General features: G+C 43.3%; 6 protein-coding genes across 12 annotated transcripts in view; 3 read left to right on the forward strand and 3 right to left on the reverse strand.

The window, feature by feature from the left end:
* Positions 1-10,217, reverse strand: part of eml2 (EMAP like 2) — a 14,144-nt gene extending 3,927 nt beyond the window's left edge. Inside the window, exons 1-17 of the mRNA XM_041046409.1 lie at positions 10,092-10,217; positions 5,798-5,826; positions 5,023-5,152; positions 4,523-4,672; positions 3,612-3,681; positions 3,297-3,407; positions 3,097-3,192; positions 2,820-2,954; positions 2,547-2,646; positions 2,016-2,170; positions 1,804-1,929; positions 1,531-1,662; positions 1,301-1,368; positions 867-955; positions 675-772; positions 269-356; positions 25-120 (exon numbers count right to left, since the gene is read on the reverse strand). Of these exons, the coding sequence (XP_040902343.1) occupies positions 25-120; positions 269-356; positions 675-772; positions 867-955; positions 1,301-1,368; positions 1,531-1,662; positions 1,804-1,929; positions 2,016-2,170; positions 2,547-2,646; positions 2,820-2,954; positions 3,097-3,192; positions 3,297-3,407; positions 3,612-3,681; positions 4,523-4,672; positions 5,023-5,152; positions 5,798-5,826; positions 10,092-10,108 (1,690 nt within the window). The 5' untranslated portion in view covers positions 10,109-10,217. The remainder of the gene's footprint in view (positions 1-24; positions 121-268; positions 357-674; positions 773-866; positions 956-1,300; positions 1,369-1,530; positions 1,663-1,803; positions 1,930-2,015; positions 2,171-2,546; positions 2,647-2,819; positions 2,955-3,096; positions 3,193-3,296; positions 3,408-3,611; positions 3,682-4,522; positions 4,673-5,022; positions 5,153-5,797; positions 5,827-10,091) is intronic.
* A 12,630-nt stretch (positions 10,218-22,847) lies between these two features.
* Positions 22,848-27,195, forward strand: rhbdd1 (rhomboid domain containing 1). 2 transcript variants are annotated; one of them, XM_041046001.1, is made up of 8 exons: positions 22,848-23,087; positions 23,782-23,946; positions 24,342-24,621; positions 24,773-24,905; positions 25,197-25,285; positions 25,608-25,673; positions 26,039-26,098; positions 26,193-27,195. In XM_041046001.1, the coding sequence occupies exons 2-8, from the start codon at positions 23,794-23,796 to the stop codon at positions 26,297-26,299; spliced, it is 888 nt and encodes a 295-aa protein (XP_040901935.1). In that variant the 5' UTR covers positions 22,848-23,087; positions 23,782-23,793; the 3' UTR covers positions 26,300-27,195. The 2 variants fall into 2 exon arrangements, with proteins under 2 accessions (XP_040901935.1, XP_040901934.1); XM_041046000.1 differs by having other exon boundaries at positions 25,955-26,098; positions 26,193-27,190.
* A 4,140-nt stretch (positions 27,196-31,335) lies between these two features.
* On the forward strand, positions 31,336-45,163 carry galnt17 (polypeptide N-acetylgalactosaminyltransferase 17). 3 transcript variants are annotated; one of them, XR_005894567.1, is made up of 13 exons: positions 31,336-31,958; positions 32,067-32,423; positions 32,798-32,981; positions 34,936-35,102; positions 38,334-38,508; positions 39,320-39,517; positions 40,115-40,232; positions 41,039-41,224; positions 41,306-41,443; positions 41,606-41,701; positions 43,039-43,200; positions 43,820-44,471; positions 44,517-45,163. XR_005894567.1 is itself a non-coding variant. In XM_041045999.1 (13 exons), the coding sequence occupies exons 2-12, from the start codon at positions 32,183-32,185 to the stop codon at positions 43,541-43,543; spliced, it is 1,710 nt and encodes a 569-aa protein (XP_040901933.1). In that variant the 5' UTR covers positions 31,336-31,958; positions 32,067-32,182; the 3' UTR covers positions 43,544-43,566; positions 43,820-43,959. The 3 variants fall into 3 exon arrangements, 2 of the variants coding, with proteins under 2 accessions (XP_040901933.1, XP_040901932.1); XM_041045999.1 differs by lacking the exon at positions 44,517-45,163 and adding an exon at positions 43,499-43,566 and having other exon boundaries at positions 43,820-43,959; XM_041045998.1 differs by having other exon boundaries at positions 43,820-45,163.
* A 1,673-nt stretch (positions 45,164-46,836) lies between these two features.
* Positions 46,837-90,287, reverse strand: caln1 (calneuron 1). Of its 2 annotated transcripts, none has more exons than XM_041047192.1 (6): positions 90,116-90,287; positions 81,033-81,154; positions 74,063-74,206; positions 69,829-69,941; positions 53,875-54,031; positions 46,837-50,401 (listed from the first exon to the last, which is right to left on the reverse strand). In XM_041047192.1, the coding sequence occupies exons 2-6, from the start codon at positions 81,145-81,147 to the stop codon at positions 50,274-50,276; spliced, it is 657 nt and encodes a 218-aa protein (XP_040903126.1). In that variant the 5' UTR covers positions 81,148-81,154; positions 90,116-90,287; the 3' UTR covers positions 46,837-50,273. The 2 variants fall into 2 exon arrangements, with proteins under 2 accessions (XP_040903126.1, XP_040903125.1); XM_041047191.1 differs by lacking the exon at positions 90,116-90,287 and adding an exon at positions 88,493-88,881.
* An 11,713-nt stretch (positions 90,288-102,000) lies between these two features.
* Positions 102,001-142,228, reverse strand: tyw1 (tRNA-yW synthesizing protein 1 homolog (S. cerevisiae)). 3 transcript variants are annotated; one of them, XM_041047039.1, is made up of 17 exons: positions 142,150-142,228; positions 141,718-141,845; positions 141,400-141,531; positions 140,939-141,040; positions 139,439-139,633; positions 138,999-139,283; positions 137,714-137,836; positions 131,322-131,454; positions 128,130-128,182; positions 127,924-128,042; positions 126,847-126,956; positions 122,455-122,632; positions 122,217-122,352; positions 117,654-117,764; positions 109,307-109,474; positions 104,075-104,324; positions 102,001-102,132 (listed from the first exon to the last, which is right to left on the reverse strand). In XM_041047039.1, exons 1-16 carry the CDS (start codon positions 142,211-142,213, stop codon positions 104,103-104,105), a joined length of 2,259 nt encoding a protein of 752 aa, XP_040902973.1. In that variant the 5' UTR covers positions 142,214-142,228; the 3' UTR covers positions 102,001-102,132; positions 104,075-104,102. The 3 variants fall into 3 exon arrangements, with proteins under 3 accessions (XP_040902973.1, XP_040902972.1, XP_040902971.1); XM_041047038.1 differs by lacking the exon at positions 102,001-102,132 and adding an exon at positions 102,834-103,627; XM_041047037.1 differs by lacking the exon at positions 102,001-102,132 and having other exon boundaries at positions 102,834-104,324.
* A 1,328-nt stretch (positions 142,229-143,556) lies between these two features.
* Positions 143,557-144,179, forward strand: part of sbds (SBDS ribosome maturation factor) — a 2,140-nt gene continuing 1,517 nt past the window's right edge. Inside the window, exons 1-2 of the mRNA XM_041047303.1 lie at positions 143,557-143,755; positions 143,929-144,058. Coding sequence (XP_040903237.1) covers positions 143,628-143,755; positions 143,929-144,058 — 258 coding nt within the window. The 5' untranslated portion in view covers positions 143,557-143,627. The remainder of the gene's footprint in view (positions 143,756-143,928; positions 144,059-144,179) is intronic.

A 144,179-nucleotide genomic window follows, 5' to 3' on the forward strand; every position in this document is an offset into this window, starting at 1 on the left:
ACATCACGAGTTTTATTGACCTACCGAAGGTACTGAAGGCCAGAGTGCAGGTGTAAGTGGCCCACTCCAGGTTGCGCACCGTGTCCATGTTGGTCACATGTTTACCACTGGATGCCTCCCCTAAACAAAACAAACAAAACAAACTTTCATCAGGCTCTGTCATGTGTGCAAGAAGGCAAGATGTCGCTTTAACATGAGTCATTTGAGATTAGAAAATTAAAGGATAAGCTACGGGTGAACATGAACGGAGACGACAGGGAGAACCTACAGAAGAGGATCTCGTAGTCTCCTGAGTTGGTGACGAGGTACTGGCTGTCTGTCGACCAGTCCAGGTGGGTGACGAAGCTGGAGTGGCCCTGAGGACGGAGGAGACGCACAGAGCATGAGGACATTTCTCAGTCAGTGTGTTTTAGTTTGGTTAAAACTGGGAAACTGGAAGAAGAAGTCAGATTTTCTTCATCTAATTTTCGGGGTAAACTTTTATTTCATACTTCAAGTAAAAGTGTAACTGAGCTTCTCATCTCTCAGCTTCAGTTAATGTCACAGAATCGACCGTAACGAACCTTAGAGGCTAAAAAAAACACTGCTGCTACTGCTTTAAATAAATATTATTTTTCCCAGACAACTGACATATGACTTGTGAAAAACGAGTTATTTTAGGAATGTATACTCACAGTGCATTTCCCCACACGGCTGTACTTTCGGCCGTTCTCCGTCACAGCATAGATGTAAACAAAGTTGTCATGTGAAGCCACAGCCAGGAAGTTACCATCTAAAGGCACGAGGTTAACAGAGAGCACTGAAACATGACAGTCTGGGAGCCGTGTGTGGATTTGTCTCGGCGATGTGAACAGGTGATGTTTTACCTGGAGAGTACTTGACGTTGGAAATGATCTCGTTGCCGTCAGTGTGCACGGAAACAAGATCCCGGGTGTCGGTGTCCAGCACCAACCACCTGTAACACACATGTGCACCAGAAACCTGGGAAAAATGTCCATCACACGTTCACAGACAACAACAAATGTACCTGAATTTTATATTACACACAACTTTATTTCATATATTTCTGTATAAACTACCTTAAACTGAGACCTTCTATCTCATTAGTTATTTTAATTTTTCACTGACTGAGAGGAACAAACCAGTCAAACACTGTAAATGTAATGATTATTGCTTTAAGAAATGGATCCGCTAACATCTTGTATAATAGTTTTTCCACGGGTTGTAAATGTTGTGTCAGTGTTTAGTTCCTGAACTGTAACTGTAGGGACAAAATGTCTCGGACAGTTGAGAGTCCGACCTTCCAGTCATGGTCCCTACAGCCAGAACAGCCCCACTGGGATGGAAACCTGCAGATCTTCCTGGATCCTGGAGCAGAGAAGAGGATCAGTTGGTTTTCATTTATGACTCTTATCCTATACAAGATAGAAGCGTCTGATCGTCTTCTTTGATTACATCCTTTGTTAGATTCAGGTGATGTCAAATGTTAAATGCTTCAGAAAAAAAAATCTTCATCCTACTCCTCCTCACATCAATAGTCTTGCTCCAGAGGGGCTGATGGGAGTTGGTGTCCCAGAGGTGAACCTGTTTGTCCTGGGAGCAGGTGACGAACTGCTCCATGGAGGGATGAACATCCAGACCCCACAGCTCATCTGTGTGACCCTGTAACACATCACGTCTTACTCAGTACATCCCCACACTGCATGGTTACTAGCATCTGCACAGTCTGTAAGACATTATTATTGTGTGTTCTTATCATACCAGGACCAGGTAAATTGTGTGTGTGTGTGTGTGTGTGTGTACCTGTACAACAGGAGTTAACGTATCAGGGAAGGCAGCTCTGATGATGGCGTTCTTTGTGGTTCCAACAAAGAGCTCCTCTGGTTTTCCTTCAGCCAGAGCCCGCACAGGACCGAAGGACTCCCCCACCTGGACACACACAACACAGCTCAAAGAAAACTCACAAACAGGGAGACTTACTTCCTGTTCAGGATTCTCCTGTTCAGCACTCTAACCTCCATCTCAGCCTGTTTTCTGTAGTCATGGTCCCACAGCACCACCTTTCGATCCTTCCCTCCTCCGGACACCATGGTGCCATTCTTCAGGACACATACGGAGAAGATCCCGCCCTCGTGAGCCCCCGACACCACCTGGCTGATCCGATTACCACCTGTCCATCAGAACACAAACAGAAGACGCCCGCCTCTGTTGGATTCTTTCTGTTGTCAAGATTTTTAGTTTGTAAGAAAAACTAATGAGAACTGTACACGTGAAGCACTTGATGAACCCAGAGAACATTTTCCCACCTGTGTTTCAGTGTTATGATGGAATTAATGACCTGCTCCGAAAATAAAACTGCACCTTACGTTTTACTTTCCTGTATCTTTACAAGCTGCTTTTCAAAAATCCAATCATGTTTTTACATGATCATCACGGCGTGTTATCATACCGCAGTGAGCAGCCAGGCTCGTTTGGAGATTTAATCTCTGAATACAAATAAAACAACATATAAAAGTCAGGATCAGTGTGATTCATGTAGATTTTACCTTTGGCCCAGACATAGATGTTTCCACTGGAGTCTCCTGTAATGGCATCTCCATTCTCAGCAAACGCCACACACAAAACATACTTTGGTTTCTCATGTTTCTAAAAAGAGAGAGAGAGTGAGAGAGGACAGGATTTACTGAGTGTTTGTTTTTGGCTGCATTTCATAAAATAACTGAGTGTATTTTTCACCACGACAGGTTTTCATGAGATTCATTTGGGAGGAAGGTGTGTTGTATTTCTGGAGCACAGAGCAGCTGTTATCGTGGCCGTACTTCGAACAGGCCCTGTCTCTTGGTCAGAGTGTTTCCCTCCATCGTCCAGAAGTTGATGTGAGATTTTCCACAGGTGACAATCAGGTTGGCGTCCATGGGATGAAACACGGCGGCCAGTACAGAGTCATTGGAGCACTGCAGAGACAGGAGGCATGAAGACGTAAACATAAACCTCTACACGATTCATTCAGTGCCAATAAATCAATACATATCAATAAAGATGCAGCTCTATAAATGTGATCGGGGTCAGGTGGTCAGAGGTCAAGGATCAGGATACCTTGACATCAGCCAGCTGCTTCTCCTTCTGCCAGTTCCAGACTGACAGGATGTGGTCGTTGGCATCGTCCACAGCACAGAGGAAGGTGCCTCCGTTCTGCAAAGAAAATTTATTTAAAACTTTATTAAAACTACAGCTCGTGTAAATCACCGGTCAGCGCCAAGCCGCCAGTGAACTCTACAGGATGTGAAGCTGCTTACCGACTTGGAGAAGGCCACACACGTGACTGCTCTGTCAAACACTCCCATCCCGATCACATGGAGCGTGTTGAGACTCACAGAATCCCAAACACGAACATGAGGAGCCAGCAGCTGCACAGAGAGGCCACAGAGGCTGAATCAGACAAAGGAGCACTGAGCTGGACAAACTAATCTGACACAGAAATAAAAGAGTTAAACTAAAAACAAACATTTTCTTATCCATTAGAATTTAAAGATGCTTTAAAGTCAAACTGAGTCTCTGTGTAGCAGTGAATAAAACCCTGAAACTCTGTAGGAGTGTGGTTTTCACTGTACCTTTCCATCTTTAGAGTTTCCAGCCACTTGCCCCGTTGCTATGGTAACCATGTCAGGATGCACACTCAGGCTAAGAAGAGAAAATGTAAATTATTGCGTCACTTTCATTTTTTTCCCACTGATTTTCTGGAAAAGAGTGTAAAACCCCAGAGGAGCTGATTCAGATACAAGCTCAATGCAAGTGAAGTGGTTTTCTTTACATTGACTTAGATAATGGTGTTAAATTAAAACATTCCAGGGTTTATTTGAATTTCAGATGATACTGTCTTTATCAGTTTGTGTTTCTACAATAAGAAAACAACATGAAGTAGTTAACACAGGATCCTTTTAATGGCCAGAGGAGGAGGACTGAAGTTGACGGCGTGGGAGAGGAGACCACAATTGTTTCCCTGTGGAGATGAGCAGCTTTCCCAGCATGCCCCGGAGGGATTCAGTTTGTTTATATCCCAGAGGCTCCAGTCACAGAGCTCATTCAGGATGTCCTCCAGTGCTCATTAAGTAAACCAAAACTCACATTAATGATAAACACAGGCAGCTGCATGAAGCTGTGAGTGACGTGTCACACAGAAACCAGCAGTTTGAAACTTTTCTCTCTTTTGCGGTTGTCTGACTGTTGGAGTTTACGACTGTTGGTCTGCTGTGAAATATCCGAGCTTCGGGTTTGACTGGATAACAGAAGAACTGAAAGAAGTCTTTATACTTCAAAAATACCAACATCCTGTCATCTGTCCCTTCTCTGTTTAAACAACTGTCCCGCAAACACAGTGTGTGGATGGTTAATCTTTCAGCAAGGCTTAAGCTAGTTAGGTAAATGGGAGAAACCAGGTGTATCGCAATACATGATATAATATAATATACATGTATGATCACAAACTTGGAGGACAGCTCCCACCAGCCTGCTCTCTTCTCACCATTTGACATCATCGTTGTGGCCCAGGTAGTGTCTCTGCTGCTGCTCCTCGGTGTTGTACAGCACCACCACGGAGGCGTTGAAGTACACGATCTCACCTGTGGGCAGCAGGTAGAGGTTGGAGCGGCAGTCACGGCCGCGATAGCCATACCTGGTCCACAGGTAAGTTAGGGAAAACCGGAGAAGCTGGACTGGACATAATGTTCTTATTTTAGATGTTTGGCTGAAGATTTTTAACCAAGATGATTCACAAGCTCTGAAGTTTATTCTCCCAGAATCTATGACGCAAATTTTACATTTTAAATGAACTGGATTTCTATTTAGATATGAACTTTTTTTTTAATTCATCCATCCATTGACCAGTCAATTAATTTTCCTTTTATCCTAAAACAAATAACTCATCTCATTCATTATTCACAGTTCATTCACTCAGTCCTGATCCATCACAGAAACTGTTTGTCTGCCTGTTTCTCAGTTTCCCCCTGCCAGTTAGAAGGATACACCCACTGCAGCTTGAGCTTGCGGTCAGGGAGCGCCACCTTGTGGTCGAGGCTGTAGCTCTCCCTCTGCTGGTCGGGGATGTGCATGGTGACAGGACGACCTCGGAGGAACATCCTCACATAGCCGTCCTCTGCAGGGGAAAGAGAGAGGGAAGAAAGCAAAAGAGATGGAAATGTGAATGGAGAGAAAGGAACAGAAAAACAACAGATTCAGGGACAGGCTGAAGAAACGATGCTCAAACCCTCAGAGTTAAAGAAATACTGTCACTGTGAACTTCACTACGCTCCCTTTCATTTCTGACATTTGCTCTTCTTTTCTCTTGTTTTCTGGAAAATAGCTCGTTAGCATTCCCCGTGAAACCAAGCAGAAAAAAGAGGACACAGAGGAAAACAACAGGGGTCTGCAAAGCCCGTCTTTCACTAACCTTTAATCAATATGGACCCTAGGAAAATACTAACACAGCCACAGATTTCTGTGGTTCTTTAGCTCCTCCTTCTTTCCAGTAATAACTGCTGGTAAAATAATAATAAGACACCTTCAGTATTTCTAAATCTGAGGGTTCAAAGTAAATAAAATAAAATAAAATCCTTCAAGGGCATTTCAAGGACTCCTGAAGTTTAATTGAGTATCACACATCAGAGGCTCAGTCGTCCTCTTTACAGCAAATCTAAGTGTGACAGTAAATAGAGGGTAAGACAAAGTAACTCATACAGTCTTACATTACAGAGACCTACACACAAACACAAAGCATCAGTGGAGTAAAATCCTTTCTTACCTGCATTGAAGGTGCATTCTTTGGATTTGCTGAAACAAAAAAAAAAAGAAATATTAATGAGATGTCTCCTGTGAAGCTTGAAGTGCAGCATAACATGATTCAGGGTCTGTTCTCCATAACGGGAACACATCTGACATAAGAAGTTGTTTTGTGCCAGAAAGTGCATCAAATAATACACATGAGCCTTCTTATAAGAGTCTGAACTACCTGCTCTTTGTTCTACATCCTGTGGAGGAGCTGCAGAGCTCACACACACCATCAGAAAATCAAAAGAGATGGAGGCCACTTTTTCTCCTCCGGAGACGACACGCTCGAGAGGCAGGATTAAGTTAACGTATTGTTTTACATGTTAACTGAATGTTCAGCAGTCACTTGTGTTACCAGGCGTCACACAGATAAGATGAATGTGTCTACACGACAAAAGTTGGAGAACTACATTAAATTTAAAATGACAGCCACTGATTCAGCCTCTTTGCCAAAATGTCACTCAGAACCTGCAGCTGCCTCATCAGTTTGCAGCAGCTGAGCTCCAGCTGCAGCTGTTCCTGAATCAGCTGTCTGTCCACCAATCAGAACTGCCCGCTGAGCATTTCAGCGCATGCTGACCACTCAACCTAACCTGTCAGGATGCTGTCAACCAATCACATCATCAGGATGCTGAGGTGCTGCCTCAGCTGACGGGTGGATGCCGCCATGGCAACAGCAGTAAAAGTAAGGCTTGATAAGATAAAAGGGAAAACTTCCTGCTCAGCAACAGGAGAGTCTGGAATGATGTGTTTGACTTTCCTGAGTGTTCCTGTAGAAGAACAATCAGAGGAAGCGTGGACAGAAAACAACACAACAGCAGCAGCAGCAGGGTACACACTCCTCTACTGCGTGCACATTTATTCTACTATTAAATTAAAGGCAGAGCAAGAAACAGATGTGTGTTCTCTGAGGAAAGCTGCTGTGGACTCAGGCTCAAACATCTGAAACAAACAGAAACAAAAAGTTTGTCTGTCAGGAGGACGACTGGTTGTCAACTGTCACTGAAACATCACGAAACTGTGAACGGTGAATTAACAGTAAAGAAACACTGCAGTGATAATGTTTGATTGTTAACAACAAAGTTCCACAGGACACCTTTCAGAACCAGGATGAGCCGTGTGTGTTTACTCCTCCTAACATTTGTTTAATGGGGCGTTAACTGGAAAAGCTGCACAGCACTAAGACGCTCAGTGTCTATCTGAGCTGGTCAGGTCACGTCAACTGAAACGTTATTTACAAAGTTTTTCTGTTCTCCTCATGAAGCAGGTCAACCACACTGTGTAGCACAGACCAACAAAGGATACGGGTCAAAAGAAAGAGAACAGAAAGCAATCATGAAAATGAGATCAGAGCGTGTGCGTGTTTCAACGTAACATGAAACATCTGAGGAAGATTCAAAGACGGACCACAGAGTAAACAGGCGACAGATCTGAGCACCTGACTGGTGTCTGTTGTGTCTCTGGGCAGCTGGAGGCGGCCAGGCAGGGTGTTGGCTCTGTCAAACACCACATAAAGGCCTGTTTGTCTCTTGAACTCTGTGTGTGAGTGTGTGCGTGTGTGTGTGTGTTTGGTCTGCCAGTAAGATGAGGCGTGGCCTGGTTCTAGCCAATGAGAGAAAAAGATTGATCCTGAGCCAGTAATTAGTGCAGGGCATGCTGGGTAACTGGCAGACGGACAGGGCAAATAACTGTGGATCTAAAACCCATGTGGCTGCAGTCCTTGTCCCCAGGTTTCCAGGGAGAGGGGAATGCACAAACAGACCACTCATTAACATGTAACGCCTGCCTGCACTCTGAGAACACCATGGGTTCTTGTAAGAACCAGACGGGACTAATGAGCAATGAAGACCTGTCAGGGTTTCTCTGAGAAACGCTGCATCAGGTCTGTTTTGTGGAACTCTTCTTTAAAGTTTCCTTTAATCTCAAGCTCCACCAAAAGTTTCCAACCTCCTGCTGTCAGGATAAATAAAGATAAAGATGTTTGCTGCACACAGATCAGAGATCAGAAAAGAGAACGCATCCTGCAGCACTTTAACATGTTCCCAGTCTTCTGATCTGAAATGTGTCAGAGCTCAGAATCTGCCGCTGCTCACTGTCCTTATCTAAACCACTCACTCCTGACTGCTTTCCGACCATCAGTGCGCTCACATGAAGATTAACGGACAACAGTGTAAATTTACATTTATCTAAAAATCATTTCAGTGCCTTATGCTTGTGTGTGGCTCATATTACGAAAACATGTTCTCTGTATTAATGCTACTTGGTTTTCCGGTCTGCATCACAGTGATGCAGGCAGAGAGGAGAAGCATGTTGTGGTTTGAATGATGGGCCATAACCCCCTGAACAGTGGGAGCAGTGGGAACAGTGTGAATCCATTTCCTGGTCCATTAGGACTGAAGTACTGCAGTGGTTCAGTTAATGGACACAAACCCATCTGATCATCTTCACATCTACACTCAACCAACAAAATACACAGAGACTGAAGTCTGATCAATATTCGATCGGACTGATTCGTTCACACACCACAACAGACATGTTCGATAAAATAATTCGATTAGACAAAAAGATCTTAATCTTTTCATCATGATGCAGATTGTTTGATCGTCTCCTTTGACGGAATTTACATCGTCTCAACTGGACTGAGGGAAAGTTATTGAATAGTTAACTTTACAATTGTAAGTGAACGTTTGAGGTTGCTTTAAATTTTCTGTCTAAAAGGAAATGCATCCGATTTCTTTGTGGATCAAAGGTTTCTATGTCAAACACAAAGGAGAGAGATGGATAAAGTGAACATGATAGAAATCTTTTCCTTATTCCTTATATTTGCATAAATTCACACCTGTATGGTAAAATTCAACTTTGTACAGTGCCCTAAGATTTAAAGGGTGAACTTTAAATCTGAAGCACAGGCGGTCACAGTGGCGTTAAACTGGTTTACTGTGGCAAAACCTGATTTTAGTGGTGCAAAATGCTTCTGCAACCAGAGAGAGACATGGTCAATATGTTTGTTGCATTTTAAACAGTAAGTCCAATCAATGCTGTCAGTGTTTCTGCATGCTGAGCAGCACTGACAGTCGTAACATCAGTCTCACAGCTGCCTCAGCCGCCGGTCTGCGCCCACAATGCTGCACAGCGTTCATCAAGAAACTATCTCTGCTGCGGTTTGTGTGGAAGCAGCTCTACGTGTTTTACAGCTCACTTTCCAGCTCTACGGGAAATTTATTTATTCATCAGATTCCCTTTGGAAAATTCTCAAATTTATGTTAATCAAGGTCCATATGTGTATCACCCAAGTCAGGACATGAAGGAAATGAAACTGCAGTAACGAGACATGTGAGATATTCTCATTGTCTTTGTGAATTTCAGGGACAGAACTGCTGAGCACAGGGTCACTTCACATTCACTTGTCACATCCATGAGTGTGTTTCATAACTGAGCAGAAATCATTAGAGGCCCAAAGACAAAAGAGCCACGGACGACACACAAAAATAAATTCTCCTCAGCGTGTGTGTGACATAATGAGAGACTTCTCATTTAAGAAAAGGCACCGAGTTTAGAAAACACTTCATTACCGTTTCTCTGAAAGTCAGGCGTCGTTTTTCTAAGTAGACAAACAATCGGGTTAATTCATCACCTCGGGGCAGATTTCTAAATCAGCAGCAGGTTTAGAGGAATACTATTTCTTTCTTTCCTGTTTGAACGACACAATTAAACTCAGACCTGGTTCTTTCCATTTGATCTGAGGTCCACAAACACAATTGGCTCTTGTTTCCACTGTATTCATGTTACTATGCTGCAGCCCCTCCCCACAGCCCCGCAGACAGGGAGACCTACAGCAACAAGCAGTTTGCGTGACAACAGACAAATCATAAAACAACAACTTCCTCAGGCGGTTGTGAAACCAGACCAAAGCGACATCTGACTTTGTTAAGACTGAAAATAATCCAAAACTTTAGATGGTGAAGCCAAACAAACCACACTGTGCTTCACTGTTTAACCTGTAATCTATTCAAATAGCAGCTAAACAACAAATGAGAGACTCGCTGCAAAACAACAAACTACTTTATCTGAAATTCATCCAACTGCTTCACATGCACTCTGAAGTTTGCTGTCAGCATCTGGTCATCCAGAGACTAAAGCTGCACAGGTTTCCTCACAAAATACAAACATTTTATTTTCTGTGAATCAGTCAGAGCATAAGAGCTCCCCTTACACTCTCTCACTCTCTTTATCAATCATTGATTATCTATTGTAAAGCAGGTATTTACCTGGAAGATCTCTTCATGTCTGCGAGTTTTCCGTTACAGTACCAGTCAACAGCAGTGAGAAGTCAGAGCGGCTCCTGTCCTGACCAACAGCCACAGCAACACACCTACTTCCTCCTTCACTCAGCAAACTTTTAGCTCTGCCTGAGGAGCCCGCATCATCCAATCAAAATGCATTTCCTGACTGTGCAGACCCACCCCCTCTGCCTGGTTAACCACACCCCCCCTTTACCAAGAACTGCTGGAAATCCGATCGTTCAGCAGAAAGACGGGAGAGGAGAAGGAAGGAGAAGGAAGGAAAGGAAAGGAAAGGAAAGGAAAAGAAAGGAAAGGAAAGGAAAGGAAAGGAAAGGGGATAGAAAGCGTAAAAGAAAGATGGAGAAATTAAGAAAGGAATTAGTGAGAGAGAAGAACACAACAGAATGGAAAAATAGCCAAAAGCATGAAAAATGAAGAAAAAAGAAAGATTTCATACAAAGAAAGAATGAAAAGAAAAACAAAAACCACCAAAAAGGTGTGAGTGAGTACAGTTTGTACAACCTCAGATAAACTTTGTTTGTTTGCTGACGACAGGTGACCCACGCGTTGTGTCCCTCACTGTCCCTCAGGCTCACAGCTGTGGCATCGCATCAACATAACTCACGGTGACATCTGAGAGTAACTGCAGGCGAACAGGAAGTGCTGACAGTGGCAGTCTAACAGCCACACATGATGATGAGACACATTGCATGACACTGATGATGTGCAGAATCCTTCATCAAAATCAGATACATATGCTGGTCAACATTAGGGGCTGGTTCCATTTCAGGTGAACTACACTCTGACCACTTTTCTTCTGCTCGATCTTTCCACTTTCTATACCTGCTTATCAGGCTGCTCAGAGCCTATCCCAGCATGCATTTGGAGGGAGACACACCTATCGCCAGCTTAAACATGTTCAGTGCTCGGATATCTACAGTTAAATATCTCAGAAAACACTCTGAAGTCCCTCCACCTCCCGATCAGCCTGCCCACGGCTCATTAAGACAGCTCATTACAACAATCTGAGGTGACCCAGTGAACTCCTCCACAGCCCTGCTGGTACACAGACACAGACTCTGAGCTTGGAAGAGGGATTTTCATGGCAACACTGGATGTTTTCTCTGTTACTGAACATCTGTCTTTGTGCAAAATACAACTGATGGGTGTTTTATTTATTGATTGACTAATTTTAAAAAGATGATCCAGTAATAAAAATGTCCCTTGCATTAGGAGCTGCTGACAGATTTAGAAATACGGTGTGTAATTTATGAGATTCACCATCCAGCAGGGAAATCTGTTACCTTTTTCCACCGGAGGAGCTGCTGGAGGAGGTGGTGCGACTCCGACTCTCTGCTCCCATCTCTCTTCTCACCAGGGTGAGACGCTCTGTGGACATGCTTTTCCTAAAGGAGGAGAGGGGGAGGAGAGGGGGAGGAGAGAAACGCATCATCATTTATCCTTCCTTAACATTTACTCTTCAACGCCACTGTGAAAAATAAATGATACTAATAATAATCACTGATCACCGATACTAGTTTGCATGTAAAGTGTAAATGAGAGTTTTTCTTGTATGTACCTCTTAATGGACTGCAGCACTTCTTTCTTTGGAGACGAAGGGGAGGAAAGGAGGCGCTTCTGTTGAACGTAGCCATTACTTAGAGGTCTGGAGGGAAGAGCCTGCAGAAGCTGACGCACTGAGAGGCAAAAAAAAAAACTATCATTAGGTTCATCAAAAGAAAAATCAACAGAGGATGATAACAACTTCACAGTTTATACACAGCTCAATGTCAAAGCTGCTTCATAGATTGTTCCTTGCTGTATGTGAGGTAGTGTTGTCCTCGAGTGAATGTTGTTTGGTGGAACTGTTTCCATTCAGCTGAAAGCTATTTTCACGAGTTGTCCTGCTCACCCTTGGTAGGCGGTGCTGAAGCTGTGGTGGCCAGAGGTCTTCTCCCAGCAGCATGGACACCTCCTGGCTGCATCACCAGGCTCTGCTCCTCGCAGTAGCCCAGTCGGCGCAGGGCATCGGCCAGAGCCGCCTTCAGCAGCGCGATCTCGTCTTCCTGCAGCTGTAGCCTCTGCTCCAGGTGGGAAACCCGGTCCTCCATGTCCATGTTACTGCTGGCCGACACCGTGTCATCTGGACAGGAAGCATGTGAGGAGAGAGGGTTTTAGTTTGAATGAAGATTAAAGATCATAATGCAGTTTACATGAAGCACACACACTGGGCAGGTCACCTGCAGAGCGGCAACAACACTGTTCATTTCACTGCTGTTCATTCTAAGTAAACACACACTGTGGTGATCACAGCTTAGTACTAGTGCACAATCCGGTTCACCAGTTCTGAAGGGTCTTAGGTTAAACTGCATCACATCCTGTGGTAAGTACAACACTGAAAAAGTCAGTAAGTTAATCCTGTAAACGTCATCACAGTTCAGCCCACAACGTTTGGTAAAATGTACAAAATGAAGATTAACCACCTGCTGCCTGATATTTGAATATTTAAACGTTTAATTGGATTCAAACACAAAGAGCTGCTTCACGTGAGCGTTATGGATATCTGCAACTGCTGCTGCTGCTTTGTCAACCGATGGTTTTGAGTTTCTCAGGCGGATAAGAGCAGGAAACTTCACTGGTTTTAATAATTTAGACTGTGTGTGAGTGTGAGTCAGAGAGAAAACAACACCAGGTTGTGTGGTTGTTTTGTCTGGACAGTGTGGGAGAGAAAGAGGGATGGAGAGAAGAGATGAAAGAGGAGAGAAACAAAGCTTTGTGTTCTTCATTAAGTGCCTGTGCATTAAGATTAAAGGTTGTGCTGTGGAGAAATCTTTTGATTGGCAGGTTTCCATTTTGTTTGTGTTGTTTGTTTGTGTTGTTTGTACCATATTGTTTGCATCAGTGTTCCTGCCAACTGCAGAGGGCAGCCATGCAAATCAGCTGATGTAAACATGGATGTAAATGAGTCAGGTTTGAAATTATTCTTTTAAAAAACTGTTTTTGCAAATGTTTTATGAAGAAAGAAAAGATGAATTTAAACATGAACATTCATGACAGAAACTCTACTGCACAATACTTTTTAAATAACACACGTGTTCACATACAGTCTTTATCTAACAGCGATGTCTGCTCTCACATTTGCTGCGTATTTACTTTTGTTTCTCTAATTACTTTCTGCTTAATTTTACAATATAATGACGGATGATTAGTCACATTTCAACAGGCGAAGTGGCCAAAGAGAGAAGTAAAACACAGTCTCAGTAAAGTGCTTTAAAGTTCATGTGTAACATGTAAATCCTTTAATCACATTGTCTTTCTCTGGACTTGTGACGCTGCTGATTCCAGCCTCCTCACACTCCTCCTTCGGTCCTCTGCCTTTATTCCTCTCATCCTGAACTCTTTCCAGCCTAATCGTCCTCCGCCCCCACCGCGATGACATCACCGGAGGCCGGGCAGATTATCGAAGGCAAACTGCCCAGTGCAGATTATTAATCTGAGGCTCACATTAACAGATTACAACCTGATAAAGTCAAAAACAAGTTCCTGGTTGGACGGAACCCTATCTGCTCCCTGTTATAAAGTCAGATCTACAACTACCGTGTCCTCATGTTCAGAAATACAGAGAGCTGCACCTTCAAAGTCTCACACCTGCTGAGACAGAGTCAGTGCACAGTTATCTTCTCAAACAGAGCTACAAAAATTAAGAATCCTTCAGTTAAACGTTATTTAGACATTTTTATTATATGTGTGTCGATTAATTCTTCATTCAAAAGCCTGAAGTATCTCAGAGGTGAGGTGACAAACCTGCCTTAAAAACTTGTTTAACAGCTCAGTCAGGTGTTTCTGAGAGGTTTTTACACTCAGTGCTCACTACTTTATGAAAAACACCAAATTTAAAAGGATTTAAATGAGTCATAAAACAGGTCCAGTATTTACTAAATGCAGGGGTGTCAGCATTCAAACACCTGTTTGTGTTTTCAAGTTGAAGTGATTCTCCAATTAGCTATTTACAGTAAAACCAAGTTAAAGTAGGTACAAATTATTCAAATATCACTGTTAAAGTATTAATTTTAAACTTAGCAGTAAAATAACATGGCACTTCCAAAAGGGATCTAACAGGTGACACTGCTTCAGCAGGCAGTACAGATCTCCCAGCATGCATCACTTCAGCGCCGCAAGCTGAGCTGAGGGACACAGGGAGTACTGTTACTGTTACTGTATCACATCTCACAGTCAAATGAAACAGGAAGGGGCCACAGGGAAATCAAGCTCCAGATTTACATAGAGAAATCAAACTCAGGGGAGATTTGCATGGCAGGACGGCCGAGTGGACCAGCCGCATAATGCCAGATTAACTCAGGCCTTTATCTCGGTTTCTCTTCTTTAATTTCTCCAGTGTTCTGCTAAATGATCACATTTGTGATTAGGCTGTTTTATCCAAATTACATTAGCCGTTTGTTAAACTACAGAAAAATTAGCCAGATTTGTGGTCAAGCACCAAAAACGGAGGTTGTGCTCTGGCTGCTGCCTTCATTTTATTTTGATTGTTACATTTCTGCTTTTTACACATATTAATGATCCAATTAATACATTTTAATACAATTAAAAAATGGCATTGTATACAACACCAGGATTGCAACTTCCTTTTTTAAACAGCTGCCAGCTTGTAAAAGCCTTTAATTAGTTTTCATTATGTTTCACTGACACGTGAAAATTTAAACTTGGACAGTGTAAATGATTAATGGAAAGCCAATTTCCATCCAAGTGTTATTGCCATGGATGTTTTGAATGGTAAAATTATACAGAAGTCTTACCCCCTGAGGGGAGATATGTAAATAAACTCTCCCAGGAAATCTCTTCTTACTGTCCTGTTAACTAACATTACTACTATTTACAGCTCTGCTACCTACTGATCACATGGATGATGCAGAGAAACCATCACTATCCAACATCTCATCTGTGGGAGGGACCAAGTACAAAGTGTCTCTAATCAAATACAAGGTACAAATAAATAATTAAAACACAAACTCAATGAGCAAGAAAATGAGCGAAACAAACATAAGAGTCATCAACTGAAGCAGGAGAGGACAGATTGCAGGTGGGAGGAGTCTGAGGGTGTGTGACGAAGAGATGGAAGCAGAGAGAGAGAGAGAGAGAGAGAGAGAGAGAGAGAGAGAGAGAGAGAGAGAGAGAGAGAGAGAGAAGCCAGATTAATTTTTAACAGCAATAATCCTATTTATCTAAACCGCTGCGGCTATTAGGTGAAAGAAACAGAGAAGCAGAATGAGTGGGAGACAGCAGGAGACGGGGGAGACAGCTACAGACAACAAATGGAAGAGACTGTGTCTACAGTCATTCAATAACCATCAGTCTACTGTAGGACACATACTTTGTAATTTGCAGACAGTGCTGCAAAATGGCAAACAAGCCATATGGAGGACTCAACATGTCCTCCAACCTAAAGGACCCTGCAAGTCGTTTGTCCCTACCCTTGGATATGACCCACAGGAGCGTTCTTCTGTCGTCATGGTAACAACAACAATTATTGGCTTCACACAGAAAATGAACAGCAGTCTCCTGCGTGAAAGTTTGGTGTTCTGTTGACCCGTCCGTCCACCCCCACGTCCTCCTAACACTGACTCTTTATGGACGTGTAATGAGTCACATTGAGCTGCACCTTGTTATCACGCTGAGCTGAGAACAGAATCACTTGACTCAGGTCATGCAGTCATAAAAGCAAAGCGATGGTAGGATGCTAACGTTTGGTACATGTAATGTTTGACATGCCAACTTCATTGTCTCTGAGGGGAATCTGTCGTGAACTCACACAGTCGTGGACTCACACAGACTGGGACATAAAGTCAAACATAATAAAGAAAAAATAATAAAACACCATACAAACCGCCGCCCGGTTAGCTTACCTGGGCCCAGACCCAGATCAGCAGCAGGTGATGACATGACTATGTAAACAACTGCTAACATTTAGTCTGGGTTGTAACATGACATCACTTCTGCAGGTTAGAGTAAAACACTTCACATTAAGCTGAACGTGTTAAACACAGTAAGAGAAAGAGCAGGAGAGGAGAAGGAGAAGGAGAAGGAGAGAGAAAAAACATGAAAGAGAAAGAACGCAAACAATGAAGGAGAGATCAGCAGGGTTCACCTTCATCTCCTCCTCTGTCAGGACACCTGTTCAAAAACGCTGCAGAGACGGCTACTTTTCAGTATGTCCTTGAATCATCTGACACACACACACACACACACCACAGCAATGGTTACACCTCAGCATTATTCCATTGCTCCCCTTATAAAACCAGAGGCCACATCTATTTGATATTCAGCAGGTGAAACACACACACACACACACACACACACACACACACACACACACACACACACACACACACACACACACACACACACACACACACACACACACACACACACACATTTTGTATTAGAAGCTAACTTCCCCCTCCGTCCCAGCCCACACAGACACATAGCTGCTCTCTGGAAACAGAAAAATGACCAGAGAGAGAGAGAGAAAAGAGGGTGGTGGACAAAAGAGGTTAGAGAGAGGGGAGTAAAAGACGGGATGGAGGGGAGACAGACAGACGTAAAGATATGGATGATGAAACTCAGCAGGGGTGGGCTGTGTGTGTGTGTGTGTGTGTGTGTGTGTGAGATGCTGCTGGACAGACACAGAGAGACGGACATGGGGAGGTCGGCGCAGGGCAATAAGAAAACCGAAGGCTGCTGAAATATTCATGGTGCAGCGAAGTGATGATGAAGGTGGAGCTCGTCTCGCCTACCTGCCATCGTGCCACGCTCAGTACTCAGTCACTCCTCCTGTCAATCAACCCGTCAGTCAGTCCACAGAGCAAACACTCAGGCAGGTCGTCCACTTGCTCTCACTCTTCCTCCCCTAGAGGCTTTCTCTTTCTGACTCCCTCCCCTCCCTCCCCCGTCTGTGACCAGTGCTCGATCACTCTCTCTCTTTTACACACACACACACACACACTCTCCCTCAACACACACACACACACAAACTCTCATCTCCCATCCTCTCCTGCTGAACCACTCCCTCCCCCATCTCCACTTCCTACACACTCCCTCGCTTCCTGGACCACTCCCTCTCCCTCCTTCCATCCCCTCCTCCTCCTTCCTCTTCGTCCCCTCCTTGGCCTCCTCTTCCCGTCTCATCAGCTATAGGCGAGAGATCTGAGCCTGAAGGGGTGGAGCCTGGCTTAGGGCCATACACACACACACACCCCACACACACACTGCAGCAGCATCAGCATCAGTACAGCCAGGCACCACCAGGAAGAGATGTTGCATAGCCAGACTCCAGGATCAATGACACACACACTCACACACTCACGAAGGTGTGAGCGACCGTGATGAAGTAAGAAATTCTTGCGCAGGCTCTTATGTGAAAATGTAAAAACTGCGGCTCTGAGCCCTGATGTCATCTAAAACCCATTAAAAACACATAAAAGCCCCATTGTTGCGCTGAGTGACACGTTCCTTCACAAACCACAGCCACTGTAGTTTATTTTCAGTCTCACACACCGTCACGTGAAAATATTCACGAGATCACCCAACGTGTTTTGAACCAGAGCTGAAAACTGTCCCAACAACGTTTTCTAAAATACTGCTGAGTCCAGCTTCAGGAAATCACTGAGCTGTTTTTACAAGACGAACCTGAGTCAGCGATATATCAGTGATGTCTCATCCTTTAAGGACTTAACAGAATAACTTATCAAACCAAATGGGTAATTACTTGTTTTTTGGTTTTACACCCTTATCTTACAAAATCTTCATCATCTTCATCCATCACTAACACCAAACAGACTCTTTCACAGACAGAAGTTTCTCACTGTACGAGAACAGTAGAACACAATCAGCGATGTAATGTTGTTTTTTGTTCATCTGCAGAAAACAAAGTTGTGAAAACACAGGCCTGTGCTGCAGCACAATGTGCTGTGATTGACAGCTCCCGCTGCTCTAACACTTCATACACTGATTCAGTCACCCGCCATTTCATTTCAATCTACAGCTGAGGGAACATGTTGCATTCTGAGGAACGAGTAAAAAAAAGAACTGTGTGGAACAAATGCTTTGTGTTTGTTTTAAGGTGTCTGGAGTCCCAGATGGGTGGAGTTTAGCTCAGCAGGATCATTTAGATAAAGGCCTGAAGGTTGTCAGCACTAAAGTTAAACTAACTCATTACATTGGCCAACATGACACAGAACATCAACCCTGCACCCGAGTACAATAAAACTATAAACGGTGAGCGTCAACTGTATCTGGCTCCAGGTGTGACCAGGTGGCCGAGGACAGATCCAATGAACACAGAGGATCTCTGGTTACAGAGAGTGGACAGATGGTAGAGGAAGAGACAGACAAACTGGAAGAAAAGGAAAGAAAGGAGGCAGATGAAGAGACACAAGAGAAAAGAGAGAAAGAAGTTGGCTGATTGAAACTCACTTGGCAGATGCTGCTGCTCTGTTCTGCATCAGCTGCAGCACAGCAGAGTGGAACACCTCTCCTCCGTTTCCCTGACTGACTCTGTGCTTTTCTCAGGTGTGGTTCACACGTCACACAGGTCTATTTTCAGCATCGATTTCAGCACAGTTTAAAATGCTTCTTATTCTTGTATCTTAATTCAAACTTTGGGAGCAACATTCTTTTGTAATTTTCTTCCCCTGTGGGTCACAGTGCGTCCACAACAACGGAGTTTAGTACAGCAGCTGATTTCACAGGTTAGCACCCTCACCCTCTTATCTGGATGACATAACCTGTGTTTGGTTGGATGGGAGGCCTGCAGACTCTTCAGTCTTGCTCAGTAACAGGAAGTGAGGAGGTCATACTGAGGAGAGAGATTCAGTCTCACATGGCCCTGATAAGATGTCGAATCCCTCCCAGCTCCAGAGAGTTTGACCTCTGACCTCCGAGTGCAGCAGAGGGACGACAGCAGAAAGACAGTTCTTTCTTTTTGGGGCATCAATACAACGTCAGGAAATGTCAGCAAACACATACATGCCCATCCATTTATCTCCTAACCAATGACCTAAAGTCCTAAACCGGAACACAACCCTTAGAGGGATGAAGATTTTCCTCATCTCTCTCTCCCTGTGAGAACTTCTGTTTCTCAGAGACACAGCGACACACACTTACATTAATCTACCTGTGTGACTGAGTTAGTGTGTGAGGATGTGTCTCTCTTCCTGCAGGTGTAATTTAAGTTTCAAAGCAGAAGTTCCCTTCAATTAAATTGTCTTAAAAATAGGAACTTGTCTCCTCCACCAGATAGAAATAACCAAATTTCTGATTGGAATATATACTTTCATTTTGTTATTCTGAATTTAATAAATTACTAAAAAAATACAGGAGAAGTGAAGACAAAACGGCATCAACGCGATGTCACGACAAAAGACAAAACAACACTCAGGTTAAGTATCTGATCCCTCACTGCAGAACCAGCTGTCACTCACAAGCTCTTCCTGTAACCTACATCGAACATTTTACACTTAATTATTTTTCTTTCACCTTATTCTCTCACATGAGCTCAGCTCCTGCGACGCTCGCTGGGCAGAACCTGTGCGTTTGGTTAATGGAAACTGTTGTGAACCCGGGGAGCAGCAGGAGGCTTTGGACCACAACACCCACCAAATGGTTTGAATGGCACATGTTACATCTTGGATAACAAACATCACAGCACTGATCAGACTACCATCACCCCTTGCTGTCTCTCCACCTGCCGCTCAATATGGCCGTCTGTGAAGTTTAGTAGTCTGCAGGGATGTCGTGTCAGCCCAGAGACAGTTCTCTCAGATAACAACATCAGTTTCCATGTATTTAACTGAACTCTGAATGATATTCATGCCTTTAACTAAATCCATCCTGACAGTGTTGCACGAGGAGAGAAATAACACCTACTTTGTTTGAAACAGCTGGAGAAACCATCACTGCCTTGTTCAGCCACAATCCTCCACTGTCACCACAGATATGATCAGGCCTGGCAGAAGCAGCAGCAGCTCAGCATTTGCATTATATTTGTAAAGCAGGATGTGACAGATAGAGAGAGACCCACGGCTGCAGGAGGCAGAGCAGAGATAAATGAAACTGCCAAATGACCATCAGGGGTCATCATGTATTCAAATATGGAAAAATGGATCGTGTTCAAAAGTTAGTTTCCCAATCGGGATGACAACCACCGTCCTTCCACCTAGTTAGTGTCACAGACGATTAACAGCTTAATGTAAAGGAGGATATCAGCCAGAAACACTGCTGTCAGAACACAAGACAGGAAAAATCTCCAAGAGTTAAAACTCATTTCAACAATAACATCAATGCAATGGGTGGAACATACACACGGAGCTACAAAAAATAAATGAAAAAACATTGAACTGAATGCTGGAAATATTTCTTTTCTTCCGCACTGTATCAGATATATCCACCATAAATCTGAGCGATTGTTCATCTGCTGAAAGTCCCATTTTAGCACATTTCACAGAGACATGTTCATTTTTTTGTTTAAAATTTTGTTTAAATTTTCTGTCTGCACAACGTTAATATTCTAGTATATTCAAGTAGACAAAAATAAAAATAAGCAAACATTGTAAGAATATCTGTGAGAAAATGGCTCTCACATATAATGAGTCCAATCAGGCTAATTTGCATAGGGATAAACATTATTATTATTATTATTATTATTATTATTATTATTATTATTATTATTGCTACTGTTAATATATGAGTGTCTGAGGTGTCTGGAGGGGTCTGGGCTGTGTTTGTCTGCTGTGCCTGAGGAGGTGAAATGAGCAGCTCACCGTTGTTGCAGTACTGTAGCAGCAGGTTGGTGCTGTCGTACAGGCTCCCACACGAAGCGATCCTCTCCGACATCCTTCCCTGCTTTCGTTTTCCTTCTCTGTGTCCAGCTCTTCCTCCTCTCAGTCCACTCCTTTGTCCTCCTCTCACCCCTCTCGGTCTCCTCTTCACGCCGTCACCCCTTCCTTTCTCCCCCACATTCATAAACACACACCTGTACCTGTCTCGGCTAACCCTCTCGCGCGCCTGCTTCGCTGCCACCGTCAAGTTTCACACTACACAACCAACCAACGCTCGGCTTTTTGTTTTCAAAATAAGAGTCATGTCATGTTGTTTTATTTGTTTTGTGTCTCTTTTTCCACTTCACGCAGCTCAATGTGCCTTAAATCCTCTGGGAACAAATAAAGTTCTCTGAATCTGAATGTCGTTAGGTGGTTCACATCAGACAAGTCCGGTGGGCCACGTTCTCTGTCCCAGTTCAGACTGTTCTCGATTGCGGCTTCATCATGGTGGAATCTGGTACCAAATGCTATCGGAACAGGGACGTCCCTCTCCGTCCTCAGTACACTGACTGTGCGCGTCTTTAACTGATCTCCTTGCACTTAGTGTTTACTCTAATGTCTCCTACTGAACTTGAACTTGTAATTCACTTTGGATAAAAGCCTCTGCCAAACGAGTAAATGTAATGTCATATAAGTTCCGTTAAGAGCAATGTCAACAACATTGATTACAAACAGATATATTTTAGCCCCTGCGCCATTTTAGCATTTTCCCCCCTTTTTGCAACAGTGACCATGCCACTGGACTCTTTTATTTTGGAGAGAGAACAGTCAGTTTCCGGTAATAATCTGGGTGTTACACGTTAACTTGACAAGACGTCGTTGCCTGTGTCTGCCCTGCGTAATGCTGTTACTATAGCAACAGCCAGCTCCGTGTCGTGATCATTGGAGGCGGGAGAGAAAGGCAGGAATGAACATAACTGAACAAAGTGCCGTTTTATTAAAATCTGGATTTACACGGCTGGAGACGGTTGTAGACACAAAGGTCTTACATCCGTCTGAGGTTGAAGTTAAAAAGAGAAAGACGATCCCGGTGTCGGATCACCTGAATAATTCATTGAGAAACGGTGTGCTACACCTTGCGCACGTGTTTGTAATTGATGCCAAAGACTCTTTAAGCAAAGCCGGAGGTTTAACCCCTTCCTCTGCAGGAAATGAGCACACTGACCGTTTCAGACTGTGAATCATGTCCCCATGCAAGTGATAAAAATAAAAAAAAATCTTTTGGGGTGAGGGTGTTGTTAGATTAATGAAAGTAGATCTGGCTTGTTGTACCACGACTTTAGTAACACAGTTTTTAATAATACTGATGTTACTATAATTATTGATAACAGTCACACTGATAATGACTTGTAGATATTGGGATTAATAAGCTTTGTGATGGGAACGCTGTGCTGTAATTCCTCCCTGAGGCCACTGGAGGGCAGTGAACACTTTCTACATTCAACAGTCAGCTCCCCCAGTGTCAAAGCTGAAACGTGGATTTGTTATGAAAACAACCTTACCTTAACTATGTGCTGAATCCTTATATTTCAAATTATACCAGAATGTCTGCATCCCGTGATCCTCTCTTTTTTCATCATGCACAGAAGAACGGTGGCACGCGGCAGCAAATCTTTAACGAACCTTCCAGGCGGGTTGAACAGAAGAGTTGTCTCCGTGTTTATTAGACAGACTGGGTCAAAGGAATTAAATCTCTGTTTCACGCTCCGAAGCAGAAGGTGGCGGAAATTCATGTGCAATGGAAGTTGTTAACAGCTTTTACAAACCAAAGAAGAAGAACTTAAACTGTGACTGGGTCTGTACTGCGCCTGCTCCGTAGGTTTGTTATTGTCACGTGACCACCGACGTGATGACACGGCTTGTTGCCAGGTAATCTCTACAGACTGCTAACATGATGAAATGTGAAGACATACTCCGCTGGCTTGTGACTGGGGTTTAACGTTAGTAAAATTTCAGTTTGCCATGATCGTTAAATCCCTTTGAAGCTGATAACGCGGTCAAAAACAATCTAATATTACGGTTAGCGTTAGCATTAGCCAGAGCGCGGAAACGGAAAGAAGGAAGGAGGAAAAAGTCTGAACTGACGGTAAGTTTATTTAAAACTACTAAAGCCGCTGGTAAATTCGGCATTGTGTTCTTTATGATCTGATGTTTTACTGATAATAACCTAAACTTTGTCATGGGACTACTGACTGTGGTTAGCCTAATTTACAGGCTTTTGCTCTTTAGCTAACTGACAAAAACTGTTAAAACATTCGTCTAAAACTGTTTGAAAACTCCTCCATAGACAGAAAGTCACACAACCACACAAAGACTGATTTTACTACATGACTGAAACCAGACAAGTGCCAGTTGATGATTTTTGTTCAGTGAACTTAAGCAATCAAGCAAACTCTGCTCATTTAGCTCATTTCAAAACAGATGTTACAGCTGCTTTATAGGGAAAAAGAGGAAAATAAAAAACAGAATATCAGACAGAAAAACATGGACCTCAAAATACATTTTAAAATAAATAACAAGTGGCTTTAAGATGCTTTTTAAAGAGTTGTCTTCTCTGATGTTCTATGAGTGGTTGTTCCAGATTTGAGGAGCAACAACAGCAAAAGTACAATTATGATTTTGATTCAGCCTTGACTTTGCAACACCCAGAAACCTCTGTTAGTGACTGTGCCCCCCACTTCCACCCCAAGTGAAGAGGGCACGACGACTTTGTCTCTCGACTCCTACCGTTGTAAAATGTGTGGTTCAGCAGAAATAATCTCACAGTTGTCTCTCCCCAGGCGGTTTTCAGTATGCGGAATCGACAGAGGGCCTCCCACCTGGGGTTGTTGCTTTTGGCCTCCCAACTGTTTCAAGTGGGTCTGGACAACATCCCACCCATCACCCTGGCTGTCCTGAGTCTCAATGTGTACCTTTACCTGTTCCCTGCAGCTCCCCTGTTGCAGGTAATGCACTAATAGAAAGTTAACAATGCAAAGTTGATCTTTTAGACAGTTTCAAAAACAGACTCAAAAAGGTCACAGTAAAAATAGTTAGCAGTACATATGTGTGGCTGAAATGGGTTGTTGATCAACTGATTTTTCAGTCGACAGAAAATTAATTCACAGTGTTTTACTACCTGACATTATTATCTAATGTGAAAACTTTGATGCTTTTCTTTGATTAATATCATGGTAAATGGCAGATGCCAGCTCAAGGTCAAAATAAAACAATTTTATACTTACTGGCCCAGTCAACAGCTGTTACACCTTTCAGAGATGACAGCACTATATAGTCTTGTATTATATTATGGTGATATTAATAGTACTAATATGAATAATATTGTCTATCCAAACCTAAGGCCTGTGTGAGTGTACAGCAGGCGTACTGGTTTAAGGACTGGCGTCGTCTTGTGCTGTCCCCGCTGCACCATGTGGATGATTGGCATCTGTACTTCAACATGGCGTCCTTCCTCTGGAAAGGTATCAGGCTGGAGCGACGGCTGGGCGGACCCTGGTTCCTCTACCTGCTGTCAGTCTTCTCTCTGCTCACCGGATTAGTCTATCTGCTGCTGGAGGCAGTGTTGACAGAGCTCACCCAGGACCAGTCCTACAGCGTGAGCTGTGCTGTTGGCTTCTCAGGTACAGACTTCTCTGTGAAACTGTAAGATTACATATAGTGTAAGTGACATTGAAGGTTAGAGCTATGTAATTCTCTTGCATGTACTCATCATACAAACTGCTGCAGTTTCCCTCTGTTCATTAAACTTTGTTAATGTGATTGTGTTTCTAGGCGTCCTGTTTGCTCTGAAGGTGCTCAACAACTACTACCACCCTGGGGGTGTGACCAATGTGATGGGCATCCCAGTGTCCAATCAGTATGCTAGCTGGGTGGAGCTAGTGCTGATCCACATAACATCACCTGGGTGAGTTCCTGGTGACAACTTTGTATAACAACTTCACCAGGATTCGGGATTCATCTCCCTTTAACTTGCTAAATATACATTTGCTATAGTACAACAAGCCTGTTGGTATACAACAGGCTTGTTGTACTATACATACTGCTACAGTTCCCAAACATTTCATCAGATGATGCAGACATGGGTAGACTCTTACCACATAAACAATTAGTCGAGATGTCTTTTCAGTGCATTAAAGTGTCCACAAGAGGGCAGTGTTTCATTAGTAAGGAGTTAATCTGTGCGCTGCTTCTTCAGGACTTCCTTTGTCGGTCACCTGGCAGGTATCCTGGTGGGTCTGCTCTACACATCTGGCCCATTGAAGACCATCATGAAAAAATGTGCAGGTCTGAATTCCTGTCCTGTGCATGTGTGTTCCTTTTTTGATGGAGTTTCATATACTTGTGTGTGTGATAACTGTATTTCTTTGATCTCAGGTCTGTGTAAGATGTTAAACGCCCCCTCTGCATGATTTAAAAAGTCTAGTCTAAAAGTCTTACATAGGTTTGCACAATGGGGTGTAAATGTGTGTGTAAATGATGGACCGGTTTTAATGTTGGAGACAGCTTTGAGCTGTGTGCCTCAGTACTGATTCACATATGAATCTAAATGCACTTTAACAACCCTCCTTTTGTCCTGAAGTAGTCTGTTTGTATATCTTTTCACCAGAGCTTGTGACAATGAACGGATATAACTCCCGGCCCAGTGCAAACTACAACTCCTCAGGCTTTTCAGGTACCAAAGTGTTTAAGCTCAAAACCAACACTAAACAGATTCTACGAACAAGTATATATACCTGCCTGACATACCTAACCTGAAGACTACACTGCCCAGCTGCTTTAGGAAACTAATGAATCTTTTCAAAACAAATTCAACAATATATTTGTCTTCAGTAGGGACCAGGGGCTGAGTGCCACAGGCAGGATGGGGGAAATATCGATACACTGACTAACACAATAAGAAGAATATGGAATATGCCAGTCTTAACCTTTGTGTGTGTGTGTATGTGTGTGCAGGGTACAGAGGCACTGGTGGGGGATACTCAGGATACCATCAGTATGCATCAGGTTACACAACAGATCACACAGCATCTTATACAGGTGGACTGACAGAGGAAGAACAGTTAGAGGCAGCCATCAGAAACAGTGTGAATGACAGAGGTAAGAGAGGAGAGGGAGAGAGGGAGGGTGTTGAAATCACCCTAGTCAGCTAAAAACCTAAAGTATATACATCTAATAATATTTTGTTTTGTAGGACAAACCAGGCAGAGAGGAGCTCCTCCTCCTTATGGTTTCAACCACTCAGAAGAGGTGAGCGTCGAGGAAATGAGATTGAGGAGACTGAGGAGGTTTGACAGCTGAACTGCCAGAGAGCGGACGTTTAGGCGATGAGAGAGAGAGAGGAGTTCCCTCCTGAAGACTCCAGACTCTGCGTTTCCAAGCTGAGCAAGAGCTCCCTGAATGAGAAGGTCTAACCACACAGTCAGACACATTTAAGAGCTTTTTACTGTGTGGTTCTTTGTATTAAAGTTCTTCTTCGTTTTTACCAAGAAGTTCATGTTAGCTATGGAAAGCTACTTTAATGCATCATTTCTACATTATGATGCTAATGAGCAGATTATGTTTGGGTGTGCATTCTTCAGAAACAGTGAATGGGCCTTGAGAAATGGCCTGAGAAAGTGGACAACATGGATAAAATCCCCTGTCACAGTGTACACATCTTTATATTTTTAATGCCTGACTTCCTGTGATGAGCTGTTTTTGCTCAGTTTCCCCACCTTGCACACAATGGTCTAATAAAAGCAAAAATATTAAGACATCTAACTCAGTGTAAACATTATTGTAAAATATCGGGATCTTTCCCGGCCCTAATCACTTCAGTAGGAACACTCTTCCAAACTTAACATCAAACAGTTTCATTAGAAATAATGCAGTATTTTTTTAACTTAGTCATTTTTATCTATAAAATGAATTGAGGAAGTGTTTATGGATGGAAGAATCAGATGGGAAACTCTTTGGTTACAAAGTTAAGGTATTATGTTGATGCTAAAGTCCAATATTTCCATAAACAGTTGTGCTCAATGATTTACCACGGTGTCCACTGTGACATTATAAAATATCAAAGATATGACGGCTGCAGTATAAATAACACATCAGAGTTTCAGCGCAGACACACCAGCAATGCTTTCCAAACTGAGCCGTCACTCCCTCCATGCATCTAACAGAACTCTGTACTGTATGCTGCCACATTGCTATTATCGAACTGCCATGAATGCATAATGGTTTACCTGTAATATTCTATTAGCACAAACGTTGCTGATCATGTGCTTCTTTCTGAGTTGGAACAACGAGTGCAGTGGCTCACCTGAAAACACACGGCTGAATTTCATCATGTGTTATCAGTGACACTGACTTTCCATCTCCGAGTCCACAACAGTCTCAGTCCACTCCAATCTCTGCCAAACACTCAGGGTGTTTCTTCCGCTCAGTGTGGCAGACAGAGGATGTTGTTGTTTATTGGAGGAAATAATTTGGATTCCACTTTGAATGTTAGCTGCAGTTGGTGCAGTGAGGCCCTGAGGGTTGTCCATCATGTCGGTCTGATCACGGCTCTGAAGAAAGCCTCTCCTGTGTTTAACTCAGGTGTTCGCTCTGTGGGGTTAGAAACAGAACTAACTGGCACTCAGAGAAAACACTGACCTCAGCCATCTGGTCTCCTTGTTTTTGTTTTCTGTCTTTTTCCTTATGATAAAGTTACTCATTGCTTTAAGCACTTTTTATTGTAGATACTTTTGAACTTTCACTCCAGAAGGTGTTGTCTGGTGTTGACAGCTTTTACTTACACTTGAGAACTAGTTATCATAAAGTAATGGTACTTTTACTGGAGTATAGTGTTTGGGTATTCTATCCACTAATTTGTCAGAGTTGTTGAGGTTATGATGCTTGATTAGAAAATCAGCTTTTCAACACAGAAGCTTGGAAGCCACTGTTTCAGACAGGGACATGTAGGTGGCTGACCTAAAATACCCCTCGGCTCTCTGACTGAGCTCAGCAGAGGCGTGGCACTGCCAGCACCACATACCCACTCTGAGCACCCCCTACTCAATCCAACATGAAGGTCAATTTGTCTTTGTGTCTGCCAAAGCCAGCTGAGATCACAATACACTCCCACAGGACAGAGAAATGTACCATTGCATAAATGAAACGGGCTTTTAGCAACAGACGGAGCCAGAAGTTTGGATCCCTTTTTTTCCTCCCCACGGTGCAGTGATTAACTTCATCACACTGAAATCCTGCTCAGCAACTCAGAAAGTCTCATGGAGAATGGTATTAACTTGTGCAGAGGTATAAGCCCAGGGCTCATTTTTATCACTCGTGTGCCAGAGTTACATGCTGCCGCTGATGACTAAAGAAACTTGCTATACTATTTATAGGATAATCTCGTGAAATCCTCCCGTCACTCCCAGCCCACCCTCACCCTCCTGCTTATAATTATCCTGCTGACTTTGTTCTCCACTCTGCCTGTTCTTCCCTGCCCCATAGTGGAACTTGATGGAACTTCCTGTTTCACAATCAAAGGCCGTGGACAAGTCTTTTGAATTATTCTTGTTGATTAGAGCTCAGTTCTTTTCACACAGAGAAAACTCGTCCTGTGTTTAGTTCACTGTGAGTCCTGCATTTGCATCCTGTGTCCTTAATGATGGTCCTTTGTCCTAAAGGCCTGCGTGGCTCAAACTTACACTTATGTATATTTGCATTATAGACTGTAGGACTGAACAACCAGTTGTTCACCTTGTTTCTTAAGATGCCACTGCACCTTTTCATAAAAAATATTTTTATTTTGCAGCAGTATGCTGTCTGTCAGAGTCTTACCCTCCACATCTGTCATCAGAGGACACGCACAACATCACACACCTTAACAGAGCGAAAACTGCAGCTTAAATTTAGAAAACAAGCACCACACCCTGAACGCAACATGTACTCATCTGTTCATTCAGCCATGCATCAGCCTCATCTCTTAGATCAGACTTCCCTTTCTCATATCTCTGACTCATATCTCTGTCACTTCCTGGCATGGACCTCCAGCCCATTTTAATCTCACAGATTCTAACTTCTTTGCTTCTGTTTTTTTTATCTCCTTCTTCTTTGTGACTGATATCACAAATTTACCACAAGTGACTTTTCAATCTGCACAGCATACAGCACCTACTATGCTTACATCCTCAGTTCAGTAGTGTCAGTGATATGTACTGTATATTTACCACAAACATCGATACAGGTAGATTATAACACTGCATTCAACTGACAGACGTTTTGTCCCAAGCGACTTAGTGTTTTTCTTTTTTTTCTTATACATCTGGAAATTTAGAATGAGTAAGACCATAGTAAATATGTAAAACGGTGCACTGTAAAATACACAGTTCACTAATGTGTGATACATAAGCCATGGATGCTTCAGATTCATGTTAAACATGCTTTGATACATGGATGTAGTAACCAGACCAATGCTGTATTTTTGAGGCTAATACTGATAAAGATATTACATTATTTTGAAAAATCCAATATATATCTGTCAATAGTCATTTTTTAAACATATACACATTAAAAAAAACTATTTTGAGCCCTTACAGTCTTTTTTTTAAATTTGTGACCAAGATACGAACTGAGTGAGAAATTCACCGTTGAAAAATCAATCCACCTTTATGGTGGAATTTATTTAAGCAAACATGAACTGTCCGCCACTTGACTGCCTCCTCTACAGCAACGTGAGGGGTTGACGAGAGTACTTGAGACGATCACGTTTGCCCCTTCAACAAATATCAAGTCAAATCACCTCTACACGTCTTTTTTACCCAGCTATCTTCTGTGCTGCTGTCACACCATCTCTCCCTCTTATATTTCTCTCTTTTGTTCTCGCCTGCATCTCAGCGTGTCTCTCTCAACTGCTTTAGGAATTTTCCTCCCTTTGAATTTTCATTCCTCCCCAGTGCCTGCACTCCACTCCCGTCTTTTCTAAAACTCTCTTTTCCCCTTTTCTCTCTCTCTCTCTCTCTCTCCGTATCTGTGTTTCTTTCAGTTTGTCTCTTGATTCATTTCACACTGTCTCCGGTTTTGATCTCACTATACCTCTTTTTTCTTAGTCTTTTTTTTGTCTCAGAGACACACACACACACACTCAGGCTGTCTCTCTCCTCCTGGGTTGCCGGCAGATCAGAGCTGGCATGTGCCTCAGTAAGCTGCAGAGTTACCGAGCTCCTTGATTCATCCCAGCTATCAGGGTGACCCATTTCTGCTCAAACCCACATATTTTAATGCTGTAAAATGAAATACTGTGAAGTATTTTACCACAGCAGTTCAACAATATGCCTACACTACCAGGATGTGATACTTCCTTAACTATAGATCTATAGATTTTTTCACATTAAAAAACTGAGTACTTCAGGGGCCTATTCTTAGTCCACCCTGTATGAGCAGTCCTACATGAAGAACAGTCTAAATACACATTGTCCATTTATCTCCGACACCACAGAATAAAACTTGTGTCTTTGCCTGTACGAGACCCCTGCAACATATCCTAAAGATCCGTTAGTCACTAAATGCAATCACCAATGGACCAATCAGAGCTCGGTTTACAAGGATTCATCTTCACTGGTGAAAGAATGACAAAGTCGATAGATTATAACAAACTGATGAGCTCAATGTAAAGTATACAGAAGTTTTCCTAATAAAGTGCATCACAGGATCATATACAGGGACTTGAATGATAACACTACTGACTGATGTTTTCGTTGAACGTCTTCAGATCAGTGATTTTTGTTGTATTTCTGTGCCACAGTTATATTTCACAGCATAAACATAAGATGCAGCAGTGGGAAGTCCAAAGCTCATTCCTGCAAGTGCTGTACGAAAGGACAACTCTGAGTCATACTGAGCCGTCTGTTCAACTTCAGACTCAAAGTATGAGTCTTTTATTCATCTGACATCTTAATTCCTTCATAAACAGACATACCAATATGTTTTACCAGAAAAAAAAACCATAAAATCTCATCATATAACATCAAACCACCCAGCAGTATACAGCATAGTATGGAACTGGGTCTGTCTGTACCCTCTGTAAGGTTAATTGCATTTCTGAACATCATAGTCAGTAACAGTGTCCCACCGCCGTGCAGACTGATATGAACAGAACTGAGTGAACAGTGAACTATAAAACACATTTTTAGCCCAACTCTCAGTGAGTCCATGCACCCCACCACCGGGGACCACTGTAAAATATCTGACTGTTGTAGGTGCCAATGAGAAAACACCCCACCCACCACCCCTGACCTGCTGTGAAGTGAAACGTCGCCGGATCCACTCCACGTTTTCCCCGCTCCCTCATTAAGCGCCGTGTACGTTATAAGGAGAATTAGAGGAAATAAGAGGGCACAACAAACAAGAAGGGCGCACAGAACAACAGGAAAACGCTTCCATGTGCTGACGGAATCAGAGAAACTGTGAAGGCAGATCGAGACATCAGGACGTTTTTCCTCTCCTGCTGCCGCTGCGTCCGGAGCATCTCAGCGGAGGATGCTGCGTCTGTCGAACCGCTGCTATCCGCTCGGAATCCGCGCAGTCTCCTCAGCTGAATCTCACTGTGATTATCACAGCGTGTGACGGGTGGAGGGCGATGTGCGAACAGGCTTTCGGGGAGAGCAAAGGTTGCCCGAACGTTCAGGAGGGTTTTCCCTGAGCATCTGCGAGGATTTTCTGCGCGCAGTGCTCCTCAGTCGCATCGCTGCCGATTTGTGCTCCACGCAAAGGAGGGAGAAAGACAGACTCCTCATCTCATCACTGTTAAATTATTTAGGAGGATCTGTTCCTCAAGCTCAAGCAATGCCAGGGTCTTTGTTTTACATGTTCTGTGCATGATTTTGAAATCAGGCTCGAAGTGGCGGTGACACGGATGAAAGCCGATGGCCAGGCGCTCCGAATTTCCTCAGAAGGGGGATGCAACCTAAAATAACCCCGGCGCCAAATGGTAAGAGAGTAGATTTATGACAAGCAGTCAGTACAATGGATCTCTGTGAGTCTTTGCTGTGTATCTGTACGGTGGCAGTTTAACCCGGTTTCTAAATAAACCCCGCAGCTTTCCGCACATCGCAAGCCGAGGGAGCCCTGAATCTGTGACACGTACGGCTTCTCCAGAGACTGTCCCCCTTCCTGTCCCCCTCCACTCGCAGCCCGGACATCGGTGACTTTTTAATGGCTTTTGTGTTCAGAAGATGGAGGGTTTTACTGGTGCTGAACGTGCTTGCTGTTGCCGGGTTCATGACTTTTTGGGCCAAGTGCAACACACGCAGCGTCCAAGCCACCGGTCCGGAGGCTCCGGCTGACGGGAAGCGGCCCCGGGGCAACGGGACGGCGCAGGGGCCCAATATCAGCCATGAGGTGCTGCTGAAGAGGCTCAGCTCGCTGGAGGACGTGGTGTACAGGCAGTTAAACGGTAAAGTGCAGTGTAACATTTAAAATGAGATAACATGTCAACCTGATTTCCCCCCAAGGAATCTGTGAAAGAGGGAAGAGTCGGTGCTGTCTGACTCTGGCTTGACTTTGTCTTGGGGCCTCAAGGGAGGTCACAGGTCAGGTCAGGCCCATTTTATTCATCCCTGTTTGTAAAAGTTATCCTAAGATATTCAGTGTCAAACTGTTCCAGCATTTATTAGAATGTGAATTCAGCTCAGAAGTTGTTTTAAGAGCCACTGACTACACACTGTATGTTCACGTGAGGCCGGCATGGTGACATGGTGTGTATCATGCTGTGACTCAGCCAGGCCAAAGGATCCTGGCAGGTAATCTTCCCGTGTTTGCCTTGTCCAGGTCTGTCCAAATCTCTGGGCCTGATTGAGGGATTTGGGGGTCGGGGTAAAGGCGGCCTCCCCGCCACGCTGTCTCCAGCTGAGGAGAGCGATGCTAAATACCTGAGGGAGAAGTACGGCTACAACGCCTACCTCAGTGACAGAATCTCCCTGGATCGGACCATACCGGACCACCGGCCCAGCAAGTGAGTGCATGTCAGATGGAGAAACTTTAAATTTCACTTTCAAGGTTGGTTCACAACAGTTACATTAAACGTACGTTCTCATTTACCCATAGAGGTATCGAGTGATACAAGTAGTTTTGAGACGAGATTTCTGCCTCCTCCAATACAGTGGAGACGAAGGGATGTTTTTATGGTGTGACAGTTCAGATGTAAGTTCTTTTCCACAAAGTGTTCCCAGTGCTCTGGTAAACGCACAGAACACCCTGTGAAAGTTTCAGTGGAACGTAGTTCTAATGAAAACTGTTCACAGTGAGTTCTGCACATCAACCAGACCAAGCAGGACGCTGGTTATGAAAAGACATGTCGCTGATGAATTATTTAAATGGAGCGTAGTGATAGCTCAGGCAGAGTGCCGACGTTCCACGAGCTGACTGGCATCAGCTGTTTCATTCAGCTTCACAATATCTGGATCATTCACAGCTGGGTGGCAATCAGCAGACAAGTCACGTCCAGGCATATTCATGCAGGTGCATTACAACCTGATGCTCACTATTACTCTGCTGATTCACTCATATATATATATATATACACACACACACACACACACGCTCCTTTCAAGAGTCTGTCTCTGTCCCACATTGCTGGTTTGAAAGTCAGTGATGATGAGAAACCCCTCAGCCAATGGCTGCCACCAGCTGTGTGTGTGTGTGTGTTTTGGGGATGATGGGATCAGAATCCAGTGCTCTCCTTTGTCACTCCGGGGGGTCTTTTATACTGCAGGAATCAAAGTGGCATGTGAAGCGTGTTGGGGTGCGATACCTTCGGGCTTAGCAGCAGCATGTAAGCTGGAGTCTGAGGAGTCTGCTATGTTTGGCTGAAGGTCCCTTTGCACTGCAGAGAAAGGGAGAGTGAGAGGCTGAGAGATCAAACGTTAAACCATACACTGCATTTAAACACTGCACACTGTAGTTTTTGGGGTGTACAATAAATTTTCTCTTTTAAGGAATATTTCTTTTTTTTTCCTAGCCTAAGCAGCAAATAGTGTTAGTTGACAAATATAAATACAGTCGATGTGACTGATATTATCAACAGATTTTTGTATTTATCGGCTGATAAGTAACAAGGCAGCGCAGTGCGGAGTGAAAGAAGAGCCATCAGCTGATGAGCTGACTCTCACAGTCAGATTCAGATTAGTCAATGAGGCTGTACTTGTGATGTGACAAGTTCAGTCTCTCACACTTACAGTCATTCATGCTGCTCTCCTCTATCTGCTACACGCTGCCGTTACTGGTTACACTGATTTGCACCATCCCTGCCACCTCCTGTTCTTACTTATTACCATAATTCCTGTGGCATCTCTATAACCTCAGGGTTTCTTATCAAACCACATTTGGTAGTAAACATCGCTGTTCTTCTTGTTTAATCCAACAGTTATATTATCATCTGTTTCCTGCCAAAAAGGCTAAAAACAGTGTCATCTGACCTCATGAATTTTCATGAAAACGCTGGTTTAATTATAGAATTTCCCATAATTCACATTTCATTTTATGTGCAAATAAGATTATTGATAAACAGAAATAAGACAAGAAAAGGAGACAAGTAAAGGAAGGAAGGAACAGTGTGTTCTCATACTCTTACTAAACTTAGAGCCAAAGCCTCGCCCTGCCTCTTTCCTCTTCATCAGAGCTGTTTAAACAAACCAGCAGTAAACATGCGCCTCTTATCTGCAGCAGACACACTGTGAATAGGCCAATTTGGGGAAAAAATCCATGATTATCGATGAACAGGAAGCAGCACGTGGTTGCGGCCTTCCAGCCTCATCAAACAAGATGTCAGCAGCTGTGTGGAGGCAGTTCGGTCTTTTACAGCAATGATGGCAGACGAGTGAAGCGTGCAAAGCCCAGAGTGCAGGCTTCGCAGGTAGGCGTGGAAAGGTCTTATTTTACAGGTGGTATGTTTGCACGTCTCTCTGCAGATGCAGAAAGGTCAGCTACCCGAGAGACCTCCCCCAGATCTCCCTCATCTTCATCTTCGTCAATGAGGCTCTGTCCGTGATCCTGCGCTCAGTCCACTCAGCTGTCAATCACACACCGGCTCACTTGCTCAAAGACATCATCTTGGTGGATGACAACAGCGATGATGGTCAGTAGAGAAGATCCTTTCCCGAAGCCACCTGATGTGTTATATATAGTAAATTACAGTATTATTCTGTGACAAGCATACAGAACAGCAGGTGTTCCAAAAAGGCTCCCAGCATGCCTCTGGGTTTGATGCATGGCCTGAAGTCTCCTCATTATAATGGGAGAAGCTAAAGTCAACAAACCAGAAGTCGAGTATTTTTTTTTAACTTAAACTAGTGACACTAGAGTTATAGATAAAGAAAGTATATTGACTAATGAAGACTTCAGAATTTAGTTACTAAGGCTTCAGCGAGGAGTTTTGGTGAAATTAATATTTTTAATATAAAAAATCAAAGAGAGCATAAAACATCAACTATTTAAATAAAAGCATCAGCATCAGCTGACTGTAGACTGTACCAATGCTCACAAAAACTTATGCCATCAGAAAAACGTCACAGATTCTGTAATCAAACTGTGGCTTTAAAGGAACAGTTTGAGAGTTTGGAAAATGTGGTGCTAGCAGACGGCTAGCTTAGCTTAGCACTAAGACAGCAAACAGGGGAAAGACCCGACTCTGTCCAGCAGTAACAGAAGGACCTTGCAGCATGGACAAAGGCATCAGACTTGTACCGGTGCATTGTTGGCATGACAAGGTGATGAGCGCCTCTTTGACAAAAGCCGTGGTCATTGCTTTTGAGGAGCAGCATTTGCTGAGGTGAGTGATGGTGCCGAATATTTGCAGGGCAGACGGGCAGATCGAGGTGGAGCACCACAATTGGATGTCACGGGAGAGATGTTGCTGTCTTATTTATCTTGGGCTGCCAAGTCAGGCTTTGTGAAATGAAGGGACAGAGTGAGAGAGACGAGGGGAGGGGAGGGGGTGAAACCAGGCAGTGTGAAAAGGAGAGAGGAGGTATCAGAAACACAATGAGTAGAGGGGGGAGTTTGTGTTGGGGAGAAATTAGGAAAGAAGGGAACTGAAAACTAAAAGAAATAACGAAAGGTCAAGGAGTAAAGAAGGCTGAAGCAAAATGAAAAACAGGGAGGAGGAAGAAGAGAGAAAGATGAAGAGGCATCTTAAAATGAAAGGAGAGGCTGAGAGAGCAAACCAGGCTATTAGAGAAAGTGGCAGAGAGAGAGGGAAAGGATGAGAGACAGAGGCTTTAAGATAAATGAGGTCAGACAGAAAGGAGGAGAGAGAGAGTACAAGGCGATGGATATCCGGAAGAGACAGAGAGGGAGCCATCTAACCGAACAGAAAGTAAAGACAAAGAGCGAGGAAACAGGAAGAGGGAGATGAGATAGTCGAGGCTTTAAAGGATAAGGCTGCTAATATTCTATTATTGTCAATGAATCACATGAAAAGACTGAAAACCAACAACATGTTAGTCTGTAACTCAGCACCCTCTGACTCCCTGACCAAGACATTGGTTTCTACTGAGGACCTTTAAAAACATGTCACAAACATTAAACGCTTCATTTTCTAAAAAGCCCAAATCATTTCCTAAAGGATCTGGCTGCTGTAGCTTTCAGCAAACGATACTCAAGCAGGAAGTAGTAAAACAGTTGCCTGCTGAGATCAGGGAATGGTAAACTTATTACCCAGAATCCCAGCTGCAAACATCCGTCACAGTTTACAGACTCGGCTCCTGGTTCGACGTTGACCTGCCAGTGTTGAACCAGAGGGGGGTTATTAGTGACACTGCAGGTGCTCTTAGACAAGTGAATAATGCCAACGAGCTTAGGCCACACAGACACTGCATGTTAGCACGAGCGGTGCATTGTAAGTTTTGGCCTCATCCTTTAAACAGTGTCTGTGGGACATGGCGGGAGAGAGAGGAAGAGTGAAAGGAGGAAGAGAGAGAGACAGTGGACCTCAGACACCGCCCCTCCACTCCTCTCTCACTTCACACTGCTGGTTGGCTGAGAGCCACCTATCAATCACAGAGGGGAAGAGACTGCAGCGGCGCAGAGGGAGAGGCATGCAAACAAGTCTCACCACTCCGTGGCCTCGCACTGCACACAGCCGAGTGTGTCAGAATAATGTGTGTGTGTGTGTGTGTGTGTGAGAGAGAGAGAAGACACAGCATAGGGAATGAGTTTGTGATCAAGGGTGTGTGTGAGTGAGACAGAAACAAAGGGAGGAAGACAGAAAGAACCAGAAAACACAGAGAGCATGAGAAATGTGTTTTTGTATAAGGGAATTGTTAAGCGTGTGTGTTTGCGATGCAGAGGAAGATTTGGGTTTGAGGGCTTTGAGTGTTCGGGTCCTGGGGGAAAAGGCTGATGAGCTGATTGAGATATCAAAGGTGGAGCAGTCGCTCAGGAAGTCGTCGACTCCCTTTGGTGTTGTTTGGAATCTGCTGGAGCCCGAAACAGCACCACAGGGAATCGAGAGAACAGAACTGTGTCATCGTTCTGTTTCTGTGTGTGTGTGTGTGTGTGCCATATAACAAGGCTAGGTCAAAACCTAGTAAATGGCTGAACTGTGTATGGTCAGTGTGCGAAACTGAGGACGTAATTGAAAACTGTTGTGGAACTGGTGTAAACAATGGAGAGTAGCTAAAGCTGCTCAAAAAGCCGCTAAATGTCGCTAAAGTCATATTTACATCCTGCCCTTCAACCCTTCATCTGTTCGCTTCCCTCCTCCTCTCTGTGCTCACTTATACATCATTTTAAAACTTGTCAATTTAACCTCTTACCTGTAGTGCTGTAGTTTCTTAAATGCATCAGTTATTAAACCGATTATGTTGAAGAGTGACTATTCCTTCTGAAATTATTCCTCCTTTCTGAAACAGTAACTCAGAACTGAATGAAATTTGAAACATCTAGATTGGGGCTTCAACTCGCCCACTTGAACAAGCTATTGATGAGTGTTACACACATGGTTTGGGTCCAGATATGTCCGAGAGTTAAAATAGGGCGAATGGGCAGATTTCCAAAGACGTAAATGCCTTTTGTGGAATTCTGAAGTGGAAACTGTCAAATAGGTTTTATTATTGACTATTTCTCGCCGCTTGACTCTAGAATGAGAACAGGCAGATACTTTATTGAATGCTGTAAAGATGTTATCTATTATTTTACTTTTTCTTTTGAAGTTAAAAGGTCAGGATCATCTACTGTGCTTCAAAACTGTAATTGGCAGAGCTTCGCTGCGTGGTTGAAGGACGTGATGTCAGATTTAAGGACAGTCTCTAACCATCTGTAAGCTCTTGTTTTGTTTGAGGTGTGATCTTATTTTTACGGACTGCAGAGCAGCTGAAAGGACCGCTGGAGGAGTATGTGAACAAGCGCTACCCCGGCCTGGTGAAGATCGTGAGGAACCAGAAGAGAGAGGGACTGATCCGGGCCAGAATCGAGGGCTGGAAGGTGGCCACCGGCGAGGTGACGGGATTTTTTGATGCCCACGTGGAGTTCACACCGGCCTGGTGAGTCAGTCTGGAATCTGGATGAGATGATTAAACGATGAGATGGATGAGAGGATTAAAAACGATGTGTGGAATGAATTCAGGTTTTCTGAAAACATCATAGGATCCTGTTTTCTCGTTCCAGGTAGAATGAACATCACTTCAGTAATCCAAACCTAATGTAAGCCAGTGTAAGATCCATTGAATTACAAATCGCGATAACAGCAACGATAATAGACTTTAATAGACTTTATGTATAACTTCTAAAAGAAAGTTTAGAGGTGCTTTACAGAATGACTGAATGAGAGAACAAAGGATAACAGAAGCAGCATGAAACGAACACACAAAAACCAATTTCACACCTGAGAAGTTTTAAGATAAGGTGAGCAGGAGAAGGGTAGAGCCTGTAGAATCAGGATTAAAAGATACTGTAGGATTTATCTCATTAAATAACGAAACATAAAATAAAGTAGGACATTTTTTCCTAAAAATAAATTGGAAGGAACATTTAAAAGACGAAGACGTGAATGTTTGCATCATTTTTGCAACGTCCCGCTGACATCTGTTTGTAGGTCTTCCATTCGTTTCCTAGCTCAGTGTGTACTTTAGAGTATGTACACAACCCAGTTCGCTCAGCATAAATAGACACATGCCCTCCAGAGCTGCACTGATCTGAATCAAATAGAATTACTAATAAAGTTGGAACAACTTGAGGGACTTTCTAACGGACTGAAGTGGGTGAGAGAGAGGAGATCTGAAGAGTACGGTCTCTGTTTTAGTGCGTGCCTCTAAAGTGTATATGTGTGTGTGTGTGCGTTTACACTTTTGTTAGGGCCGAGCCGGTTCTGGCTAGAATAAAGGAGGACCACAAGAAGATCATTTTGCCCTCCATCGACAACATCAAGCACGACACGTTCGAGGTGGAGCGCTATGAGAACTCAGGCCATGGCTATAACTGGGAGCTGTGGTGCATGTACATCAACCCGCCCAAACAGTGGTGGGACGAGGGGGACATGTCTGCTCCCATCAGGCGAGTCAGCTTCACCTGTATAAACACACACGTCTAAGAAGCAACAAAGGACACAGTGCAGAGGGGTCAGCATGGGCACCCTGACTGGTCTGAGGCCATGCAGCCAACAAACTGCGATGCACTGAGTATTCTGACACCTTTCTATCAGAACCAGCATCCTGCATCAGTGAGCCGTGGCTGCACAGTTCACCACTGTTCCTTCCTTGGACCACTTTTGATAGATACTGACCACTGCAGACTGGGAACATCCCACAGCAGCTGCAGTGTTGGAGATGCTCTGACTCAGTCGTCATCACAATCTGGTCCTTGTCAAACTCGCTCAAATCCTAACACTCGCCCGTTTTTCCAGTTTCTAACATCAGCTTTGAAAACAAAATGTTCACCTGCTGCCTGATATATCCCGCCCACTAACAGGTGCCATGAAGAAGAGATAATCAGTGCTATTCACTTCACCTGTCAGTGCTCGTAATGTTATGCCTGACCACATTCACACAGACCAAAAGGTTATGATTTACAGTTACTAATCCACACACACCACACGTGCGTGTGCAAAGGCTCAGTGCCGCAGTTCATATTGTTGTGTTTTTCTCATTGCAGGACTCCCGCCATGATTGGCTGCTCCTTCGTGGCTAACCGCGATTACTTTGGCGAGCTCGGCCTGCTCGACTCAGGCATGGACGTCTATGGAGGGGAGAACATCGAACTGGGCATCAGGGTTTGTGTGTCACCCAGTTTCTTCTCGTTCCTGCTCCCTCTTTACCCCTGCAGGTTTAAGTGGAACAGTGGCCACCGTAGCGTGGCACCACTGATAAATGAGGCCCCATTAAGAGTCCTGGAGGACCAGTCCTGTGTGTGCAGCTCACAGCAGGGCAATGGAGATAAATAGGTCACACACAGTGGAAAGGGGCTGTACATTTTGAGAGACTGGAGAGTTTGTTGTTGTTCTGCAGGGTTATTTTGTTGTTTTTGCGAAGACGACAGAAAGAATCTCCTAGTATAAAATTCTTGCACTTCAGAAAATGTCACAGACTGGTTTGTCAGATCAGGGACTCTGTGCCAAAAGAGCCTGCGCACAGTTCATCATTTGTGCTATGGATGTACTATGATACTGAGTATTATTTGTACTCCTAGGTCTTCACAACTTATGGTCCTCAGACTTGCACGAGGTAAAATCTTGTATGTTAAACCTCATTTTGTGTCCTGTGTAGAGCTAAAGTCCCAATCACCATCCAACACTTCAGGTCTACTGGGATAATTCGGCACCTTTTGGTTCAGTGTTTTAGTTTATGACATTTTGTGCATGGTTCAGCCTCAGGCAGCTGTTTCCACTGTATCTGCACCTGCACCTGTACCTGCACTGTGCCAAACGGTAGGAAAAGGAAGGGGCTTGATGGTGAAAGATCTAAAGAGCGAGACATTTTTCTCAGGAGTTGGTGGAGACCAAACCTGCGCTAAAAGAGTGAACGTTAGTTTCTGCTTTTAGTTCAGACATTGCATTATAAAGCTTAAATTACCCTGCAGGTGTGGCTGTGTGGAGGCAGTATGGAGGTGCTGCCTTGTTCCAGGGTGGCTCACATCGCACGGATGAAGAAACCCTACCATAGTAACATAGCTTTCCACACACGGCGTAATGCTCTGCGCGTGGCTGAGGTCTGGATGGATGAGTACAAGTCCAATGTCTACCTGGCCTGGAACATCCCCATGGAGGTGAGGTGTTAGTCCTGTTTTCTAAAGTAAATTTCACCATATCAGCTGCTCATGCTTTGGTGACTTCTTGTGCTCACACAGAACCACGGTATTGATTATGGAGACATCTCTCAGCGGGTTGCCCTGAGGAAGAGTCTGCAGTGTAAGAGCTTTGAATGGTACCTCGACAATGTTTACCCAGAGATGAGGAGGTACAACAACACGCTGTTCTACGGCGAGGTGAGTCAGCAAAATGACACGGAGGAGGAAGAAGGAAGCGCGTGCATCACAGTGTTGGTGCATTTGCACAACTGAGTGAAACCACTGAGAACAGATGAGTGAGAGATGGGTTAGACGTTAAGTGCGATTTTCAAAGACGCTTTTTGGATTTTTTCTTTTCAGATTCGTAACTCTAAGGTGAGCCATCTGTGTATGGATCAGGGCATGAAGGAGAACCACACGGCCACTCTGCATCCGTGTCATGGATGGGGTCCTCAGGTACAACATGGACGCCACACACACTCAGCCACAGACTGCATCTCTCACTATCTTTGCTTCTTTTTGGGAAACACGAACAACTCAGTATGTTTTGCCAGTGACGATTTACTGCTGCGTTTCTCACCCTGGCTCAGCTGACACCCTCACCGGAGAGGGTTCAGAATAAAAATGCTGACATTTTGCACTTTCTGGGCTGAAGTCCTGAGTCAGCCAGTGTCAGTTCCTCAGCCCTTTGGCCCGCAGGGCATCTCTCTTTAGCTCGCAGTGGTGAACAGGTGCTTCAGGGAGGCGAGTCTTGGCTCCAGTAATAAAATGCTAAAAGCTAACAGAGCTAAATATAACTTAAATTCTCATAGGAGTGAGAGACAGCAGGAGAGAGGGAGAGAGAGAGGGGCTAACAAATGCTCAGGTCATGAGCCCCTGCCATCCAGTGAGGTGTTGCCACCGTTGGGTCCTGGGCCGCAGCGAGATGAGCCGCCCACTGCAGCTGCTTCCTTTGCCTGCCAACATGTTGTGAAGGGGATGGCTAACATTGTCTGGAATGGCCTTCACCATGTGCATCCTTCCACCACAGTTCCCAACCTCATGCCAAGCACAGAGCCAGCTTCAGCAGCTTGTCCAGTGGCTTTAGTCCGTGTCTGTCAAGCTGCTTCTCCAGCAAAACACTGCGAAAAAGAAAAGGACACCCGCCTGCACCACCTCAGTATCTACACCATCTCCCTGGTCTGTGAGGGGTTCAGTAGGAGGCAGTTCTTATCACTCCTATCACTTCCTGATACACGCTGATAGTGGTATCATCTCAGTTTTTCTGGATGTGGCAGGACTCAGTTGTACTTAAAGTCAGCCCAAACCAGCCCAAACCCCCGTGCTGCTCACTGCTCTTCCTGTCAGGTAAATCAGTGAGATCAGTCTCAGTCACACACCATCTGGGCCAGCTGCCTTTCCAGGGCGCAGCCTCCCCGTCTCTGTCCTCACCTCATCTGCTGTCAATTCACAAGCTTAATGATCCTGAAACGGCTCAAACCTGATGCTCGCAGTGCAGATTTCAGCTTTTAGCCTTTTAGACCGAACAATGAATGTGAACAAACGATGGCATTTTTATTAGATGCGCTGAGAAAACGGGACATATGATTTCAAGTTCGCAGTTTTCAGTCACGTATGTTTATCAGTTCAGTGTTATTACAAAGCTCCAAGCATTATTGCAGGTTAGTTTCCTCATGTTAGTTCAGCAAAATGTCACAAATTCTATTTATCTTTGTTTTAAAATTTCTTAGTAAATGTGTGTACCTTTTGGGAAAGTTTGGAAATCATATGTGCTGTCATGTGTTTCCCTTCAGTTAGGACGTTACACCAAAGAGGGTCAGCTGTTCCTGGGTCCTCTGGGCAGCACCGGGGAGGACACTCGCTGTGTGGTGGACGATCAGATCAGCAGCTTTCCTCAGCTCCTCAACTGTGAGAAAGTGACCAACATAAAGCAGAAGACATGGCATTTCTCTCAGGTGAGTATGTAAACCTGATGTGAACATTTGAGTATTTGATTTAGAACATTTACTTGAGAACATATTGTGTTAAACAGATCTTCCATATGTGGCACTTTCAAACACTAGTTGTCAAACTAGTTTGTCATTTGTTTATGGAGTAATTACCCAAAACTAATGAGACCATTTTCAAGTGAACGGCTTCACTCGTCTGGGTATTTATTTTCTGTTTCTTCACTGTAGACAAAAACCTGCTGCAAGTCATTTTTAAACTCTTTAAACACCAAAGAGTCGAAGATTTTTTTTGTACTTGTTGTAGATCAGCAGACCTTCGGCCACGTCGATCCTGCATCACACAGCATGAAAAGCAGAGTCTAGCAGAAGCAGGTGGTTGTTGTTTGCAGTGATTTAATGTGGCAAACATTTTATTACATTAACACGTTAGATATGTATTTGTTAAAGCATTATGTAGTTACACTTCTGTTGTGTTCATTATTAAGGATTACAACTCTGTGATTAATACATTACCTGAGCAGAGTACATGGGAGACATCTGTCCAGGTCTCTCACAGTCACATGTGGTTCACAGGTCATCTGTAAAACCTGTTAAAACCAGAACGCTGTCTTTTCCTGTCCTGCAGAACGAATCAATCATAAACCGAGCCACAGGACGCTGTCTGGAGGTGGTGCCGGCTAACGTTTACTTCGGCCACCTGCTGGTCCTGCAGCCCTGCTCCGGGCAGAGGTGGACCATCAAGAACACCATGAAGCAGTAGTTGACCGGCCAATTTCACCGGGACCAATGACACCTGAGGCCATTTTCAAGAGCTGTCGCCTGACCTCAGCTTGGCCAAGCCACAACCGATGAGGCAGAGGCTCCTTGTTTTCACAAGACAAGACGGAGGTGGTTTAAAAGATTTGAGCTGTGAACATCTCACTGATACAAGTGTTGTGAAAAATGGTTGTGTTGTACAAACTGGACAAACTGATGCAAGTTTCGCATGAGGACTGTTTCTTTCAATGTGACATTGCCATAAATCCTGTATGTGCCACTTCTCTACGCTGTTGTCTAAGGACTGAGGTTCGATCAGCCAAAACTTCTTCTGTCTTACATGGGGGAAAAATAAGGTGTCTGTCTTCATCCTCAAAATCTCCCTGATTATTTCATTCTATATTATATTCATTTCATTCTGTATTATATGTCTTTCAAGATGTATAAAGAATAAACACCTGGGATTAAGGTTTCAGTAATAAGCACTGAGCAGAATACATTAGTAGTTAGTGTTAGGCTTCGTCAGTGGCTCTCAACTTTTTAGCTTAAGTCACCTGAAAATGAAGGAGTGCCAACTTACAACAGGCACAGATTCAACAGTGAATCAAATATTAATGCCCAAAAAGGGATTTTTATTTCCTTCTTACAAAAGTCCAGACCCTGTAAATATTTCTGATTTGACAAAAAAAGCATTAACAATAAATATTTCTTGGTGTATTGGGGCCTACTTGTTTGCAGTTATTGTAAATCATCTCAAGTCACGTCAAAAATAACTGTCGAGGGCTACTGGGTGAAATCATGGTTTTATACGTCGTGGATGCATTTGTCTTTTCTCTGAATTTTTACTTCAAGCATTCTGTAGCACCAAATGCAGTACAACTTGTAGCATGATTGTAAGTACTGTATGCACAAGGGGACAAAGTTTAGTTGTGCTGAGTCGTTTTATTCTCTTACTTGCTGAGTGCCATAACTGCTGCAGACGGCCAAAACTAACGAAGCACTTTTTTGGACACAGAGATGGAACTGCAGACCATGAGGGGAAAAATGAATCAGGAAAAAAATGCACAAGTGTATCGACTGTGGAGAAGCTGGAGGCCTTCAAGGCAAGCATTGTAATGTTGATGTATATGATGTCATATGTTCAGTTAATTCAGTGTTATCAGTTGGATTTTTGCTCCTGAGATTGTCTTCCAATAAAAAACTGGTTTCCTGGTTTTTGCATGGTTTTAAGAAATGAATGAATTGTGTACAGCATGATTCTGTTTGGTCAAAGTAAAAGTTTTATGCAATTTGTTTTATGTTTTGACTTTTATGCGCTTTAATTTTTAGTTGCACTCAATATGTAGATCAAATTGTCCTTTCTGTGCACAACTGTAATATTCATTTTTACAGATACATATGTTATCAAATTCTTATGCCAGCATTCATATTTTTTGCTGATAAATGTAAAAGTTCCTCATTTCTGTTTTCTGGACTTCAAATAAGCTTGAGAATCTGCAGACGAGCAGCTACCATGCTGTGCAACTGTGAACTCCAGCATGGCTCATGAAGAGTTTAACCACATATCTTGATTAATCCCCCAAACATTACACAGCATCGCCTGAGGCAGCCTGTTGTCCCAACATTAAAAACACTATCCTACAAATGGAAAGTTAGGGATTGAGCTCTGTAGCAGCCGTGTGTCCTGTGTAAAGTGTCCTTGAACCAGACACTGAACGCCTCCTGCCTTTTCTCGTTAAGCTGCTCTGACGAAGCATCAGCTAAACGCTAAAGATGTAAATGAAACAGGCGGAGCCTGCTGGGAGCACAAGGGCCTGTTTCTAGCAGAGAGAGGGTGGAGAGGGTGGTGTGGCTCTGGAGGACAGAGCCTGAATGCTAACACAACACTGAATGCTGATCACGCGCTTTAACAGCAGGCCTGCCCATCACTGCATGCCGTGAAATAGGATTAATATATGTTGGTTAAATCCTGCTAAACGTCAGTCAACAGTTACTGAAAATAAGACCAAGCACAGTCTGATCAAATTAGGTTCAAAGACTTTTTCTGTTACTCATGCTGTGTAGGTTTTAATATACAAAGGATAATTTTAGATTATGAAGAAAAAAAATAAAATAACTGGAATCAAGGTTTAACTTCATGTTGGAGGTGATAAATATTTGGTTACTTTACTGTGAGTGTGAGTGAAATCATTTAAAAATCTCATCATCAGTAATAGCTTCCACACTGACAGTATTGTCCTAACCATGTCATCGTGCTGGTTTACCTGAGTGCAGGTCAGTGTCTCTGTGCAGACCCGTCTCCTGTGCCCGGCGCTCTGCTTGTGTGCGTCTCTGGATGAAAAGTTGCCTGCGTGAAATGACAACGTGGACATGATTATTGGACAGAAGACGATGCTTAATGCTTACACGACAACTTCAGCAGTAAAATGAGCGTGTTACATTTTGATATAACTCAATGCAGCTGCATTTCCCATACATGATATTACAATATAAGGAAGAAGGGTGAATACGTGATTAAGGGCAATAAATAATTTTACAATGGAAAATTGGAAAATGGAAATTTCCTGTTGATTTCTGTGACATGTCTGTTTGTTTGCCTGTGTTAAAAGCTTCAGCCCTTGATCCCACAAACATGTTGTTCAGGTGTTTAATTTCTGTACATACACTGCACATGAGGGTGTAAAACAACATAGGAAAACACTACAGAACAAATCCCATCATTTTAAAGTACTGGAAAGTATCAGATGGCTTTAAAGTTGGACTGTGCTGCCACCAAGATGTTTGCACGTTCAGTCCCTGTGACTGAGGACCTGATGATTAACACATAATAAGTCCAATGTAAAATAAAACAAAGAACATTTAAAAAACACTGTTTATTGCATCAATTCTTAATCCTTTGACTTTTTGTACAGATTTCTGTATTTACAATGTCAGAATTATTATGCTTCTAATAAATAGTACAACTGAAAGTCTTTCTCTAGTCTACATGTTTAAATATTGCACATGCAAAGTATGTATAGTATGTGCTTTTCTAATAGATACGCTTATTAGGTTTGTACAAAGTTACATAACAAAAACGTGGGATCCAACCACCATGCTACCGAAGAGACACTGTGCGGTTCCCCTCCAAAATAAAACTCTACTCCAGCGATCGAGACATGCAACTGTTCTGCAGGGGTGAGGACAGTCTGATTACAGTAAACCTGTAACCGCAGTAACTGGAACTCAAATCCCCAAAAAAACAACATATACACAAACAAAAGTAAAATGTGAAAGTCAAAGTTCTTCTCTAAGAACAAATAAAGGAACACTTTTCCAGTTAACCCCTGCACGACAGCAGTGACCAGCTGAGAGTTTGGTGGGAAATTTCCACCAACACTGTAAAAAAAGAACTAAACTAATTTTAATCAGTGTGACTTTTTCTGATTAAATCAAATCAAATCAAATCAAATAAAACCAGTGTGACCTACAAGGCTTTGAAGACTGTTTTTGCACAAAGTGCTTTTTATTCAGTCTCCAAAACGTAATATTGATAAATCATCTGTGAATTAAACCTTTTACAGGTTAAAAAGGACTTTTTCTGCCATAGGCAAGAAGTCTGTTCCTATAAATAGACTGTTTAAATATGTGTTGGCATACGAGTGCTGCTACCAGCCCGCGGTGTTGGTAGACCAAAGTCAAATTATACATTATACATAAAAATCCTCATGTTTCAACATTTAATATCAACAATTTCCAGACACTGTGGATATAATGCTGTGAGGGTCCCGCCTGCCATCACATTCCCATAGTGCTTTGGGAGTGAGAAATGCACTGTGATGGGACAAGAACATGAACAGTGTGATCCTGCTTCACCTCTAGATGGCACTCTCGCACAAACCTACAGCCCTCGTGTCACTTCACTGGGATGGATGACAGGTACAGTGCAAAAACAGTAACACAAACAAACCAAATCCTACACGATAGACATATTTCTGCCAAAGAATGCCCGTTTGATCTTGTGTTTCCATGTGGGAACAGGGAAAAGTGTGTATTTTTATTGTCTGGTGCACCTCTGTGGAGTTCTATGGCTTTGGCAGGAGGGTTGAGAGGAAGCAGAAAGGGCCTTCACCGCCTGCACCTGACGCGTTTGTGATGAAGCAGCCGTCCCTCCGTCTACTGAGCTCCCTCGCTGCACCTCTTAACCCGAGTGAGCAGAGAGCACCAACAGTCATGCACATACAGAGATACTGTACACCTCCAACAGACACTTGAGACACTTCAGACATGGGTTACGGTATTTACAGAAGACACTGACTTGATTGCATGCACTTAATAACACGGGCGTTTCTGACTGCGTTAACATGTTGGGATGAGAATCAGTGCAGGAGTTCAGAGCCGACCTCAGAGGGAAAACAGTGTGCCAAGACAAACCTTTAAATTATTCAGTGCTGTGAGAAAGCCTGACAATCCCCAAAGTTTCAACTGAATTTGCTTCAAGGTGATTTAAAATGAAATAATTTGATTTCTTTATCCGTGTCCACGCAGAGATATCTATCACACCACAGAGAGGAAGTTTCCAAACGGAAATAAATGAAATACGGTGAGTGCTAAAGTAAGTACATAAGTCACTGTAAGACACATATTTAGTAAATCTTTAACATCCTGTGTGGCTCAGATCTCATATTCAGGCTGTAGCTACACTTTTTTGGACATAACTGAAAATGTTTCTGTCTATAATCCCAGAATTAGTTTTTTTTTCGATTCCATCTCTGATGACCTGTGGCCGATGTTTAACTGTTTCTGAGTGCAACAATTTGTGCAGGAATCTGAAAGGGATTAAAGCTTCTTCACAACACTGAGGTATAATTCACAAACTCCACTCATGGTGATTTGAAGGACAAAAAAATCCACCCTGAAACATTTCACCGTTTCTGTTGGTGGTGAAATACCTTCCGTCACTTTGGTTGTTTGGTTTACTTTTCTTATTTCCATGGACGACCGGCTGAACTGTTTCCAACGTGAGCTGAGTCTGAGATCAGAAGAACGTTCAGGTATTTAAAACATCAGTGATGTTTTAATGATTCTCTTTAATAATGAAGGTTATTAAAGAGAAAAGCTTCAGTCAGTAACGGCACCAACAGACATGCAGGCAGAAATCTGAAGCCAGGATCCATCTCAGCCACAGGACAAACATTTAGAGCTAAAGGTGCCGTTCGGGGTTTGTCGATGGGAAAACCTCTTGCTCTTCTGCTCATACGTTTGTCCTCGGTCTTTCCACCTGTACATTAACACACCGCTGAATGCGATGAGTTCACACCTGTTCTTCGGGGGTTGTTCCAAAGTCATTTTGGAAAATGTAGGAAATCAGCAACTGAAGCAAAAGTAGATGAGACAGAATGAGAGACAGTGGGTAGACCAAAAAGCTGAATGAAATCACGTCCTGGAGTGCACTGAGCACCACAGAGAGGTGATATAACAGTGAGGCAGCAGCGGAGGGTGGATTTTTTTCCCTTTAATAAGACACAGAAACCTCTTCCTCGTTCTTTGAACGGCGTTCACCCGGACAGTGTCCAAGAGAGAGAAGATCCAAAACCAAACTTTGAGAGCCGCTGTATTCATTCACGAAAATCACAATGGCCAAAACACAAGCCTGGAGTTACCATTTAACATTTTACTCTGTTGACTGCTCGCTTTGTGGGGCTGATGAACTGATGCCAGCACCTCATACCAGCCCCCAGACGCAGTAGTTGAAAATAGAAAGCTGGAGAGCTGAAGTATCGTAGCACCACAAGAGCTCCAGGAGCTGTGGCCTGACGCTTACAGATCCTTCTGCTTGAGTGGTGGCGAGCTCTGCCATCATCCTTCCAGGAACTATTATAAGAGGGCAATTGTTCCCTTCCTCTCAATCCCTACTGGGGCCCAGACAGCCCTGGTAGCTCATCAGACTCCTGGTGGGTGACAGACCTGCAGACACACACGTCACAGTTTGCTGGAAAAGCAAACAGCTCTGAACTTCTGCACTCAGTGTTTTCTTTTTTATTTTATTGCATCAGGGAAACAGAGACGACAGAGTATTATGTGTAATGTCAGCCCTTGAGTGTCCCTGTGAGAGTAAAGAGGGAGGAGTCCTGCATAACTCCTCTTGCTGGCTTCACGGTTTCATTGGACGTCGGGTGGAGAGGCGAAAAAAAAAAACCTAAGAATAATTTTAAGAAATAGATTTTGTTGATGATTATTTTGACTATTACTCCTTGTAGTTCTTTTCCTATCAGCAGGGATGTGACCTCACCCACTGGCATGCACATGCAGGCTGGCTTGTTCCCCGCTCACAGTGAGCACGGCTACTCCATGCCGTTCCTCAGCATCTGATTGGCTGCGATGAGCATGACGCTGATGATGAACGCCATGGCAAAGGCGCAGATGAGGCTCTTCCTCACACACGTCTGACGGTTCTTCTTTGAGGGGTGAACTGAAAGGGAAGTGAGAAGGACAGATGAAGCACACGAATAAGAAAAAGCTTCTCACATGTCAATTTAAAACATGTTACACCTTCTGCTTCTGACACGTCTGTGCCCGGAGAAAGAACATGATGAAGACAAACAGAGCGCACTGACACCCAGCACATTCCGAGTATTTGCTCCTTAGGTTCATTTGTTAACACTACTTAAATTCTTGACAGCAAAATCCACATAAGACCCTTTAAAGACAAAAGATTTGGGAATGCAAATGAATGATAGCACGCTGAACTCAAGAACATCAGATACAAATCCAAACTGACACACACACATTCATTACAGCGGCCCGGTCTCCCTCTGTGAGAGCACTTTCTGGTTCAATCAACCTCCGGTGCCGACCGGTAGCTCAGCAGCCGAACGCGAGTGGCTGAGATGATTTCACCGGGCCACGGTAATTATGGGAGCTGGGCCAGTGACCCACAGCCACACGGATCTCACTCGCTCTATTTTTAACTCTTAATTCAAGAAGCACTGAAGTAATCAAAAACGCTGCTCCAAAGAAAATGCAATGTGGAAAGTAGGACAGGGATTGCAGCATCGTTTTTGGCTGAGCTGTTATTATTAATTGGCAATCTCAAGGTGAAAAACACAAATCCAGACTAATAAAACATGACGACAGGATTTTTAGCCAAATGGATCGTCTAAGAATGAACGTTCAGCAAATGAATAAGGTTATGTAATGCAATACCTGACTTTAACCAGGATAATCGTATCAACAACAAATCTCTTTCCCAGGAGCTCACTGCTCTCACACACATTCACAACCTGAATCTGCCTCCGTCAGAAACTCGCTCTGCGCTCAGTTTAATCCTGCAAGTCTGGCAACTGAACCTGTGACCTGCTGGTCACAAGCCATTTCTCTACCGCTGTGACACAACACAAAACTACCCACCTACTGCACACCATTCAAGCCATGAACCTGGGGTGAGATTATTCCACTGACTGTTTAGTATAAATCAAACAGAAGAATTTCCTTGAGTCTCGCGCGTTTTATTCTCAACGATCAACTCGAGAAGAAAAGACTTTTGTTGTGCAGGTCTACTGAAATTTCAAGCATCTGTGTGGTTGTATAAGTAGCAGTGAGCCGAACAGGGTGTCGATGGAAACACCATGTGTTCAGCTGCTGGCTGGACTGGGAGGAATGGAGGAGAGCTGCGGTCTAGACATTAGTTCTCAGTCCAGTCGCCTGAACCTGCTGTCAGCCTCGTAAAACACCTCCTCAGCCGCCTAAAGTAACCACACCACTGCCAAAGATCCACAGAGGGTTTTCTTCACTGGGCCGCTGTGGCTGGAAAGGTAATGAGGTGTATGTTGGTTTCCACGCTCTGACTTACGAGTGTCGTCATTCACATGTGCTTCAGATGCATTCGTCTCTCTGTGGACACTAACACTAACAATCATGCTGTATCTCACCGTCTTGTAATTGTGGAAGATGACGTGTCGACAGTTTTACATTTTTTTTGTAAAGGGCCAATCATCTCAGCAAAGTCTCTGGTTTAAAGGGAGATTTAGTTTATTTTTTAAGTTAAAAACAGAGTGATGTACACTTGTACGGCAGCAGTGACATTCGGGGTCAGAGCTGGTTTCCACGCTGGAGTCTGGCTGCCGGACAAACCCCCGCACAGCCGTGTTTCCACGCTTTACGCCATTGGTGCAATTTGCTCAACAATGAATCAGTGCCTGGTGAACTTCTATGGATCAGCGGTTACACTCTTTATTCTGTTGTTTTTCAGCTCCACACATATTGATTCCAGAGCGAGGTGAAGCCGGAGGGAAATCAAGTGGCTCTTATGCTACCTCATACATCAGAAAGCTGAAGTCATAAGTAGCAGTGTAGCATGATGAATTGTAGTCAGCATGAATCGCACTGTGACACAGTATATTGATTTCTCCATGACTGAGCACGTTTCGGTGTCCCTCTGTGGCAGGTCTTACTCATGGACCTTGGGGTAAACGGATGTGATCGCCAGGTGAAGACTGCGGTGGTCAGTCTTCATCATAAACCCAGTAGGAACATCATGTTGTCATCACTCCACACCAGTTTAAAGACCCTGATAAAATGTTGGTTCAATCTGTGTCCGTCCTCTGTGACACCGGTGTCGGCTCAGTAAATTCACTCCAGGACAGGTCACATTCACAGCCAGCTGCTGTTTGGGGGAAAAGGGACATGAAGGGCTAGAAAGAAAAATCTCAGTGCAATGGAATTTCACACATTCAGTATTATTTATGATGCAAAGACCTCCGGTGAGAACAGTCTCAGCATAACAAAGTAAGGTGGGGACCCTGATTGACCGTGCTGCCTTCAGGACACGTAGGAACTGGTAACGCTGTGACTCAGCCTTTCCTGAACACCAAACTCATCTGAATGCTGTCAGGACAAAGTGGATGCCAGTGAGAGAGAGTTGCATTTCTTCAGTCGAGGTGCACACAATGAATCATGTCACATAAAACAAATCAACATTCACATTTTTCTCAGCATTTCTACCTTCGCAGCTTCAGTCAGCTCTAAAATGCCAGAGGAAGGCTGAAAGTAGACCACAGATCAAAGATTATTTCAATTTTAACTTTCAATTTTGAACTTTTCATTTACTGCTCCTCACATTAATCTCCACAATAATCAATCGCTTTGGAATTTTCAAAGACAATGAAGCTTTCCAATAAAGACTCCTAGGCTGAAGAGTGGGGTGTGTACAGACTTGTTAAAAGGGCAATAAGAGGTAAATGAATCACAGTAACAGGCTTATTTGAACGCATCCTTTGGCCTTTGTTTAATAGCAACTAGCATCTGCTCAGTTACAGCCCAAACGATGCTTGTTAACACAGTGCCCTGCACATACGCTGATAATGCTGCGCTGCATGGACTGCATACTGAGCGCTGTGATGATCGGACGTCTGCAAGTCTGATTTTCTATTCAACTGAAAGTGTTTTGTGTAAATTCAGCGGCTTTTTCATCTGGTTATCTGATCATAATTTCTTTCTGTTCAGACCGACAGCAGAAAAGACTCAAAGGGCTGACTCACTGAGTGTGAATCTGAACCGGGCACGCAGCACGAAAGCAAGAACACTTTGAAGAAACAGTTACATTTCCTGTTTTAATGCTGAGAGAGTGAAAAGGACCCAGAATACCCTCTGCTGCTGTGATATCCATAAATCTTGGATGGCTGGTTCTGCAGAGCGAGGTCATATATTTTTCATCTGCGTCACTTCAGAACAGGTGACCCGCTGACGTTCGTCTCCACGAACTCCCTGTATCAATAAATCAGCGGGTGTGCCGTGACGCTGTCGGCTTCAGATTTTGATGAGAAATCTCAAACTCATCCTGACAGCACAGACTGCGTTCTCTCTCACTGCACACACACACCACTATCTGTACAACACTTGCATTGGAGCCCGTGTGTGAACGAATCTCAGGTAACGCTGGCTCACCTCCCTCAAACTCTGTCTGACAGTTCCCAGAGTTTTCCTTCAGGCTCTCTTCCTCGTTGATGATGATGTTCTCGATGTCCTTCATGGTCAGGTGGTCGCGGAAGGCGTAGAACAGGATGTGTTTCAGCTCCTCCAGGGTGATCCTCTGCATGTCGAACTGCAGGAAGAGGGACACGAGAATGAACTGAGTCCTGCTGCAGCATGTCAGGCACAGGACACGACTCCAGAGAGCAAGCTTCAGTAAAACAATTCAAATAAAAAGTCCATCACGCTGTCTCACTGAGATTTTACATGATGTAAACAGAAAATAAGACTGAAATGCATAAATTACCTCACATTCGTTCCAGTAATGCTTTACCATGAACATCCCAGCACCTCGCAGGCGTCACTGTACAGCATTCTCTTTCATTAAAGCATCGCACAGTTGCAAGTTGATGCTTTGATTAAATTGAATGTGCTGGAGAGAAGCGATTGATTTATTGTTTGACACACACACACACACTTGTAAAGAGGTTTGAAGGTCCCACTGAGGGCAAAAGACCAAATGCAAACATCAGAGAAACTTTCAGCAACGAACAGTTTCAGGAGAAGAATCTGGAAAACCAAACAACCCAAACACCAGTGTGTTACACAGACACACAGTGGTCGTAGCAGTTTATCACCAAAATAAGGAAACACCTTTGTTAACACATTGTTCTTGACAGCACTGATTGATGTCCTAATGTCCACAGGATCACAGGACAGACTCTTTCTGAAGATGGGAGCAGCTGATCATAAAACTCAAATTTCAATCGCTCTAATGGCCTGATTCCAGTTTAAAGGACAGTCTGGGGCCTGATGCCACAGCCAAGAAATCCTGTTACACAAAATGTGGGTTCTTTCCCTGTGACCTTGTAGTTTTTGGCCTGGACTCGACCACGGGATAAAATCTAATCTGTGACATCAAGTCAAATCTTTCATCGCTGCTTCAGTGAAAACGATGAAAGGTGAATGAACAGTACCTGCGTGGATCTGACAGTAGATCTGGAACCACACATGATTTACTGATATGTAAATGAAAAGCAGAGGAAATGTTTAGTCCATTCACTGGCTGTATATAAATGTGTAAACAGAAAGAATGAAACGCTAAGCTGTCCTAAACAGGCAGATCCACCAAGTTAAAGCCAGCTCCTGTGTCACGTCTCCCTGAAGGAGACAGGTCGGTGGCCTAATTGTGTTTACCTGACCTTCGCGCAACCTTGCTGCCTCCTCACGAAGCCATCGCTCGCAGACATCAAGAGACTACTGGAGCTTCATTTGCCAGGGAAAAGAGAGACGAGCCGCAGGATAGATTCATTCGCTGAGCACTCCGGCGGCAGATAAGAAAAAGCCATTTTATTTTCTGTCTCTCCACATCCCACAGACTTCCTCAGACTACATTCACATCCAGGCACAGAGTGACCTTTATGAGAGAATACGGGCAGCAGAAAAGAATGACGCCCCCGGACCTAAACTGACTCCTACAGAAAAGATCTTTAGCAGGACACCTGGCGTTGTGTGACCTATAGTTTCATACTGAACCCCATGCAGGAAGCCTTCAGTACTTTTCTCTGTCAGTCTGAAGCGTCGTGTAAGCGACAAACCTCAGGCACAGGGTCTTTAGAAAAGAATCCCTGACGGACTGTGGTCAGTCAAATCTCTCTTCTCTGAAATGACTTTCTCATTAACCTGCTTTAAATTTCGACAGAATAAACTGGACACAGCTGTAATGTCACCGGTCCACGTTGGTTAGGAATGATGTGGACCTGGAGAGACAAAGTGATTGGCTTATAATGACAAAGGCCGGGCCAGCTTCGGCTGCCTTTGTTTAAACTAACACTGCACTGGAATAACTTAGAGCTTATTAGCAGAATGTGCCATGACTGACATGTCACCATGGCGCTGAGAATACGAATGCTCACTGACAGACAAGCTGCTGGATGTCTGGAGTAAAGCCAGCGATGAAAGATACATGTCCAGGTGAGCAGGTTATGGAGGAAGTAATATCCCATAATAACATATTATCAACTATAACAATCTCCTCACCAAGGTATCATCAAAATTCAATAAAACTATAACTATCATAAGCATTTATGGTGCATAATCGAGCTCAATCTGAGGATCTCAATCACTGAGGCTGATTTCCTCACCCTGGCAGGAACACTGTCCTTGGATTAAACCATGAACTTTTTCCATTTTGTTCAATCGATCGCGCGCCTGTTCTTCACGCTGCAAAGTGGATTTAGGGTTGAAGATGAGGGAGGGGAGTCGCTCTGAAGAGAAAGCTCTGTTCTTCTCTGCACTCGTAAATGAGGCGTGTTCAGCTGCTCACACACAGAGGCGGTGAGAAGGTGCCAAGAACCAGCATCAGTCCATCTGCTGAGTTCAGCCCTTTGCAGTGCAGCCACAGATAAAGCTCTGCACACACTGTACAATCCAATTATATGCATTTGCTATTCGAAATTTTAAGGCGATGTGCTGGCAAGTCATTTGTTAATGCATTTGAAACGTGGAGCAGCTCATCCCAGAGGGTCACAGGACAGAAATGCTGAACAGTGTGGTGGAGCCACAGACACAGACACACAGATACACACTTTGATGACCTCTGCTTTTTGTCAACAGTCCAAATACACTGTGTTAAATACACAGTCTCATTAAACTGGTTGAGGTGGTGTCTGTGGCTGTGCTGTGTTTGCATGGAAAGAAAGCAAAACTCGATTTTACACACGCCTGACAGCCAGCGGACACTATGAGTGTGTCACAGGCAGAAATCTGATATTTTCACGCTGTAAACAAAGGTTTGTAAATTACAAACAACACAAACCTACAAACTTATAATGAACAAAGACACCTGGGAAGACCTCTGACGCTGTTAGAAAAGCGTCAAATCCTGTGAGATCAGTTGGTTTTCTACCACAAAAAAACATATTAGTGTAAGTCTCCAGACTACACAGTGCCAACAAGGAATCAGGCTGACAGGCTCGATGCGATGAGATGTGACTGATGTCTGTATAAGCAGTTAGGTCTTTATGATTCCTCTACATTGTCAGAACATGAAAAAACGGTGTGTTGGGGAAAAAAATTAAGCTGAAGAAAAAAAAATCTTATTGGAGCGCCTGATTCGGCCTCCAGGAGAAGATGACAGTTCACTGCGAACAAAACTGCATCGTCCTGCACTTTGGGAAGTTGCAGCTGCCAGTGTGAGCAGAACCTGCTTCCTTCATCATCCAGTCAGGAGAGGAAAAAATGAAAATAATGCTTCTTAATAATGATGCAAATAAAAGATTTACCACCTTAAAAAAAATCTATTTCACAGACTCAGACACAGACAGATTGAGTATTGAGTTTGTAAACTGCTGGCTGTGCAGTGACGGCTAACAAGCTGAGATTTTGACAGCCACGGGCAGTAAGCACTGACCCCATCAGCTGCCGTGTGTGAGAGTCAGTCAGGTACTGACTCGTCATGACTCCATTCCATCTAACAATCTGTATGCCATCACTTTTCAGGACATCCCTCCAGCAAACCTCTCTACTGCTTACGGCTGTTCAAATTTATTGCCAGGACATTTATTATTTACAAAGCAGTTTATACACACTCTTACATTATTCACAAAACGGAGTCTGAATCTGCTGTTTTCCCATAATGACACTTCCCAACATGCACATTCTCCAACTCCACATTCTCATCTTAGCTTTTAGTGCAACTGTCTTAATTCTGGTTTGGACTTTTGGTCAAACTGTAAACCGATCTGAAGACGTCACCCTCAGCTTTCTGGCATCATATGGACCAAATGATCGATCAGTTAACTGAGAACATAATCAGCAACAATTGCTAGTTAAGAAAACCTGTACTAACCTAGAATGCTGTATTTATTTAATGCGCAAACAAGGATTTCAGCAGCCAACAATCCCATAACAGCCCATGGTAAACTGTATTGCTAAAGGCTTTTCCTAAGACGTGCCACAGGTAATAAGGCTCATCATGTCCTCCTCTATCAGTGCTTAATGCCCGGGTCCAACATGCACGCACTCTGTTCCTTGTTAAAAATGAATGCTCAGCATCTTTATCGATCTCTGGGCTTTAACTACCCCCCCACCCCACTGAGCCTTCAGGAGAAATTTATGTCTCCATTATGGCAGCGTCACACAGCCGTCAAAGGGCACAAGATTAACTGAGGATAAAGGAAAACATAACGTGCACCATGAGAGTCACAGGAGGAGGGAAAATGAATCGGAGCTCACATCTGGAACCAGTCACAGGCATGTTGGAGGTGACAGGAACACTGGCCACATGGGGCTTCGATAGAAATGACTTACTTTGATTCTTATGGACCAAACTTTTATACTTTAGGACCAGAGGAAACTATCCAGCCCACTGTGCTGAGATCTGTAACCTTAAAGGAAAAACCTGAAAAATGAGACAAACACGATGATGGAGCCCATGAACGGTCACCGGACGGTCTGATGAGAATGGAAATTAGGTCAATCACACGCTGTGGCCTTTGCAGACTTTTAGAGTGTGCGGTGGCCAAACACCTCACTAAGACACTTCATGTTGGTTTTTCCTTTATCGTCCACCTGTAGTTAAAGCCCTGTGAACAACTATGGGACAAAAAAAAAAAAAAAAAAAAGACAAAGAACATCATCTTGAGTATTTTTGTGGCTTCTTCAGACACAAGCCGACAACAGAAAACTCTCATCACAGAGGCAAAGACAAATGCATCACATCAGGTATTTAACAGTGTGTGAATCCTTCAGGGAAATCTGTCTGAACCTCAGTACAGAATGCAATATTCTCCCTTCAAGAAGTTCACTCACTTTACATTCACTTTTCATTTGCTGTAAGCACAGTGACATAAAGCCTTTGCCAGCAGAAAATCAAAAGAACAGCAGACTTTAGACGGCTGAACGTGGAGGCAATCTGAAGAAAACAAGGAAAGAAGGGGATCTGCCTAAAGCCACTGAGCAAGTTATCAATAGCCAATTACTGTTAGTATGATTAATCAAGGAGAAATTATTCCCATTAACCCCTGGAGTGGAGAAGACTAGAGGAGCTGCCTGAGGGTCACAGCCCTCATTAGCAGGATTCAGAGGATCTATATGCCCTGTCTCATGTAATGCATTGCCTTTACCGAAGAAGAACGAGGAACAGAGGAGACAGAAGGCGAGAGAGATGGTGAATAGATGGATGAGTCGGGGAGATGCAGAGGGCTGAAGAGCTCCGGTGGAAAAGTGGGAGACCAAATTAATTCCAGGCACAATTTTATTTGGAGGTTAAACATTCGATTGCAGCTCAATGCAAACCTGAAAATATTCAGCACAAGGTTTAATTAAGCCCAAAGGGCGGCAGCAGCTTCTGTCGACAGGAACCACACTAAAGCCTGGAACGGGTGATAAACCACATTTCTCATCTTAAACCTTTTTGTTTTCACTTTGACCAGAACCTAATGACAGCCCGACCCGACCCATGAGCACCAGCTCCGGGATTCTGCCGTCGAACACTCGGCTCTAAAAACGGGTTTATTTCACCTTCAACACTGGACCGAGCACATGTGCAGTGAAGACCTGAAACTCTGACTCTTTCGTCATTTTCTTTCTTTTTGCTCTAAGTAAAGGCACAAAAAACAACATCTCACACGAGACCCAGGGGAAAGAGATGCATCGACCCATCAGTATTATGAGCTCAGGTGAGAGAAAGTAGAAAAAAACTGAACGGTCAGGAAACGCAAACAGGAACAAACTAAAAAGTTAACTGATGAATGATGAGCAAAAGGCCAAAATCTTCTGAAGTCATACGCCCATATTCATGATTCATCCCTGCTGTCTGCAGCCTCGATGGGACTTTGAAGCAGAGCTTCAACCACATCTCAGTCTGTGTGTTAACACACTGATCCACGCTGTGAAATGATGAACAGGGAGAAACGGGCCTATGTCTTTTCAATTGCATTTAGCTGACAAATGATTTTCCCCATTCATCTAAAAAGGATCCTACACTGTGATTACTGAGAAGATAAAAATGAAGAAGCTCCGCTCTGGTCCATCCAGCGTGTCAGGACAATGTAGTCAGAGGCATTTATTTTGATTGACACATACAGCATTAAAATTCTGGGCACACAAATGATCCTTCAGCGTGTGTGTGTGTGCGTGTGTGTGCGTGTGTGCGTGCGTGCGTGTGTGTGTGTGTGCAGAAAGGTATGTTTTATGTTAAGCGACTGTGCAGAAAATGCAGTAATGTGTTGCTGACACTTCTCAGAGCTGTGGTCTGCATGAGAGGGAGCTGTGATGAAGTGAATCACTGAGGTAGCCGAGCTGACTCACATGTAATTAAAGCGACATGGAACATCAGGGGGAGGGGCCGCGACGAGCGAAATGGAACCAAAATGTCACATATGAGGGAAAAAAGGCTTCAACGTGCAGAGAGGCTTCGTCTGATACAGAGAGCAGGCAAAAGGAAAAGTCGGACGAGCCTTCACTTCTCAGGAGGCCCGTGGGTCTGATGCTGCTGCTGCTTCTCCACAAGCAGCAGAACCTCAGACACCACCGTCCATGTTTTCTCAGCACTGGGAGAAGGAGCGTTATCAGCCACAGTAACTCTGTACTGTTCAGAACTCTCACTGCATTTACATCCACACAGCATTCTGGATAACTGCTCCAATGGTTAAGGCTTTAATCTGGATAAAGCCTCTGACTGTGCACTGCTTATGTATGAACGTCTGTCGTGTGTGTCCATTCATAAATACATCAGCTCTCCTGCAAAGGTGATGCTCTCCTGATGAGTCACACTTCTGTATGTTAACAGCAGCTGTGTGTGACACATCAGGTGTTTGTATGTGTGATGCATTCAAACCAGAAAGTATCACTGAGAGGTGAAAGGAGCACAAACTTACTCTGACTCTTATTATGATGAAAATTATAAACTTTTACTTTAAACTACAACAACAACAACAACAGACCAAACCTTTGGTTTGTACTGTAGAGGAGCGTGTTTAGGTTCAAGCAGTCACGTGATTGACATGGATGTGAGGAAAGCTTCACTGTGATGAACACTGCCAGCACGAAGCCATGAAAAACACAGCACACCTGAAATATCAAAGTACAGGTGAGCTGAAGAATACAATATTTAATGTACAACATGGAGACAACAAATTACAGGAACCTCTATAAAGTATGTTAAATCTTCTGTGCAAAACTCAATTAAAAATAGCAATAAAAACATTTAAACAGACCGTGTGTGCAGCCTGCATTAGACCAAAGTCTGCACTGTACAATTCATCTGGAGGTAATCATGAAAACAATGGTGTGTTTCACAGCGAGAGCTCAGAGCTCACAGGAGACGATTCTGGCCAGAGATCAGAACGATGCTCCTTTCTGGCCTCACAGCACTGTGGCAGCGCGATGGAGACAAATGGAGTCATTTTCACTTTGATAATCCTCCATAATTCACCTCCCAACCTCTGTGCTGGAATCTGAGGATGAGCACATCAGAGGGACGGCTGTTTGATGGAGGGAGATCAGGTAGATGGAGGAGAAGGGAGGACGGACGGGTGCATGTGTGTGTGTGGGTGTTGATTAGCTGTCTGTCACGTCACGTCTCTGTGCCACCTTCATTGCTATTCAAGGCCATGCCTGGCAAAGGGAATATGAGTTTTCTCCCTGCACTGCCTTCCCAGCAGGCATGTGAACGTCCTTACAGAGTGTTTGCATCCTGCATAGCGGCCTTGAATCCATCAGGCGGCAGCTGCTTGTCAGAGAGGCACTGGTTCTCCTCATATTACCTCCCCGGAGCAGAACTACTGACAGTCAGCAGTTCCTCAGGGGACGTCTTCATTTGAATCTCAGTAATTTAGCACGGCAGTTTGGGAAACTTGGAATTATACCTACACCGGTGTGACGAGCGAGGGTGAAAAAAGATAATAATTGTGGACAGTTAATAAAAAGTATCAGTGGGTATTAAACAAGCATATCCACATCCTGTCACATCTTTGACTCTGACTCTGAGAAAGGAAAGCTCTTCAGTGTAAACTGGTTTGATTCTAAGATGATGGAAGATGGAAATAATGCTAAGCTATATTATTATATTAATAAGCTATATTCGAATAAACACGGCACTAAGCAACAGGTTTTTTTTAGTATTCCTGATAATGTCATGAATGTTTCTGTGTCAAAACAAAGCTTCACCCTCACAGAACAACAAGCCCTCATTTATCTGTTTTAACAGGCCATTGGGTTTGATAATCAGCTGCTGAGGCTGTGACCGTTTGCCTGCTCTCGCTCACTGAGACACGAATTCATCATATATTCAGCATATTATAGATAAATGCAGCATTTAATAAGAATCTGACAGCCTTTATAAATGACTGGACATTACAATGTATGTGTGGGAACGAGGGCCTCGAATGATGTTGCATATATTTGATCTGCATGCCCTGTACACAGCCACAGCACAGAAACAATTACAGATCACATGACTTCCTCTCATTTCCCACAGAGCATCGGGCCAGCTCTGCAGGGGCCAACATAAACATTAGCCTGCTCCCACCTCTCTGCAGAAAAATCACTGTGGCCCATGTATAATTCATCACAGATGAGTTGTTTCAAAGTCATTATGAATCTAAAATTGTGCCCTGACACAAAGGACAGAAAAAAGAAGATTAATGGATCTGATTTATCTGCTTTTTCTAAAGCCTGAAGGAGGCAGAGGCTTCACATTCAGACAGAGACGAGTCTGAGTGTTTGGAGCTGGAATCAAAAAGACTTAAAGGTATAAATCTTAAACCGGATCCTTTCACGCTACAGGAATACTGAGAGACTGACTTCATATTATGAAGTTTTTTTTAAATAATAATAGATAACATAGATTTTATTCTTTGAATAATGAATAAGTGGTTGTTCACGTTGCTGCTAGAGGCAGGTAGACTGTTCAGTTCATCACATTTAGAAAAGCAGCTCCTGAAAAGAATGAAAACCTAGTTTAAAAAGTACCTTCACATTTCAAAAATGGAACCTGACTTTCCAGACAGCTTGGTTTATTTCTTTGTTGCTGTCGTGTTAAACTCCCATATTTCCAAAATGTAAAATTTCTGAAGTCAACAGAAAAGGTGTGTTTGATGATGGAGACTTTGGGGACTGGAAAAATGTCTCAGCTCATGAGGAATCTGTTACCGTTTAACTTGTTTTTTCCCTGAACAGTGAGAAAATGTAATCAGAGTTTTATATTTGCTGGTTGTGAGATGGGACAAACTTACTCCAGCAAACAGCTGTAGCATCAGTTGCTGTGTTTATCTGGAGGAGTCAGTGAACAGTGAATATGTCTTCATTAGACTCAGGGCTCCTCACACTTCTCTGCTGTGCGCAGCTTCTTCTTGACGTCTGTTCTCCATAACACACTCCATGTCAGAGAAACCAACTCCAACTCTCTGCCCCGTTTTCTAATTGGTACTTTTGGACAAATGCTCACTGACATTGATGGAACGGGAATTATCTTAATTACACTCGGTTAACACACCCAGAAACCCTGTGACACATCTTGGTTAAAAGCTGCCAAGCTGGTCTCCAGTATCTTCACAATGTGAGACAGTATAATTACTGCGTGAAAACTAGGCTACACACTAATATACAACAGACCCACTCACTGTCCAACTGTATATTCAGTGAAGGGGAGGACGATGAATGACGAGACACCTAATACTAATCCAAACTTCAGTTGACTTCAAAGTTTCAATTTTTTTGTTTTCGGTTTTGATATTGATTTGAAAATAATAATAATCACACACGTCTCTACCACACTTTCAGCACTGGACTAACGTAATCAGATGTTGCTAGGCAGGAAGATCAGACTGTATATTCTCTGAAAATGTAAACACAAAGGTTAAAGAACAAAAGTCAGATGTTCAATCCAACTCTGCTGCTGCAGGAGGAAAATCACTTTCCACAAATATTCATTTGCACGTCTCATTCTAAGTGGGCGTATGGTAAAAAAGAACAAATGATGATTATAGTGCAAACAGCTCTAAAATAATCTCACGCTGTCAAAAAGGGTTATGATCCCTCATCAGTCATTTCTCCTGGATGTCAGTTTACCTGTGGGAAACCTGACTGTAGGCAAACTCAACAACAAGCAAGTTCATCCAAGCAGAACAATCAATAAACCCAATTTGACGCCAAAGCCAGACATGTTAATCCACTGTGGATCCACTGTGGATCCACTGGGCCAGCTTTTTATTGACTGCTGATGAAGTGCAGTGACAGAGGTGCAGAAGAACAGTGACAGGTCTCAGAGGAAAAGCTCGCAGGTACGAGACATGTCTGACAGTCTCCGTCCTGTTAGTGTGGTCCATCCTCTGGCTGCCAGGAACGCTGGTTTTAGTGACGGTCTTCAAGCGTTTATTGCTTGTTATGAGAACATTAGCTTGTGAAAAAGGAAGGAGGAAAACAACAGCTGAGGCTGTGCCAGAGAAAGACTGGGGGCTGAGTTTTTATTTACAATACGGCTGGCAAATTATCAAACCTAAAACATTATTAATAATTACTGTTTTGAAGCTGCATTCAATCTGTGCTTATTATGATTTGTGTGGTTTTGAGATGAAAATGATTAGTAGGACAAGATTCATCAGAGCAAAAAGTAAGAGAGGGAGCCAGAAGGGTGGCGTGAACACGAGACCAGTCTGCAGGTGGAGAGAATCAAAGAACGTCTGTGTCTGCGTCTGAGCCCTGAAATTCAAAAAGCACACGCTGCTGCGCTGGATTGTGTTCGGCTGCAGATACTATCAGCATCTTTACAGTAGCTCTCCTGTGATGGATTTCTGCCAGTGTGAGTGGAATATGACAACAGCCCTTTGGTTCTCATGGACTGAAACAACCACAGGCCTCTGCCACTACTCTGCCACCACTCCTCCTCTGCGCCTGACAGCCCTTTTCAATCCTCCTCCCTCGAGTGCTACATCTTTCCTCATGAGTGCAGACGTAAACTGATTATCCAAATTTTCTAACCACCAGTCAATAATACACGAGACGCTGCCACGAGGGTTCTGCATAAACCCACATCACACATTTGCATAAACACACAGACACACAGGTCTGCACAGAACAATGCACATTTGAAAGCCCATTTTTCAAACCATTATACCAGTGCAAAGCAGACCTGCAGCGCTCAGAACAAAGGGTGCGCGTCCACGTGATGCCGGAGTGTATCAGACTCTGTGCACGCGTGTGCTTTGAAGAATTTAACTCATAAATGTTTATAAATGTTGAGTTTTTGCCGTCCATGGTGTTTAATGCACCAGGATTTGTCAACATTTGATAAACTTTCGACTTCATGCATAAGTTATGAACATCAATTCGCATTTCCTGCTTATTGAGGAGGAAAATATGAGCCTGTATGCAAGAGATAATTCTTTGAAGTGCTGAAAGCGAAGCCGTGTTCAGGTAATGTTAATTCAGCCTCCTGCAGCGGTGGCATCACAGAATGATTGGCATGAATTACTGAACTGAACCTGAACACTGCACAAGCTGAGTCCGGCAAAAGGACGCAGCTCGTCATGAAGACGGCATCAGAGGTGAAGATTATTCCTAAGAAGAATTATTCTAAGGTCACCTGGGCTCTGAGCTCAACGACAACGTTTACACGTCAACATGCTGTTAAACTTCAGCTCCCATTCTGTTTTATACCATGAGACATTTTTTTGATGGCGTCAGGTCTGTGAAGGTTCGAGTCATGGCTCACATGGCTTATAACAAATGAAGGAAACTTACGATCAGCTCCTCTGGCTTTGTTACTCAAAAAAAACCAAACTGGTGTAGCAGAGGTTCACAGAGTAAACGTCCAGTATTGATTATAGAACAGTGTGTTCTCGACAAACTCCTCCGAATTTGTTTTGGATACAATCCCTGCCACACAAATGATGTTCAGCTTTAAAGAAAAGCTAAAAACAACACAGGAGAAAATAATAACTCAACAATAATACAATGAAAGAAACTGAACGAGGGAGAACATAAAGCCCAAATGTTGATGATGGCTCGGTGCATCCTGAATAATAACACAATAAGAGTACCAACATCACCATCAACCCATTTCAGCTCACTCTGTTCTCCACCAGTGGAATCATGTGATAAATCTCCAGCAGACAGAGAGGGAACACACTGTGTTCGACAAGTTATGACTTATGACATTCGACAAGTAACGGCCTCTGAGTTTTCACAGGTTATGAATTATGACAGCACTCGTATGATCCGCATTTCCTCCAGTCACACTCAGAGCTGCTGCGTACCTCACTGTGCTCGGGTCACTCGCCATAAATCACCATCTCAATGATGGGACACAATCCAGCTCAGGGATTAATTAGTAGCACGTATAGCACGCTGACCTGTGAGCCTTGATCTTCTATCATCTGTATTTCACACACCCTCAGTAATTACCCCTGACAGGGGTAAAGTCCGTGCATGTGACATGTGGAAAACGTCAGTAATGTCAATCCATCAGAAGAAAATGTCACTGTCAGAAGGAGAGAGGCGTGGACATTAAACTAAATAATCTGGACTAATTACAAGAATTATAATGAAATGGATTTAACAGATGTGTATTTCAGAAATGAAATAAATATAAGTTGTATTAATGTCTTTATCAAAGTCCTACAGTGTGTTTGTTATTTATGAAGAACTCTCTCTGCTAATTATGCTGCTGGTGATTAGCAAAACTGAGGAAAATAAAATGTTTGCAGTTGTGCAATTACAAGCTCATAATTATGTGAATGGAATAATTGGATACATTAACAAACAGTTCAAAAGCAGATCTGAGTGAGTAGGAAGGTGAGTGTGTGACAGCGAGTGAATCACTCACCCGTCACTCCAGCTGGTGAGGATGTGACACTTTGCCTGACATTAGTGAAATGAGAGAATCTCTCAGCTCAGACAGGAACTGAGCCGCTCTCACGGTTAAAGAAGACTGAACCAGAACATGATACCAGGCTGGTACGAGTCCGGCCGGGTTCTGCTTATTGTCGCACTCTTGCAGTGTGAGTCCTGCTCTGCTCTGACGGACACAAATTCTGACAACCTCGGCTGGGAAAATAAATACTAAATTGTAAGATCCTAGAAAATGCCAGATGGAGGAAGATTTAATCTGAGAAACGCTGTCGACTGCTATGATAACTGCAGACTTTAATCAGGGTATAACACAGAACTCCTCCAGCTACACGCTTTCAGCCTCGCACCGCTGTTGTGAGCGAACTGACGCAGATATTTTGCTGTAAAGAAGCTTAATCAGTCATAAAGCTGCAGAGGTTTGTGGTTTTATAAAACGCCTGCAAGCATCTGTTCTCACTCCTCAGTGTCTGCCGGGCTTTCTCTGATGAACATAAAGGTTACTACAGTTCAGACGCTGAAGAGAAGTAACAACTACTGTTTCCTTTGAATATTCTAATGACTCCTCAATGCTCCGTGGCCAACTGAGTCATTCCAGATGAGTTTAATGGGTTTCCATTCTTCAAAGGCAGATCGTTAAAATGAGATGTGTTGAGTGAATGTACTGTAGTAAAGCTGAAAAAAGATTTAACGAGGAACTTAAGCTGATATTGACTCTTCCTTTATAAAAAGTTCAGCAGAGCACTTCAGTGTTATTATAGAGAATCTGCTTCATTTAAAGTGTCCTGGCAGTTTTTTTTTTTTTTACACAGAAAAAGCATCAAACTGAAAGTTCGTAAATACGGTTTGAAAAAAATCAATAATCAAATTCAAATCCAAATGTTTTACTTGATGCTGATGACAACAGCAATTCTTCAACTACAACTTCATGTAAATATTCACTTCACTCTTATCACTGCAAAATACTACATCTATAATGTGTAAATGTTTTCTTGTGATTACTTCTGATATCAGTGGCCGAGATCTGAGAATTTATTCTCCTTCTAAAGAACCGTAATTGTTCATCTTTTAATTGTGCTAGTTTCTTTTCTCTGTTACCAAAATTTAAAGTTGAATATTTTTTGGCCACTAGGGGGCAGAAGAAACAGGGCTGAAAAACATGCTGCCTGACATGTGGTGGTCATGGGTAACAACATGTTAACAAAGAACTGCCCATTTACACATCCAGCAGATATTAGCAATATTAGCATTAGTCTTTTATCCAACTGATGTTTCCTGTATAACTCTGATGTTCACTCTCCTTTTACCTCCCACTTCATCTCCACCAGCTCTAATTTTTAAAAAATATTTGGGTCTTCAGACGAAAGATGTTTTTTCTTTTTTCATGAGCTTTTTTTTTTTATTCCCCAAAACAGCTGGTTCTGTTGTTAGAGATGGAACTGATGAGAACTGTTTACTGTAACACAAGCCAATTTATCAGCATTAAAGGTTTGCTGATTACCAGTCCAGCGTAGTTGGGCAGATGTGCCATTCTTATTCATGTATACTTGCATTGCTAAGATAATTTACATTGTTCTATTGTAAAAAGTAAATTGTAAAAAGTTAAAATACATGTTCTGCCGAGCAGATGTAATGTTTTATTATCTTATAAAAAATCCCAAATCCAAAAAAAACACTCGACAACTTTCAGATCAGTGCAGATATTCAGGCAGGGTGAATATGTTGAAGCAGCCTGAGTCATACACCACAGTCCATTAACAAACTAAACTAAGCACCAAACTGTAATACCTCAAGCAGCTAGTCATCTGTGCGGCGCATGGAGAAATAATGAGGATAAATCAGGGATCACAGCAGGTTTTATTTCTCTGAATATGCTCCACACATCAGACGAGGTGTTTGCTGCTGATTCCTGCGTTCAGACATTCATTCGTCAGGGTAAGAACAACAAACCCCAACGCAGCCAGCCCATCAAACTGACCATCAAACAAAAACAGGAAACTGATCTTCAGCACTGGCTGAGGTCACTGCAGCAGCCAAATGGGGCTGAAAGCATATTAGTCCCACCCCAACTCAGATGTCCAAAGAGTTGTGTCCTCACCGTGTAAGCTCCTACCCCAAGAAAAGGTGCAGGTGGAGCCGATGATTACATCAGGAGGACGGGCTCGCCAAGCGTTACTATCGGTGCCAAATGTTCCGTTCTTTCGCTCACACCTGCTCGATGTGTCATCGTTCCCATTCATGCTCTCTCTCTCTCACTCTTTCTATTGTCTGCACATTCATCACTGTCTCACTCATTCAGACTCAGTCTCTGTCACTCTCACACTGACATTCTCTCCCTTGTTTATTTCTTATGTCACCGGTTCCTCTGTCACTGTTCCTCAGATTCTCAGAGCCCTGACAGGCACATCTGTCAGGGTCACGTAGCCCCATCATTAGTCACAATATCACTCAGAGGACATCAGATGCCGAGTATTAAGCCTTTGTTTTGCACTGCCCTTCAAAGGGGCATAGAAACAGTGAGAGTATGGACAGAGAGTTAAATAAAGTGGACAGTATTTCCATTATTGTGATTTATAGAGTGCATTAGTCCGGAGAAGTGGAGAAGACTCTCCGGGTTTGTCACACGTTGACTGAACATTTAAATCCAAAGCAAAGATAACTTCTGCTTTTGAGCACAATCTTCTTCGGTCACCATTATCTGAGCCATACACGCACACACACACACACACACACACACACACACACACACACACACACACACACACACACACAGTAACACTGCTTCATTTGAACATCTAAATGCCATTTAACCAATCGCACATTCTGTTTGTGGTGTGTGTGTCTGCCTCAGTCTGCTTGAAGTGAATCCCTGACCACTGCAGACCAAGGCCTGCTGCTCTGAACCTCAAATATATTTTTTTCAGGAAAAGAAGAATGAAAATGTTTCTCATGATTCTTTTCTTGCTCTACTTCGCAGTGATTATCTGAGACGTACAGTATCAGTGTCTTCACATCCAGTTCAATTCAAGACTCAGAGCTCGGCAAAGTAAACAGATGGGATGTGTTGAAGAGTTTTACCTGCCAGAAGATGGTGTCTATCGTGCTGCCCAGGAAGCCTTCTCTCGTTTCAGACGACAGGAGTTTGGGTCCAAGGATCGTCATGAACTCCTCGAAGTCAACCTGTCCATCACCTGACACAATGAAGGACAGAGGATTGATGGACTGACACTGATTTGCATTGCAACTAGTAAATTACATTTTAACTGATGTGATATCAAACCAAAACTAAAACTCATCCCCGCTCCTCCAAACTGCTTATGCATCTCATAATCTGATGAGTGGCTCCACCGTGAAGTGCAGAGCTCCACCCAGGCAGCCATTTGTCTCTGGGTCTGGGTCTGAATGTTAGTTCCACTCTCTCATCATATCTGTTAATCTGAGCTTTACCATCTAACACAGTGAAAATCATTCCGACAGCAAGAAAACCCAGTCTCACCAGCATCCCTTCACTGGTCTGGAACGAGAGGTGAAGCAGAGTGATGTTCCTGTCCTGAACAACTACGGCTGATGTGTCCCCTGAACGGAGGACTCTGTAGCTAACAACCAGCTGCTGAAAGTGTGTAACCGTGTGAAAGTGAAGCTGAGTCTTAAGTGAAAACAAGGACACAGCAATGAACATTTCCTGGATTAAATGAGAGTAAAGCGCGGACCTGACTGAAGCCTTCGGGGCGGTGAAAGATTTCTGCAGCTTTTTTTCTGAGCTGTGTTTTTATTATATCCAGTGTTTGGGCTTAAAGGGAAATATGGACGCTGTTATAATTTAAGACCAGTCAGCTTCAAATGACACAGTTCAATACACCAATAACTACTGAGACATGAGGCAGTTAGAAAACGCTCTGACTGGCTCTATGATCATGGATGTGATGCAGATCAAAGTTTACAGCTACTGTATCACTCACAACGCTGAGTTCCTGCAGAGCTCATTGATTCCAACTGTACCACACCGTGAGCCTGCTGATCGTTCTTGAAGCTACTGCCAAAATAAAGCATCAAAACTCAGCAGACAGCAACGATTCAAGCGAACAGATCATGGACTCACAATGATCTCAGTGAGGTGAGCTGGTCTGATTTAGTCTCTGCACATGAGGCTGGGACCCTGTCAGTGGAAAGTTACCGTGGCAGGACGAGTCAGTCCACGTCTGCTCTGTGCATATTCAGCAGGACACGTGCAGGACTACGGGCCAGATGAAGCCGTGTTAATATGCAGGGATGTCAGGTCGGGACGATGGATAGGTGACAGTGCAGGTGAAGGTGGACTGGGTGAACAGTGCAATGTGAAACAGTGTGTGGTTCAGCCTCACTGCTTCCATCAGCAGGCAGCTGCTTTCAGCAAACAGTTCCTGACAGAATGGCTGTTTTCTACCTGCCCAGCACCAAACAGCCGACTGATTCACTGAGACACCAGCAGGTAAGAACCAGATTTCTCTTCTTTTCGTTTGTGGAAACAAAACCAGAACTGCAAGGAGAGGAAACACACATGACATAACGTACTAAGAACCTTCCACAGAGTGTAGGTACGCTGGCTGTGCTGAGAAATACACAGGTAGAGAAGATAAATGAATGAATCAATGATTAAAATATCTGTCCATGGAAATCCTACCGTATTTTCTGCTTTAGGTAATACGAGGATAATAATGACAGTTTCAATTTTCTTTTGTCAGTTTATTTTTTTTATATCAAAATCTCTCCTTTTAGCCATTTGGCCTGACTGTGTTAATATTCAAGTTGGTAAAAATTAGCTTTCTATGTATTTTCAACTTCTGATCCAAACTTATTGGTTTCACAAAGTACTGTATGAATATTAGGTAAAGTTTTATATCTGCAGTGGTTTCACTGCTTTCATTTGCTTCATTCCAAAACTCTGTGCATTCATGTTCTCACAGGACAAACACTGTGAACACCTGAAGTGTTTGGTTCCAGTATTCTACAGGATGAACCAGCTACTGTCACACGTCTGAACCTGGTGATTGGTTTGATAAAATGTTTTACTGAATATGAAATGAGAATAGTTAAGTTTAACCCTCGTCTGTGCATCAAAACACAAACACTGGGTAATATCGTGGAACTTTCCTTTTCCTAACATATAAAGGTTGCATAGCGGCTCTCGTCTTTATGTCTTTGCAGTTTGAGACAGCTCAACATCATGCACAAAGTCTCTGAGTCACTTTCTGTGTCCGTCATCCTCCAAGCTACCTGCTTTTAACCAGTCTCTTCCTGCGTTATGTCACAACCAAGCATCCTGTTTCAGCTGGAAACACAGCAGTGAATTATTGAAGGAAGATGGGAAATCATGCTGCCTTCAGTTAAAGTTGATCTCTGTCGGCGTTTACTGGATAGATGCCTTCACAGACCCAAACTTAGAGATCAGTCAAAGTTAGAGAGACAGACGGCATCAAGGTCACTGACACCAGAAGAAAAAGGGGAGCGTGTGTGATCTGCTGCAGCGCTGTGATCTGGAACAAAGAAGAGGAGTCACAGCTCCACGAAGGACACACAGTCACAATCACATGGATCGGCCCCTCCTCTCCCCCCACGCTGCGTCCCTCTGATCACTGGCTCTTCATCACTGCTCATTATTAGCTAATAGTGTTGGAACTGGTTGTAGTGCCGTGCATACAGAGAATTCACAGAATCTGTATTTGATAGCATCTTTCCAGCTTTTCTTGAGGCTTGATCTTTTGTGTATGTCCTTTCAGAGCGGTCTAATGTGTCTCCAGGTCAGATCTATGTATATAGTCCATAACAGCCAAAGCCTGAATGTAAGAAAGACACTGGAAACACACTTTGCCTCCTGCTTTCCAGCTGCAGCTGTTTATGTCTTAACAGTCTACTGATAAACACCATGTTAGCTCTGTTACTGTTTAATCCCTCATCATGTAAATCAGACAGAGGCTTTGCACCTGAAAGCCTCTGTAGACATGAAGTCAGTGTGTGGCCCTTTCTCTTCACGTGTTTGTCTAAACCTGTTGGATCATATCTGAGTGAGCTGTCTTCATCGAACAGAAGTTTGGCAGATAAACAGCCGGCCGGTCCTCAGGTTCAACAATGTCTAAACAAACAAAACCTCCACTATTTGGCTAATGACAACAATCCCTACAAAAACAAGTCAACCTGGGTCTTTTAACGGGAAAGAAGTTTTCCAACCAACTCACATTCAATACTCAGAGAACGAGAAGAACCGAGTGAATAAATAAATAAACAGTGTTAAACTTCAGACTTCCTGAGACAAAAGCTGACGTGACCTTCATCAGCTCCTCGGCTGCGTCTTCAAGTTGCAGCAGACGATGCAACGAGACTCGGCCCTGAGGCGCAAAGGCAGCTACGGTCTCCTGAGATGCTGAAGTGGATGAGTCAGAAGAGGAGAATAAAGACAGAAACTTCTTAAACTTTAATATTCAGCCTTGAACATTTACAGTATTTCTCCCTCCACAGCGAAGCTGAAAAGCACTTATCAAAGGCTGTGATAGCAGCGTGAAGAATTTGAATATTTTCCCACTGATCTGACATTTGCATATTGCATTTTCCCCCATCCGCGCTTCACGCGATTTTAAGAGTCTACCCTTTATAAAATGTCACTCACAGTTAATGCAAAACGGCTTCGCTGTCTGCAGGAAGTGGGATTTCTTGTGTTTGTGTTTTCTTGCTGCTGAACGTTCTCACCGGGGACAAAGGGTTGAAAGGTCACAGGTGAGGATGGTGCCACAGAAATAAACGTCCTCTGATTCAGATCTCACCGAGGACTCCATGCATCGTTACACCACAGCTTTGTGATGCGTTCCTCTTCAGATTCAGCAGATGCAGCGAATACAGCGATACCGTTTGATTTAGTTGGAGCTGGAACACTGATGTATAAACTATACCCATGTCACGTGTGCATACATTTTATCAGTCTCACACATTTCTTCATTTAGGTCCTTTCTCCTGGACCAAGATTCACTTTGGTGCTTTCACGTGTCAAATGGAAACGACGAGTGTTTGAGATTGAAATGAGTGCACACTCAAGCATGCATGAAGACATGTTTTATGCATGACGCAGAGGAATATGTATCTGAACAGGGAGTGTGCTCAGTAAAACACGGCTCTATACTGCAAATCTGTGCAAAGCTGCCTGATGCTGAGACCTGAGGCGTTTACATTTTTATGATAGTAAATAAAGTGGGTTTTTTTATGTCTGTACACGAGGGGAGGAACCCAATCTGCACCCAGTGCAACTGTTTGTGTGAGTGTGTGTGTGTGTGTGTGTGTGACTCACCATCCATGTCTAGTCTCTGCATGATGATGGCCAGCTCCACCTCACTGGGCATGTAACCCAGGGAGCGCATGGCCATACCCAGCTCCTGTTTGGAAATGAACCCGTTTCCGTCACGATCCAGCACCTTAAACGCCTCGCGGATCTCTGCCAAGACAAACAGGAAATAGACTCAGCATCTATAAACAATGCCCGCCCCTCCTGCTTCCAAGTTGTACAAACATAAACAGTTGTTTCTGCTCATTTACAGCGCTGCCTGTGTTAGTCTGCCAAACAACCTTCTTATTATTTCTTCTTTGGGGATTTCTACCTTTGGCAGGGATACACTTCTCACAACTTTGAATTCATTTTGCATTTAATGAAGTCAATTGGCATTTGACCTTTTCCCCTCATTCATCATCATTTGCACACCCCTCCCTGTCTCTCTCTCTCTCTCTTCCTGTCTGACCCGGCTTTGGGCTTTGGGCTGCACGTTATGCAAATTGCCTCGTGCCACTGCCTCAAGGTAAAAGGATCAATTCCAACCATCGATTCATTGTCTTCACCTGGTGTCACAGCTTTCATGTTGTCCAACACAGCCCTGCAAGCACGTCCCTTTATTCTCTGTCTTTCGTTTCCTCCTTCATATTGCTGGGGGGCATCCAGTCTGTCGCTGGGGTTAAACCATCACTCCCACTGAGGCTGTTCTGTGCATAAACACTCCTGCTCAGTAAACTTAGCAGGCATCAAGCAATCTCAGTTCTTAATGGTGCTGTATCATGTCTGTGCACATGGTTTAGTCGTCACAGAGGAAAATGTCTTCTTAATGTCTCACGATAGGTTATGGTGGAGGGAAAACTCAGCTTATAGCACAGATCTGTTTTACCTCAGTGGTGGGTCCCTCTAAAAGTTTGCTCTGGACTTTCACTACATCACGACTACGATGAGGCCCTGAAGAATCCTATTATCTACAATATCCCTTGAAAACCAAACAAACAAAAAAAAACTGGTCAAGTCAATTTTATTTTATAGTGCCCAAAGGATCGGAAAAGAATCAGAAACACAATAATGAAATGGAACCATATTTTTTTTTTTACTTTTCTATCTTGTTAAAAATCTTGTGACACCCTCAGATTTATTTTGCGACCTCTGATGAAGGCACAGTAGTGTCAAAACGTTAGTGTCTCTGCACAGGTGAAGGCTGTGAATGAATCTGTGCACTCTCGTCTCTTTTGTCTCTCTTTTGTCCTCGAGCCGAGAAGCACCTGATTCAGCTGCCTGTGGCTGGAAGACGCACAGATAACCCTGTTTTTATTATCCTGCGATCCCTCAGAGTCTGATCTACACTGCAGGTTCACCTTTACTCAGTGAAAAGACTTTGTCTTTGGCAGCAGTGTAGCAAGAAAAACACCAGCTCAACTGTACAGAACACCTGTGTGGTTTTCCATATTTTCACTTTTTTTAGTGCAACTGAATGAGAGCTGAACTTCAGGAACATAATAAAAACACCTTAAAGCAGAAACTCATAAAACATGAAACTAGATCAGTTACAAAAAGCTCTAAAAGTGAGTTTCCAGGCAAGATGAATCACATCATGTGGTGAGAAGAAAATCTAAAATCAGAAAGCCAACACATGAAAACTGTGTCTGGGGAACAATGGTCACAGATAAAGACTTAAAAAGATAAAGATAAAGACATCTACTTTGTGCACTGTGCCACGTTACTGTCTCAGGTTTGTACATGTCGAGCTGCTGAAACTACACTTCACTAAACTCAGACCCAGTCTCACAGCAGAGATGAGAACGCCTCACTCGCACACAGTTGAGTCAGCAGCTGGTTCACTAGCCGCTCAACGTGCGATCGAGTCGTCAGTGAGAGAAGTCGGCAGGCTTCACTGTGCTGAGCCTACAGACACGAGACGGTGTATGGACAGAGAGAAGAGAGACTGACAGGCATCTGGTGTTTTTAAATAGAGGTGGAATGTCACTCCTCTGAGGAACACTACGACTGCATGACATGCATGAGCACACTGCTGGAAACTGGAAGAGATGGTTTAACTCCATCCTTCCCACGAGTTGTTCAAAGGACATGTAGAGGACATAAACAGCATCTCTGCTTGTTTTATATTCAACAGCAACAAAAAAATGACACATTCAGCTTTTTCTCATCCACGATTCACAGTTCTGTTTTCTTTAATACAACACAGTCTTTGACATTTGCTGAGAACTTGTTGTAGTGCTCTCATGTGTACATCAAAACAATGCAGCACAAGACGGGACAGGACAACACTGCAGAGTTCACGTACAAAGGACAACAAAAAAAACTAACGTGTTTCTATTCAGAGTTTTTTCAGTGTTTTTTTTTCTGACTGTCTGAACCAAGAATCTCCAAAATGAACCAAAAACCAGTCATTAAGACACGAGCCCATCAATCACCTGATTATCTGTTACCCTGCACCCAGTCTGCTGGCAAATGATTTGGAACAACAAAGCACAAATGGAGCGTAAATTATGAATCGTCTCATAAAACTCAGAACAGGGTTTTGACTGTGTTAAGTGCCTACAGCAGACAGTGAGAGGCCACAGTCTCCAGCCTGCATCACAAACAGCATGTTGCTACTTCCACAAACAGCTGGTCCTCAGCAAATAACGTGCCATCATCATTTGTAACAATACAAAGCTTCAGAGATAGCGTCGATGCTAACAAACACACATCAGAGGCAGTGATGCAGACCTTTACTGAATACTTTCCTCAGTACTCAGTGTGTCAGAACAGAATAACAACACAGAGACCAGGTTTATTTATGTATTCAAAGGACTCGGTCCATTTCATGCATAAATGCTCCTATCCATCAACACTCACGGCACATGGGGAATTCTGAGCTGCTTTCCAACCCAAAATTCTACCAAAGGGACGAAGGCAACAAGAGACGTCACAGCGAAGTCCGACTCGGGTCAGAACAGAATCCTACAGCGGCGGAGTCCGTTCATTTGGTATGAAAATCATGTCTCGCAGTGTTAAATGTTAATGAGGGCGTGTGTTTATTGTGAGTGTATCAGTGACTGTCTATGCCTGAATGACTGGTGCCTGTTTACTTGCATTATGTAATCCGCTCCCTCTCACATTCTGCCTGACCTTTCAGATACAGCAATGATGCTCAGCATTAGCAGAGACACAGCTGGGACATGTGCTGCCACTGTCCCCAGGACTTTGACTTCAGTAACTAACTTAACTACAAACTTCAGGTTCTGTTCCATATTTGGCTCCTGGCACCAGTATCAGAAACAACTTTAGGTGTGGTGGTGTCCCAGTGGGACTGAAGACAGGAAAAAGACAGTCAGTACCCTGGACAGCTCCCCAGGCTCCTGCTAAGACAAGCTGTCTGTTGCGAGTGTGATTCTGTCTGTGTGCTGCAGGCGGTCACCTGGTTCTAGGCCCATTCGCTGCCAGTATCAGTGCTGCAGGTAGCCAAGTCTCTCAGCCACTTGCTAAGTTTGGAGATGAAGAGCCTGCACACTCCAATCACAAAAACTGCCAAGTGGGAGCTGCTGTTTATCCATGGAGTGGAAAACAAGCTGCCTAATGCTGGTACCCATCAGCCCCCGGGTTCCCTCTGCCTCCCTCTTTAAAGGAAAGCTCAGCGCTGGTGGGCTGAGCAGACACAAACCTCCCCGCCGGCTTCCTGCTGTCTGGTCTAGCTCAGCGTGCTTAGTGAAAGAAGAGCCTGAGTGCCGACCAGGGAGGATTTCTTCTGCTGCCCTTTCACTAAACCTTTAATAAAATAGCCTATTTCAGTTTTTGCTGTAAATCCTGTCTCCAGGACTTTTGTGCTGTGCAATCTGCCTGTAATTTACCCCTGGACTACCACTGTGGATCCAGCCTCAGCTCAACGTGGGGTGGAGTGTCTCAGTGCTACTTGACTTTAAATATTATGACTGCAGCAGTCTGCTGTTAGAGCCAGACTGGACCCCTCACTATTCCAGAGCAGGACCACTACAGCTCCAGCCATCCCAGTATAATATATAAAGTTGGTACAGTATGGAGGAAGAGCTCCTGCTACAGCATATCACTCTAACCTCTTTATGTCCATCATCGTCATATATAACATGTAAACCACATTTTAATGTCATCACTAACAGTTATTTATAGGCAAAGGCTTTCATGCATTCATCCCCCGTTGTAGCTCATGAAATGTAGCGTTACAGTCTTTGCACAAACAGCTCAGTTTGTTTGGTTTGGTTTTATTTTTCAGAATGAAACTCCAGTAAGTTCCAGATGTAACGGAGCAGAGAGCACGCAGAGCTCTCAGATGCCTGTGGTTTGTCCTTGCACTGGGCTTTTTTATGCCTTGTCTGCACCGTACTGTGACTCAACTTACATAAATTTGTTAATGAATAAGACAAAAACCGTCTGCTCTTAAATTAACAATAGAGCTGCAAGAAATGTACAAACTGATCTCAGAGGGGACAAAGGATGCTCTCATGTCACGAAGCAAGGACAGTGCAGGCCTCAGACAGGGTATCAACTGTGATATTAACCAGGTTCCACATTCAGAAGAGTGACAGCTGTGATGATGGAGATGTGAGCTCCGGGTTTTTGTTTCTGACTGGACCACAGATCAGAGCCAAGATCAATGGAGAATTTAGCAAATTCTGTTTTACTGAATTAAGTATCAACCCTACATCCTACAAGTGATATTTATAGCTCCTGTGCTGTTTTAAAGGGTCGTACAGAGCACATTTAACTCTCCTCGCTGCTGTAATGACAGTCGACTCCACAGGAACCACATGGAAATAAAACACAGGTCGTGAAAACGTTTTGTTTCCTTGACTATAACTTTAACTTCAACACAAAAAGCAAAAATCAGGGTCACAATTTTGCTTTTGTGCTTTGTGAATAACTGCCTGCTGCCCTGAACACAGGGATAAACACAGCCAGGTATCAGAGGGACTGAATCATGTTGTCAAAACTTAAAGCATCATCCATTATGTCTCCATAAATCCCTTCAGACAGCAGCAGCTTCTCCTGAGAGATGAGGCGTTAACAAAAACATATCAGCTGACTGACGCCACACCGCCAGCCATGTGACAGCTCGGCCCGCGGTGGCAGGCTGCGCCCTGGACAAATACAGTAAACTGCCTCTTTAATTATTGTGAAGCAGAAGTGTTGAATGTGCAGAGTGAGCAGAATGTGTGAGCTGCACCAGGGTAAAGGAAACAGTGGGAGACTGAGGTGCTGCTGATGATGACTGAAAAAGAAGAAAGCTCCTTGTATGTCCAGGTTGTCAGGTTCAGATAAATAAATAACAAATGCCATCACATCATCAGCTGTACCTGCTGGTAAATGCACTGATGGTGCTCCTGTGCAGTTCCTCATTTGTGGGTCTGAACCCTGTGTTTTAGTCTCGTTTAGATGTTTAGATTTTGGCCACTCAGCAGTATTGAACACAGATATCCCCTGGAATTTGTGCAGTAACAGAATTCTGGTTTGTAATCTGTTTTGATTTCACCACTCATGTAGTGCATAGCACATACTAATACAGTAATTACAGTCCTGACAGGCTACGGTTTGTCTGTTTCACAGTGTGTAGTTGACCTTGTGGAGACCCTGGAACAACTATTCATTTCTTATTCACCAGACAACAGAAACCCATGAAACAGGAATGAGAATTTCATACATTACAAATATCTCCATGCATATTAAAACTCCACCCTGACAGAGTGTCTGGCTATTACCGTGCGCCGCGCAGCCAATTTTCCAGGCGCCAGCTTAATGTTGCATCAATGGATTAATATTTTGGAGGTCTGGGGGAACCTAGTTTGTTTGCTGCCTTTGAGGCTGCTGCTGCTGCTGACTCCGGCAGACTGTTATTGATCAGGTTTGTATTCTACAGGCCCGGGTGATTACTCTCAGACAGACTCCGAGACAAAGCGTTCACAAACAGAGCCGCAGCTACAGCACGGACGTGAAGTCAGACAGAGAAGCCAGCAGACCTTGCTGGTGTTCAGATGAGGAGGGTGCTGCTGGTTGTGTAGCACTGCATTGTTTTTCAAAGCATTACTAACTGCAGGACTCACTCGGGCGACTTGGATCGGCATCTGTCCTTAAAAACAAAATCTGTCACAATTTGATTTGCTCGTCGCCGGCCGGTAACCCACAGCAACAGTATATCTGTTAAGTGACTAGAAACGTTTTCTGTAAACAAAGCCACATATGGGTTTGGGATTCAGCAGCATGTACAGGCTTGTTGCCTAAAATAGTCATTTTTACGCAGTAGCTCCCACTGTGCGACCGTCTGATACGCCTTAACATCACACGACTCTGCTCTAATTTCCTTCCACTACATAAAGACAAATATCCTCCCAACATCCTCCATGTTCCTGAACATCTTTGTTGTTCTTTACCTCCTGGTAACTGTTTACCTTAGTTCTGGTTCTACATCCCCCTCAAGCTGGCGTGAAGCGTAACTAAACATAAAGCTGCAACGAGTTTCTGATCATTTGTATGCAGCTCCACGTTCAGGAGCAAATATTTCAGACCAACTTTTTCTGTCTTCTTTTCACTTCAGAGCAAACCTTAGTGTTACCTCTCGAAAATAAATGAGTACAAACAGACTAAAGCTGGCTGCAGGTGAAAACAAAGAATTTATCCTTTGTGTGTGTGTGTGTGTGTGTGTGTGTGTGTGTGTGTGTGTGTGTGTGTGTGTGTGTGTGTGTGTGTATATATATATTAGATTTTTTTCCAGAAGAAACACTGTTAAAATGATGACAGTTACTAAAATGCTACTAAACCAAAGCATCTTCTTGAAACTAATTCTTCAATTATGTTTTTTTAACAACATACTGTAGATGCTAAACCATCACCTGCTCATCTTCGTGTGTGGTAACATGTTGATTGATTATGAAGGTAGAAAGACCGGCAGCAGCAGCCAAATCACTTTAAATGGAAATGAATGCAAACGCAGGACAGCAGGCGGTTGCCTGAGAAGCCTTACCATCGAGCTCCTCCACAGAGATGCTGGCCAACACGTCGCTGTCACTGTCGGACAGCGAGCGGCTCAGGTAGTTCCCCTTGTAGAGCAGACCTGCCGTCACATGGTGGAACGGCATCTTCTCCCTGAGAGACAGAAGGAAACATTTATACAGTGTGAAGGAAGGAAAGAGGAGCTGAGGACAAGATTCATCTGAACAAACAAACACCATTTAAAAGCTCTGCATGTTTCTAAACAGTGTTTTTCAGCAGGGGAACTCCCGTCGCAGAACTGACCTGTGAGCTGCATAAATCCCATTTCAACCAAACTTAAAAATAAGTCAGGTGAACAGTAACATGAAATGTGATCCCATAAGCGGCTACAGAGGGCTCGCTTGCCCATTTGTGATATTGGTGAAGCTAAAACAAATTAAGTCCGAGGGGCAGAGCATAAACAAGATCTATGAATGAAGCAGAACTCATTCTCTAATGGGAAAATCACACTGAGGGAAACCCATACATATATAACCAGAAGTAAATGCACTGAATGTGTGTGTGTGAACACTGTATGCGCAAATGTGACTGAGACAATTAATTATTCAATAAATCGAAGCCCACGGGCGCAGGAGGAAAATAAGAGCGCGCAGAGCAGAGAGATTCGGGCGACTACTTCCTCCTCTCTAATTGGATTTGGGCTCGATGAGCACTGTGAGGAGATGCTTCCGAGACAGATATTACCCAGAGAGCAATGCAGAGCAGCGAACTTCTCTGAAGCGCTGGGCTCCTCCATGTGTTTGGCTCTTTCATCTGTTGAACTTTACATCATATTTTCTGAAGAGTCAGGAAAGCCACACAATTACAGAAGCTTTGAAAACAGAAACAAAAAAAAAAACCTTCAACATTTAACGTGAATTTCAAAGTTAAATACGGTCTGTGGGAAACTGGACGACAAGTTAACGGTGCAGCAGCGTCCCTGCACCACACACTCCGCTCTGTAATGATCCATACTTAATGCAACAATGGGTTTACAACCAGCATTTTATTAGTGTTGTTCGTGCTTTATCAGTAAAAAAAAACATTTTAAGAACCTCTGAATTGTCTGATAGCGAAAATAAATTCCCCCAAGCTTCTGTATTTTCCTGTAATAAACCTTCAGCTACACTGAAGGATGAAAGTACGTTTATAGAAGTAACACAATGAGATCTCTTCAATGGGCAGTTTGGCTACTTGCAAATCTGCACATAACTTACATTTATACCTGAAGCAAAAACTGAGAAACTCAAATGACCTTTTAGAATTTACTTAGTCACTTTCTAATTGGCCATTAAATTTTATTAAAGTTTTATTTATGATATACAAAGAATGAATAATGGAATTATTAGCCACAAATAAAGCTGTACAAGTCATGCCTTATAAGAAAGTGGTATTTTATGTTTTGGTGAAATGAAATGGTGAAATGGTGAAATGGTGAAATATGCACAGCCGAGACACAAGCACACTTCAGACAGCTTCTTAAACAAGACAGGAACGAGCTGCACATTATATCTGAGTTTTAAAAAAAAATCAAGATGGACATGAGAGAGCACATCTCAGTGTGTTTAAACTGAGCCCAGCAGAATCCCAACTCTGTTGTTTTTTCCTCAGCAGTGGAAGTAAATTATGTTGGAATTTCCGTCCAGTAATTGCTAAAATATCTCCTTAATTTTTTCTGCTACCATTTGCCCCTTTTGAAGGCTTTTTTCCACCATGTCCAGCACCTGCCAGAGCCAATGTTTCACTGGTTGGAGCTGCCAGCCATCCTTTGCCTCACAAATTGAAAACTGGCCCCTGCATATTTCTTGTTTGTCAGTTTAATAATCAGGCATATCAAGACGTCTGCAGCTACGCGTAAAGCCCTTTTTACGACCAGCTTTCTTCACACGTAATGTCAGGAGTTTTCACTTCCTAATTCATCAATTATTCAGTCATCTCTCAGCTGTCGTTATGAATATTACAATCATCCCTCTTCTCTGCTCTTTCCATATTATCGTTACGAGACAGCCCATAGATCGTCAGCCGTCACACGCAGGTGTATACTATCCTTGGTTTCCGTCGCTGCGGCCAACGTGAAGAAGTATTGATCAGAATGATTTACCATGCAGGGACAGAATTTACATACATTTCATTACAATGAATTCTTCAGGAGCAGACTCTGCAGTCAGCGGTGAATAAATGAATAACGTGAATGCATTTTCAGTGGTTTTGGTTTGGGGATTAAATTAAATGCATTAAAGTTATGCAGGTCAAACTTTGGGCTTTGCAATGGCAAAAGTCGTGTGTGTGTGTGTGTGTGTGTGTGTGTACACTGTGTGAGGATGGAGGGCGACTGTGGCTCCCATTATGAGTTTTCTCACATTTTTTTGAGTCAGCATTCTTAAGTCACCTGTTCATCTGGCTAAAAGCTCGTAATAACCAGCACCGAGCAGAGACACTGACGGACCTTTACTGTGTCATCTCCCGTGATTTTGTTGATATTGCTGATTACCACAGTTGGAAAAGTCTGAGAAGCAGTGGAGGAAAACAGAGTCTGGAGGCTGGACTCAGAATCAGAGGTGGAAAGTACTAAAGCCTTTTCAGCACATTCAGAAATACTTTTTACATTTCAGAGAGAGATGTTCAGTTTCTGCTCAGCTGCATCCTGATGGCTGTATTTCCTGGGATTTATAAAACCTGACGGATTATTGGAGTTTAAACACCTGCAACAACTGGAGTATTAAGAACAGTGCAGAGATAATAAACTGACGAGTCAGTCGACTGAAAATTACCCGACGTTTAAGCAGTTGTTCTAAATGGGCTGTGTGATGACACTCCACACAGTTTTCTGCTTTTCTCTGCTTCAGACCTTTGTAAAAGTCTTTGGACTGTTTGGACAAAAACAAGCAGTTTCAATGTAGAATCAACACATTAAATGAAGCACAGCATTAGTTCGGACAGAGAACTGAAGCCACCGCTGTACTGGCTGCTTGGCATCAGCCATTTTCATACAAGCCTCACAATCACCAGTGAACCCACTCATGTTCATGCAGGCGTGGACATTATAGCCTGATATTTATTGCCATCATTTCACTGATATGCTCATGCCAGTGTCGTCTGCTAGCACCACCGCAGCCTCCTCCTCCTGTTCATGGATGTTTATTAAGAGGGGATCGGTCCTCACTGCCGTTCAGACTCCACCAGCTCTAACGGTAAAACCATTTGCTGCTGTGGAACTCCAACAGTCACACACAGCTGTGCAGAGGTGACCTGGCTTCTCAGAGTCCGTGACACAAACACAACGGCTGCATCTCTGAGCAACACCAACTAAATGTACGAACGTGTTCGTTCTTTTCCAATGACTCCAAAAGAGCGAGCGCACCAAGGAGGACGAAACCTGACGCTGCTGGTAAACACACACACACACGTAGACCTGCCTAAGCACACAGAGAGCACGGCACACTAACAGGAAATAAGATTTTTACTGCAATATTTTACTATAGTATCTCCTGATGTTTATTAATGCAGAAGATGAAGCGTGAGATAATGTGCTGAAACAGTAAAACACCTGATCTTCAACCCCTTAGGAAGACAGTGCAGAGCAGAAGTGTTCACAGCCTTCAGCATCATTACACTTGATTAAATTGATCAAAGGTCTCAGCTGAACACGCTAATTTGCCCTTCAGGGGCAGAGAACAGCAATCACTTAAATCAGGAGGTGATCACCGCAGCCTCGACCAAGACCACATCTATTTTTCTCTCTCTCTCTTTTTCCCCCTCATCAAATAGCTATTCCCTGCTTACTCTGATATATCAGTTCCATAGAGAAAGGCGAGGATTCTAGGATTTAATGCTCAGATTGACTGGCTGATAAAAACGAACCATAGAAATGAGTTGGAGATAAAATCACTGGATGGTGCCTCTGTACATTACTGAGCAGGCTGCTCTGACAAATTCTCCAAGTCTGTGAGGGTACACACAGATGCTTTTCCCTCCTTACACTCCAGGCTGTAACCAAGGATTATTTGTACTGTCAATGATCTATTTGATTGATCAATTCACTATTGTTTAGTCTATAAAATATTATAAAATGGAGAAAAAAATAATCTCACTTTCCCAGAGTGCGAGTTAATGTCTTCAAAGTGCATGTTCAGTCTGAGGAACAGTCCGAAACCCAACTTAACATGATAAACTGAGACAAGCGGTAAATCCTCACATTTGAGAGGCCATCCGCTAGTCACACAATCAGATTTTTTTTTTTTTTTTTTTACATATTTACCTTTACATAGGCTGAAGAAGCTATCTTAGATTTCCTAACTTAGGTTTCTTTAGTCAAGCTGTTGAATCTACACTGACAAGAAGAAATTAAGAAAATGTAAAAGCACACATGAACGTGACATGAACGTGACATGAACGTGACATGAACGTGACAGTAGAAGCAGATGAGACCTGTCCTTGTTTATGGAGTAGTAACTCAAACTTTACATCACGTTAAGGCATTAGCTGAAGCTGTTATCCAAAGTGACTTTCAGTGAGTGAGTCAGTGTCTGGCTCAAGGACATGTTGAAGAGACACATGGCTGCTGAAGGCTGCACTAGCTGTGATTGGACCTGTGGCATTTAATCACAGGGACAACCTGTCATTCTGCTGAGCTCCACTTTTTAAGCCCAAAAGTGTTTCCAAACTTTGATCAACCTCTCAACAGCCTATTGATTTCTTAGAGCTGAGTTTTCAGGAGTGACAGTTGAGTTTGACGGCTGAGAAAAAGGCGGCCACAGACAAAGGTCTGAAATCTTTGATTTGATTTCAGCAGCAGCTACAGCAACTCCGGCCTACAGACAATAAACAGCTCATCACAGACGGTTTCTGCTTTTCCTGCATTTGACGGTGACGGTGACAGGTGACGGTGACGGTGACAGGTGACGGTAACAGGTGTGCCCAAAGAAACACAGTTCAAAGAGTAAAGGAAGAAAATGTTCAACACATTATCAACCAAACTTTGCAACGACAGCATCTTGAACAAGATGATCTGATAAGTGACAGTATCTGAGTTCAGCAGGCAGCACGAGGAAGCCTTTTTCTGTTGTTTGTTTAACGGACTGCAGAGATTAAAGACGGCTGCACACACCGCAGGAGTTAATGATGATGTTTAAATCCTGAGGATGATGATGATGATGATTATATATTTTCTTGTTTTCATTCAAAGTGTATCAACCACAACAAAACTATTTGAGGGCAGCCAGGCAGTAGACAAACTATTACCTCATCGTTATAATCCTTTTAATTCTTTCCAGTGTTGTTAAGACTGGGTCACAGCAGAACTGAACCCAATTACTGCAGAGACATAAATAAAACCACCTCCACTAAACTTGTGTGCATGCCTTTTAGGGAAAGCTGTACTACTCGTACTGACACTTCAAGGATAAGGCAAAGATGACATGACTAATCAAAACACTTTGACCCTGAAGGAAGAAGCAGTAAGCCACAATTACGCTGCTGCCATTAAAATGCTGCATGTCCTCAAAAGAACTGGTGGGAAGAGACGGTGAACTCAGTCCTCTCTGCTAACTTGTGTCCATCAACTGGACATCACAGATTACTGTCACACCTCAACGTATAAAATGGAGATCAATATCTATGTTTTTTTTTTCTTAAATCATTTTCTTTAGTCAATAAAAATGTCAAAGAAGAGAAAAAGACTGAAAAATGCACATCAATAACTTTGGAAATCCAAAACAACAGATTCAAATTGCTTGTTTGTCCAAAGTCCCTAAACAAAAACACTAAATCTACAACGATACAAAACAGAAAAAAGCAGTGAATCCTCACATTTGAGAACCTGGAAACAGCAAGTGATTGTTGTTTTGACTTGATAAATGACTCAAACAGCTGATACATTTTCTTGGCACTACAATTCAGATGGTTTCCACGTCCCTGTAAAGTGTCATTCATGTCGTGAGCAACTGCAATAACCCACAGAGACCTGCTCTTGATATTTTGTTCAAAAAGAATAATGATTCGACAACAACAGTTCTAATAAATCACCTAACTCTTTACAGGATTTAAACTTGTCCTTTTCAAGTACAGAGCAATGATCATGAGAGGACTTCTGTCCTAAGTTAATACTGTGTCCTCTGAGTGCCAAACCTCTGTCTGTCTCTATAAGAAATGAGTACTCAGCCCATGTCCCACACCAAAATACAGAGCCAGTCCTCAGTTCTGAGTCCTGACTGGTGGAAGACAGTGCAACCTGGTGAAAGGAGCACAGCTTTATTGAAAGCTTTCTGCATGACGAGGAGGCCAGATGGCAATTTCTCACATCAGACCCCGCAACACAACAGCCAATAGCAAGAGGCCGACACTGATGGGGACACGAGCAGAACATTGTGTACCAGCTAGCAGACCCTCCGGCCACAAAATCAGCTTTGCAAAGAGTGGCACATTACAATTAGGTCTAAAAATTTATGTTGAGAAAATAAACCACTCCTAGTTTAAATACATCAAGTTCTCTGAGGAGTGTAATTCCCCTTTGAAGACCAATCTGTCTCCATAACACTGATGAAAGGGCATTCCTTCCCAGCACACAGGGGCAGTTAAACCAACCATGCACCGCACTGATGACGGCTAAAATCTCTTTTTTGATCAGATCAGATTGAGGCGTGGTCACATGAGCGGAATCCTTCAAAAGTTTCCACCCAAAGAGAAAGAAACGGCAGCAAGTTTTCAGTGTACTTTCACCAGTTTGACCATTTTCCACACAAACATTCAAACAGCCGACTGGTCGTTGAATCAGCGACAGCACAGCCAACAACACGAGGTTTGCAGAGTAAACGTCAGGCTGAAGATCAAGAGGTGCTCTGGTCACACTTCAGCTTTATTGATAATCTCGCTCCGTGTATGACTCTATCCACTCACACGAGTCTGTGTAAACACGGTGAACCTTTGATAACACTGTGCACTGCTGCAGCAAACACATAAGAAGATGCTAAAAATCATCAGTGTAAAAACAGCGGGTTCGTCAGTGAGAGACATTAATTACAGACTGTTGTCGATCGTCCAGACGTTTCTGCTCTTAATGTGAGAAAAACGAAACCAAGTTATGCAACAGAGACAACAAAACAAACGTGTGTGTCAAAACCCGTCGCTGTCATTTAAACAATAAGGTGAAAAATATTACTGTGGATCGATGACTCAAGTCTGAACTATCTCTAAGAGCAATTAATGGTTAAATGACTTCCCCGAGCAGTAGATGGAGGCACACAGGTGCTTGAAAACGCCGTCAGCTGTGTGAAAAGGTAATTTATCAGACCATCGCTGCAAAACACGAGTCAGACGTTCCACAAACTGAGAAAAGAGACGGGAGCGTCCCACAGAAGTGCCACCTCGCTGCACACAGTACCAGCTGCTTCCTGCAGCAACAGACCTATTCGCTCTCTCTCTCTCTCTCTGTGTCTCTCCCATGCTGATTCTTACCCATACTGGTGGCTGTGATTGTACTCAGCAGGATACTGCAGCACAACAGGCTCCCTCACTGGACTCTCCATCACATCCACTGTCCCGTCCCTCAGGTATGGGTTGCCTGGCAAATCTCCGTTTGCCTCCGAGTGCGTCCCTGGCGGCAGCATGCCGGAGGGCTCCGCCGTCTGGGGATCGGGCTCTGTGACCTCCTCCTCCATCAGATTCTCAGATACAGTGGTGCCTCCAGCAGCAGCAGCAGCAGACTGCCTGTCCACAAACCACTAAGCCTGGCTGCCTCCAGAGTTTGGGCTTGTCCCAGAGCAGCAGCATCGGTTCCCAGAAACCCCTTGTTTAATATTTGAGCAGTGAGAGCAGCAGGTAGGACAGCTCCTCATGCTCCACTCCTTGGCTCCTCACTCACTCCCTCCCTCTCTCTCTCTCTCCCTCCCTCCCTCTCTCTCTCTCCCTCCCTCTCTCCGACACCCTCTCTCCCCTTTTGCTCGCTCACTCACTCTCCAGTGCAAACATTCCTCCACATGGGGCGACAGAGTGGGGGGCTCATTAATGAGTCCCAATGACAAGACTCTGCCCTGCCTGCCTGTAGCTGTGCTCACGGGGGTGGGTGGGTGTGTGTGTGTGGGGAGGGGGGCAGACAGAGAAAAAGAGAGACGGGGTGTATACGGACAAAAAAGGAGTGAGAGCCCAACAGAGGATGACAAAGAAAAACAGGGAGAAAGCAGGAAGCAGGACTGACCGAAGGAAGGTGAAACCAGAGCGACTGTTTTCAGGAAGAACACAGCCTTTAAATCCCGGTGGGTGACGCTTACAGTGCGCCCTGCAGGTCAACACACACAGAGCGACACAACCCCGGGTGAGCGCGCCGCCGCGCATCACAGCGTGCGCCACCAAGTGGAGCAAGAGCGCGCGTCGGCCGCTGCGCATAGTGACGGTGGGAGGGGGCGGCCGGCATCCCGGCGGGGGTCCACAGTGAGAGCTCTGCTGAACCCCCTCCACAGCTCCAGTACATCCCATCGACCTCCAGTGCGCAAGCACACACAAACACATAAACACATAAACACATAAACACACACACACACACACACACACACACAAACACACACACACATACACTTCCTGCGAGCTGCTTGATCATCTGTGTGAAACTATATTCATGCAACAGCTGCCACCATCACCATCTTATGACTGAGTGATGTCGGTTTAACATAAATACGAGCTGAGATCTGACTGTGAAACAGAAAGACGATGGACATTTCAGCACGATTTACCTTCAGCAGGTCAACAGTCAATAATCCATCTAAAAACTTTATCAAACCACAGCCTGACGAATCTCACTGCACTGAGAGGGAAATGAAAAATGAATTCTCACACACTCTCCACAGCGTCCACCATCTGAGGACACAGAAAACCACAGAAGCTGCAGCAGAGACTGACACAGACTCTAATGAGTGGACATCGGCAGGTCCTGGCAGAGCCAAACAACAGGTGCGGGCCTGCGGGGAGCGTTTAGCCTGTGTGATTTAACGCGGGCGGGAAAACAAACACATCAATGGGCTGTAATAATAAGCTCCAGCTTATCCATTTCCACCGCAGGTAATTTGCCCAATTTCACCAACTTACCTCTGAGGGTGTTGTGTGTTTGAAGGTGATGAATCAAATCCGTGAATCGATACCTTCAGTAGGATCCAGTTCAGAGACTTGAGGCGGACTCCTCAATCAGCCCCGTCGATCGATCCGTGTTTCCTGCTCTGTGATCAGGGAATTATTCCTTTATTTTGGTATCGCAGAGCGGTTTTTGATTCCCATCGTAAAAAAAAAAAAAAAAAAAGAAAGGTCTCACTGGTTGGTTTGTTTTTTTTTTTCTCCTAAAATAAAGTCCAGCAGCAGCGCGCGTTCAATCGAGTTGCACTTTTCGCCAAACTCTTATCGTTATCGTTCCACGTCGCATCCGGTTATATTCCCGGACGGAGGAGTCTAGTTAGTGAAACACCTTTCACCGCACAGGTCCGGTGACTCACAGCAAACATCCACGGACAGAAGATCCACGCACACAGGTGCCGAGCGTCGGTAAGATTGATGGAGCAGCTCGGTGGCCGAAGGAGACGCTCCAACCCAAATCAATACGCAATCGAGCAGGAGGACGGTGATTGGTTGGTTTTACTCTGGTTCACCTTCGTCGGCTTGTTGTGTCACTTTCCGCCGGACGAGTCACCTGCGCCGTTCAGGAGCATTTACCTGAGCAAATCTGTGCCATGACAGTGATTTCGCTTCTTCCTCAGCTGTTAATTTTAAAAAGGGAACACGTGTCAAGTGAACCAAAATGCAATGATGTTTTCCGGCGATAACTTTCAAAATAAAGCCCCCCCTGGCGACCACAAAACATTAAACATTTTAGTATTACTTAAACAGTTATTCTTTCTCTTTACACTCGATCTAAAACCCATTCTTAATTTTGTTTTCTTTGGTTTATTTACTCTTCATTCCTAAACATTTTTATTTTTTTAGGTTTTATTTCCAAAGTGGAATCCTCCAGTTTCCGGTATTCGCCGAGTATTAGTCTGGCTTGACTAAACTCTAAAGTACTTGATTTTTTCCAATGGAGCCTCTTTATATTTAAAGTCTTTTTGAGTTGCTGATTGGAATAAATCTTCATGATAATTTGAAATCAATGTTGAGGCGTAGATTTGTGAAAAAAACTTTTTTTTAAATATATTTTCTCACTGCGTTTGCTTGTAAATGTTTCCATCTACTGTCAGACGCCTACAGTATCTAACTGGGTCTAATCTGGTTCTGTCAAAACCACTTGGATAAAAGTTGTGGCGAGGGAGAAACAAAGACAATAAATCAGCATGAAATAACTAACAGCTTTTTTTTCCCATGGGAAAAATAAAGCTTTAAAATGAGTTTTCAGTTTTCCACTGACCACTGTGGAAATAACTGAACGTTATTTCAGCTGAAAACTGTCTTATTCCCTACGTCCCAGATCAGACTACAGAGAACACTGACTGATGTCTGCCAGAGCCAGAAACAAGACCGGTGAGCCGGACCAACCAGCAGCTCTGTGACGAACCACGGTGAATCAGAAAGGTTTGCTGTGACAGTCTGCAGGTGAGTGATTCTCTGAGGATAAAAGGGTTTTGGTGCTGGTGCTGCTGCTTTATGTGAGGAGTTCGGTTCGAAATGGAGCTGAGTCAAGTTGTGGCACCAACTCGCCAAATGAGAAGTTCAGAGGCAGTGAAGAGTACATACATGACATGTCAGTGAGATACAGTTTAAACTGTGGTTATATTCAGATGCTCTTTAAAAGAAGTTTTTACCAACACATCGAGAGATCGTTTCACCTGCAAATCAACCCTTGCTGAGTATTTGAGCCAGAACTGAACCACACACAGGAATGAAAGCTTCTGAAGATGATCAGTGAAAAGAGATTTGCAGGCTAAATCCCTGTTAGAAGCCAGTGGTTGATTTCTGGTGAAGGCTACAAGGTTGATGACAGACCACTTTCTGCACACCCACTCTCATTCTTTATTCCTATTCCTGTCAGTTTAATCAAAATGAATGCCTGTGTCTCAAAGGGTATTGTAAGTTTAATGGTGGTAATCTAGATTCAGGGTAATGTGCCCACTAAGAAAGAATGCCTGAGGACAAAAAAGACCCTGCCAAAACGCCACCCACATTGTTACCGTCATGGTTACAACAATTATTTTTCACATTTTAAGGCATTTAGAGGGTTCTCACCCAGAGTGACTTAGAGTGAGTCAGCTGGAAGGAGTCATATGGTTCAGGCGTGGATACGTACATGCTTGTGACCTTTTGGTTATTGTATAGTCTCAGACACACTGTACAAACTAAACACCAGAGACCTTCTACTGAGACGACACAAAGTCCACTGCATTACGAAACAGTGGCTCACTGTAAACGCGTGGGGTTATTCTTCTCTTAGCTTCACAGCAGAAATATCTCAGGGTCAGGGTCAGTGGACATTTATCTCTTTTTCAAGAAAGTCCCGACTAAAACGGATGTTGGCACAGTGTTTACGGGCAATAACAAACCACGCAGTAGTAAATACAGTAGGAAAGAACAAAGACAGAATAAAACAAATACTATAGACCTTAGATTAATGAAAAATAACCCGTGTGCAGTATATAAAGGAAGCATAAGCTATATTATACTACAGGTTCTATCTTACTGTTTCTATCACAGTTATATTTTTACAGTGTACTGTTCTCTGTAATCAGAGAAAAAAAAACTCTGATTCACCTGATTGTGGGTTTCAGTCACTCAGGCCTATCATTTCCATGCAGATTGATTTGGTCATGTGACCCTCATACTACATATTTTTTGGTTGGAGCAACATGAAACTCTGAGGTCCAGTTTCTGTTCAACAAACACATTTGCAATTTAAATGCACTGTGACACCAACATTAGAGAGAGATACTGTTCAGATGTGAGCGGCGGCTGTGCGATTGATGGGAGCCCAGAGGACAGAAGTCATACTGGGTCTGTGGACGTCAGGACACCAGTAAAACACTCAGTTCATCAGTGGCTGTAATGAGCAGAGTATAATTAAAATGCACATAACCATGTAAAGAAACCCTGCAGTAAGTTAACAAGTGAACTCGGTAAATAATTACTCAAAAATTCAGAGAGAGAACTTTGAAATAAACTGCAGTCTTAGCAGTTTCATCAGGTCTGGGTTTATAATGTGCCTCATCCAGGGAACACTGTGAGCTATTCTGATCTCTTCCTTTTATACAGACTTCTACACACGTACAAACACACACACACACACACACACACACAAACACACACAACACACACACACTTACAGTACACACCATGTATCACATCCAATCTGTGCTCAGTTCCTACACCAGTTCAGCCTTGGAAAGCTCATCACCATGAGGTGTGTGTATGTGCATGTGTGAGTGTGACTACATGTGCGAGTGTCTGTGTGTGTGTGTGTGTGTGTGTGTGTGTGTGTGTGTGTGTGTGTGTGTGTGTGTGTGTGTGTGTGTGTGTGTGTGTGCGTGCATGCGTGTGTGTGTGTGTGTGTGTGTGTGTGTGTGTGATGGAATGATTCACAGTGTCTCTGTTCCTGCTGTAGCTTCATGTAACTTCTTCAAAGGGGAATCTAATGAGTCAATACGTCTGTTCTACATTTGCTGTGATGAAATATAAGCCTTCACTGATCCGAGCACAGAGCTGCTGAAACGGAGGGATCTTCATTTTTAAAACCGAACTGACGCCTCTGTGATACATCCTCACGCATGTCACAGCCGTGATCCTGAATTCAGTTAAATTACATTACTCCTACAACAAATGCCTCGGCTGTCTGTGTATGTGCTGTATCAGTTTGTTCCATTCAGGATCATAGAGAATAAAGTTTTTTCCTTATATCGTGCAAAAGGCAGGAAACACCCAGGACATTTCCCCGCTCCCTGACACACACACACACACACACACACACACACAGTCCAGCAAATTCACACTTAGCAGCAGTTTAGTGTGTTCAGTGTCAGTTTCCTCCCACAGTCCAAAGACAGGCTCCGGTAACTGGTGACTTAAAACCGCCTGTTTTTGTGAATGAGTTTGAATCTCAATGCTCTGAGGAGGCAACAAAAATAAATATGTAACTATAAAGAGGTAAACAAAAACAACAAAAAGCCAATTACAAAAGAATCTGTTTAACGGTTCTCAAGAAGATGAAATGAAAAAAACCTCATCAGAGACATCTTCTATACTTCAGATACTGATGGTGAGATTCAGATGGCTGTTTTTATTGGACCATGGAAAAACTCTATCTACAAACCACCATGGCTTGTCTTTCAAAGTACATGTAGAAGCCAGTGGATCCTGCTGCAGGAAAAAGGCCTCCTCAGGCAGTGAAGGGTCATTCTGGCTGCTCCCGCTGGCTCGGTAGCCCACGGCAATGACTTAAAAAGAATGTTTTTCTTAACTTCAGTCCAGGAAATTGCAGTTTTTTCTTGTGCAGTCTCATGATATTTTTATCCACAGAAAACGGACGAAAATAGGTCCAGAAATCCAAAGGTACTGAAATCCTTTTTCATACACAGCTTCCTTTATTACGACGATATTCTTTTTATGATCTGCCAAAAATGAAGAGCAGTAGGACAAACACTGGGGCTCAGCTGTGCAGACAGACAGAGGTACAGGTGTGTTCTGATCAGAATGACACATGGTGACACACATAAAACGCTGCAAAAATAAAATGACGATGTCTCTTAGTTTACAGCATTTCAAGAATGAGGTAGATCTTGGACGTATTTTATTTTATTATACGAAGCTGATTTTCTTATATCTACACTGGACTCGTTCCTCTGTTGAACTCTGATTTCTATTGTTTTAACTTCCTGTCCTTTTTTTTTTTGTAACTGTCTTTTCTCCTGTTTTCACCTGCAGCCGCCTCCTCTTCACAGAAGAGTACAAAAAAATTGTTTTCACTGTGCAAACACACAAATACACAAACAGCTGGAAGAAATTTGCAGGACCCTCCTCCAATCAGTTCATCATTCTGTGTTTCTCTGGATTGACTGTAGCCTTTCAACGTGTTGCAAGAGCTCAGAATACGTTTGTCATCGACTTCATGTGAATGCTCCAACAGTCGTGATCCGAGCTGAAATCTTTCAGAAGATGCCTGCTGTGACCAACAGCGGCCTCTGAGCTCTGAGGTTTCCTTTACTTTGATCACACCTGGTGAAATGAAATCATCATCGTCACACAGTCCTCCTGCTCCTATATTTGGTCCGTCATATTTCTGCCAACTCGCTGCTCACAGACGCGGAGCATACAGCACACACAGTTTCTCCACACAACAACCAAATGTGAGGCATCTGTGTTCGGTGACTGGTCATGTGTTTAACACTGTGTCCATGTGCAGAGACAAGAGCTTCACAGTGTTAGAGACACAAAGTCTACACACACACAAGCTCTCATGTTCACTCTGGCATTTCTGTTCATTTAACAGAATCATAACTATCCCATTTTTATTTTACTACAATAATAAATCATGTCACATTATATGACAGGTTATATTGGAGATTAACAAATGTTTCTCTTTATCGATTTGTATTGTAGTGAAAGAATATTCACATATAAGACACATGTATTCACCTCTGGCTGTCTACACTGCAAAGTAGTGAAAATGTGTATAGAAACATGACCAAACACACAGCTAACTTCTTTAAAGATTAAAATTAAGGCGTGGTCCTGGGTCCTGTTCCATGTTTTCTTTTTTTCTTCTCACAAATAAATGTGTTTAGGCCCCGAGTGAAAGCTGTGAGGATGTTTTCTGCTTTGAATAAAACCCTCTGGGCCACTGCCAATCTACACGCCACAGCAAATACACAGCTCAGCACGTTTTAGATGAGTTCAGGGAAAGGTTAGTGGGAGTACAGGTAATTCCCACATGTAGCCTCCTCTCTTCATCTTTCCATCCATAGAATAATGTGCGCAGACATGTGTACTGAGGTAACTGTAATATATTGCATAACACATGTACATCTAATGCAATAAGGCATAACAGGACTTAGCGCAACATTACACAGACAACCTGATTCTCACCTTCGTGGAATCAACAACTGAGTCAAATGTCAGTAAATCTAAAGTTGGCACCCATGTCTCTCAGCCTCTGCCAGAAAGGCTGTGTCTTTATTTTGTTATTTTATGGAATCGATCAGCAGAGTGTGATTCAGCTGTAAGGCCTGGCCACCCGCCTGAAATCCATATATTCAATCATGTAGTGCAAACTGTTTGCCAAACAACAGGCAGCAGGGAAAATAAATGTTAGGGGAAAAGAAGCTTCAACCCAAAACATCCATGACTTTCTACAGCTGGAGTCTCGTGGGAGGAGACACCAGAGCAGACAGACCACATGTCCCGTGGAGCTCGGGTGGCTGTGAACATCTGGACATCTGGACTCGTCTGCTATCACTGATACCTGGCCTGTATAAGTAATGAAAAATGGATGGATGGATGGATGTCTCTATGCATGCTCTGTTTAAACTCAGCCTTCCTGCGCATCATTGAGTTCTAACTGACAACAGAGGAAGAAAAAAGCATATTCTAATGTTAAGTCACGACACCTGAGCTGCTGACTGCCGAACATGTGAGGGAACAGTTTCTCATTCAGAGCCAGGAAACTGCTTTGATCACTGAGACGTGACAGAAATAAATAAAATAAAATACAATAAAATAAAATAAAGTGCAGAACAAACAGTTTCTGCTGCTGCAAGACTTCCATCAGTGGCAGAATGGGTCACACATGCGTACTAACTGAAATTATAACTTACACTCACTGTCGTACTTTCTACAAGAGGTTAAGTGCTGCAAAAAAATCCCACACCTGAGTGTAACACATCCTGTGTAAGACACGAGCGTAATCAGCAGCTTTCAGTTTCAAGGTCAGTAAAAAAATCTCTCACCTCGAGCTGATTCAGGTGTCACACGTCTTCATTTCAGTCCGTCTGTGTGATGGATTATAATCAGCTCAGTGTGATGCAGCTCATTCATCAGTCAAACTCTCTGGGCTCCACAGCACGCAGCAGACCACCGAACTTAAAGGTCAGAGGTAAATATGCTTCACCTGGTGCACACCATTGATCTCACTCACACATGTATGCCCTCTCTCTGTGGGACAATAACATCCTCAGATTTACTAGAAGAAGAAGAAGAAGAAGTTCATTAATAACCTTTATCTTTTTTGGCTTTTATTCACGGTGTCATCTGCACGGTTCATTTTTCTTTTATAGTCTCTCTCTTTCTAAATGTTTTATCTTATGAATGATCTGAATTTAATCCTCTGAAGTCACTGTAGACCTTGTTCACTTCTCATGTCAAGACTTACTACACTTACACTTAGTAACTCGAGCATAAACAATAAACAATCACAATCTAGAACAGGAATTAAATTATATGCATTTTCTTTAAAGTAAAAAAATAAAAGACCAAACTGTACAGAAACGTACAGAGGACAGTGAAGGCCTTAACCTTTAAAGCTTTTGATGGTACAGAACTTTTGCGTGGACTGTTCCTCTTTATTCCACGAGCTGTGAAACAGACCATATGACAGCTGAGCCTGAGGAATGAAAGAATGATCCAGGACACACAGCAGGTAATTAGCACATATCTCTCCTAATCGCTCTGCACCCCACATGAATTTCAGCACTCATTATTGAGACAGATTTTCTATGATTCATCGCACTGCTGTGTGATTTACCACCAGGCAGTTGTCAGGCGAGAATTCATTACGCCATTAGAATGCAAATCCTCCTTGAAAAATAAAGCATCAATATGCACGGCGATGCCTTCGTTAGACGGTCATTTGGTTAATTGAGTCACTTTGTTTAAAGAGGGGATTAGCATATGAGCTAATCAAGGTCACTCCCCACAGCACCTGGTTCACACAGAGACAGCGCTCGCAGGCAGAACATGATGCTGCGGGGGGCAAACGTTGAGCCAGTTGCATTTTTGAATGATGTACTACAACAACACCAGATGACAATTGACAGAAGCGAGTAGTGAACTCCCACAACACAGGAGGCCAGGTGTGTTTGTCTATTGACAGAACATTTGTGTGTCCGGCCTGTAATCACAGCTGAGCTCCACCGATGTTTCCAGTGATGTGAAAAATGGATTTTGGCGCAGGAGTCGTCCAAACAGCTGGAGCAGAAAAATTCAGATCACAAACACGTTCTCAGCATGTGAGCTGCGCTTTCCCGCCACGGTACTTCAGATGTGCTTTTATTACACTGCATCAATTGCATCAATTTAAATTTACCACAGCAGTGTAAAGGAAAACATCATTAGGAAAATTAAACTGAAATGATAAAGGCTTTAGTAGCAACATAAACATCTGTAATATTAATATAATATAATATAATAAGCATTTGTCATCTGCTTGTTGAGGAGATGGAGCGTAAAGCTACAACAGTGAACATCCACTGCATCCTACATCATCATATACTGCATGTACACTTTGTTACAGACGAGTCCAGTGTGACCAGTAAACCTACATGTCCTCAGTGTGGCAGCAGACAGGGACGTCGATGTCCATGTTTGGCAGAGGGCAGCTTAACGTTTGGCTCCTGCTCCTCTCAAATCTGTCGGGTTAACATTGTGCCGACAGACTCGTCCCCGCGTGTCTGAATGAATTCGTGTACAGATAGAGAGGAAGAGCCTCGCACATTCACACATTCATCATCTGAACACACAGGCTCCGACGTGAACACAGGTCGTCCAGTTTCTAGGTCGTCCTCTTCAGACATTACACACTACAGGTACAAATTCCCAGAGGCACCTGGACCCATGAGTCAGCACTGATTCATACAGATACAGATCAAACCGACACACACACAAACACAAACACACACACACACACACACCAGTGTCCAGTCCCATTCAGCAGAAACACTGTCAGTAAACAGTGACACTGCTCACAGGGAACCTGTCAGAGGCTTAGATTACCACATCCAGGAGAAGGTTCTGGAGACGACTCAGCATCAGCCAGACAGGGTGCCAGGTTACAGGTGGACACAAGCAGGATGAACTGCGGAAAGTGTGGAGGTTCTCTGGACATCTGTCCCAAACAGGACACACAGACACACACAGAGGCTGAGGAGGAGAGGAGACGCTGAGTAATGGTTTGAGCTGCTGAGGCTGCAGAACAGTTCACTCAACACTGACGTGAACAGACTCTTTCTCCTGCATCTCTCTATCCAACATACACAGAATCACAGAGGTAACAACCTACAACACAATTACCAGCCATCTGCTACAACCATTATCACTTTCACATGCCCTGGATATTTGGGCACATTACCATGAGACAGAAATGCAGCCACACACTTGAAGACATCATGAGTGCTGCGTGGAGGCCGACGGGCAGAACGACACGCAGACTCGCACGCTGTTTACAGCCTCGCCATCACAGGCTGCCTCTGAGCCTGTACACACCAACCAGCAGCTTAAAAATGGACGAGAAAGCCTCAGGGACCAACGCAGGGAAAAACATCACCACCTGCAGCAATTTTTCAAGCATCTCTACGGGGGCAGGACCATTTCTGAGTTCAGTGGCCCCCCCGCTGTTCTAATGACAACTGACCAAGCTGATCCCTGTTCAGTAAACATATCAGCCTGTGAGAATATAAGGCTTACTCTGTGGGCACATGTTCAACCTTTAATGGATGTCCTGTCAAAAGAAAAAAGAAATCTTCTCTGTTTATTTTTTCCTCTTATTCCGTAGGCCTCCAGAGAAGTATCCTCCAAACGTGACTGGAAATATACTTCAAAATAAACAGATTCCATTTTCTAAATGCCAGAAGATATTTCCTTTGTATTGGGTGCTTGCTTTCAGTGCACCAAACTCAAAGCACGTTGGATGAAATGAAGCCATTTAACTGTCCATCTGTCATGGTTTGGGCACAGCCAAGTGTGTGTGTGTGTGTGTTTTTAGCTTCACATATGCTTTAGCTGAATGTGTATTCAGAGGGTTTGGGATCAACTTCTTGTGGTGGGGATTTTAAAATCAGCCTTCAGTGATGTGTGTGTGTGTGTGTGTGTGTGTGTGTGTGTGTGTGTGAAACACACCTGTACGAACGGAACCAGTGAAAAATGGAAGACACCAAAGTCCGATGTTATCCTCCTCCTGTTCCTTTCTCACAAACCACACACACTCTTTCTGTCCGTTGGTCTTCGTTATGAATTATTTGTTTCTCTGACATTAACAGAAGAAGATGAAACAAACAAACTATCCCTGCACGCGTTCGCATCCTGAAAAGAATCATCTTACTGTTCCGGGGACTGTGGTCTGCGTCCAGAACATATCTGGATGATGAAGGTGCGTTCAGGAAGTCTGTAGCACAGCGTTTGTGACAATCACAGTGTCAGACCAAGAACATAATAATAATAATAATAATAATAATAATAATAATAATAATAATAATAATAATAATAATACATCAAATTTGTATAGCGCTTTTCCGGGTGCTCAAAGATGCTGGACAAGGAGTTTTACTTTCTTGCGTGTAGGTCAACAGCCTCTCTCCCAGACATGTCCTTCATCTCCAGTCTTTCTTTGACAAGGTTAAAAAGACATATTTACTGAATGGAAATGGAAATTATTTCATAACTATTAATGACTTTATCGGACATTTATAACGGAGCAGCTGCAACAAGAAAACATGTCCCACATCATTATTAGACAAACATCTCATGGAGATACAGCTGAGTTTATCAATGCTTCACTGAATCCGTTCACCAGTTCCTGTAAATGATCACTTACAGTCCATTTACATTATCACAAGCCATTCATTACTCACTGTTCACTGAATGGACTGTTTCTGGTGATTTACAGTAAACAACGAATGGATTCTGGAGCTTTTTAAAGAAGTAAGAAGCAGGAAACGATGATCAGATAACTCTCCCACAATGCCTCAGTTCTTCTCCTCTTCTGAGGAAGTGTGAGTGATCTCTCTGCAGATGACGTATCTGACCAGCAGAACCACAGGACTCAGACTTCGTGCTGAAGGCGATGACGCACCGCTGAGGATGAGGACACTCTGGAAACCCAATATCCCTGAGCACCCGAGTAGAAAGGGAATGTCAAAGGTGAGATGAGCCGCGATCCAACGAGCCATGGCAGAAAACCCAACCCCCAAAACCCAGCACCAACAGAACTACTTGAATTCCAGCATCTTACTGCACATTAACACTCGAGAAAACATCAGCTGTTTTAGCTATCTTAACCTCAAATCTGCCCACATGAACAAGGAGTAATGTTTTTAACACACTCAAGTGAGTGTTACACACTTTCACACATTATAATGTGTTTAATTAATGACTGTAGTTTCTGAAATGAGACTTCAGCATCTAAGGATGCAGAAACCTGTCTAGATGAATCTGCACCTCTGCAACATGTTACCCAGCATTCCCTTGGGCACTGGAGCCATTACCCATCATCCCCCAGGGACCTGTCACCATCTCCAGGTGGGTGTTCTCTCTTGAGACGTGCGATCTGCTCTCGTCATTTATCTCAGTTGGAACGTGTGCGATGAGAAACACAGCAGGAAGAACGGTTCCTGTGTGTGAACCAACAGCGGCAGTTCAGAGTGATCTCTTTTTTAACCTTTATTTGTTCAAGGAGGGTTTTATTCTTGTGCTTTGTGTAACCTCACTTCACTAAAGAGAAGCTGACAGTTTGTATCTGTACCTCAGCTGAGGTTTGACAGATTACTGGTCCTTACTGGGAGTGGAATGTTTTACTGGTTGTAAAATAAACAACATTCCCTTCTTGTGCAGCCGAGTCATCCATCCACTCTCCCACTGAGGCGTGATCAGGTGTCAAAAGCACAGATTTAATGTCGTCATCAGATCACTGGAGCACACGGTGCATATTTTAATGTGCACTGAACATTATTTGGTTGTTATACTCAATTATTATACTCAAAACCAGAACAAACCTCGCCACCAGTGCAGACGCCGTGCTGGTTCACGTCTCCACCGTGCTGCACCTGGCCCGTCTGTGCTGTGTAAATCTGTGATGCAGAAAACCTGAGCACAGGTCAAACCTTTGTCGTTTTCAACTCTATGACGATTTCCAGGGGAGGCGAGACACTCGGCTACAACATGGACCAAAAAAAAAAAAAAAAAATGGGAGAGAAAAACAAGATTTAGGAAACAACATAACAGCAACCCTGTTATGTTACTGCGTTATATTAGCGGAGTAAATGTGTGTGTCAAATTTCTAATTTCAAGATCCATGGGATTATAAATCCCATAGAACATAAAAGAAAAAGAATTAGACTCAATCATGGATTCTACTCATATTTCTAAACGAGAGTAGCTGCAACAAATTACCTCCGAGTAAACCTGAAGGCATGATGGGACGCACTGTTCTGATACTGTTCTGCTGTATCACGTTTGAACCTGTGCCTGTTCAGTCAGAGCACTTCTGTCTGCCTTTAAGTGCAGGACAGAGGCTTTCGCTTCAATTGTTAAGTCTTAAAATGTCAAGTTCCCACTTTGTTGCCACAAAAAAAAAAAAAAGAACAAAATGACAATATGATGCAGGCCACAAACACACTGTGACACATGAGTCTTAATGCACCTGTGTGAATGTGAAACTCACAAATGACCAAGCACATTATTCCAAACACATTTATTACAGTGATGTATCCGTACACCTGCTGTTTCCCAGCAGGGAGGAACCATCACATCAGAGAGTTCAGTGTTTACATCTGGATTTACATTCAAATACAACTAATTAAAACGGACTTCATTTTCACATCTGGATTCACAACAACATCAGTAAAAGCTTTTCCTCATGGGTTTGACCAGTATGAAGCTACATCACCTCTCATGATGTCCCACCCTCAGACCTGATCCTGAACGGTGGCTGCATGCAGATCAGGCAGGGAAGCCTCGTACATTAACAGTTCAGGTATCTTCATGCCCAGTGTTGTGTCTCTAACTAAGAGTGAGAGATGTACCTGAGGACATGTGATCACCATGCTGCTGTGTTACAGCTGAGGTTTGATTTACTCTTTCTTAAACTGCGATTCAAAACTGGGACATAACTTTACAAGCTTTAGTGCCGTTACCTACTTTATTATATTCGACCCACCGGCTGTTTTTCAGAGACTGTCCATCCTGAGTTTAGCTCCAGCGGTCAGACCCAAAATAAAACCATGGTACTTCTGTATCAAATGCAGTCAGATACACTAATTATGATGTTTAATTTTTTGAAATATTGCCACTTTTTGCTAATCTACATCAAACCTGTCAGAACGGCACAACCATCTGTCAGAAGCAGAAATATTTTCTACAGTCCAGGCTCGGAGCAGTGAAACCAAGCTAAACTGAACCTGGTGTGAATGTGCAACAGAAAAAGCACAAAGGGAGCAATAAGAAGCCTGTGCTGCAAAGAGACTCTCCCAGTGGAGACGCAGCCTTGATGCTCATCTCTCACTGCCAAGTAAATACAGCCACTGTCCTAACGAGTGGGTGGAAGAGCAAGAGGTGTCTGGGAAAGATGTGTAACTCCCACGTCTGACATGAGGAGAAGTAAAGGAGCCGTTCCTTCCATGCTAACCATGTCCAGTGCTGCACAGCGGCCTGAACAGAACAGGGATTATAAAAAATATTAGGAACAAGGCTGATGATGAAGCCACCGCCAGGTTCAAAACCTTCCCAAGTCCCACCAGATGACTATGAAGATCAAAGCCAGAGACATTTATAATAATGACCTCCTCTAAAAAGAGAAACAGGAAAATATCAAAGATCTATGTACACACAGGAAGGGAAAGCAGCACTTCAAGTAAATGTGAAGGGGAATGTCTAGAAAATAAGTGTGAAAGAATTGATTCTGGCAGTTTCTGGCTGATCTTTGGGGTCAAGCCAATAAAATTAAAGATACGAAGAGAAATGAAAAGAGGGAGAAAGAAGTTCACATGAGAATGAGCTGTGAAAAAACTGTTGTCTCAAAGTGAATGGGAATAAAAACAGTGAATCCTCTTTTCTTTTTTTTGCTGTTGATTTCAGTACTCGCTCTGTTCATCCTACCTCTCTCTTTCTCTTTCTTGTTCGTCTATCAGCATCCTGAGATGTCTTTGGTTTTGTTGCGTCGTTGGAAGCGCGTGTCAGCGGGATCGAAACCTTGCTCGCAGGCTCCGAACAGAGCCCAGCTGGGAGTCTTGGCGACGTAGTCCAAAGCTGAGAAGCTCTGCTGTCCCCCGCTCTCCTCGTGAGCCTGGACCAGCTCCTGGAAACGCTCATAGTCAATCCACGTCCACCACTCACCGTCCACCTTGAACTGACAGCACAAGTGAAAGGGAGTGAGAGAAGTCAGGAGAGAGGCTTTTATTAGAAGCAGACATTTGCTGGCCTCTGAAATCTTTCTCAGGCCTTTACACCGACACCTGGAATTCATTTATATAAACCAATATAAGGTGTGTGGACACAGACAGAGAGAACTGGACAACCACTGACTGAAGTCACGCACAGACAGAAAATTGCTGCATTTTCCAAATTTAAACAACAAAGAATTCACAGATGTGATCAAAAAGACCAGCAGTGATTGCGGAGCACGTTGCTCCACATCGACCACCTGCTGTTAGTTCAGCCTTTTCTTTTTTCTAAGGTTGCAGGTTCACCAGCTCCACCTCCTCCCTTCTCCTCACATCTCTTCTTTTATCAATCATTGGTTCTTACTCCTTCAACCAAGTCGCCGTCCATCGTAGCAAAGAGAAAAGGGAGATAAATGGAAGGAGCTGAAAAGAGTGTGTGTGTGTATTTATTTGTGAGAGACACACTAATGACCAGAGAGAGGACGAACAGCTTGTGTGTGTGACGGAGAGGGATAGCCTCTAACATCCCTCTGCCTCTCTAATCCTGGTTGTTTTCCCACACCAGTGCAGGGGGTGAAGAGCGCGCCCTCTGCCTTCCCAGCATGCACTGCTGCTCTCCAGGTGATTCAATACCATATTTCCCTCGTTGTCTGCAAAGGTGAGAAAGACTGAGAAGAAACAGGGAGCGACACATGACCCAAACCTTTCCCCTGGCGTTCAGTGCTGTTTACAGCAGCGTGCAGCAAAAGGCTGATCTTCCAAACGCTCTTTGATGACTTGAACTCACTTGTGTTATTTGGAGTTTTTTGATAAGATGCAAAATGGTGCAAAGTTGTCACCAGGGACGCCTGTTGTGCTTTTAGCTCTCAGCATTTAAATGTTTTCAAAAGCTCTTTCAGGTTCGTGCCTGCTTTAGCCAGACCCCCCCCCGTGTGCACTGGGTTAGCTTGTTTAAAATTCTCAGGCTTCTACCAAACTGCTCCTGATACTGTAAAGCACATTCTGAGAAAAGACAGCAACTCAAAATAACCAAATGTACTCATGGAGGAGTAACATCTATTTGCACAGTTAAAGACTTTCCTGCTGGAGACGACGGCCCACTGAGGGCGTAACAGCATTAAGGGTTTGAGTGTTAGCCTGCTTCAGCCACCAGAGAAAAGCTACCCGCTGCATTGCTAATGAGGCCAGAGAGAGGGGGGAACTAAAGCAACGTCTACTGGGAGTTAATGTTTCTGTTAATGAGAAGGGATGATATTTATTCAGCCGGTATCTCTGCAAACAATTTTAGTCTCTAAGCAACAAAGCAAAGTTGGAAGAGAACAAGACACCCTGTTGTTTTTACTAACAGCGACTTTGCTGAGGATCACAGAGGACGCTGAGGACAGCTTCTTCACTGAGCACCACAGGAGGTAACTTCATGCATGAGCAATGAGCTGTACAGTACTTTCACACGGATGTCTCATGCTGTCTTTAGAGACTAAAACGTCAGAGAGACTTGGAAGTAAATCACCCTTGCTTCTCCCACAACCTTGAAGCCTCAGTGCGGAGCAGCAGACTCCCACCACTGACTTTGGCCTCCTCTGATTGGTCAGAAGAGGGAGACTCACTCAGATCTCTGCACTGCTGCGAGGATGTGCAATGGGTCTGAGTGACAGAGGCCTTTGACAGCACCTCTCCATGTTAATATGGGCTGGGGAATATTCTGACTAAAATAGTTTTTAAAAAGTTACAAACTATAGCTTCAATTTCCACAACTGGTGTGACGATCAAAGGAAACCATCCTGGAGTAAAGTGTCTGTGTGAGCTCCTGTTTTCTAATAATTAGAGTTACTTCCTGTTAGATGCTTAGCAGGAGGCTAAAGGAGACATTTGTCCCTTACAATAATAATAAATAATAATAAATAAATCTGACATGATGTTTGACTGCAAAACCAGATGGTTTCACTCAGACTTTGAAACAGACAAACTGAACAGCAGCAGGAGTCCACAGGAACACCTGGGAGGTTTGTGTCTTAACTGTGTCTTATCTGTTCTCTTCTTTACACTGAGGAAAAAAAGATGAAGAAAGCAGAGGAGAGAAGAAAGAGAAGAGATGAAAGAGAGACAGCTGATAAACGAGGGGAGAACAAGGGGTGAGAGAAGCAAAGATGCAGAGAGAAAGAAATGCCCATCGATGGAAGGATCCCAGGGACTGAAAGGGAACTAATGATGATGACATGTCAATGCAGAGGATCTATCTGTGTGTGTTAAACACACACACACACACACACACACACACACACACACACACACACACACACACACACACACACACCTCTGATGTCTTTTAAAGGACTACATCAAACAGTGAAATCATCCAACTGGAACTCTTCGGATCTGAGGACTGAAGCACGCACGGCTGATGTGATGTGTTTCAAACTCTGCTGTTACGCAAGTTAACATTAAAACCTGGAGGACTTCAGACTCTGGCTTCTCTTCCTGTTGAGACTGTGCTGCATGAAGACATTCAGGATGCTGAAGACACTTAACAGAACAGCATCAGACTCTCCATTCACAGGAGGAACCTAAAAATGCCTCCGCTTCCCAAACTCTGCTGGATTATTGATGACCGCCCAAAAACAGCAGCGTGCGCACACACACGCACACACGCACGCGCACACACACACACACACACGCACACGCACACACACACACGCACACACGCACACACACATCTGTAAACACTGACACGGGGAGGCACTCATGCTGAACGTTCGAGTTTTTGATTAAGCTTTAATTTTCATCTTATTCTCCGTTTCCTTTTCTACTCGAGCGTCTGTGTCCTCGTTTCAGTTGCAGTTTAACAGCGATGAACTGATTCTGATACATGAACTCATTTACTGGCTGATCCCAGCCGCTGATTTTAAACCTGTACTCCAGCACATTCAAACATTAACACAGTGAACAGCTTTTTGTGTGGAACGTCTCACGCTGCATCACATGCATCTACATTTCCTTCACCTGACACACTCCCTTTTCTTCAGCTGTAGCTTTGTTTCAGCCACGCAGGGCACTTTCTCGCTCACGCATCATTTAACTCACTGTCCTCAATAACCATGTATTTTGGCTTGTCACTCAAACGAGTGTACCTGCATTAGCCCCGCCCTCTGCTTGCACGCTCTCACCTGTCATGATGTTAACCATTCCTGACAAGCATCTTGAGTGGGCAGCTGTCATCTCATCTACAGTAAGTAAATCACACAAGTTTTAAAAAAAAAATAAAGTCAGTATGTGTCAACCACAAGAGTCAAGATGAGCAAAATCTACAGATAATCCACTGCAGATCTGATCTATTATTCATGAAGCAGCATTTTTTTATTCTGTAAACAGAATTAAGAGTAATTATTGGAATTATTAAATCTTTTCATGTTCAAGTTTTTTTTTTAGTTTAGGCATATTTCTCTCCTGTTATAATTTCTTATATTTCATTTCATATTTTCTAACTTTATATTTTTAAATTATTTGAAAATGTTGCTTTGGTTTCATTTAACTTTCTCACTGGAAATTTTTATACACGAGTGTCCTTCTCTGTCACACTCAGCGAAAACAGACACACAAAAATGTGTTTGTGTCCTGACACTGTTTTCAAGCGTACGTCAGTTTCCATATGAACATAGAGAAACAGACATTCACACGGTGGGGGAGGAAAAAGCATAGCTGGAGATACAACAGACACAGTGAGTGCAAGACACTGTTCACTCTCCTCACGGTGGCTCAGCTATTACTGAACAGGCAGATAGATCCGGTCTCAGAGCACCAGGCACTAACACTGCAGTCTGCACGACTGGGTGCAGGAAGTGGAAGGAGATGGAAAGAATGTGTACATGAGTGCGTTTATTGAGAAACACTGACAGTCGTAGGCGAGAAGGTGGAAATAAATTACAGCGTCTAAAGCAGTTGCAGAATACATCATATCAATAATACAACAAGACAAAATCAAAACACCAATTTAAGAAGCAGGAACCTTCACTGGGTTTATGAGCTGTCTGGGAAGCTGCTCTGAGAGAAACTGGAGATAAAGGACGTGTGTGTTTGTGTCTCTGCAGCAGAAGGTACATCACCAGGTACACATTATTCATTAGGATGTGTGAAGGGATGCTAATGCAGTGTCCACTGTCTGTGGATACTGCATTAGCCAGTGAGCTACGCCTAATAATTATCCTGCAGACTGTGGCAGCCAATGAACATGTTACGTGACTACATTCAATTATACACTGGAACTAGTCAGAAACCAAAGCTATTTTTGATTTAATTAAGCTGAGTAGAGGGTAAACAGACCACTGGCCTATATATTAGCCCAGAAAATATAAATTTGGTCTTTTACGGCCAATAACTTGTTTCCTGAAAATCACATTTTTATGTTCAAATTCACGATCTAGCCAGATTACCAACCAATCACCAAAGAAAAAGATATAATCAAGAGCAAACTATAAGTATTTCTGAACAATCCCTTAAACCTTTTATATCAACACTAGGGCTGGAACAAACAATTATTTTCATTATCAAATCTGCTTTTTATTTTTCCACTTAATCATTTAGTCGATAAAATGTGAGAAAATAAGGGAAAATGCCGTCACTGTTCCCATGACAACAACTTAAAACAGTCTAAACCTCAAAGATATTCACTGAACGAGCACACAGGATGAAAAACATCCCCAAAATATTCACATCTGAGAAACTGGAACCGATGAATTCTTGGAAATTTTGGAAAAAAAACTGCTCAAATAAGAAGCCCATTCTGTCAATCCCTCGTCATCTGAGGAATGTTTAAGTTCCACATTTTGACTTAAACATGTTTGAACTACTTCAGCTTCAACAGGTGCAAGAGTTAAATACATAAATGCTGCAGACATGGTGTATTACGTAGTATTACGTAGTTATGCGTGACCCTCTGAAGCGGAGTTCTTACCTTGGTGTGTGCGATGAGCAAACAGTTGGAGTGCTCATGCTCGCAGGCAATCTCATACTGAGGCAACATGTCAGCCAGCTGCTGGACGAAGGCGACCACTTCCTGGTGCCAGGGGACATTAGCCATGGTCAGAGTGCTGGCAGAGCTTTCCCCACAGTACGTCACTCCCTGGACACACAAGAGCACAAGATCAGAAACAACTTTCCAGTATAATGACCCATATTTACTTTTGCAAAACAATAATATAACATGATCTGATTTTGTCAGTTAACTTTTAGTATCAAAGATGAAAGAAGCAGCAAATGTAAACACAAATACAAAAACATAAAAATGCAGCCTGTGAAGAGCAATCTCTTTAGGTATCTGCAAACCTATTTACCAATACCAGTATATCAGTGACAGTGCGGTCAGAGCCAGCAATAACAGCATTTAAATGTTATATTTAAATGAAAGTACTGAGATAAAGGGCTGGACACCATCTGATCGCAGTCTGAGATATAAAGGAATAAACTGCTGTTTTTCACAGAGCATCAATCAAAGTTCTCTGAAAAATCTGTGAATCTGACCAATGACAGCTCCTCCTGTTGTTCCCACGTTTCGTTGCCCCCTACATGACTTTAAGGGAAAGCAGTGCAGAGAAGTCTGATAAGTGACAAACAGGCTGATGACTGATGTCGCACCAAATCTACCCAGAGAAAAAAATGTCAGTCTTCTCCTGAGGTTCCTTCTTTCAGCAGCATCAGGAAAATGACATTTATCTATTAAACCTTAAGACTCATTTGTTTTAACGCTCAACAAGTTAATCAGTCGCTGGACAGTTTCCGTGACTTGTCAGTAGACACCATTGCTACTTGACACCATGGAGGTTAAAGCACTTCATTCATTGATAATTTGGGCAGCAAACCTCTAACATTACCCACCCTGAGTCATTATGGAGCAGAAACAAGGCATGTTGTATCGCACTGTGATGGCGGTGAATGGGCAACAACCCAGCAGATGAAATGTAGAAATGTATTAAGCACAATCATTGGGTTCATGCCATAAAAATAATGAAACTAATTAAATAAAAGAGCTGACTTTACATTTTAAAATCTATTTTTTTAGTCCAGAGTTTATTGTTGACAAAAATGTTTCACACACAGCAACAACAACCGATAATCTCTGGTAAACTCAGGAGCTGACACATAATTTCTCATTTGACTGTTGAGGAAAATGTAGGAAGTGAAAAACCATCTCGCCTCAGCCACAAAAATCGATCCAAACAACGGGCTGAAGGACGAGTGTTTTCTGATCAATACTGGGGAATCTGCGCTGTGGTTACCAGGGAAAGGAGGGAGAGAGAACAACAGCTCCCTTTGGCAGAGACAAACTATTGATGAGCTGAGAGCAGAAAGGTGTGAGGGAGCCATGAGGGGTGGAGTCTGTACGAACTGAAGCAGGCTCCACATCATCATCACCCTCAGATACTAGACCTGCATCAGCAACCAGAGCCATCATCACTGGTTTAAGCTGGGCTTTCACACAGATTCAATGTGTTTGGACTTTCAGGTTTCAGTCCCTGAAATAATCACAAACACTGCAGTTGTGTTTTTAACAAAAGCCAAAGTCACACACAAGTGCAGCATTTTGTTCCTTAGTTACAGTGATTAGTGATTCTGTGTTACAGTGTGCTGCCACATCCCGCTGAATTTTAATCAGTCACATTATTCACTTCAACATTTCTTACCAAGTTTCAATCTTCATACGCACAAATGTGCACACACACATTCGCACACACTCACACCACACACACAGACCGCCTGTGTGGCCGTGTGCTGCACTGGAGCCAAAGCAGCAGCTGTGCAACCTTAACTCTGCTGGCCAGGGACACTCTCTGATCCTCACTCAGGTATTTCATACCGGAATAAACAAAATTAACTCTTTGAGTGAGTGAGTGAGTGAGTGAGTGAGTGAGTGAATTCTTTTCATTAACATGTGCTAAGTGCTAAACGATGAAAATCTCAGCTGGTTAAAAACCACAGGTTTAAAAATAAGTTAGATTTTGCTCATTATTTTTGAGAAATTTACCTGTTTTTGATTTTGTTGAATGAATGAATGAATGTTTTAAGATGTTTAGTTAGAGGTTATGAAAAACCCTCAGGAAATGCCAAGGGATTATTCAGACTACTGTAAACCATCTCGGTGACTCTGAACTTCGGTCGGTTAAAGAGTTCTGTCCACTGAAAAAAAAAAGACATGTCCGGGGAAGAATGAAATACCAGATGTTTCATTATTTCACGGGAGCCATTCCCTAAATCCATTAAGCAGAATTTATACCCATGAAAAAAGCGGTTCGTCTCAGGAAAGAGAAAACTCCGACCACACAAGACGCTCTTACACCTGATCTCTTTCTCCAATTGCTGCAACTAATCTGAGGTTGCCATTCACATCTGTTTGACCCTGTCCACTCAACAGCTGTAAGGGAATCTCTGTGTGAACTGCAGCCGTTTCTTGATTAATTTAACCAGACACTTGAAGGGCTACTTGAGAATTCACCTCACAAAGAAATCCAACACAACACTTTACTCTTTAATGGTTAAGTTTGGAGAAAGAGAGAGAGAGAGAGGGTGCGGCTAGAGGTAAGACGGGGCAGGGATGCTGGACAGAATTTATGAGGGACCTTGGTGTTATCATCCTTGCCCGGAGGCCCGCTGAATAAAGATCAACTATCCAGGACTCGGTATAAATCACCAGGAATGGGCAGAGCAGGAGGAGGGAGCAATAGGAAGAGATGGGGAAAGATCTTTCAGATATACGGAGGGAATGAATGTGCTGTATCACTGAGGAGGCAATGAGAGTGTGGGAGAGATGGAGGTAAAGAGTGAGAGCCCTCCACCTGTTCACAAATAACCTATGTCTTTTGCCTTTAATGGGAATCATAAATGCAGATCCTCAAGGTTCGCAACATACAGCTGTGTGCGTTTGACCAACTTTATCTCTACGTTTACGCCCTCGCCCCATCTCTTCTCCCTCCCTCCCTCCCTCCCTCCCTCCCTCCCTCTCTTTCAGTAATCCATTTCCTCCCTGGCCGAGTGAGGAACCAGAGGCAGGTAAGTGGTATTGATGCTGCACCGAGATGATAAATCACACGTCGGACAACAATTGGACAGCAGATGGTAAATTGAGCAGGCAGAATGTGCTGCGCCACATAAGATGATAGACTAATAATTAATGGGTCAATAACAAAGGTCTTGCTGCTGGTGATGGTGGACACACACACAAACAAGCACAAACACAAACACACACACACACACACACACACACACACAAACACACACACACACACACACACACACACACACACACACACACACACACACACACACACACACACACACACACACACACACACACATCACTTTTACAGATCCACACTTCATCTTGATCAGATGAATGGACAACACTCACATGTCTACATTCATATAAAGATGGATGAATAAAACAAATGCAGATGCTCTCCTGTAAGTGAGAAGCACAGGTTGGGTCCATTTGTCCCTTTAGAGGAAAAGGTCACTGCAAATCAATGAAAGTTATTCTGGGTGAAGCTGATACTCCCAACAAACATTTCAGATCTGATTTAAAAAAAAGGACGACCACACCTGCCTCCACAGGGCAGGAGGGCTCACTGAATCATTCATTAATGAGTCATGCTGTCACCAGTCCGTCCTGGGTCCATTACTAGGCTCATGATGCTGGAGTTGATGGTTTGCCCAAAGCTGGGCAGCCACAGGGGTTCATGTGTTCAGTGAAGGGCAATATACTGCTCATGGGCAGGAGAGATAAGAGAGAGACGGAGGAGAAAATTTAGAGGCTGTGATGTTCACTGTCCTAAAGACCAAACTTTGAGAAATTAAATATTTGAAGACGGGGAGAAGAAATCATTACCTGCTGTAGAAAATAGTGAACAATGTCCCTTAACAATTTTTGCAAAGCCCAAGCAGCAAATCTTCACACTGGAAACGATGGAACCAGAAATAAATATAAATAAAATGTGTTTTAGTTTTGTTCTCTGCTCCTGTCTTTGTGTGGTAAAAGCAACCTGTGCATGAGCACAGTGGAAAATGTGAGTGCAGCTTAATTATGTTAACATCTCAGCTGCTGTGTCAAGCGCACAGCCACATTTGATGGGTCTCTCTGATTACCTGTCCAATCCAATGCTCCCTGCTGTCTTGTTAGTGCTGTGCTCTCACCGATATAATGAAATGCCATGTAGTGGTGGATCAATACACACTCCTACGTCAAATCTTTAACAGAAAAGTCGGCCAAGTCTCAGGGGACGACTTAGATTCTGAAGTGTGTGTTTTTTCACCCATTAACATCAAAAACTCCATCATGAAGCCACGGACTGCTTAAAGCAAGTTGCTGATTACTCAAGTGGCAATAAAACACAACATGTAAGCAGGTGAAATTAGCTTAATGTAGAGGGAGGACAGAGACAGAGGAGAGAGAGGTGGGGATCCGTTATCTGTCACACAGCTGGTCGAACAGCTGTCTCCTGGCTGAGTGAATCCAATGTTCGCACGATCCTTGGTGTGATTTCTGAAGTCTGTATGCACCAAAGTCTCTCACAAGCCCAGAATTAACGTTTTCAACCAACTGGTGTCACATAACTAGTTCCTAAACAAGCCTGACAATGACCCACCATCATTTTTTATCTGCTAATCCCAACCTCCAAACCACACACAGAAAAAAGGTGACAGATGTGCTGCCACCAGGTCATTTTGTCTCCAACCTGGGTCCAAAATCCCAACAGACAAACATGTTGTTTAAACAAACACTCAAAACAAAATTCCATCAATTTAAATTCAGATTAAAATGAAGAAAATGCCTCTTTGGATTGGTGCGAACTGTGAGCTCCAGTTCAGCATCGCAAGGCTGAGGTGATTGCTAACTGTGTCTACAGTGTCTGGTGTGAACAGCTAAATCAACAGGCTGCTAAAGGCTACACCTGTCCTTGAGCAAGGCACTTGACCTCCAGATGCTCCTATCTGCTGCTGGCCAACAGCTAAGACTGTGCTTTCACTGGGCAGCTCCCAGGTGTGGTTCTGTGTCACTGTGCACAGGCTGCTGCTGAAAAAAGACCGTCCAGCTCAACACAGCCTGGATAAATGAAGGTTAAAGGAAGAAATAACTGCAGTAGCTGGGAGCAGTGGGATCCCCAGTGGAGACCAGACAGTGGTGGAACCCTGCTGCCAGGTCGTGCAGGGATGAGATGTGCTCTGGATTATGAATGAGAGGGTACGGAGAGGGATTCCCGTGTGGGGCTCCGTGTGGTGAGAGGTACGTCACGTATGCTAACTTTGTCTGTCGGAAGCCTTTCGCCTGCTCTTTTGCAGCAGGGTGTTTAGGATGAGGGACATGTGTAAGACAGGGGGACGGGAGGGGTGTGTCCGGTGTGTGTCCCAGTGTGTGTATTGACGTGTAACAGGGTGAGGCCTGATAAATGAACAGATAACCTGTTCAAACCAATTAGCTTGCAGTGGAATGAGAATAGAACTGAAACGCAACTTTGGCTGACTTCAAAGGTCAGGGTTCTGTCTCTGTGCTACCTGAGGTGGAGACGGTTAATGGTGCTGGCCTAATTTTTCCAGAGCACTGTTTAAAATGAAGAGCGGAGAAACTGCACCACGCAGCAAATTCCAGTCCAGTTTCTACAGGAAGGAGGCAGAGTACTGTTTTTCCCTTCGAGTGTTTTATGCTCAAAGGCAAACCAGACTAAAAAGAGGGACATTGAAAGTGTTCTATATGCAATAACAAAGAACATCACCCTAAACAAAGGGCTATAAGTTGCTTTGTTTTTTTTTTTAAAGTCCATATATCCACAGACTCAGCAGCTATACAGGGTGAAACACACTGCTGAGTCCCTTAATGCACAGTTCACTTAGACAAGCTCACTGTAATTGAAAAACCATGTTAGAGACGCCACAAACAAATGAATAATCATACCACAGCACGATGAGAGCTGTGACATAGAACAGCCTGAAACAGTGAAATCATAATGCAGCAGTCACACCAGGCTGAGAAGCAAACACGGCCCATTATTTTCAATATGAAGCCACTGCACAACACAGGTGCTTAAATTAGATTTCTGTGTTTTCAGAGAATCTATTTCATGCAACACATCAAGAAACTCATGTGTGAGTTGAAAATGATGAATACAGAGGACAGATGCAGCCGCCCGACAGGTGTGAAAACAAGGTGAGGGTCGAATTCTGCAAAATTCTGCAAAGAGAAAAATCAGACCGGGTGTGTGAATCAAGTCTTTAATTTCATGCAGCATGAAGACAAGACATACAGTTCACAGTGTGCTCTGCAGTGTCGTCTCAACAGTGCTCTGAGACGAGGCTCTCTTTATACCTGTAACCAGTACGCCATAAACACCTATCCCAGAGGAGGGACAATAAGAATGTCTTTGATCACACCTCCTGTAAACAGTCAGGATGAGACTTTTCCCAGATACAGGACAACAAAATGGGGTTCACTCCAAGGGTGTCTAAGGTATTTCCAGATCACGACAATAAAATAACCCCAGGGGAACATCTGTTCTAAATGACCACACGGTATAACTCCTATCCAACTGTCAAGTAATCCCCCAAAAACCTTTTCACCTCTTTAAGAGAACATGGCAGGTTTTGAACCCTCCAGCTGAGGTATAACCAGAACACCGAAGATTGCGTGGATGCAAAGAAAGTGTAATATGATTAAAAAAAAACACAATCACCAGACAAAGTCAAAGGAGGCTTCAAACTCGGCCTCAGTCTCTGGCTGGTTCCACCTCTCACAGGCAGCTACCTCTGCTGCTGCTGCTGCTGCTGCTGCTGGTATTACTGGGATCATACCTTGATGTGATACACTAAATAATGAACACAGACTCAGGCGAATTTGTCACCATGACAACCACAGCTCAGGCTGCCACCAGGTGCTCCCTCCCATACTATTAATACCTTCTCCGCCAAATGATGGGGATAAGGTCGACGTGGTACACAGCCAGTGAATTACCCCACTTATCTAGTGACGTATTTATATGGACACAGATTCTTGTTACATAAAGTGTACAGGGTATTAGCATCACCACCATGATGGCGTTTGGCACAGAGCAGCCATAGATGTCATTAGGACACCTTTGTGCAGGTGACCTTGTCCTTGGGTAAAAACAATTAAGTCAAGTGCGCTCAGTCACTCAAAATCCAACAGGCTCAATGGCAAACTCACAAACTAACTCCTTCACCAGTAAAGACCTCCAGACGCATAAATTTGCTTCGATGCCAAAGACCCTGAAGCTGTTAAATCATAAAAACCCTGAATGAATAAAGAAAGTCTTTCTGCCTCTTGGCGAGAGGAATCGTGATATATGATATGATTCGTTGTTACAGCCGCAGAAAACTGCTGCTAACTACCCGAGGACTGGGACACACACAGGGACACACACAGGGACACACTAGGATCAGGTGTGCTGTATCGACTGTTATTGTTTCTTCTAGGAAGTTAGCTGTAGCTCTAAGACTCTGGTTATATTTATGTCTTTGTTTTAAGCAGCATCCGTTAGATCCCTTTCTCTTTTAGTTTACCTCAGTGTTTGTATTAATTATCCAAACTCTATGAAAATAACTTTAATTTACCAAAAAACATCTGGTTTTACGTAGCTTCCATTTCCCCTAATGAGCTGGATCATCACAACTTTAAATAAAACAAAAATTACTTTGAAGAAAGTGAAGGTTTCAGTATAAATATCAGGTTATTTGTTCAGCGTGTTCCCTTGATGTACAAACTGGTGAAGTGCCAGAGACGAGCGAGGAAGATGCTGATGATTTGCTTTCGTTTGAAATATTTACACACGCCTGGGGCTGTTGAACTAATTCAATACAAATGTTTCCCATTAAATGGCCATTTAAACATACTTGTTTCCTTCCAGCTGGGAGTGCAGTAAGACGATATAGCTGCTCTTATATAATATCATAACTTGGTGGACTTAAGAAACCTCAGATGATGAGTATGTGGTAGGTGCTCAGATTTTCTTTCAAAGGAATCCCTGCTGTAAAAACCTGCCTGGTAGCCAGTGTTTTTGGCACGTCTGCTTTTAGAAAACTCATTAATGAGGAGCAAATGTGACATGCTTTGCCTTTGATAGGGTTTACTCCAGATACACATCAAAGCTCAGTACAGAAAAAAAAACAGAGACGCAGACAGAGAAATTAAAAAAAAAAAAAGAAATTCTGGTGCAAAGAGGAAGATCATTTTTAAAATGTGACAATTACTGAAAAATAAGACTAAACACAGCAGATTAAATTCATACGCTGCTTTATCCTACCTTGACCTCAATGAAGTCCGGCTGGCCCAAAGCGATGAGCTCCGAGTACGCCTGCATCTCCTCCACGTTCCAGGCCTTGACCAGCGTCAATCTGTACACTGTCCTCTGTCTCTACATGGACAGACAAAAAGTGCAAAAGTGCAGGCATAAACAATGTGTTGCACATTTAATGTATTACAGATCCAACTTTTCAATATTCCTCTTCCTAAAACCTCATTCAATAAAAACGTTTCATATTTATTAACCACGTTGTTCACATATCATAAGACTGAACATATAAAACCTAATGCAAGTAGCGTCCAACACCTTGATATTGCTCAACAGACTGTGAAGCAACAACACATTTCTCTGACATGTTTGTGCAGATTTCATGAGAAAATGTAAACGTCTACTTTAGCAAAAAGCTTCATCTTTATAACTGAGTTCACACAGTTTCTTGGCCACTGTCATAAACCAGAATTAGATTAGGTGTTATAGCACTGAGTGCTGCCATAAGCTAGATGTTTGCCGTTATGAGGCATCATCTCAACGGTAAAAACTCAGCGATGAAGCGATGCCAGAAAACTTTAGAACACATCTGATTTAAGCTCATGCTGTCGTTCTGTTAGGAAATTCAAAAAGGTCAATCTGACATGTGCCGTCAAAACTTACAGAAGTTATTATGCTGTTAATTCATTTTAAGTCCAAACTCACAAATTTCTGCATTAATCCTCCAGTTGTTGTTTTTTTTTAAATCAGTGTCCGTAGCATTTTGCTGTTACCAGCATCTGTCCTCCACCAGCTGCACAGCAGCACACAGTTGTCCTGTCAACCACCTGCTCTCCGTGTGAATAATAACAGAGCATTTAGGGGAAAGTTTGCATGTTAACTAAAGGTCTGACGACTGCGGCGCTCCGACAGACATATGTTAGGAACTTCCCAAGCTGGTCTGAAGGGTGATGATCAGAACCATTTCAGGAAGTTTTTTTTTTGGTGGAACAAAATCTGCTACATTATATATTGTCTTCACTCTTCAGCCTCAGAGTGAAGACAATCCAACACTTCAAATGCAGTTTTGATCTGTAAAAAAACTTTACTGGGGTGGTGAACCTGCAACAAGGTTTATTTATATAAACCTTCTGCCGTAACAGATCCACACTGACCAACACTGTAGGACCCTCGGGCTGTGCTCATTAGAAACAAATACATCATTACTGTGAATTAAAAAGGTATTAGGTTGGACTGTGCATTGGAAAATACCTAATGCATACAGACCTGGTGTGGACATCCGTCATGTATGTGCTCAGTTAACTTTCCCTGGGAAAATAAAAGCACTGAAAAAAAAGCCCTGCTCTATGTTCAGTGGTGTAGGTTCAGGCTATTGTTGTTGCTGTACAGCAGGAGAAAGAGGATTACTGAGAATGTGATGGAGAGGAAGGAAGGCAAGAAAAGACAAGTAGAGGAAATGAAAGAAGGGGAATGAGAAATGGGTAATACAAAGAAACTAGTAAATGACAGTGGGAGAAGAGAGTGTAAGCTTTCCCTCATTTGTTCACTCTCTCACTGGAAGGTTATCTATAACACTACGTCCTTTCAGCCCAGTAGGGTAGGGGATAATTGGCCAGTGGGAGCAGGGAGGTGAGGTATTTCAAGCTGCCTCTATTCCAAATCCGACACTGAGGCACAAATCTATCAGTCCCAAAGTGGACTGGCAGGGAGGCCAGGTGAAGGAGAGCTGTCAAAAGGAGCACAGAAAGGGATAAGAGCTTAGGGAGGATGGAGATAGAGCCCACCATGAAATGGAGACGGAGGAATGTGCAGCTGTGAAAGGAGACGTGAAGTGATGAGAACAGAGAGTGTGTATATTTGGAAACTGGGAAGTTGCACGCAGACAAACCATACTGTCACAGCGAGGTGTACACATGCATACACACAAGCACATGTACAACACTATGGGACAAGTCAAATCATATTAATGTTCAATAACCACGTATGACTGTACGCACAAATGTGTCGGACTCGATGTTGGTGTTTAAAGTTTCAATACAAAACTTCCTGTCATAAAACTTTATCGCCTAAAGAGTTTGTTACACAAACGCTGCTTTAAGATACAATATTCAAAGTATTTAAAAAATGCAAATCCAACACAACTGTGCATTACAGTAACATACATCAGCTGTGAGAGCGCACACTGTGCCGGACGCAGCAATGACTGAAGAAACTGTCCCACAGCTGCTATTCAAATAATCGTCCACAGTGCATATACATATCAGATCACAGACAAAATGCTACTGATTCATTTCATTCTAAGACGCTGCTGTTATTTTGCCCACCCCTGCAGTTACCTCACGTTGGTATTTGCTTGTTGCTGTGTGGTGAAAATGGTGATTTAGATGCAATTACAGCGCAACGATCCGTCACCAGCGATTTGTCTCGAGCTGTGCAGTCACCAGCACCTCAAGCCGAGTGATAATGGATTTATCCGTTGTTTGCTAAAGCATTAAACAAGAGGAAGCCGGCCCATTACAGATAGGTGTAAGTGAGGCTCCCTCTGCGAGACTTTACAGCCCACATCTTTCTCAAGGTCGTTTGGCAGCGCACCCATGCACCATTTCTTTCCCTCACTTTGGCCTATTAGGAGACTCACTAACACAAAGAATCGATTTCCACAAGTGGCGCAGTGGCGAGATGCAGACTGTGATAATGGACTTTCCCTCTGCTCACGAATGATGAAAAGGCCTGCGAGGTTATTGGAAGCACTTTCTGAGGTATCTGTGGACACAGATCGCACACTTAATAGAAATGTACACCTGTTTTCATTCTTGTGGCCGTGTCAGTGGCATTACTGACTCTGATAAAGCCAAAATGTTAGACACTTCAAGAATCAACAAAAAGCCGCCCCTCCCCACCTGAGTGAAGAGTTAAAGGGTTGAAGTGATCTCTATCATTTATTGGTATCTTGCTATAATCACAGGAATTTGGTAAATACAGAGGACGACTCAATCTGTGGTTTCTGAGAAGACTCAATCAGGACCACAGATTTCATCAGCTGCTCAAAACAAAAAGAAGTGAGTGATGAGTTTGCACGTTAGAGGTGAGAACTGGGCACATCCACCAACCTGTCAGAGAGCTGGAGATGAGAGATTAGTTTTAAGGTGAGAGAACAGATTGAAAGTGGATTGTAGGAGAATAGTTTCTTTTCTATTCATATTATCAAGAACACTCCCACATGACAGCACACCCATGATGCTGGGTGCCTCAACATGCACATCTGACTTTTTTAAATCCTAAGATACGGAGTGAGCTGCATCCCTCATCTGCTAATCAGTACACATATACAACATTCTCTCAAGCAAAGGCAGTGCTTAGCAAAGGCCTGAGCATTTCTCCAAGAGCCGAGGGAACAAGAAACCGTGACAAAAACAGACCATTAAGTTCAGAAAATCCACAAAGTATCACGATGCTGCTTCTCATTTATGGCTGTTACATACAGGCTTTAAATATGCCCTGAAGGCACTGCAAGATAAACAACATGCACTGCAGGTGAACCCGTGTGTGGGCGTCAAAACTTGCAGCATACTCACTCCTCTCAGTCTGAAGTGAATGACACATGCCAAAGGAAATGGTGAGGATTAGCATTCCTGCACCACCTCTGATTGGCAGGAAAATTCCCAGGATGCCATTTGGCTCTTCTGTTGAGGAAACCGATGTGCTGTCAGAAGCTGCGCAGTCTGCAGAGCTGGTCTCATTCATTTATCTGGGTTTATCTCAGATGCTTATCGACCCAAAAGATACTGACAGCAGTCATACAATCACACGTGTTCACTGGAACAATCTGGAATTTTGAAACGTCTGGATCAGTATTTTATGAGGATTTCTCTTTACAGACACACTGAAGATGATTTGGCACAAACAGTGACGTGATGATAACAGGAAAATACCCAGTTATAAAATGAATGGAACTCATGAAGCAGGCCAACATTTCCGAGGGAGAATTAGTTCTACTCTTAATCAGACTCAGAAAATTTAACAACTGTCATCATTCAATACAATTTGTGTCCGTGAATTACAGAATTACTAAGGCGAGATAATTAAATTGACTTGTTCAAGCACGAGGAAACAACAAGCTCTTCTAACGTGTGAGAGCGACGAGTCCTTTATCTGCACTAAAACAATCACTGATTTCTTACTTTCTATGATGCTGACGTTACTTTAATTGCAAAGACTGTAAAAGTAGCATAAGCTCCATTCATGAACACTGCTATTGTTAGCTGTTAGTGCAAAACTGCCAGTTAGAATCACGAGTGTGTTTAACAATGAGATAAATGACAAAAAAGGATCTTTTTCTGTGAAGTCCTGGCTCTTACATGTTTAACAAACTGCCACACTGACACTTTAAACACACAAAATAAAAAACCAAACCACGTATTTGAATGTAGTTTAACCCAGTGTGCTGCACAAAGCCTTTACTGAGCAGCATCTTTCTTCACAGTAGTTGAACCTCTCAGTTCAACCTCACAGCTTCACAAGCTCACTTCTCTAACCTCTTGGCTGGAGCCCAGACTTGCTCAGGGGACAGCTTACCTTCTCTCCCAGGGCCGTGAGGCTGTCCAGGAAGCGCTGCCAGAAGTCCTTGAAAAGCGGCCGGTCAATCTTCTTCAGACTGTCTTTGGTGCTTGCGTCCACACTCACATACAGCTGGGTAACTGGAACCAGGCTCCTGGAAATGATAGAAAGTATAAAGGAGAAAGGAGGATGAGGGTTAGGTTAAAGGGCCTTATGCAAATCACTACGCATCTGTGGTGGTCCGCTTTGCACCTACCTGATCTCCTGTGGGAACTGTGCGTTGGTGACCAGGAAACTGGAGATGTGGTGGGAGTGGAGGAGACGGATGAAGGTGTTGATTTCAGGGTACATGATTGGCTCGCCCACCAGGGACAGAGCACAGTGCTTGACTGCCAAGCCCTCCTCGTACCGCTCGGGCCTCACTCCAGGAACACCTGGGGGGAGAGAGGTCAGTGGCTGAACAGGTGAAGTCTGAAGTCGATCTCACCTTCATCTTAATCACTGTCTCCCAACAATAAAATGAGGGGCCTCACGTGTGGAAGCAATCAAAGAACTGCCAAAGTTAAAAAACAGCAGGAAGCAACAGCATGAGGTCAGGCTATAGAGTGAGGTCGGCCTGAGTAATCACATACAACCAAGCAGGCACGAAACAGTCATGGGCTGCTCATGAAAAATGAAGAGGGGAGAGGATGGGAGAGGAAGGGAAGAGACGAGACGAGAAGAGAAGAGAAGAGAAGAGAAGAGAAGAGAAGAGAAGAGAAGAGAAGAGAAGAGAAGAGAAGAGAAGAGAAGAGAAGAGAAGAGAAGAGATGAGATTTAGGCCCAGAGCCCAGTCCATCTTTCTTCCCCTCCCTCTCTTCTTCCTTCCCCTGGGTGGTCTTGGCCTCTGCACTGTTCAGTACAAACGACAGGGTGCTGTAAAAAAATGCTCAGCAATACTTCAGATGGGAGGAGCAAACAGAAGGACAGAAACTGACTATTGCTATTAAACTTTGAGATGACTAAATAAAAACAACTTATTCGATCAACAGTCAAATAGACAACAAAGATGAATTAAACAGTATAAACCTCAGCATCAAACTGTTGTATTTAATTCTTTATTTTTATTATTGATTCCCGATTGATTTCTTGACTCAATAAATTACTTTAAGAGTGAGGAATATATATATTTTTGATCCATATATTTAGATCACAACAATAGAATTTACATAAAATTATAAATAAATCTCATACATCCAAATTAGTTTAATGAACAAAGCCATGTGGGACATGACACTGAAAATAGAAGCAGAGATGATGTAAGTCTTCATGTGAATATGGATATATGCAGGATCTGTGATTTTATTGTGTCTGTTTTTGATATAAGGAGGAGTGTGGGGAGGCACATCGTGTCAAGTTTAACATAAATGCAGCACTAACACTAACGCCTGCGTTGGGTTGGTAGTTTCATACACTGTCACAGGGAGTTAATGTTATACTGCTGTAGCTACAGCAGATGCCATTTAATTTAAGAGTATATGCAGTGAATCTTAATGAAATAAAAGTTTGGACTGTTGCCTTCATATGCTTTATAAAACTGTCTATGAATTATTGATAAGTTTGCAACATTCTCTATGGTCGAAGCACAGAAAGCAAATGTTACTGCGCTGGACTTTCAAGGACAAATTACATCTCACAACAGATGCGAAGACATCAAAAAGCAAGCTGTCCCCCAGGAGACACCCCACTTAACTCTGTTCCTCCAGCTGAGGAGGACAGTGTGTGTGTGTGTGTATGAAATCTCATTAAATGTATGTATCCTGTGGTATCAGTAATGTGAAATTCCATTAAACTCTCTCATAGTTCACTCTCTGGGGGGGTGAATGGAATCAGTTTGATCACTCAGATAAAATGAAGTCCATCAGCAAGGGCATGGGATTCTATTACAAAGGACATAATGATGGTTACTAAGTCAGAAGCCACAGAGCTGATTGAAGAGATAAGAGAATTATCAAAGACCTTCGATTTCCTCTGGATTTGACCTGTACCATCTTTGGAATGACAGCAACACTCGTGGAAGACGGTTAAGAAACCATTACCCTCTGGTCTGCAGACTTTAACTGCTCACTCTGTGTGATACAGGAAACACACTCAACACTTTCCCGTTGTTTGGTGTCAGATCAATATACGTAGGTGTTTGGATGGAAGGAGCAGTGTCGAAGTACAGAATGCACGAGCTGAGAGAGTCACCTTAAAAATTAAAAGTCCTGTGCTGTTGTTGTGTAGCAAAGAGAAGAGAACAAAATATTTCATTCATGCGTTGACCTAGCTGTGAAAGTTAGAGCGTCACCATGCAAATACAAACCTACGGCACAGTGACATAATGTAGGTTCCCATGAATTTATCATAACGCCTCGAGCACATACTCAAGCACGAAACTTAGAACTAAGGGCTAAATGCAAAATGCATGATGAAATGAACTAATAAAACAAACTACCAGTCAAAAAGTTGAACCACAAATAGAGCCTCTATAAAAAAAATTATTATTTCATTTCAGATAAACACAAACCAGAAAATCAGTGGGCACAGCGTTCCACAAAAGAGCCAGAATAATCAGTGGGATCTGGGCCGGATTCCTGCAGTCAGAATCAAAATCACATGCATTAACTGCATATTTTTACATTTAACGGGCGACTAATAACTTTTCATTATAAGCTGCTGTTTGACATTTAACACTGCTGTGTGACGAGACCTTTCAGGGAGCAGATGATCAGGTAGTCAGAGCAGAAAGCGATCGGTTTTCAGGGGCATTGTCTGCACAGTTCATTGCAACAGACCTTATAAAACATATCGAATGGTAAATGGAGTTGGACGCTGCCTAATGTGATTTTATAGAGCAACTGGAAAGAAAATTAAGGATCATTATGACAATATAGGACTGTGCTTGGCCCTGGTGTGTTCCTAATTAGAACTGCAAAGCTTTGCTTTGTTAAAGCATCTGAAAATGTACTTTTCTTTATTTTCTGCACAAAACATCAGAACTGTAATCCCTTCAGTGACAAATGTGTTTTTTTATACTCTAAGTGAACTAAAAAGCAGCTTACTGTCAAGATAAGCTTATGTGCACTATTGTTCCATTATAATCGCATCAGGAAATTACATTTCCAATGATGACATGCATTAGAATAGGTTATAAATGGCAGCTCTGAGAATGATATTAGCTATAAAGTCGCCCTTTGAAGAAGATATGTCTGAGAAGCTTTTAGCATTTGGCATCTCTATCATTTCCTGAGTACAATGGCCTCGCTGGTTTATAATGGGATCAGCAGCGGCTTTGAGGTTAGAGAGGCGGCCATCTGGTCACCAGTCGGGTCACCAGATCAAATCAGACTTTCAGAATACTGTGGCTGGAAGCACAGCCACACGTGTCAACCCTTCAACCCTTCATGTCAATGCACTGCAGATTCTGTAATATTTATCATTTATGAATGAACCGTAGGCCAGAGTGCCAGCCAGTGTAGACTACGGCTGCCAAAGTAAAGTGCTGTTACAGGCCTTTGTATCAGTTACATCAAAAACAGAAATTAACAATGAGCTGAATTAGAAGGAAGAAAACTTGGCAGACGGCAAACTGAGTTTGGGACTGATGCGACTGATCCTTAGGTCTTTGTGTGTGTGTTTGTGGCTGTGGCTATGGAAACAGGGGTCTGCATTTTTGGACACAATATAGAATAAATGATTAACTGTTTAATTGAAATGGTTACCAACAGATTCATCTATAAGACTAACTGCTGTTACAGGTATGAATTCTAAGCTGGTGAAGATCTTGTGTTAAACCTTTAAATACCGTGTGGAATACAAACAATTTTCCAATCACTACTTGTTTGCTTTAATAACTATCTGATTAATGTGTCACCACCTTGTTGTGACAACATTTCTCAAAACCTCTCAAAGAAAATCTGCTGAGGGAATACTCACACCATGATCCCTAAATTCTGCTTCGACTGAGTTTTGGGCTGAGGACCAGCCTTCCTCAGCCAACGCTGGCAGCAGCCAGAGATGTCCCACATGCCAGCAGTATTAGTGCACGCAGGACAAATGGAGCCCAAAAATGTGGGCACGGACGGGGTTAATTCTTCTATTAGGAGCCATTACAGAGTGAAATTCCATTCTAGCTGGAAATCTGTAGAACCTCCAGTGAAGTCACAGCACAAATGTTTTTAAGTTGAGAAAATAAAAAGAGTAAAGTTGTGACAAACAAGTGAAGCTGCCAGATGGGGAAATGAAATTGTGTGTGTGTGTGTGTGTGTGTGTGTGTGTGTGTGTGTGTGTGTGTGGGCTGAGAAGTGATTGATGAGGTACTATAGCACGAGTGTGACGACACAGCAGCATTCTGATCTTCACTCTGCTTCATTACACACAGGGTTACAAAAGGTCGTGAACAGTGAGCGGAGGACACTAAGGAGGCAGAGTGTGCGTGATGAAGAAGCTGTGTTGTGTTGTGTTGTGTTGTTGTGTTGTGTGTGCTGCTGTGTCCATGTTTATTTCTACAAGAAGGATTAAAATTCATAAAGAGGCAGGTACACAAACACAGACAGACTACACAGACTTATACACAGACACAGAACAGGTGAGAACAGGTGAGAACACTCATGTTTGCACGTGTTACCTCTGAACTGTCGAATCATGTTCTGGTGCTTCTCCACAGCATCCTGCAGGATTTTCTCAGCAGGGTCCATCTTCCAGCGCCACTCTGTGCCCACGGGGTTGGTGTGATGTCTGTTCGTGGGGCAGACAGGTAAACAGGTAAGGAGCACAGACACACTGTGATCACCTGGTCAGGATTGCCACGACACGACTTCCTCACTGCCTGCCGCAGAACTACAGCTGACAGCCAGTATCCTTCCCAGGCTGTGGCCATTTCACACAAATAACAAAACATATTTCACTAGATTCAGAGGAACATCCCTCTAACAAGGCGACAAATATCAAGACCACAGAAGTTTATTCACAAACTGTAAGTGAATTAAGTGGGCCATGTGCATGCTCACCCTGTAAAAACATATAAAGTGGAACAATGCATCCTGCTGTAAAAGATTACGCGTCCTTTAGGTGTTATTAACACCTTCTCACTGTCGAAGTGTGATGTCTACGTGCAACAACAAATCCTGAGGCATCACGAATTTCAGACAGTCTGCTGCGCGCATATGCACACACTCACGCCACACACGCCGGACTTGCCCATCAAACCTAATTCCACCTGTTGCTGCAGAGGGGTGGATGGCGAGAGCAGCTGCAACAATACATCTGTGCCCTGGAACTGCCTACTTCCTGTCATCCCACATCGCTGCGTTACGAGCGACTGGCATATCTGTGGTGACAGGGAAGCGGTTCACCACAGCACATTCTGACAGCGACCTTTCAGCGCTCAGCACAGTCGCCTTTTCAAATGGAACTTGAGGGGAGTAGAAGGCCCGCTCTCTCGCCAGTGTCATGACGAATCAGGGTCCACCTTTAGGCCTCGCAGTTTTGCTGGCCATTAGTCTCCTGCAACATAAATCGTTAACTCGTTTGCCAGGGGAGTGGTCTCGACTAACGAGGCGAACAAGTCTGGTTTTAAATAAGGAGAAAACTAAACATGCAGGAAATAAAAAGGATTCCTGCCTGCGTGTGGCAGATCCCCGTGTTTTCTAGTGAGGTACTTACAGCCTGAACTTTGCAGTGGCGTTATTTGTTGGGTACATACCTCCAGCAGAAGACACACTTGTTAGCACAGGCGAGGCTGGGCGTAGTTTCCATGCACCGGTGGGACTCAATACCATAGAAAGTGTGCTTGTAGCAGCCTCCTCTCCCTCTCAGCATAGACTGACCCACAGAAACAACAGCTTTAATGTGATTCATGCATTAAAATAAAAAATCTAATGGTCGGTGTAAAAGAGTAAAATCCATTACCTTCGTCCATCGACAAAGCTTCACTCCTGAGTGACTTCCAATTAATCTGTACCCTGCATAGAAAGATAATGAACAACATGTGAGAGGAACAAGGCTCCATCTTCAACCCAAAGCCACACAGGCCAAACTCAGCGGATACGTAACACACAGAACAGTGGAGATCACATTTTCTTTGAGTGGTACGTCCATAAAGCCACACTCAGCTTTCACAAAGTCATATTGATCCACGGCCTTCTGTAAAAAGGCTGCGGAATATTTCTGATAAAGAAACTAGCGATTGCTCAAGGACACGTCACCTGTAGGAAGGAGGGGACAGGGTTTCAAACTCCATCTGTGATGTCTGTCAAAGAGCATACTGTATCCCTTCACCTGCTCAGGAAGTCACAGCAGATGATACTGGGGTTGTTTCCAGGGGAACCGAGAACTTTTCAAGTCCAAACGTTAAACGAGACTCAGGCCATGCAGAACAGCCTGAAGTGGAATTAAGGCTTTTTATTTTGAAATGTGTTTTAGTTGCTTTTAAACTGAGACATCTAATTAAAACACAGCAGGAAGTTTGTTTCAGGGTGGACATGAGCTGCCACGGTTTCAACAGGTCTCAGGTTTGATGCTAGATGAGTCAAATACAAATTCATATTCATCAAGCAGAACGGTGAAGCAGGCTGAAACCACCTGAATCAAACAGCTTGCCATTCATCAAGGATGTTCTCTGAATAAGTACAAAAGCCTCTACTTACAAATGCACACGTACACACACACACACACGCACACACACACACGCACACACACATACACACACACACGTGCACACACACACACACAGAGCATTCAATTTCTTTTCTGCTCCAACACCTAACGTTTGCAGGTATTTTCAAGCTGAGCAAAAACACGCTGACCAGCATCAAATAGTTTTTCTGCCTGAAAGGACCCTTCGTGCACGCGCCCTCCTCTAACCTCCTGGCAACTGCAACACACATCAAATATATAATCCCCGGCCTGTAAGACTGTGGAAACCACAGTGAGGACGTCGACCTCCTGGCAGTTTATTTAACTATTAATAATTTTAATGTGAGTAAAGTTTCCCCTCGTGTGTTTGTTACAGCAGCAAAGCCAGAAAGTTCTGGAGTTCATGACTACACACACACACACACACACACACACACACACACACACACACACACACACACACACACACACACACACACACACACACACACACACACACACAGAGGTATTAATCATATAATGAGACATCAAAATGTAAAAATTCAACTAAAATTTTAAAAAATAAATAAAAACTCGAGCGACAGCCTGTTACTCAAACAACTGTTTCTAAGAGGCGCGATCCTCCGCTCTGAGCCACCTGAGGGAAATAAAATTAGAAGGGAGGAAACGTGTTTAATGAAAGAGTTGGAAAATCAGCCTAATTTGTGTGAAGGGGTTTGCAGCTTTGTTTTCAGGATCTTGCAGGTACTAGTTTTCTATGTTGTAATCAAACAGACAGTTTGCATTTCAGTGAATATTCTGCTGAGAAATAACATTTTTCGAATGTTTAGTAGCACTAATGATGTCTGCTCACTGTTTGTGCTCTTCACTGTTGAAAATATAAGTTCACAGGAAACAGATTTCAGGTACAGATACACACATTCGGGTCCCATTCCAAAGTTCCAGTCTCCTGAGCCGGGCTGATGGCACACACTTTGCTTAAATATGCAGCTCTAAGTTAAAACTTTCTTGGACGTTACACCAGAGTTTCAGTAGTGTGTGACTTTTGCATCCATGTCTTGCCAGAAAAAAGCTATACAGGAAACTCAGCCATCCAAGACCCAGTATCATTAAAACAAAGCCAAAACCTTCATCCTTCATCCTTTTATTCCAAATAAAACAAACTGTCCAGCGGGACCGACTGTTGCCAACATGAACACCACGAAATAGGTCAACATTTGGTCAAATGAAGTGAAGCCGTGCTCACAGAGTCCTATTTATAGGGTGTTGTGTAAGCGAACGCTGGGGGGTCGTTGCCTGAAAATTACTAGCCTGTGCTGTGTTAGTGAATGAACTGAACGGTGGAAGAGAAGAATAGTAAAGTGTTTCAAACCGAGTTAATGAGTCGTTAACCAAGACTCACGTAGTTTCATGAGGGACAAATGTCAACTTACCAAAGTTTACCAAATTTAAGCATCAAGACAGAGCTCCACACGGGCAGCGCTATTCTTAGAAGATACGTCCACTAGTTCATTACACATCATGTTAATCTGATTCAAATTTAAAATCCAACTTTACAGATACGGGATTGAAAGTGAGGGTTATTAGGTGTGAACGAGTAATCACTGATGTTAACTTAATGTCTGCTCTTCAAATGTAGACAAGCACAGGTTTTCCAAATGAAATAAGCATCTAATCTAATACTCTTATATATTAGATATATCTTATATTTGGACCAAGTTGAACTACACGGTCTGGACATTGAACTTTACTGCCATGTTGGCACCAGCTTAGATTAGTTTTCTGGAGGTTTCAGTATGGGAAGAGAGAAGACCTGAGATTACCTCAGTGACTGGACACACGCACTCCCCAGCTCATTCATTACCAGCTTTAACTAACCGGTTCCTCTTTCAGCAGATGATTAACTTTAACATAATCCAACCAGTGGCTCTAACATTTGACTTCTCCCTGTGTGGTATACCTCAGGTCAGCTGAGTCTGAGAACATCGACACCTGTGTCAGTGACTTTGATCATGGGCGAATACTTTTAAGCCAAAACACTAACTCGACTTCTGTGCTGGCAACGTGTGTGTGTTTGTTAGATTTACTGCTGAAGTTTAAAAATGACACAACCCATAATTCATGTTTTAAAGTGAATTACAGCTTAGCTGCCCTTGTGGAATCAGCAAGGTTAAGGACACGCTGACAAGCAGCTGGTGTGCTGCGTCTGTAAAGTGATTTTTTTTAATTGCCAAGCAATGCAGCTAGATAATATGAATATATTACCCACAGTCAGCAGTGACACCCAGCAGATGTTCATTTCAAACTGGCTCTGTTTTACATACATAAGTCATAAGATTCATAAAATTCTACCACCAACTGAAGCCGTGTCAGTTTTAGACCAAACTGGTGTTATTTCTAATTTTAGTTGGGGTCAGCTCCCTCATGTGTGACTTCTAACTGAATCCAAACTCCCCTTCTCCTCACCTTGTTTCGTCAGTGCTTCTCTAAGTGCAGGGGTGATCATCTCTCTTCTTTCCCCTTCGTCCTCAGTCTTCTTCACTCCGTTCAGCCTGGATAACTTCACCATCTGCCCGTCTCCTCGACCCTCCTTTTCACTCTGTGGCAGACGAACAACTGGGAGTCAGTTACTGTTTATCACCGTGATCTGAAAACAACAGGCCAGCCAGATGCCAATAATTTAAAAAGACAAAAAAAAACTGATATCACTTCATGAGGAAACTTGGGGACAATCCTTAAGGACACGATTTTTAAAATACATGGAACAAGAGCAGAGGAGGAGTCAAGGTGATTCGGTTTCATGTGGGCAGACCTTCCTCCGCTGACCTGGTCAGGAACCATCCAGGTTAGCAGCGTGTAACTGGCACTGACTCAGGGGATTTCATATTCCCCACAGAGGAATGCTGACAAACGGGGAGATGTGTCGGGACACTGCTCTGCAACCTGCTCATTAATCACACTCATCACTGCAATAAACGACCCAGAATTGCCGCATTTGATTAATGCTGAAGTTCTGAAGTGTTATAATGTCAACAGCAACAGAGGAGGTCAGTGGGACAAAGACAGTTCAGCAGAAACTGCACTGTCCAATGGTGCTGACCAACCTGTGTGTCTCTATGTCAGAGCTGCTTGCACAACTTTAAGGAACTAAGTTAAAAGGGAGAAATTCCACAGAGCTCCTCTTTGGTGGAGGCGTTTGATGTTGGACAGGAGTGAAGATCAAGGATTCTGCAGTCCTCGTATAACTCTGTGTGTGACGCAGCCTTTTAGTGCTGCATGGCGTGATCATTTTTGAATAAAGGGACATCGTCCTGTCCATGCAGGACAGTTGGTTTAAAGCCCTCCAGGGGCCCTGTGAAACACAACACCAGGACAACAGCTTAATGAAACAGTTGTTGGACTTTATACCACAACAGCAATCTTTTTAGAAAGTTTGGGTTTCAGTCTAGGATTATCTTAGCGCAGTGTGTAGCATTTGTATGTAAATCTAAATATCTTACAGGTATGCTGTTTACAGACTCAGAGGACAGATTTGTCCTGCTGGAAAAGTTGCTCAGAGCATGGGAACAGGTAGAACTTTCCAGAAAGGTGTGATGGACGAGCTGCCTTTGAGATTAACCATGTTAGGTGACAGCTCCACCCAATTACTGTGGAGCTGCCACTGATTTGGCTTGTCTATAGGGATCTATATGTCACCTTCCCGGGAGACGTCTCACTGGTTCCTGTGCAGCTCGCTGTCAGGCCCTAACCCTGGTTCACTGGCTGTGCAGCTCTAAATGCTACAGAAACGTGCAGCCACTGAGTCTTAATGAGAACTCTGAGAACAGTGGGCAGAAAAGTTCTGTGTGTTTCAGCCGGGCCAGTCTGACCACACGCAGTGTGAACATCATCCATATTTAATCACATCCATGTTGTCTTATAGTCACAGTTCCCATTTTTATCAAATAATTCACCGTGTATCTGAAACCAATGAGAATAAACCACAACAGTAAAGTTGTGGCCAGACAGATAAACAAGGTGAAACTGACTATAAAGCTCTGTAAAGCTGAGACCTGCAGGTTCAGGTGTTTCTCTGTAAGTTCATCACTGTGAGCAGCTCATTTCACTGTTTGATCATTTTCATGCCACACATCATGAACACATCAGCTACAGCTGCTTTCAGTATTCTCAAGTCATTAAATTTCTTTTTTTAAAGTCGAGCTGAAGAGATTTTTATTTGTGGTTTTTATAACATTATTAATAATTTTTATTATTTTGTTATATTTGTTATTTATTATATTTGTCCCTAATATTTTATAAACATTACAGAGAGAAAAAGGTCAAGACTTTGTTCAAAACACAGTCTGCCTTCCATATCTGCACCGAACGGATGCTTAACTGTTCAAGTAATAGTTCAAGAAAAAACACCAAACATTTCCTACTTTTAGCTTCACAGCTGTAAAGTTTTGATATTTTCTTGTACCTTCATGGACACAATGATTCATTTATTGATCAAGAAAATAAATGTCGGATTAATTGATAATGAAAATAATCATTAATCAGCCATAACCTACATGGACGTGTGTAAATTTACATTCAATGAAGAGACCAAATTGTAAATGTATCCTGCAAACAAAGGAGACTGAACATCACCTGGAAGAGACCACGCTGTAACATGAGCAGTACACAGCCCATGGACTGTGCACCTGAGCATGACCTCAGGTGTTCAGAGCCCATCTGTTTCTGCTGACAAACCTGACAATGGCGTACTTCCACCTTTCGCCCGGAAAGATCTGAGCCCATGTAGCTATCCAGCAGCTCTATCTGCCCTGTGCCGCTGAGACTGTTCACGCGCGCCATTTATGAGTCACGGCCCCAAGTAAAGAAGAGATTCCCCACTCCTAACAGCAGCAGTGGGTCCTTCAGATTCCTCCTACACATCGTTCTCAGGAGGAAAAGGATCAGTTACTGTGCTTGATGACATTCGGAAACTTCATTTATCTCTATGCTGTGTTACGTACTCTGGGAAACAGTCAGTCAGACGTAGCATCAGCCACCTTGAAGTACAATCATCAGGAGGATGTGACTCCCATATCTAAACCTGAGAAGAGAATTCTGTAACCTGCAATTTAAACCCCAAACTGGGAGAAGACTAGTCAGCCGCTCTTAGCCAGCACAAATGTCCACCTTCACATGCAGCATCCTTCACATGCACAATTCTGAGAGCATACGCAACACGTAGCCAACAGTGCAACAATCTGTCCCCGTGGTGTTTGCGTGCAGCCCCAGCAATTCATCTGGCCCCAGTCTGTGGTTCCCACTGCTCAGCTTTCACCCTCACAGACATCCAGTCATGCCCGGGCCTGTCTGGACGAACAGAAATGGGACATCTCACAGCATCGTGTTGTGCTCTGGAACCATGACACAACACGGGGCTGATGCAGATGGACAGTGCAGCAACTACACACAGAGCAAGCAGGTGATAAAAGGAAAAACATATAAGGTGCACGAGGGTGTGGAGGCACAAAAGAGGTAGAACAGGCAGAAAAAGAGAAGAACTGGAAACTAAATAAACGAATAAATAAAATATAGTTCTATGTTTACAAGACTTACAATTAGGATCTAAATTTGTTTAATACTGTATAAAGAAACTCAGTATAATTATTGTTATACTAATTAATGTAGAAGAATAAATATGGGCAGATTTACAGATCAGTGGACACTGTCTCATTGTTTTTAATAACTGCTGACGTGAAGCAATGGACACAAGATATTAGAAATGACTTTCAGCATAATGCAAACTAATATATTCTATTCATTCAAATACAAAACGTACCATAAGATCTACTCAACTAAAACAGTGTCTCAAGAGAAACAGTTCACAGATGTAAGATCGTATTGGTTGAAGGCCTGTTATATAACAGTTATGTAGATGACATGTTATCTGTATGTAGCCTGACTGCATGCAGCTCCCTGACACATATTGAGCTTACAAAGGTCTGGCTCATCCACGTTTAAGCTATGCCAACACTAACACTTCTTTGCCCTGGACACTAAGCTGAAAACATCAAAACTCAGCCCAGACAGCCGTGCATCTGCTCGGGTTACTGACCCGTTCCACACTAACGCATGGAACGGACCACTCCGGCAAACAGAGAAGCCTCCGAGGACAAAGCTTAGATGCCAGTGCAACGGTACAAAATCAATTAGAGCAACAACGGAAATGGAACTTACTGACACTTGGCAGGATTCGAACAGAACCACAGCCAAACCACTGATAAAGACTGAAAGTGGGCAATATGAGCCCTGGGATGTGGCAGCCAATCACAGCCTGCCCAGCCAGTCTATCATCGCATACATTTGAAGAAAAACAGTTGTGGGAAAGATGAACTCATCAGCGATCCAGTCATCCTCAATCCTGCCTGGCGACAAGCTCCACTGACATCAATACAGACAAATCCATCTGTGCCATATTTAGCTCTACAGCGTTCTGCTTCACCAGTGTAAGTAAGTTGTTTATTTGTAAGTGGAAAAAAAACTGGATTGAGTGATCGATACTGTCAATCATTCATCTATTTAATAATTTGATGACATCACAACAATTAATGCTACACTGCTTTTAAAGCTTTACAATAAAGTTCAGTCAAGATCCATAAAAAGTGGATCAAGACTGATCAATCAGCCAGATCGATACGAGATCGAGTTTATAGAGAGTTAGTTGTGTAATGAAAAAAAAATGAGTAAACAAATATGATCAAACATCGACATCATCACTGTGGAAACTTTTCAAACACAGAGTGTAAAAACTGCCAGTCTCCGTTTTATCTAAATCAAAGTGTCTTGAAAGCAGTGACAGAGGAGACGCACACAGCTCCTGCAGTAGAAGCCAGTGATCTTTGCTACGGGGACGTAAACATGATGAGTTTCTCTGATTCTGGTGTGAACAGATGACCTGGACACACAGCACTGGAACACAGACTCAGGCAGTGAAAACTGGGACTGGGAGCGTAATAAAATCTGTCTGTCCTGCAGATGTGCAAAGAAAATTTATGCAAATGGCTCCGAAAGTGAAATAACAGTGTTGTGTTAAATATCAGATGTCGCAGCTCTGCCAAAGACCAACGGTTCACTCAGATATTTGACCGCAACTGAGAGTCTCTGCCATCACCTAGTGGTCTAACACAGCCAAAGCGAGCTTCCATCTGCCGTTAGAGTGAGACGCAGCTGAAGAGTAAACTGGATTCAGTCTTTATAACCTGAGACTTAAAAAATCCCACAAAATATCCCAACATATTTAGCAGTCTAGCTTATGAATAGAGAGTCATACAAAACAGATATTAAACTTCTGGATCTCAGCTGGCTCCAGTTAGGGGAATTTCTTTATTCACACATAATTTGTAGCTTGGCTAAATATCCTCTGTGTTTAATGTAAAAACCTAATTACATCTCGCACTGCCTGCTCTGTGACCACATGCAAAAACAACACTACTTTGTTGCCACAGACACAATGAAGAACTGTCATCCTGACATCTAAGTGTGATGGTACAAGTCGCTGCAGCAAATAATTAGAATTACAGCTAAAATTTAGGAGACACGTTAGAGTAAAGAATATTAAAATGCATGCATTTATGTTCAGTCATCATAAATAGAGTCTATATGGGAATATTCTCTGCTTAGAGGATGACAATAGGACCCCACGGCTTCCTCATAACAAACAAAAACTGAAGTCACCAACAGATGACTCTTTAACATTCCCAGCTCTGATGTATAAACACAATCTGCCCAAACCTCCCAGAGCTCACACACAATACTCTGCAATGTAATATAATATTAAAGTTACAAAAGAAGGGAAACGCCTGGGAGAATCTGCTGTTCACGTTATTGCTCCTTGTCTGTGTGAGACATGGACACTTGGGCACAACATTAACTTTGTCATGAAGCATTATACATTCATGAGAACAAAATTTAGGAGCCAGAGCAGCTCCTGTCAGCGGCAGAAAATGCAGTGTTCCCTGAGGAGTTACTCAAAAACAGACCTAAATAATTTCACACCTGTCCAAACAACACAGAAGAGAAAATATCCACTCACTCGTTTCTTCAGAGAAAAAAGTTTGATTTCATGTGACAAAAGCTGCTCCTGCTTTTGTTGTGAGCGTCTTATTGTTATGACATTTCCAGTTGGACAGAATGCAGGCAGAGATTATTGTTTGTGATGTTTTCTTTCATGAGTTCTACCTTTGTAAATGCAACATGAAACTGGTGAGCAGGATAATAATTTCACTCTGGTTTGAGGTTTTCATTCTGATTTAATGCACACGTAGGCTTTTCCCCAGTGATCTCTCCCTCAACAGGTGCAACAGGTGCATTATGGGGCTGGATACCTGTGTTTCCTTCCATTTCCCTTGTTCTCAACGCTCACGTCTTTGCCTGAGTCCTTATACAACAGCCTATTACAGGGGGCTGATAATGCCTCTTCCTTCTTTTTTTCCTGCTTTTCTTGAGTCACTCGTTCCTCACAAGTCTGTGAAGTGGGCGTCCTCGCTATTACGCAAGCCTCCGCTTCTCGCCTGCCGGGGTCTGGTGTCTATCAACCCATCTGCCACTTCTCCTTCAGTGACAGCACTTTTTCTCTTTACTCAACACACTTGGAACGGGCTGAGGTGGCGGACGCTTAACGCCACGACGCTGCCCGCTCGTAGACCTTAACACGGAAACGATGAAAATAAACCTGATGGATGATGAGACTAGAATCCCATCTTCAACAACCGTCTAAGTGTAACACTGTGAAGTACCTCATATATCAGTACAGGTATCTGTACCTCATATTTACAAGTAGAAACATACGCCTTTTCTCTAAACGCTAGTGGATGGAGTCTGACCTTGGCTTTCCTGGTGCCGTTCATGATGTTGCCCAGATCCTCCATGTCCACCACTGAGCCTGGTTTTTTCTCATCACGCAGACCAGACTCATCCTCATCACTACTGGATTCTATCAGATCCTCCTGAAATGAGAAAGAAGAGAACAAAAACCACAAAAGATGATCAAAAAAAGTTGTTTTTTTTAATAAGTAAAGAGGTCGAGGATGTGGTGAGACAGACGACTGAATGGAAAACATTCTACCAGGTGCAGAGATTCACATATGTTCCAACTCATTACCAATTAAAAACGTGTCTGTGATTGAGCAGGGGAGCCCATATGCAAAGCATTTATTGTACATCATTACCTCCTCTTGCGCCGCCTCATTAAATAAGAAAACCATTTCAGGGGATTTATCCCAGCGCGTGCCCAGTGTCCAAGCCTCTGCCCACATGTACGGCAGCAGGACAAAACGCATGAGCAGCACAATGGGGAGATAAATCACAGAGACGGTCCCCTCGTCAGTTCTCAGCTGCTCTTGGTTCCGGTTGAATGTCACCTCTGCTGAGTGCACCGACAGAGGGGAAGAAGTCTCAGCTAGAGTTGGCTCTGAGGTTTCCGCTACCATGACAACTGGTCATCTGTGTGTGCTCTGATGCATATGAGAGCTGTTAGTGTGTGTGTGTGCGTGTGTGTGTATTAAATGTCTGTGTTTGTACTTGCCGTCTTGTGAAATCAGTAATTTCGGTGATTAGTGTAACTTCTGATGACTGACTGTTGACAGAGATGATAAACTGCATGTGAGCCATGCACAGCATCAGTGCCACTAAATGAGGACTTGATAAACTGAGAGTAACACTCCTCTTCCCGAGACGTTCAGAGTCCTTATCTGATTTTAATCACATTGTTGGGATTACAACATGAGGCTGTCAGCCCAGCCAATCCACATCGCACTCCGGCGATAAGAGCTGCTCGGATATCTAAAGTGCCCTTCTGATTTTAAGAGGCACCGTCGTAAGCCAGAGGACATTTTCCTAATTAGATATCAGATACACACTTCCTCAGCCTGTCTTCTTCTTGTATTCACAAGGGGGATAAGTCTATCTACCAGAGCACTGGGCAGAAGTTTGCAACTGTGTGTTGTGTAAAATCTTTCAAAAACAAGGCTATGGATTCTTGTGATAGCACGCAGTGAGTGAATTAATACAGAAAGCTGAAGCTGAACCACTACTGCCCCAAAAGTAAGATTTTTACAGCGCACCATGTAAAACACAACAGTGATGTAACTTTAGTTTCTGTGCCGTTACCTCAGAGCTGGCATTCTGCAGAGCTGCCTTCTCCTCCTCCTCCCCCACCTGTCCGTCTTTCCTCTTATTCTTACAGGAGCCTCCGCTTTTACAGTTCCCGCTGCAGCTCTTCTTCTCCCCCTTGGACAGGGACTGTAGGCAGTTCAGGAACTTGACCTTCCAGGCCAGGAAGTCTGCCTGGATGCTGCCATTACGGCTCTTCACCACGTTACAGTCGCCCTCTCCCCTGGTCATGATTCGCATGCCACTCAGCATCCAAAGCCACTTGTCCACATTTTTGCCCACCTGGAGAGGGAAAAGGAAAAGAGGCTTAAACAGGGTTTAAGTCTGGCTTGTATAGCTACAGTATATATAGTATATAGCTCTTCAACTGACTGTAAAGCATATGATGAAGCGCTGTTATCATTCTGACAGAGATTAGTACGGAAACCATTTCTCACCGTGTTATAGTGGCCAACATAGACAGAGTTGCCAAGACCAAACACTGCATATCTGAGGCCTTTGAGGTACGTCTTTCCATATCTGAAGTCAGTGGACGCCTCCTCCAGCCACTTACAGAACCACTCGGCGTTCTCCGTGGGCCGTCCATCAGTGTATGTGGCCACAAGAAACACACACACTGACTTACTGGTGCACTGACGGGAGAAATGAAAACAATGGAAGACGATGTAATAGTGAAGTCAGAGCATTCTGATGAACACAAAGAGAGGAGACATTTGTAAACGTGGGGTTTGGTGCAAGACTTTTCCTCGGATACTTTGAACAACAATATTCAAAGAACAAAGTTAAATTATGGAATAATTCATTCTGAACCAGTACAGAGCAGAACGGACACACCAAAACAAACATGAGTAAAACTTTCCACGCCTGCTGTAAGTCATCATGAACATGCCGCGCCAGGAAAAACTCCTTAACACGTTTCCAGTTATTATTACTTACAGAAGTTACGTGATAAATAACTGACTGGACCTGCTGACTAAGATTTCATACAAAGGGACAGCAGAAAATCACTCTAGATTAAACGGAACATAGGTAAGCACCGTCTCCTCGGCAGGAGATGATGTAAGGAGGCAGGAGGTTATGTAAACAGAAAACTTCAGGAGAGACGCAGCTGCCCCGTCTCGTGTCTAACAGGGTCAAAGCTGCCAAACAAACGGGGTCTTCTTGACTGATGGCTATCCAGTCAGAGTCAGTGCACCGAGGATCAGCTGCATCTGGGGAGCGACTGGCGCCTGTGGAGATTTTCCATCACTGAAATCTGTACAACAGTCCCATTGAATAAACAGCTATTTTCTCTTCTGCTGTGTACCAGCCAACCAATCTCCTATTCATCTCTCAATGCACTACACAGTGGCTGTGCTCACAAAATAAAAAGGGAACACTGATGAAAATAATCCATCTTTCTTCAGCTGAGCAGGATTAGTGTAACACATTTGTCCTCTGTGCCAGCCGACTGAGGAATCCAATCAGTGAGAAATGAAAGAGAGGCTGAGCTGCAGCATCTCCGAACTTGAGGACTGCTGTACTGTTTGTTGTCAAGCTTTCAATAAATAACAGTTATGATTTATTATACTTTGATTAACTCGGTTCTAATTAAGCCTCGCCTACATGTACACGTTGCCAGGTCTTTTGTGCTTGAAGTTACATTTTAGAGATTTAATTAACAGCTCGGAGCAACCTCTGAGCAGAGAATACACAGTTCGCTTATTCTCTGCAGAGTGCTGCAACAATTAACTGATGAATAAATTAGACACAGTCATACACTGCCAAATTTAAGTTTGCAGTGGTTTAGCATCTTGTTCGAGGACATAATATTTTAAACTGACATTCTCAACTTGAGGCACACACAGTACGTCTCTACACACTGATGCATTTCTTCCCCATCTTTCTGCCCTTTAGCAGACAAAGAAAAGAGCATATTGTCTTCGGACTTGGCTTACCTCATCAGCAAGCTGATCGTCCGGGTCGTAGTCCTTCATGTCAGTCACCTCAGCTGGTATCCCCAAAGCCTTCACCTCCTCTGACAGCTCTATTGCAAAGCCCTGAACAAATGAAGAGTCTGAGTTGATGCTTATCAGACCAGACATTTCAGAGTGGTAAATTCAGTGGTGTGTGAGCTACCAATCTTCAACAACTGAAAGTTCACTTTTCTCTTATGCATGAAAATTTGTCTTAAAGAAGTTTACACATGTTTATGGTTTACTAGAGGCACCTGTACGACCCTGAATTAAATCCTACCTTTGTGAAACTTACAGATTTTTAGACACTCTGTCTGAGACTGATACTGGGTTAGAATATCATAACCACTGTTGGTCTGTATCCCTGGATTTAACATCACATTATAGCATCATCTTGTCCGTATATTAAGGACGTTTAAGTTTTCAGTAAACAGCATCTGTACCTTTGCTGTTCCAGTTTGTGAGCCGTAGAAGATTTTAACGCCTGACACATGAACCACACCGTTTCTGTCGGAGAGGTCCTTGTTCTGCACAGCTTTGTAGACCCAGGGGCCAATATCACTGGGGAAGCTTTTCTAAAACACACGGAGGAAGACATGCAAGCACCAAGATCTTAAAGTTAGGAAGCATGAGCACTGAAAACCAGAAGCTCCTGACAGAACAGTTTCACAAAAAATGTGCACTTCTAGAAAGTCTAAGAAGACAGAATATCAGCGACCACCCATGAGTGAAGGAGCGGGTATGAGCACAAGGCAACTCACCTTCTTTAGTGCCATCTTCAGTGAGAACCAGATCCCAAAGACAAGTGCAGCCGCTGAATACAAGTACAGCCTGTTGTGCCATATCGACCTGAAATAGCTCTCACTGGGGCTGCGCTCACTCTGAGAGACTGGAGGGACAAAAGTCGTCAAACTGAGTCCTCTGTTTTCACAGGGGTTATGAATAATAACGGTCAGCTAACATAGCTAAGCATGCACATGCAACACAGAAATGATTTTTACCAGACAGCAGCTAATTCTTAAGCAGCAACGAAGGAAAAGACAACAGGATTAAACCCCAAACTCAGGTCACCTGCAGCCGGTAAAAGGCGGGTCACCGGCTAGCAAAACATGCTAGCTAGCAGTGTTACCAACGTTAGCTAAAACACAACGTAACTTTAGTTTCAGGTTCTACTAAAAGTCAGAGAAGCTCACCTTCAGTATCCGAGGTAGACACACGACTTACAGAGAACAAAACAACTAACAAAAAACCAAGCATCGCTGCAAATGGTGTGTACACAATCCTCAGCACCTGGTGTTGTGTGCGACCATGTTCCTCGACCACTGGGCATGCCGGGAAGTGTAGTTCTTTGTGTCGTTTAATTTGGCAGCGGTAGACGCGGCGTTCAAAGCAGGCGTATCGTGGCAAAATATATCGATGCCTTATCAAAAAATCACACAATCAGCAGGTTTACTCTGCTAATATAAAGATTCCTGTATTCATGGTGCATATTTACACGTGTCTTATTATAAGTTTATTGTGAATTTCATTACCGGAAGTGTTGATATTATGACATGTCCGCCTACCTCCGTCCATTTACAGAGTTTTGTTTTGAAAGTTTTCGCCTGCATAGTTCGTGTGATATTGTGTCAGCCGTTATCGTTAGCAAAACGACCATGTAATAACGTACAACAAAAATATAATTGCACAGCAAAGTCAAAACAAAATACTGCATTTAAATGTCGTAACTGAAAGTTTTAACTAACGGAGTACAGTTGTAGTTCCCTTTGTAACCACATGATGGCAAGAACGTATAAACGGAGAGGGCAGGAGGAGCGCTACCAACAGGACAACTGAGCTTGAACAAATTTGTGCCAATATCACTACAATCAGTACACAATCAATCAGTTTACAGCAACAATCAGTACATGCAAGTTATATCTGATGTTAGCCTAGCTATCAAAAGTAGCCTGGGGATTTCTTCAGGTGGACTCAACAGGTCTGTGTCAAGCATCACGAGTCTTTGCCGCCCTCTCGTGGCCACAGAGAGTCAGCGCCGTCTTTAAACTCCTGCTTATGCATACTTTTATCGGAGAGCATTTTAATAAACAACGCTTTTGGGATGTTTTGCTTACATTCAGTCCTACACTGGTATTTATAATAGCGAATATTTATTTCCTTTGTAGGTCGCAGTGACTCCCGGACAGAGTCCCACTACCGTAAAGTCAGACACAATAGAATAGAGAAGGTTCCGATGAAACCTTCAAAATAAACTTCCACTAATAGATAGATGCGTAGTCGCGTGCAGTCTATTACTGATTCTCTCACTTCAACCATCAAGTGTTAAGACAGACGCATTAAATACTTTTAAAATTTAACCTTCAAATGTTGTAGTTACGAACTGTGACCACAAACATGGTTATTCGTTTATAACACGGTTATTTCTGAAACTTCACATATTATTTAAGTTTTTTTTGTTGTTGTTGTTGTTTTACGAAAATGAAACAGTTTCATGAATAATTTTATTTTATATAATTATTTTATATAATTTTATATTTTTAATCATAACTGGTCGCATGCGGAACTGTTGTCTTGCGTGAATGTTTCCCGGTGGACGCTCACTGAGAGCGCACTCGGATATTTCTTGACAGCGGCAGCCTGGGCAGAGTTTTCTGTCTGGTCAAACATAAACATGTCGATATTTACGCCAACAAACCAGATACGGCTGACCAACGTGGCGGTGGTGAGGATGAAGAAAGCAGGGAAGCGCTTTGAAATCGCCTGCTACAAGAACAAAGTGATGAGCTGGAGATCGGGAGCGTGAGTACAGTTAAACGGGTTTTACCGAACAGTTAGCAAAACATCTCGTTTATTATCTGTTAAATTCCTGAATATTTGCTGTTTTGATTTATAAATATCAAATTAAATTCGTTTAAATAAGCCAAAGATGAACGGGAATGAACGTGTGAATGTCCAAACGTTGTGTTTTTCAGAGAAAAGGACCTGGACGAGGTTTTGCAGACACACTCTGTTTTCGTGAATGTGTCCAAGGGTCAGGTGGCAAAGAAGGATGATTTGACCAAAGCCTTTGGGACAGATGATCTGACAGAAATCTGTAAACAGGTAAACACAGCTGGACCTACCTGTTTCCCTGGCTGCTCTCTGTTGACACCAAAGTCCCTGAATATGTCCATTGTCTCTCCCTGACCTCTTATCTGTGGATTCCTTTATTTATTTATCCGTT

The sequence above is a fragment of the Toxotes jaculatrix genome, chromosome 9, assembly GCF_017976425.1.
Source record: "Toxotes jaculatrix isolate fToxJac2 chromosome 9, fToxJac2.pri, whole genome shotgun sequence".
NCBI classification, from domain to species: domain Eukaryota; kingdom Metazoa; phylum Chordata; class Actinopteri; family Toxotidae; genus Toxotes; species Toxotes jaculatrix.

What these genes read in the sequence shown, in the direction of transcription:
- tyw1 (XM_041047039.1), bottom strand. Translation starts at nt 142,213, where the DNA reads ATGCTTGGTTTTTTGTTAGTTGTTTTGTTCTCTGTAAGTCGTGTGTCT. An exon ending in CACAAACTGGAACAGCAAAG is followed by an intron (nt 141,041 to 141,399) that starts GTACAGATGCTG and finishes TCATTTGTTCAG; the next exon opens with GGCTTTGCAATAGAGCTGTC. An exon ending in CATGATTCGACAGTTCAGAG is followed by an intron (nt 122,633 to 126,846) that starts GTAACACGTGCA and finishes CTCTCCCCCCAG; the next exon opens with GTGTTCCTGGAGTGAGGCCC.
- rhbdd1 (XM_041046000.1), top strand. Translation starts at nt 23,794, where the DNA reads ATGCGGAATCGACAGAGGGCCTCCCACCTGGGGTTGTTGCTTTTGGCC. An exon ending in CTGCAGCTCCCCTGTTGCAG is followed by an intron (nt 23,947 to 24,341) that starts GTAATGCACTAA and finishes TCCAAACCTAAG; the next exon opens with GCCTGTGTGAGTGTACAGCA. An exon ending in ATCCACATAACATCACCTGG is followed by an intron (nt 24,906 to 25,196) that starts GTGAGTTCCTGG and finishes CTGCTTCTTCAG; the next exon opens with GACTTCCTTTGTCGGTCACC.
- galnt17 (XM_041045998.1), top strand. Translation starts at nt 32,183, where the DNA reads ATGGCTTTTGTGTTCAGAAGATGGAGGGTTTTACTGGTGCTGAACGTG. An exon ending in GGTGTACAGGCAGTTAAACG is followed by an intron (nt 32,424 to 32,797) that starts GTAAAGTGCAGT and finishes TGCCTTGTCCAG; the next exon opens with GTCTGTCCAAATCTCTGGGC. An exon ending in ACATCGAACTGGGCATCAGG is followed by an intron (nt 40,233 to 41,038) that starts GTTTGTGTGTCA and finishes ATTACCCTGCAG; the next exon opens with GTGTGGCTGTGTGGAGGCAG.
- caln1 (XM_041047191.1), bottom strand. Translation starts at nt 88,695, where the DNA reads ATGGAGGAGGAGGTCACAGAGCCCGATCCCCAGACGGCGGAGCCCTCC. An exon ending in GCAGAGACTAGACATGGATG is followed by an intron (nt 69,942 to 74,062) that starts GTGAGTCACACA and finishes TCATTGTGTCAG; the next exon opens with GTGATGGACAGGTTGACTTC. An exon ending in TCAGACAGAGTTTGAGGGAG is followed by an intron (nt 50,402 to 53,874) that starts GTGAGCCAGCGT and finishes CTTCCCTTTCAG; the next exon opens with TTCACCCCTCAAAGAAGAAC.